Here is a 103,227-nt window from a genome sequence, read left to right on the forward strand (position 1 = left end):
CAAGCCAAGCCCCGCCTATGCCGCCTCTCCTCACTGCTCAGTCAGTTTAGCAGCAAATGAGTCAGCAGCCTGGCACTGTCACAGAGTGGGTTTTTTTTTTATTTTTTTAAAATCACCTTATTAGAGCCAGAGGCTCTAATAGGCTTCAAAAAAGGGTGGACCTGGGGCGCCCCGAGCCCACCCATTGTGTGACCATAGCGAATAAAAAATGTGCTATTGTCACACGGATCCTCCTCCTGGCCAATCAGGAAGTGGGTCCGAGACCCGCTTCCTGATTGGCCGAAAGGCAAACACATGCCATTGGCCAAGGAGGAGGCGAGAGGACTCGAGGAGCCGCGGGGAACTGAGGAGAAGCCACCGCTGCAGGTAAGTCTCTCTGCATTGAAGGGGGCACGCTGGTCTCTCTGCATTGAAAGGGGGAACGCTGATCTCTCTGCATTGAAAGGGGGAACGCTGATCTCTCTGCATTGAAAGGGGGAACGCTGATCTCTCTGCATTGAGAGGGGGAACGCTGATCTCTCTGCATTGAGAGGGGGAACGCTGATCTCTCTGCATTGAAAGGGGGCACGCTGGTCATTCTGCATTGAAAGGGGGCACGCTGGTCACTCTGCATTGAAAGGGGGCACACTATACCTTGATTACTGAATGCCCCTTTCACACTTTTGTAACCTCAAAGTCGGGTTAGGGGGTGCAAATTACTTGTCTTGCCCCGGGTGCTGACAACCCACGCTACGCCACTGAACACTAGGGCTATGATTACAGTGGTTCCACAATCTACACCATATTCACCCATCTTCCACAAAAGATTACTCATCACCTTACCCCTTTCCTTTGATTGAACATTGTATAAAATCCTTTACTATTTGCCCTATATATTCCACCATAACTATAGTGATTTACTTAATGATAGTCACTCTTTTTAAATCTAGTATATCTCACCATGGTCCCACTCATTACCATGCACATAATGTCATTGATATGCATTAAGTATGGTTCCATCTACTAAATATGCACCTACTATGAACCTATCACCATGTACATAACATTGATATACTATATTTTATGGGTTTAACTAAAGAGATGTGGACACACCATCCCACAATATCAATATGATGAGTATGATTTTAAAGAATACGTTTATTATCACAGTTTTATGTTTATTAATTTTATTTCTGTAATAGTATATGTAGTTCACACTTTGGGTAAGGTTTATGTAATTTATATTTTCTATTAATTCTGATATGTTACATGTAGTTCACATTTGGGGTAACGTTATGTATAGCTAGCAAGGAGGCTAATAAGAGTATGGCCAACACTTACGATTTACATTTTAAATGGTGTAACGTTATATGTAGCCCAGGTTAATTGCATTACAAGCGCGGCTAGCTGTGTGAACTCCTATGCCGGTTCCAGGATACAAATTAATAGGGTGGAGTTTGGGGTGGGAACAAATAATATAAGCAGCAACACACTACGTGCCCTCCCATCTCTGAAGACGTCAGCGTGCTGATGAAACGCGTAAGATGGAATGCAGGTTGCGGCGTCACGTGAGAGCTGAGTGGAATGCAAACCAGAAAGGTACTTGCGCATTGCTGCAGTACCGTGTCCCGCTGTAGCTCACCCATTCACAGAGACAGCCACGCACAATTTTATTATTATTTTACGAGATTTCATTAATTTTATTCCAAATTATTTATGCGTGTACCTGGAGTGGAAGTAAAGTTTTTTTGGAAAATACTACACTATCTGGAGTTTGCATCCTTGCATGACCCTAGAGGAAAAGACATCTAGCAAGTCTGCAGACACAGGCCAGATATGCTGGACCAGATCCACTACACCTTACCCAGTGGGGGACACCACACAAGCGCAAAATGTCGTACTGTCATATGACAGGTATGACCCACTAAGTCTGGTGAGTGATTTTATTCTTTCACGCGTGAATCAGGCATCACGGATGGAAGTCAGCTTAGTTGTAAGCTTAGGAGCACCTTCATTTTCAAGCACCTGCACTTTAAATATAAAGACTGTGTATATATAATATCTTTTGGACATTAGCAAAGTTGTTTACCAGCTTATTTTATGTGCACAGAGCCCTTTTTGCTTCATCATATTGCATATTGTGCAGAGACTGTTCATTTATTCACTTGATGTGCACAGAGCACTTTTGGGTATATTGCACAATCCGCACTTGGTATCATTTATTTATGCAATATTTTTACACTTTGTATATTCACTTGTGTATTTTTTAATTGTATTTATACGTTGTATTTATTCAATATTGCACATAGAAGTTGTACTTATTGCACATATTTATTGATTTGTACATATGAGCACAGATAAGCACCTTCAAACCCATTGGTTTAACTTATCAGGCAAGCGCTGAGGCTAGGTTTCTCTACTTGAGGCCTTTTTCTTTCCATTCACTATTTTAATCCCAAGCCACTGCCAATTCTGTTTAAAATATACAACAGATAGGCCATCACATCCAGTGGCACGAGGGCTATACCCCAAAATAGGTATAACACTCACACTGTATATGTTTGTTATCCATTATTTTCTATGATTGCTAGACCCTATGATTTTACCAGTCACATTTACAGTACATTATATTATGTTTTCTTGTAACCTGATGATGAAAGGGGAGTGTTTTCTGACACCCAAAACATGTTGGGTTTTTTTTTTTAACATAAATTAATAAGTGAATTTGGATTATTTTATACTTTGGTCTGGCACTTCTTCCATTAGTGCATATGCAGCGAAATAACATTCCCTTGCTGGTCCGAGTGACATTTTGCTGTCTTAGTTACAGACAGAGCAATTCTGTAGGGACAAACAGGCAGCTTCTTGATGATCCTGCCGCTGGCGATTTCACAAGTTGCCAGAGGCAGGATGACTTGCAGTAGAGTCATCCATCTGACATCAGCCTAAACCCACTTTGCTATTTAATAATTGCAATGCTTGCTAAAGAGTACATCTTTTTAGACAATTGGAATAAATATGTATGCGTGTATACTGTATATACACTACCGTTCAAAAGTTTGGGATCACTTAGAAATGTCCTTATTTTTGAAAGAAAAGCACTGTTTTTCATTCAGTGAATATAAATATGGGTGGTGGCACTGCCTGTATACAAGTGATGATGTATAAATAAATAGATAAAAATAAGTGCACTAAAAGTGTGATAAAAATGTAGTGTACAATAAATCAATATGGCCAATCAATAAACACAATAAAAATATAAAATACACATATCACATATAATATGATAAATAAACCAGTGATGAAGTGCACTTAGAGTGACCAAGTGAATATAGATGTATATACACGTACAAGTGATGAATAAATAGATAAATAAATATAGTAGTGTAAATAAATATAGTAGTGTAAATATCAGGGTAAAGTGACAGTGACAAAAAGTGCTGGAAATATTGAACTATAAATAAAAGGCGAATAGTGATATAAATATATAAATATATAAAAAGTGACCACCAATGGTGCAATAAGGTGCACAGGAATAAATTAACGAATATATTATGGTGTCTAGTTGGGATAAAGTCCATATAATAATTATCCAGTGATATATGGATAAAGGAAGATAAATAGTCCAAAACTTGATGAGTGCCCACGCTGATGATACCTTTTACAAAAACCCAGTGGTGGGTGACTGGCGAGGTGTAGGGTGACCCCAAAGGAAGAAAAACCTACTAACCAGATATACCCACCCACACACAGGGGTATAGAGCGGGTATAAAGATGTAATTGGCGCTCCTTTTCGGTTCCCTTCTCCTGGTTCCCTTCTATAGTGGGGAGGGGAGGTTTTGCGGGGCGTCCCTGGGGGTCTGGGGTATTCCAACCGGAAAGGCAGGCTCCTAAGATCCTCTCCTATCAGGGAATTGATATGTCCGATGGTCCGTGGGTGGGTCCCAACTCCTCGGGGATATTTTGGGGTAGGAGGGTCGTGTAGGGCAAAAAGAAATCAAAAGTGTGATACCGTTTTAACTGTTTTATTAAAGTAAGTAATGCAGTAAATAGGTACTCACAATTAGGGATGATCGAACGGTTCGGGTCGACCATCGGTTCGGCCCGAACATTGGGTGTTCGAGGTTCGGCCGAATTTAGAACTTTTTGCCCAAAAAGTTCGGAATTCGGCAACCAGAACCGCCCAAAATGCAATGCTTCAGGAAATTGGCTTTAAAAGCCCGTGATTGGACCAGAACCATTAGCAAAAGCCAATTGAGGGGGCAGGAGAATGCTAGGAATGTGATTGGAGTGACTAGGGGGTCCCTAGACCAATCATTAGTGAATACGCCCCCCAGTATATAAGATCGCCCCCGCCATATTCCTAGCATTGTTATACTGGACATGGAAGAGAGTGGAAGCTGTTCTGTTAATTTTACTTTAAAAGTGTCATTTAGCATTTATTAGTGTGAGGAAAGGGATATCTAGTGTAGTTAGAGTGCTCCTTTACACTTAAGTTAGCTTCAAAAATGTAGTTTCTGTAGGGAAAGTATGAAGTGTCAGGGGACCGTAGTGTAGTGTAGGGTTAACTGGCAGTGACTGCTATGGCAGGGTGACACCTATATATGGCTAGGTGTGTATAAACATATAAGTATGTGTGTATATATACCACTATAGACAAGTTCAGATGTTTTGCCTGCCTCAAAAGAACCCAAAAAAATGCCAAAAAAAAAACTCTAGCGTCAAAAAAAAAATGCCCAGGTGTGTTTTTGCTGCCATTTTTGGGGGGTTTTTGGAGGCAGGCAAAACATCAGAACTTGTGCACAGTACCACTATACACAAGTTCAGATGTTTTTCCTGACTGCAAAGAACCCAAAAAAATGCCTGCTTTTAAACCGGCAAGGTGTTACTTACAGCAGCGAAGCCAACATCCTGTGCTGAAAGTGTTCTAATACAAACAATCTTTTTTTATGGTTCTGGACATGCTACAGAGCTGAAACTTCACATGTACACTTTTTAAACCCCCCAGATACGAAATCCAAAGTAAAAATCCAAAAATCTCTTTTTTTTTTTTAATTTTTTCAATAATTGGCTTTTTTATAAAAAATGACAATTTTTAAGAACTTTTTTTGTGTGATTTTGTGTCTGGGGGGTCTAAAAGGTGTACCTGTGAAGTTTCAGCTCTGTAGCATGTCCAGAACCAGAAAAAAAAGATCATATAGGTGTAAAAGGAGGGTCCCACATCCCTGTTCTACTGAAAAATTATCTTTTTTTTTATAGTTCTGGACATGCTACAGAGCTGAAACTTTACATGCACACCTTTTAGACCCCCCAGATACTAAATCCAAAATCTCTCTCTTTTTTATTTTTTTTATTTTTTTCAATAATTGGCTTTTTTATCAAAAATGACAATTTTTAAGAACTTTTTTTTGTGTGATTAATAGTTAATGGGGCATGACCCAGAACCCTGGGCACTTTTTAGGGGCGTTTATTGGGTTTTAGGGCTTAAAAATTGTGTTTTTTGATTACCGAAGTTCGGGTCCCATTGATTTCAATGGGGTTCTGAAATCCGGGCCGAACTTTCGGGAAGTTCAGATGTTCTGGCCGAACCGAACTTTTCAAAAGTTCGATCATCCTTACTCACAATATAGCAGTAGATACAAGCGGTAAGCAAGCGGTGTAGCGAGCGTCCTGGAACGCAATGTGTTCCACCAGAATACCGGAACCGGAAGTGATGTGACGTTGTTAATGTGGTAAATGACTATTCTAGCTGGAAATGGCTGATTTTTTATAGAATATCTACATAGGTGTACAGAGGCCCGTTTCCAACAACCATCACTCCTGTGTTCTAATGGTACATTGTGTTAACTAATTGTGTTAAAAGGGTAATTGATGATTACAAACCCTTGTGCAAATATGTTAGCACAGCTGAAAACTGTTGATTAAAGAAGCTATAAAACTGGTCTTCCTTTGAGCTAGTTGAGTATCTGGAGCATCAGCATTTGTGGGTTCGATTATACTCTCAAAATTGCCAGAAAAAGAGAACCTTCTTCTGAAACTCGACAGTCTATTCTTGTTCTGAGAAATGAAGGCTATTCCATGCGAGAAATTGCCAAGATACTGAAGATTTCCTACAACAGTGTGTACTATTCCCTTCAGAGAACAGCACAAACGAACTCTAACCGAAATATAAAAAGAAGTGGGAGGATGACCGGATGCACAACTAAGAAAGAGGACAAGTACATTAGAGTCTCTAGTTTGAGAAATAGACGCCTCACTGGTCCCTAACTGGCAGCTTCATTAAATGGTACCGCAAAACGCCAGTCTCAAAGTCCACAGTGAAGAAGCTACTCCCGGATGCTGGCCTTCTAGGCAGAGTTTCAAAGAAAAAGCCATATCTGAGACTGGCCAATAAAAGGAAAATATTAAGACGGGCAAAAGAACACAGGCATTGGACAGAGGAAGATTAGAAAAAAGTGTTATGGACAGACAAATCTAAGTTTGAGGTGTTTGGATCACACAGAAGAACATTTGTTAGACGCAGAACAAGTGAAGAGATGCTGGAGGGGTGCCTGACGCCATCTGCCAAGCATGGAGGATGCAATGTGAGGGTCTGGGGCTGCTTTGGTGCTGGTAAAGTGGGAGATGTGTACAAGATAAAAGGGATTTTGAATAAGGAAGGCTATCACTCCATTTTTCAACGCCATGCCATACCCTTTGGACAGAGCTTGATTGGAGCCAATTTCCTCCTACAACAGGATAATGACCCAAAGCAAAACTCCAAACTATGCAAGAACTAATTAGGGAAGAAGCAGTCAGCTGGTATTCTGTCTGTAATGGAGTGGCCAGAGCAGTCACCAGATCTCAACCCTATTGAGTCTTTGTGGGAGCAGCTTGACCGTATGGTACGTAAGAAGTGCCCATCGAGCCAATCCAACTAGTAGGAGGTGCTTCAGGAAGCGTGGGGTGAAATTTCTTCAGATTACCTCAACAAATTGACAGCTAGAATGCCAATGGTCTGCAAGACTGTAATTGCTGCCAATGGAGAATTGTTTGATGAAAGCAAAGTTTGAAGGACAAAATTATTATTTCAAATAAAAATCATTATTTCTAACCTCATCAAAGTCTTGACTATATTTTCTATTTATTTTGCAACTCATTTGATGAATAAAAGTGTGAGGTTTAATGAAAAATATAAAGATGTAGCATCCTCCTAGGTAGGTGCTAGAGAGAGAAAGTATAGGTTTGAATCCTGTCAGCTTACCAAAGGGATTGCAGGTAAACTTATATTGTTCTCTGCCTACCAGAGAGCAGGATCTGCTAGTGAGGTCTGCTTAATGTGCTCAGGTGCAACTCATTCTGTCTGCAGAGTTTTTCACACTGGTTTAATTGGGAGGCATATTGGACAGTGGGAGGAAACCTGAAAAATGAGTGCACAGGCATTTGGTACAGCCCTGGTGATTCAGCAGAGGAAAGTGCATTGGTGCATGCTGGGATACTGTATAAATGCACACAGCGAGTTTCAGCTGGAAATTGGAGTCCTAGAGGGAGGGGGTGGCGGCTTCTTCCTCCGTAGAAGTTGCCATGCGGCATCAGGTAGTTGACCTGAGGGCTTGGTGAGAGAGGAACTGAAACCAGAGGTCCTGTGAAGCTGACTGGAAGGGGAGACACTGAAGGATCTGATTCTACATACAGTGAGTACAGATCTGTGTTAAGGGGTCTGACTTGAGGGGGGCCACAACCCCTGCAGCTAGAAAAGTGAGTGGACGGGTGTCAGTAAAGGGGATGATAGTGAGTGTCCTGAAGAGAATGTAGATCACCATGTTTATTGCTGGGGAGAAAGAGCAAGGAGACTTAAAGTGGAGTTCTGCCCCCCCTCCTCCAAAAATTGAAAGTCAGCAGCTACACATACTATTATTGTTACTGTTCCTTACTATTTAATTTGGATATTCGGATACATCCATATCTTAGAAAAACCAAAAATTTGGCCGAATTTTTATTTGGACCGAAACTAATTGCACATGTCTAAAATTTAACGCCAAAGGATGTTCATGCTCTTCCTCTCCATCAAAGGAATATTAATGTGCAACTCACTCACCACTTAACAACATAAAAATGAATAACCTTTTTTTTTTGTGTGTCTGTTTTTATTTTGGTAGTAATTTGGTATTCAACAGGCATTGCTGAGATTTTGTTTTGATTATCAATAATGGATTATAGGTATTGATGAGTGGTGTTTATGATATTAATGCCCCTATGGGGGTAATTGCAACTTCTTCTGGACTTATGGTCCTTTGTCGCCATTATTGATGTTGTTATGTATGAATTGTTCTTCATGTTATTGTTGTATTGTTATTTTGAAAATTATAATAAAGAAACATTGAACCAAGTAAAAAAAAAAAAGCGAATAACCTCCATAAAAAAACAAACAAATTTAGTTCCTAAAGAGATTGTAAAGGCAGAAGGTTTTTTTTAATCTTAATGCATTCTATGCATTAAGATTAAAAAATCCTTCTGTGTGCAGCAGACCCCTCAGCCCTCCTAATACTTACCTGAGCCCATCTTTATCCAGCGATGTTGCAGGAATTTCTCAGCTCCCCTCCTCATTGGCTGAGACATCAGTACTGAGTGATTTGCTCCCGCTGCTGTCAATCAAAGTCAGTCAGATAATCAGGAGAGAGAGGGGGTGGGGATGGGTCCTGGCTCTGTGTCTAAATACACACAGGGAGCTATGACTCGGCTCAGGTACCTCATAGCAAGCTGCTTGCTGTGGGCGATCTCAACAGGGGGGAGGGGCCAGGAACACAGAAGAGGGACCCGAGAAGAGGAGGATAACATGTTAAAAAAAAGCAGGACTTTACAATCACTTTAATACAAATAAGTACAAATATGTAAATTCAGAAGTGAAGATCCAACACCAGAACAGTGGTCCTGCTCTTCCTCTACTCCAAGGAAATAGATGTACAGCTCATTCACCAGAGATTCATGACCCCTAGGCAAATAGCACCTTTTGTATTCTTAAAGTGGAGCTCCACCCAAAAGGGGAAGCTCCCCTTGTTTGCTTCCTCCTATCCCCCCCCCCTCCGCTGCCACATTTAGCACCTTTCAGGGGGGAGCGGGTATCTGTTTTTGATAGGTACTTGTCCCCACTTCCAGGTGACCTCGTCGCGAGTTAAGGACTATTAGATTGTACGTTTCTTGAGTGCAGGGACTAATATGAATGTACAATATATATATGTAAAGCGCTGTGTACATTGACGCCACTATATGAGTACCTTTGATAAATAATAATAATAAATACATAAATACATAGGATTAGTTATAATACTGGATGTTCCCCATAGATGTTTTAGAAAGGGGACATCTAGTGGTCAAATGAAAGAATTAGGTGATCTTCAAATTACATTCATCAATAGCCCTATAGATGCAGAAAATCACATGCTCCGATCTCTTACACACAAAAGAGAAAGGAAGTGACATCTAGTGGTGAAAAAACATAACTATATAGAAAAATATTTTATTTAGCAAAAAAACATAATTTACAATTTAGACTAAAAATAAAAACGCTTAAATTTGATTAGATCAACCCAGTGCAATATAGGGGTAAAATTTTAAAATATAAAATTCTGGACCAAATACAATATTAAATGAATAGATAGAAATAAAACAATTCAGGTCAATATCCAAATTCAGGACAGCAGGACTCTAAGCATTCAGTTTGAAAATCCACTTAATTTCATTCATTAAAACAGATTCCCATCCAATGTTGTACAATGTTATCAATATCCACAACGTAACTCTCCTGCATTCCGGTGCTATGCTCAGGGCAAAGGAGTGTATCCTAGACTTTATTGACAGCACCTGGGGTCTTGCTGCCCTCTCAGGACCATGGGTGTCCACAAGTACTAGAAGCGACAAAAACAATAGAAGGGCGCGCCGACCTAGTGCAATACTATTAAAACATTTATTGAAGAATAAAAGGTAACATACATCATACTCACAAACAAATGTAGTAAAAAGTGTGCAGCACCTTAAGAGCTGCTGGTGTTTAACACTTTTGGATTCCCCTGGGTTACCCGTAGCAACTGCAAGCAGAAATCTTAGCACTTTATGTTCTTGGCTCAGTCAATGATCAGTCTAGGGGTTGATGTTTTGTTGTTTTTATTTTAAATTGGGATGGGAGAAGGGATGAGTGGGATACTCCAACAGTTCAACTATTCACAATTCTGAGGACTTCTAGCTTGATGATGTGGCAAGGCCGCTACTTCATCCTGCCACTAGATGAATCTGAGGTAAATGTTCCTTTTATCCAGCCCTTGGGGCATTTTTTTAAATCACTGACACCAACGATGAGGAATAATTCCTGTTGCTGATACCAGCGATGGGGCATAATTCCTGTTGCTGACGCCAACAGTGGGGAACTATTCCTCCCACTGACGCCAACGATTTGGCATAATTCCTTCCATTGACACCAACTATGGGGCATTAATTGTCCCACTAAAACCAACTATGAAGCACTAATCTTCCCACTGACACCAACCATGGAGCACAATGGAGCACAATTCCTCCCTATGACACCAATGATGGGGCACTATTCCACCCACTGATACCAACAGTGGGGCACTACTCTTCCAACTGACACCAATGATGGGGCACTATTCCTCTCAATGACCCCAATGATGGGGCACTATTCCTCTCACTGACCCCAATGATGGGGCACTATTCCTTCCACTGACACCAACGACAAGGCACTATTTATCCCACTGACACAGACGATGGGGTCCTAGTCCCCCCACTGACACCAATGATGGGGCACTAGTTCTTCCACAGACACCAAAGATGTGGAGCTGAAGATCTCTCTAGTCCCATTACAGTGCATTCCTACACAGTTAGGTTTTGTATACATTATTAGATATGCAAAGTTTCCATATGAGTGCTGCAGTCTATAATAGACTTTTTGTGAGGATCAGCTTCTTTTATATTTACATTAGCGGGGCTATTGAGACTATTAATATGGCCATGTGATATTGATTATACCTTATACATTTAATGTTCAATACTTATGAGGAATGTTTTTATATAGTTTTTATTTTACTGAATGTGGATTTTTCACACATCAGGGTCATCGGAATTTATTGATTAATGCACTTTTTTTTTAATATTTATTTTCATTTTTCACTTTGCTTTCATACATTTATTTTCTGTAGATATGGATTATCATACGTTAGCAAGGTGGTAGATTATTCCTACATCCATTTCTACTGTATTCCACAGTCATATCTCAATTAGTATGCTACTGATTTAGTAAGGAATTATGTGTATACGTAGGTAAGATTATTGCTTGCACACATTATGTATTTTGTTATTTTATTTTATTTTTATTTTTTTCATTTTATTTTATTTATTAACATCCAAGTAAGATTCTCTATGTTCTTCCCCCTGTACCTTAATGAGTTGTAAGTAGTTCCAACATATCCTGCCCCTGATAGGGATGAGGGGAATTTCCAATCAGCGTAATTGAGCTCATGGTGGTATAGAGCTTATAAGATTCATTATATTTTTGTGTATGAGGTTATGAGTAAGCTTTAATCACAGCACAAAATTCATCAACCTTTATTGCACCCCTCACTGTGTGTGATGTTTTTTGCATAAAGGATCAATAAAGGTGAAGTGTTGCAGCAAATTCTGGATTTCTTTTGATTGAATACTTTAGAATAGCATGGGAAATCTCAAAAGGACACAGATGACAAAACAAAAATTGACAGGGATAAAACTGTTCCCTTCTATATCCCAATTTTTTTTTTTTTTTTTATACTTTAAATTATGTTCATGGAATCAGGAGTCCTCCAATCAGTCCCCTCCAAAAGCCCCTGGTTGGGGGTTGTCACATTTCTCCCCCATTATAATGAGACTAACCAGGTCCCAGATCTTCACCTGGTCTGGACATGCATTAGTCAGGTAGAGTGAACCCACATAGTTGGCCACATGATTTATATTCTTGGCTGCAGGAAATAGCTGTCATTGGTAGGTGTAGGACAGAGGTTGTGGACCCTCTTTCTGACTGCCAGCGCAAACTACTCCTCAAGTTTCAGTTTACATTCATACTCCAGAGTAAAGTGCACTAAAGGGAATGTGTAAACAGTGTGTAGCTATAATGATTATTATCTGTTAAAGTCCTTGGTAGTTTACCCATATATCTTCCTTATAGTGCTAGAATTGTGTAGTACAGGGGTCTGCAAACTTTCAGTACAAGGGCTACATCATATATCTTACAAATGTTTGCAAGCTGAAAAAAATCCCTGTCAGAGTCTCCCCCTACACCAGAGTCCCCATCAGAGTCCCCCCTTATATCAGGGTCCCCATCAGAGTTCCCCCTTACATCAGGGTCCCCATCAGAGTCCCCCCTTACATCAGGGCCCCCATCAGAGCCCCTCTTACATCTGTGTTCCTATCAGAGTCCCCTCTTACAACAGTGTTCTAATCAGAGTCCCCCCTTACATTAGTGTCACCATCAGAGTTCCCCCTTACCATTGTAAGCTGTAAGAATGGCTGTAGCAGCAGGGTGGGAATTAGGAAGCAGAGCAGAGCTTGTGGGTGGAAGATCCATCCTTTTGTGTGTAGGATAGCTGAATTGAATGTGTAATATGTGTGTATATACAATATACATATACAGTGTATATATATATATATATATATATATATATATATATATATATATATATATATATATATACTGTGTATATGTATATATATATATATATATATATATATATATATATATACAGTTGTGCTCAAAAGTTTGCATACCCTCGGAGAATTGGTGCAGTATGTACCATTTTTAAAGAAAACATGGGTGAGCAGGCAAAACACATTTATTTTATTTCTTATGGGATTCATATTTAACTGTAGGTCATACCACAATGACACAATCATAAAACAAGACATGGCAACAAGTAAACAAATTAAATGGGCAGACTCGATGGACTCCTCTGTCCTTTTCTCCCGTCACTTTTCTGCTTCTATGACCCCTGTTCAAAAGTCTGCATTCCTTAGTTTTTAATACTGTGTATTGCCCCCTTTAGCATCAATGACAGCCTGCAGCTTTTTGTAATAGTTGTCTATGATAAAATGCTACAGTCATCTTACCATCAATTTTCACAAGATTCCCTGAGCCACGACCATGCTTCACAGTGGAGATGTTTCCTTTCTCTCCAAACAAAGCACTTCTGGTTGTGACCATGAAGCTCTATTTTGGTCTTGTCACTCCAGAATACAGTGTGCCAGAAGCTGTCAGCCATGTCAGGGTGTTGTTGGGCATGGGGGTGTGGGTGTTTTGGGGCAGGGGGGCTCTGGTTGTAGGGGTGTACGTGCAGGAGGCTTATCGGAATGCGGAAGCCCCCTTTAAGAAAGAGGGCCCCCAGAAAGAGGGCCCCCCCCCATGTGAATGAATATGGGCCTATCTGTTCACCAAAAAAGTATAGCAGTGTAGTGTTACAAAAAAAACAAGAGACGATTTTTGACAAGCCCCTTATTAAAAACAAAGACTGTCCCCCATCATAGCTCCAATGTCAGTTACAATGTCTTCTTTCTCCACTTCCTCCACTGATGTCTTCTCTCTCCAGTTCCTCCACGTATCGGAGGAGGAGCTTTTCTTTTTTTTTTTTTTCACAGTGTCGGCGGCAGAGAAAGAAGACACCGGTAGGGGAACTGGAAAAAGAAGACATCAGTGGAGGAACTGGAGAAAGAAGACATCAGTGGAGGAACTGGAGAAAGAAGACATCAGCGGAGGAAGCGGAGAAAGAATACTTTGTGATTGACTTTGGAGCTACAATAGGGGACATTCTTCATTTTTAATAAAGGGCTTGTCAAAAACCATCTCATGTTTTTTGTAACACTGCACTGCTTTTTATTGTAAATGGGTAGGGGTACAATGTATTCACATGGAGGGGGTGGGATCTGGGGCCCCCCTTTCTTAAAGGGGGCTTCTAGATTCCGATAATCCCCCTGCCCGCAGACCCCCATAAACACTGACCAGGGTTGGGGAGAAGAGGCCCTTGTCCCCATCAACATGGGGACAAAGTGCTTTGAGGTGGGGGTGACAGAGCCCCTCTGCCCCAAAGCACCCCCCCCCCCCATGTTGAGGGCATGTGGCTTTATATGGTTCAGGAGGGGGGAGGCCGCTCGCACTTCCCCCACTCTTTGCTGACCTGCCAGGCTGCATGCTCAGATAAGGGCCTGGTATGGACTTTGGAGGAGACCCCCACATCGTTTTTGTTTTTAATTTTGGCGTGAGGTTTCCCATTAAGATATAGACTAGACCCAAAGGGCCTGGTATGGATTTGGGGGGGACCCCACACAGTTTTTTTTAATAATTTTCGCATAAGGTTTCATCCTCACCAGAGCCAAAGGAATTGTTTTGATTGGTCAAAGTACAAGTTGCAATCATCTGAAAGTTGGTTCAAAATTGGATCCCATTCATTGAAGTCACATAAAAGTCGGACCTGAAGTCGCAGGGCAAAGTCGAATCGGAAGTCATGCAAGTTCTGTCTCAGATCAGTGTGAACATAGCCTTAAGCCCCGTACACAAGAGTCTAAATTCGGCTGGGAATTTTCGTCCGACGACCGATCTGCCGATTTTCGGCTTGTTAGTATGATGCTTCCGACAACCAACTCCGACTTTTCGGCCGAAAAAAATCTGGTGTGCAGGCTATAAAACTTTTGTCCTCTGTTAAAACACGGCCGATTTTCCTGCAGTCAGTACAGATTTCGACAGGGAAAAATCTTATGAGCAAGACTGGGCATGCTCAGAGGAGAAAGAACACAAAGAAAGCAAACCAACACATGACATCACTTCTGAAGTAGAATTTTGTCGTGCGGGAAAATTCGTGTGCAGTCTAGGCACATTCCAACCAACAAAACACCACTCTGGACAAAAGATGGACAACCGGTCGGCAGAAATTCGTTGCGTGTGTACTAGGCTTTACTGTCCCTCTAAAAAATATTTGACAGGCTGCTCAGAGGCAATATGTCACCTCATGAACACCTGTTTTAAAAAGTGAAATCCTGCAGCACTGCACTGCACTCGTGTTTGGCAGTCATTCTGCCTGACAAATGTTACATGCCCTATAATTGTTGCTGCCCCCTTAAGAAAAGCATTGCAGCCAAGGCAATATGTGCTGTTTTCTCCAGCTGCTATTGCACAGTTTAGAAGGGTGATAAAGCAATGCATCAGCTACCTGTTGTTATCACCCAACCCTCTCGCCAGCCACTCTTTATTAACAAGACCTTAACGTTTACTTTTATGTGGCTAAAGACAAGTCTGCAAAGGTCACAATAAAGACAGAGGAGACTGATGTGATGCCCTGAAATGAATTATATATATATATATATATATATATATATATATATATATATATATATATATATATATATATATATATACAGTATATATAAAGTATATAGGAAATGACTTATGCAACATAAAAAACATATAAATGTTCATGTGATGCTTAAAAAATGTTGTTATTATAGTGTAAATACTAATAAATATATATATACATATGAATCAATACATCACTAAACATTTTACATATCCGCCAACTTAAATTTGAACAGATTGTTAATTTTCACTAGGCACAGAAGTCAGAGGGTGTTTAACCTTAATGCATTTTACGCATTAAGGAAACAATCTCCGGTGTGCAGCTCCCCCCCCCCCCCCCCTTATACTTGCCTGAGCCCCATCTCAATCCAGGTCTCTCTTCATTGGCTCACACAGTAGTGGGGGACATTGGCTCCTTCTGCTGTCAATCGCAGCCAGCGAGCCAATGAGAAGAGAGTAGGTAAGTATAACATGTTTGTTTTATAAAAAAAAAAAAAAATACAGCATTTAGAATCACTTTAAACACAGCGCAAGTACACAGTACCACCTGAAGCCACTAGATGTCATACCAATCCTTCAATATAATAAAACAAAAACAACCTACAACGAAAAACAAAACACAAGAAGGAGAAAATACAGTAAAACTCTTGTTTAACCACTTTAGGACCGGAGGATTTTCCTGATTTACGTCCAGGCCACTTTTTGCAACTTGGCACTGTGCGACTTTAACTACCTCCCACCCGGCCATAGTACATATACGGCCGGGCGGGAGTCTCGTCCTTCTGAATGGACGTTCCGGAACGTCCTTCAGAAGGAGAGAGATTGCGCCGCCGCGGGCACGCGCAGCGGCGCGATCTCGATGTGCCTGTGTCCCTCGGACACAGAGCGACATCATTCGGCAGGAGGGCCCTGTGATTGGCCCTCCTGATCACATGACGGCTGTGTCCAATCACAGCCGTCGTGTAATGTAAATAGAGCCATTGTAACGGCTTCAATCTCTTCTCCTCCTGACAGATCCTGTCAGTGAGGAGAAGATCAGAGGATCTGTGCTGCTGCGGGGGTGATCAGTGAGTATTTCTAATTACTCACTGATCACAGGGGGGGTCTGTGCTGGTAATCAGAACATTGATTACCAGTGCAGCCCTGGGGAGGGGGAGGGGTGCCACTAAGCCACCAGGGATGCCCACCCATGACCACCAGGGATGCCCACTATGGCCACCAGGGATGGCAAGCAGGGCTCAGAGAGCCCCCCAGTGCCCTCCCTATCAGTGTTGCCCACCAATGGCATCTATCAGTGCTGCCCACCAGTGCCATTATTGCCATCTATCAGCGCCGCCCACCAGTGCTCATTATTGCCCACCAGTGCTGCCTATCAGTGCCCATCAGTGCCCCCCATCAGTGCCGATCAGTGCCACCCATCAGTGCCGATCAGTGCCGATCATTGCCGCCCAACAGTGCCACTATCAATGCCCATCAGTGCCCATCAGTGCCGCCAATCAGTGCCCATCAGTGCTGCCTATCACTGCCCATCAGCGCTGCCTATCAGTGCCCACCAATGCTGCATATCAGTGCTATCTATCAGTGCCACATATCAGTGCCCATCAGTGCTGCATATCAGTGCTACCTATCAGTGCCCATCAGTGCTGCATATCAGTGCCACCCCATCAGTGCCACCCCATCAGTGCCACCCCATCAGTGTCTCCTCATCAGTGCCTGTCAGTGCGGCATCATCAGTGCTCATCAGTGCAGGAAAAAACATATCTATTTACAAAATTGTATAACCTAAACAAAAAAACTTTTTTTTTTTTTTTCAAACTTTTCAGTCTTTTTTTATTTGTGCACCAAAAAAGAAAAAACCTGGCGGTGATCAAATACCACCAAAAGAAAGCTCTATTTGTGGGGAAAAAATGACACAAATTTGGTTTAGGTACAGCGTTGCATGACCGCGCAATTGTCATTCAAATTGCAACAGCGCTAAAAGCTGAAAATTGGTCTGGGAAGGAAGGGGGTTTAAGTGCCCTGTATTGAGGTGGTTAACTGACAATTGCGCGGTCATGCAACGCCGTACCCAAACGAAATTTACGTCCTTTTTTTCCCACAAACAGAGCTTTCTTTTGGTGGTATTTGATCACCTCTGCGTTTTTCATTTTTTGCGATATTAATTAAAAAAAGAGCGACAATTTTGAAAAAATAACAATATTTTTCTACTTTGACAGTTAAAAAATATCCAATATATTAAATTTTTGTCATATATTTAGGCCAAAATGTATTTAGCTACATGTCTGACAAAAAAATTCTCAATGAGCATATTTTTAACTGCTTTAAGACCGGAAGATTTTACCCCATTCCTGACCAGGCCATATTTTGTGATTTGTCACTGTGTTATTTTAACGGACAATTGCGCAGTCGTGCGACGCTGTACCCAAATTAAATTTATGTCCTTTTTTTCCCCACAAACAGAGCTTTCTTTTGGTGGTATTTGATCCCCTGTGCAAATTTTTTTTTTTGCGCTATAAACAAAAAAAGAGCGACAATTTTGAAAAAATAACAATATTTTTCACATTTTTTTATGAAATTCTCCCCCAAAAAAATGTAAAAATCTAATTTTTTAAACATTTTAGGCCAATTTGTTTTCTGCTACATATGTTTGGTAAAAAAAATCGCAATAAGCGTATTTTGATTGGTTTGTGCAAAAGTAATCGCAGCTACTAACTACGGGAAAGATTTATGTCATTTTTATTGTTTTATTTTTTAACGAGTAATGGCGGCGATCTGCGATTTTTTTTTTGCGGGACTGCGACATTGCGGCGGACAGATCGGACCCTTGACTAACATTTTTGACACTTTTGACACTTTTTGACACTATAAATATGCACTGTTACTGTAATAATGACACTGGCAGGGAAGGGGTTAACTTTATTGGTGATCAAGGGGTTAAATGTATGCCTGGTGCTTACTGATGTGTGTGGGGGAGGGGATTGTGTGACACAGGCACAGATCGCAGGTTCAGCTATGCTGAATCCTGTAATCTGTCCCTGCCTGTCACATAGGAGTAAACAAAGCAGGCGGATTTCCTCACTCGATCCCCGACGATCAGGGAAAAGCGGCGGTGATCACCGCCTCTCCTCCCCTGGCCCGACTCCCGCTGTGTCTGAATAAAGCGGGAGCGAGCCTCCGGTGGCGCGCGGCGCCCACAAGGGGAGGAGTCCAGCGACGTAGGTCTATGTCGCTGGACGGAATCGAGCCGCTTTGCCGCAGTACCATCTCAATGTGAGTAGTCGGCAAGTGGTTAAAGTATAACTAAAGGCCATACATTGTTTTGTAGTTTTGGACAGAGTGGAGAGGGATGAAAACACATATTAGGTTTTTTTTGCTGTCTGTCATCCTTTCTATTTGCCCTGTTTACCATTATCATTAGGGGGCAGTTTACACCATAGAAACGCAGTCCGGATGCGTTCCAGATGCTTTTCTGCACGCGTGTTTTTTACACTTATTTTGGTGCGTTCCAGTGCATTTTTGAAGCGTTTTGGTGCATTCTTGATGTGGTCCAGTGCATTTTCCTTCATTTTTTATGCTTTTAGGTGCGTTCCACTGCGTTTTTGATTTGTTTTACAGTATTCTAGTACAGTTCAGTGCAGGAAAAATGCAGCATGTTCTACTTTTTTCCTGGAACTGGAACGCACTGGAACTGCAAGCACTGGTGTGAACTATGCCATTGGAAACCATATGATCTACTTTCCATGCATTTTTGATGCAGAAAAAAAAACGCACTGGACTGCATGTGGTGTGAACTGGTCCTAAAAGTGAAAGAAAAATTCTGCAAATTTTGCAGGGATTTCCTTTCACTTCCTGTTTTGTCTATGGGGCAGTAAGTGCTAAATCTCTCCAATGGGACATAGTTGGCAAATTAAAATGACAGGGGTTATAACCCAGCCCTCAAATTTTCCACCCGCCTACTCACATTTTGCGAGTGGAAAATTATTTAGGGCGAGCGTGGGGCTGCTCCGGCCGGGTGCCGCTCAGGGGAAGAGGAAAGCCGATGGACGGGATTACCATAGAGCGGGGATCGTGCCCGTCAATGCACTTACCAGTGCAGGGGAAGAGAGAGGAGAGGAAGAGGAAATCTGGCCGGATAATCACAAAGCAGGATCGTTCCGCTGTAACAGCTTTCATTGTAATTGCCGGGCGCTCGCCGACACACACAGTCCCGCCTCCTAGCCCGGCTTCTTTGATAGACAGAACACCTGGCCAACCGGGACGTGTGACTGGTAAGTGCATTGACGGGCACAAGTGAAGCTGCATTACTGGGCCCAATTAAAGCTGCATTGATGGCACAGTTAAAGCTGCATTGATGGCACAGTTAAAGCTGCATTGATGGCACAGTTAAAGCTGCATTGAAGGAGGAAAAAGGAAAGAGGTCTACAAAGGGAACAACTTCTGTCAGAAATTAAGATACTGGAGACTAAACATAAATTGTACCTGCAGGCTCAATATCAGGAACCATTGGAAAGAAAGAGGGAGGAGCTCCGTTCGCTCCTTGACCTGGAGATCAGGAGACAGGCACAGAGAATAGCGTGTACAGTTTATGAGTGGGGGGATAAGCCTGGAAAGCAACTGGCACGCTCCTTGCAAGCTAAAAATTTGGCTTCCTTTATATCAAAGATTAAATCACCATCTGGTACCATGGTCCACTCTACACCGGAGATTGCTAAGGTTTTTCAGGAATATTACACAGATCTTTACCATGTAAAAGGGGGGCTTTCACATTTGACAAAGGAAGCGAAGAGTGGAAGGATTAATACATACCTTAAAATGGTTAACCTACCAACTATTCCAGTTGAATCTTTGATATCCCTGGAAGACGATTTGACAGAGATAGAATTTAAAGCAGCATTAGAGTCCATGGAAGGGGAAAAGCACCGGGCCCTGATGGCCCAACGGTAAACTATTATAAGATATTTAATGTACAAGTTCTACCATTTTTAACAGCATATGCAAATTCAACATCAATAGGAAATAAATAAAGAACGGAGACACTAGAGGCCCAAATTACGGTCTTGCCAAAGCCAGATAAAGACCCATCATGTAGTTCTAGCTACCGTCCTATCTCTCTACTGAATGTGGATGTAAAACTGATGGCGAAAGTTTTGGCTGCCCGTTTAGGGCCCCTGATACCACAATGGGTGGCCACAGATCAATCTGGCTTTGTGCAAGGGCGGGAAGCCCGAGATAATGTATTGAGAGCAATATCCCTGATCCACTTTGTTAGGTTAAAATCCCACACTACTTAAAGGCGACTCTCCAACATTTTGGACTTGGTCCTAAGATGATGGAGCGGATATTTGCACTCTACTCCTTCCCAACAGCTAGGGTCAAAATAAACGGTTCCCTGAGTGACCCCATTGTTTTGCATAATGGGACTAGGCAGGGTGCCCTCTTTCACCTATACTGTTTGTTGTTTCGCTAGAACCGTTTCTGGCTACAGTAAGAAATAGTGTAGATATTAAGGGGATACAGATAGGAAAATATATACATAAATATGCTGCATATGCGGACGATATCCTCTTTTTTTTACAAAAAACATTTCTTTCTCTACCTAATTTAGTCTCCGCATTGAAGGAGTATCAATTATTATCTAACTTTAAGATTAATATGAACAAATCGGAAATAATGAATATTAATCTTTCCCCTTCAGAAATTGCTACAATTGAGCCTTCATTTACGTTCAGGTGGCAACCACAGAGCTTAAAATATCTAGGGATCCAGCTTACGCCTAAAATCTCTAGGCTATTTAGATATAATTACATACCGCTAATGAATGGGATTAAGGACCTCCTACGAAGGTGGTCATCTATTCAACACTCTTGGCTGGGGAAGGTAAATGTAATAAAAATGGCCATTTTACCCCGAATATTATTTTTATTTAAGATGGTGCCATTGGGTGTCCCTACTAGTTTTTTTTCGGTTACTCAAAGGTTATTTTCTAAATTCATCTGGAAAGGTAAAACCCCTAGAGAATGGTAGATTTGGTACACATGAATAAGATTAAACTTTGGGTGCAGGTGGAGCAGGAATTAAGTGGGGTCGACATTTCTAGGTCTCCGTGGATACCACATAAATATAGAACATTTGCTGCCTCAGTTTCACCAATTACTCTATCATCGTTATCGGTTTGGGACTCTCTGTATAAGAAATTTAAATGGGTGTATAATTCACCCTTGATGCCACTAGTGGGACATGCTATGTTCCCACCAGGCCTTTTAGATCCCGGTTTTAAACATTGGTCTCGGGAAGAGGATCTCCGTATGGGCAGGGGAGGGCTGGCAGCCTTAGGCCTGGAGGGCAAGTCTACTCAAGTGGCCCGTTGAACCACTGAATCAGCTCTCCATCCATGCCCACCTGGTTTTATATTGGGTATTGATGTTATGAAGCAAGACATATATGACATGGCATGACCCCGATCTGTTGAAGAGCCAATGCAGCAACTCATTATGTGTCCAATCACAGCCGATCACGTGTAAATGTGGAGAGCCAGATTAGCAGCATCCTCGCAGGGGAGACCTGTACAGGTAATCAGAGCACAGCATTACAGTGCAGCCTCAGCATTGCCCAGCAGGTGACGCCAGTCTGTGTCTATCAGTGACACCAATCAGTGCTGCCTTTCAGTGCCCATCAGTGCCTGCTCATCAGTGCTGCCCATCATTGCATCAGTGCAAAACAGTACTGCTTATCATGTGGAAGAAATGGACTGGATGGCGGCACTCCAATCATGCTATGACTAAGCACCAGCTTGGGTGTGAAATGCGTTAGCTGCCAGTGTCATCATCTCCGCTATGGTATGATCATCCTTCATGTATTTTTGTATCTTTTTTTTCTTCAATAAATGGTTCATTTTTTTGGAGTGCCACTATCCAGTCCATTTCTTCCATATGCTTCTGTTGAAACCAGGGCGTGCACCTGAATTTCCTTTCTGAGGCTGAACTTTGAACGGAGGCTTTTTGTCCTGGAGCAACACAATGTCTTGCTAGTACTGCTTATCAGTGCCGCCCATCAGTGCGGCATATTAATGCCTCCACATCAGTGCTACCTATCAGTGCCTATCAGTGCCCATCAGTGCGGCATATTAGTGCCTCCACATCAGTCCCGATAAGTGAGGCATATTAGTGCCTCCACATCAGTGCTACCTAGAAAAACATTTTATCCACTTCTGGACAGGAAGGTTTTGCCCCCTTAAGGACCAGGCCATTTTTTGCAATTCGGTACTGTGTTACTTTAACTGACGATTGCGCGGTCGTGCAATGCTGTACCCAAATACATTTTTTTGTGCTATAAACAAAAAAAGAGTAACAATTCTGCAAAAAAAAATAAAAATGTATATTTTTCACTTTCTGCTATATAACATTCCCAATTAAAAAAAAAATTAAAATCAAAATTTTTCATAATTTTAGGCCAATTTCTATTCTGCTACATATTTTTGGTAAAAAAAAATCCCAATTAGTGTATTTTGATTGATTTATGCAAAAGTTATCATGTCTACAAACTAGGGGAAATATTTATGTCATTTTTATTTGTTTTAATTTTTTTACTATTCATGGCGGCAATCAGCAATTTTTAGCGGGACTGTGACATTGCGGCGGACAGATCGGACTCCTAACTGACATTTTTGACACTTTTGAGGGGACCAGTGACATTACTACAGTAATCAGTGCTAAAAATATGCACTGTTACTGTAATAATGACACTGGCAGGGAAGGAGTTAACCCTGGGGCGATCAAAGGGTTTAGTGTGAGCCTAAGGGGTGTTTTCTAACTGTTAGAGGGGATGGTATTGTGAAATGAACACAGAGACCTGTGTTCCTAAAAAGGGGGATAATAGGAGCTCTGTATTGATTTCTGAGAGAACAACGGTCTGCCGTGTTACAACAGCAGACCGCCGTTCTCTCTCCAAGGGGAGTGATTGCGGGCGCCTGGTGGCAATTGTGTCTGCTGGCCCCCATGGATTGGCTACCCTGCTGGCGAGTGGGCACACGTCCCCAGGATCGCTCCTGTGGACCGCCGTACATGGTAACCTGCTGACCTGCCACTGTATAAATGTGGCGGCTGGTTGGCAAGTGGTTAAAATTTTTTTTTTTTTTAAGCAAACATCACCAACAGAAAGCTTGAATTGTGTGTGGGGGAAAAAAAATGATAAAACTGTCATATAGGTACAGTGTAGCATGACCGCGCAATTTTCATTCCAAGAGGGACAGCGCTGAAAGCTGAAAATTGGCCTGAGCAAGAAGGGGGTGACAGTGTCCAGTAGGCAAGTGGTTAAACAAGGCTGGGGGAGAGGTATTCTGGAGAGACAGAGTAGGAAGAAAGAGTAAAGAGGGGAGAGTGTGGTCACAGCTCACTCACTTGTACAGTCCCAGCAGCAGCCTCACTGGCTCAGTCAGCAGATTCATGTTTAGGATGTGACTGTCGGATGCCTCATGTTTAGGATCTGAAGTTTCCAGCGGGCACAGGGAGAGAGGGGCGGGAGAAGACAGAGCAGATCTGTTCTCCCATTTGTGTAGAGGAGGGGGGAAGGGCTGTGCTCTGCAGGGATACAACACTCTCAGCCCTGTCACAGGACGATCGGCTCGTAGCTGCAGTGAGTGAGAGAGGCGTTCTGTCACTGCTCCTCCACTCTGTTAACCCCGCGCTGGAGCCGCCCGAGCAGTAGCACACCACCAGTACCGGACATGTGCAGCTCTGCGCTGCCAGCACAGCGGCCCATTTACAGTGAATCCAGGCGGCCCAGGGGGAAATTGCCACCTTTCCCCCCAGGCCAGTCCGCCCCTGCGTATGGGCCATGTTTATAAGGAGAACCAAATTAAACCCTTAAATGAAATCCTTTATCCAAGACACCCATCTCGGATGGATGAGTGGAGATATGGCCAGTTGGTGAATTTTTTGAACTCACTTCCTAAACCCATACGGAGCGATTCTGAGCTCAACCCTGTAGAAGAACTATTTAAGACTCAACAGCCACTAAAGCATGCCATTTCAGCCTTTTATAATGTGTTATTGAAAATGTTTTACCCTGAGGATCCGAGCTATCTTGCCAAATGGGAAAAAGATTTGGGGAGTGTTATATCGGATCGTCAGAAGGGGATAATTCTCCAGGTGGCCCTTTCTTCCTCTGTTTCTTCTAAAATAGCGGAAGTTAATTTTAAACTCCTGTCAAGATGGCACTAATACCCCAGAAAGGATACATGCAATGTTTCCTACTCGATCAGCTTTGCGGTGGAGGAATTGTGGTCAGGTAGCAACACATGCGCATATTTGGTGGACGTGCCCAGCTATTCAACCCTACTGGGATAAAATATTACTAACTATAAACAAGATATCGAATTTTGATTTAACACGGGGCCCCTGGAGAGTTCTCTTTCACTGTACTATGGAACCCCTGAAGATATATAAAAGCTCCATAATACCACATCTCTTGAATGCAGCAAAAGCAGTTATCCCAGTAAAATGGGGTGAAGTGGAACCACCTACTTTGAGAGAGTGGTGTATTAAAGTTGATTCCATAGCACTTATGGAGGACCTTACGTATATCTCTAAAGGGCAGATAAATAAGGGAAATAAAATATGGGAAGCCTTGAAAAAATTTAAGACAGACAATAACTGGTTCGGAGATGTTGGGTAATAATTATAGTTGGAAGGGCGTGCGATATGTTGAGGAGTCATAATGAAGTAAGATTAAATTGAAAGACGGTCAGTAAAACTTTCTAATACCACCCCGCCAGGAGGGTCCCCCCCCCCCTCGTCTCCCCCCCCCCTTTTTATTTTTTATTTTTTTTATTATTATTATTATTAGGGTGTGTTTGATGTGATAAATGTAGTCTATGTTTAGTTTGTATTGGTTGTGACAAGTGTGTATTATTTTAAAATCAATAAAAAGATGTTAAACAAAAAAATAAAGCTGCATTGAAGGGCACAGGTGAAGCTGCATTGAAGGGCACAGGTGAAGCTGCATTAAAGGGCACAGGTGAAGCTGCATTGATGGGCACAGGTAAAGCTGCATTGATGGGCATGGGTGAAGCTGCATTGATGGGCACGGGTGAAGCTGCATTGAGGGGCTCGGATGAAGCTGCATTGAGGGGCTCGGATGAAGCTGCATTGAGGGGCTCGGATGAAACTGCATTGGCGGGCATGGGTGATGTTGCATTGACGGGTATGGATGAGGTTGCATTGACAGGCAGGGGTGAGGTTGCATTGACGGGAACGGGTGAGGCTGCATTGATGGGCACAGGTGAGGTTGCATTGATGGGCACAGGTAAGGCTGCATTGATGGGCACAGGTGAGGCTGCATTGATGGGCACAGGGGAGGCTGCATTGATGGGCACAGGGGAGGCTGCATTGATGGGCACAGGGGAGGCTGCATTGATGGGCGCTTTTGAGGCTGCATTCATGGGCACTGGTGAGGCTGCATTGATGGGCACTGGTGAGGCTGCATTGATGGGCACTGGTGAGGCTGCACTGATGGGCACTGGTGAGGTTTCACTGATGGGCACTGATCAGGCCATACTGATAAGCTTCATTGATGCTGCTGCACTGATGGGCACTGGTAGGCTGCATTGATGGGCACTGATAATGTTGTTATTAATATTTATTTTTATAACTTCTGCAATAATGCAAAAACATTTAACAGTGTCATTCTATGAGATAATTTATCAAGGCATGTTTAGGGGTGGGATTAGGGGCGGGGCAGGTAGGAGTTGAGTGGGGCAACTGGTGGCGAGTAACACTTAAGGCCTGGCTAGTAGCTCAGGACTTAAAATTTTGAGCCCTGTTATAACCCTCACATTAATATAGCGATCTCCCCCGCTGAGCTGTTGTGTTCTGACAGGGGGGCGCCCCCCTCCACTAAAACACTCCGATCAGAGCTCTCTGCCATTGGCCGAGAACGCTGATAGGGAGACTGTCGGCTGCTGGTTTTCCCGCGTGCTAGTCCGACAGAAGCCAGCTGAAAGGCCAGCTTCTGTCAGACTGACATACACACAGGCCGAATGTCAGCTGTTTTATTTAACTAGCTGATATTTACCGACATTTGGCTTATGTGTACCCGGATTTATTCTGTTCAAAAAGAAAAAAGAAGTTTTGCCAATATTTATATTTTACACTTTTGGAAACTTAGAAATTCATAGTAAAATTTCTATGCGACTTTCTCACTTATTTTGTTCAATTCACAAAGCTAACACATCTAGATTTATAATCCAAACACAATCAAGCCTCAGCGCTCACTGTGATGGTTAAGGTATTCTTCCCCTAGGTGGGGAAACCTCAAAACACTACAAGGAACGAAAGTAGAACGCAAACACCCAGTGCATTACCTTCAACACCAATGAAATTTTTAGAGACCTATTTTGTAGGAGTGTGCTTAGCTTCTTGTAATCCTCCCGGTTCTAACAATTCCACCTAAACCTACAAAACTGGCTATAGGGAATGTTTTTTATCCACCTGGAATGATTACAGCTGCTGCCATGTAGGTCACTGCTGTGGATTTATTTATAATATTTTCATATTTCTAGCTAGTAGTAAATAAGTTTTAAGACAACCACTCACTGACCTGTGTAGCTGCAGCCAGTGTGAAGTGATTCACCTCTACTCTCCTCTCTCAGAAGGGATTAGGTATTTGGTATTCTGCAACTTTCTAATCTCTGATGTAAGCACAGAGCAGGTGCACAGGAAGAGAGAAGAATGATGAAACTATAACTGAAAAAACGTCAGTGTTGTAAACTTTAAGGGTGAATTGCTCCACAGTTTCTGCAGCTAAAGATGTCAGTGGAGGCTTATTTTAAAGTTTATTTACTGCTTGTTACAAGGCTATGTTTAAAAAAAAATCAAAAATGTTATACTTACCTGTTCTTTGCAGTGGTTTTGCACAGAGCAGCTGTGATCCTCCTCTTCTAAAGGTCCCTCACAAGCACTCATGGCCCCTCCCCCCTGCCCCTAGAGCAAGCAGCCTGCTATAGGGACTCCTGAGCCACTGCTCTGTCTGTATACGGAGCTGCCGCTCGGCCCTGCCCCCCTCTCTCTCCTCCTGACTTTGATGAGAGAGAGTGTACAAGAGCCAAGGCACTTGTACACATTGCTGGATCGACATGGGGCTCATGTAAGTTTTAGGGGGACTGGGTGGGGGGGGGGCTGCTGCAAAAGAATTTTTTTTATCCTAATGCATAGAATGGATTAAAGTAATTGTAAAGTCTCTCTTTTTTTTTTTTTGTAGCAAACATGTCATAATTACCTGCTCTGTGCAGTTGGTTTTGCCCATAGAATGCATTAACCTTCCTAGCAGTATTCCCGAGCGTGACTAGGGGTTAGATTGTAGAGCCAAAAGCGGTAACCCCGAGCCACACTCGGGGTAGCGCTAGGAAGATCGCTGGATCCTGGTAGAGGTTTTACTTACCTTTTCTCCGGGATCCAGCGAAGTATGCGAGCGGTATGCGGCGGCGGATCTTCCTCCCAATCGTCTTCGAGCCCCGGCTTCCGTCTCCGGCGACGTGACGTTCGCAGGGGGGTGGAACCGGCGGCAAATTCAAATGTAAAAACACACCAAACACACTGATACCATTCAAAATAAAGAAAAATCACATTGCATTGCCCCCCAGTGCCCTTTCCTGCAGTTTTCCTGTACTTTTTATGTATATATATATATATATATATATATATATATATATATATATATATAGTATATATATATATATATATATATATATATATATACGTAATTCTTGTGAATGAGCAGCCCAAACCAACTGTATACATTATATATATATATATATATATATATACGTATATATATATATATTATATGTATACATAATATATGTATACATACATATATATATATAAATGTATACAGTTGGTTTGGGCTGCTCATTCACAAGAATTACATGCAAAATAATGATACCGCTTTCAGCACCTAAAATCCAAAAGAATCATACCGCCAGGCCGGTTAAGATAAAAAAAAACCTTCTGCCTTTAGAACCACTTTAAATTTCCATAGTCTGACCTAAAATTGGTCTTCTTAAATTTTTTGTCCCCAAAACAAGTCATATGTAGATGTCCAGCAATGAGGAAGTTCTCTCCAGCAGGAGCACACACAACAATAAACCCCAAAAAAAAAAAAAAAAAACATTTTTGATCGAAAAAGGTTTTGGCCAAAGATACATTTTAAAAACAATTTTTTAAATACACACATTTGTGGATGAGCACCTGTCTAGGGAGATTCAGGGATGGTCCTGGTTATCTTCTGATATGTAATTATCCTTTACCACACCTTATCCTTCAGGTGAACAGCGTCCAGGGTTTTTATTTTAGGCTGGAACTGTTATATCACCCACACAAGGACCACTATAATGACAATAATGACCACAATAAGGAGGTAAAGGATAAGGATGAACCTGTCCAAGACAAAAGCCACCAGATTCCACTCAGATTTTGCCTCTTCCTCTTTTTTAGTAACGATAAGATGTCTTCGAACCATAAGCAGTTCCAATAGCAATCTTTTGAGTAGTTTAATTTCTGAGCTGTCTTTGACATTTTTTGAGAGATGCTTGTTGATTTCTGTCTCTGATTCAGTGAGTGCCAGATTTTCATTTGAAGCTAAAAAAAAAGTGTTATTATTAGTGGGGTATTGTAGGTTTTTTTGCAAATCTTCCAACACTTTGAAAATTGCATAGCATTCTCATCTCAAGACATGTTGGTGTAAATCAGCCACTCACAATAAAGTATTCACATTCATAAAAAAGATACCTGCCTGTCAGGACCTGGATCTGAACCAAAGCTGTTCTTGCTGAGCAAGCTGAGATGCTGGACAGCTCCCAGCCTGATCCCTTGGACAAAATCACTTTCTATCTTGTTTCTGGCAAACCTTGAGCTCCTTGCTCCTTCCATGAAATTCCTATCTAAGCCATGCCTTTCCACTTCCTGTTTGCCAGATTATTATGCTCTCTTCTAGCCAATATTTTGCTCCTTACGCTTCTGCTGCCATCCGCATTTTTATTACTATTTGACCTCTGGCTTGTTCCTCCACTTTGCTTCTGCTTGATCCCAACCTTCAAACTTTTTTTTTTTTAACCCATCTTTAGCTTCTGCTTAATCCCAACCTGTAATATGTGTGTTTTTGTTGCTTTTGACCCCCATAAACATGCCGCAGATCTGATTGTTGCTTGAGATTCTGGCCAGCATTGAATTCTGTGATCAAATGGCTAGTTCCGCCCGACCTCCTTTTTGATTAGTCCTCGAGTTTCCCATTGATAACATAAATTACCCCCTCCTTTCGGGGGCAGGTAGCCTGAAGAAGGAGACGGGGCCTTGGAAACGCATTGCGGCTCGTCCCCTCCCTTGTCTGTGTGTCGGCTATTGCTGTCTTTATCAGTGGCGTGTGAGAGCTCCAGACGCCGCCATGTGAGATGCCTGTGCGGTGGGTCCAAGCTTAATTTTCGGCGGTCCTCCACTTCAACGTGACAGCTGCTTGCCTGAATGGCATTCCACACTACCCCTCTTGAAATACACCTCGATGTAAGTTTTTTTTTAAATAAAGTGTAATTGTTTTTACACTCATACTTGCCTGGTGCCCTCCCTTTTACTGTTTTTGTTATATGGGAATCTCCACTCCCTGCTGAGGAGCTGCCAGTAAATGTGTGTGCCGTCCACATCTGCGAACGGAAAAATTTATGTTCGCGACATCTCTATTTTGCACACTGGTACTGACTAGTATTCTAATGTTTCTCTTCTCCCTCAATTTCTCTCCATCAGTCAGTTAATATCACCCCAGTGCTGAGGGTGAGAGGCACAGGAGGGTCAAACAAGGATGCTATGGAGGCGACAGACATCTTCCTTATTAACTGATGATGTCATTGGTTGTTAGGACACCATGGGCTAGAACAGGGGTGGGGAACCTTTTTCCTGCCAAGGACCATTTGGGTATTTATAAAACCATTCGGGGGCCGTACAAACTTATCAACTTAAAAATGTGCCTGTTATATTTGGTCAAAAATGTAATTAACTCACCCCTAATGTGATGGCTGCAACTGCTTCTCTTTGGTGAGGTGTGTGATGTTAGCTGGTATTGATGATGTTGCTACTCCCAACTGGTTTTCCAGCTTTGCATCGGTCAGTCTGGAGCGCAGTCGACTTTGTGGTGGGAAGATTTGAAAAAAACTGCTGGCGGGTACAGCTGGCTGGTACTGCTGATGGGTACAGCTGGCTGGTACTGCTGGTGGGTACTGCTGGCTCAGGCTGGTACTGCTTGCTGGTACTATGCTGTGGGTACTGCTGGCTGGTACTGCTGGCTCAGGCTTGTACTGCTGTGGGTATTGCTGATTCAGGCTGGTACTGTGCTGTAGGTACTGCCTTGGGTACTGCTGGCTCAGGCTGGTACTGCTGGCTGGTACTGCTGTGGGTACTGCGCTGTAGGTACTGCTGGCTGGTACTGTTGTGGGTACTGCTGACTCTGGCTGGTACTGCTGGCTCTGGCTGGTACTGCTGGCTCTGGCAGGTACTGCTGTGTGTGTGGCGGTAAATACTGGCTAGCAGCGGCGCCACGCTGGAGGAAGAGGCGATGTTTCCTGTATTGATCACAGGCAGAGTGCATTTGATAGAACTATACAGGAACTATACAGGAAGCATTGGCGCCGTTCTGACAGATCAGCTGAGAGACACAGACTCAGCTGCACGGGGGGGGCCGGACCAAATGACTTTGAGGGCCGCATACGGCCCCCGGGACGTAGGTTCCCCACCCCTGGGCTAGAAGGTAGTAATAGTGCACAATGGAAATCTGTTGCTTTGTGTAACTAAAAGGCAGGCTTTATCCACCTGCTCACTTGCATACAGTTTTTGATTAATTTTTAGGCATTTTGCCAAGGCACCCCTGAGGAAGCCTCAAGACACCCCAGAGAGCCTGATGAAGGAGCATGCATGCTCAGAACACGCGTTTCTCCTGCCTTCTCAGCTGCCGGATGTGACATCACCCATGCCTCTGCATAGACCCGGGCACCGTGAAAACAGCTATGCTGACTGATAGATGCTGACAGCTATCAGCTTTCTCATCTCAACAGCATCCATCCGCTACTAGAGACTCTGCAGATGACCCATTACATTCACCATGCTAGCATACCATTTACCTTTTGTGAGTGCATCATTTATTTTAACCCCTATTAAACGTTGTATGCTACACTCAGTAGGAGCTGCTTTTTTGTTTCTTCTTACCATGTAGAGCCTCTCCTTGCTCCAGCCGGCAGCCACTGAGTACTTGGACTACTATCATCGTTGAGATTTGGAAACTATTCTGGATTTCCCCACTACCCACTTTATCCTTAACAGTTGTCCAATTATACATTGCATATATATTGCAGTTCTGTCCACACTAGTAGAACGCCATAATATTGTTGTTGTTTTGATGCTGTGGGGGCGACAGACATCTTCCTTATTAACTGATGATGTCATTGGTTGTTAGGACACCATGGGCTAGAAGGTGTAATGATGCATCAATGGAAATCTGTTGCTTTGTGTAACTAAAAGGCAGGCTTTAGCCACCTGCTGACTTGCATACAATTTTTGATAAATTTTTAGGCATTTTGCCATGGCACCCCTGAAGAAGCCTCAAGGCACCCCTGAAGAAGCCTCAAGGCACCCCTGAAGAAGCCTCAAGGCACCCCAGGGTGCCTGGGCACCCTGTTTGAAAAAGGCTGGTCTAAACACTATCCCAGGATTGCTTGTGTGGTTACAAACAAATCACAATTCTTCCTAATTAACAAAGATCTAACACAAGGATATGGATCCTCATTTTAGCCATGTGACTGGCATTTTCAAAACTTTTAGTATTTGGCTGAAACTAATTGTCACTTTTTAAAAATAAGTATCCCTATCCTGTGTCAGCTTCTTGAACTGAGCCTACTGACAGTAAGTTTTACACAGTTTAGGGGAATTTGTTAAAAGTCCTGTCACTCTACATAAAGTTCATACAGCTTACTTTTTCAGGGCATCACCATATAAACTTAAGGAATAATAAAATTAAATGTCTTTACCTTTGTTACTGCTCCCAACAACAATGGAATCCAAATCCTCCTTTATATTAATTCTAAGCACAAACGCCAGTCGTTTCAGAACCCAGAGCTTTATAAATGCGGGTACATCTGGCCGCACAGAAGAAAGGTGCAACATGTATGATATGAAGATAGAGTCAATAATACTAATGATCATAATGAGCAGACATACCATACAGAAAACACCTGAAAAAATGACAAAGAAAATGTATTTACTTATTTAGTTCATTTCTTTTTAAAGTTAAAAGTAGTTCTAAAAGCAGAATGCTTCTTACCCTAATGCATTCTCTGCATTAAGGTAAAAATAAACCTTCTGTGTGCAGCTTATCTTACTACATATATATAGTATACATTTATTTCCACATGGCATTTATCATATTGCAAATTGGTGAGAAAAAAAGTGATATCTCTAATATCAAAGCTACAGTATATGCTGCATTACTAGCACCAGCTGGTATATTAATATGTATGCTTTGTTTTTGTTTGTTTTTTAGGTGAGGTAGGAATTCCCAATGCTAATATAAAATGACAGTAGCACAGGTGAGCACATGAGCACTTCTGTAATGAAATATTGGGAATTTACCAAATTCATGACAACAAAAAGGAAGACAACAGATAGCTCTAGAACACTAGAGCAAAACCGTCAGCCAGATTCACTAGCAAACAAATACCAAAACAACGAGTATACTAGCTCATCCACATGATTTAAAAAGGAAGATCACACACTGGGGGAGATTTACTAAAACTGGAGCAACTGTTCATGGTAGCCAATTAGCTTCTATCATCAGCTTGTACGATTACGCTTTGACAATGAGTCCTCAGTCACACCAGTACGACTTCAGACACGACATGGGATTTATAAATCATACCTAAAGTAGCATTGATTGTGTTTCTATGGCAGTGTCTCTTCCACTTGCTGACTGGCCTCCGTGTATTTACTGCAGCAATGTGGCGCTATTACGACGTTTCGTTCAACAGCCACTAGATGGCGCCATTGCACCGGTGGAGGCACCATTGCACCGCTGGAGGCGCCAACGCACCTGATTGGCTAGCGGAGATGTTAATCAGCCCGTCTGGTGGACTCGATGTCCGCCGGCCACCTAGGATTATCTCCAGGAGAGGAGGAAAGGCGATCTGCCTTTGTAAACAAGGCAGATCGATGTTCTGCAAGGGGACAAGATGGAGATCTTGTGTTCCTGCTAACCGGAAATCCGGATCTCTGACTTTCCCCAATCAGTGCAACCACCCACAGTTAGTAAGCACCCCCTAGGGACACACTTAACCCTTTGATGGCCCCTGATTTTAACCCCTTCCTTGCCAGTGTCATTAGTGCAGTGACAGTGCATTTGTTTTAACACTGATCACTGTATTTGTGTCACTGGTCCCCAAAAAGTGTCAGTTAGGGGTCCGATTTGTCCATTGCAATGTCGCAGTCCTACTATAAATTGCTGATCGCAACCATTACTAGTTAAAAAAATAAATAAAAATTCCCTAAAAATATTGCGTCGTTTGTAGATGCAATAACTTTTGCGCAAACCAATCAATATACACTTATTGGGATTTTTTTTACCAAAAATATGTAGCAGAAAACATTTTGGCCTAAACTGATGAAAAAATACGATTTTTAAAAAAATTTTTGGGCTGTAAATTTTATTTAGGTACATCGTCGCATGTCCGCCCAATTGTCAGTTAACCACTTAAGCCTCGGAGGATTTGGCTGCTCAAAGACCAGGCCCTATTTTGTGATTCGGAACTGCGTGACTTTAATGGACAATTGCGCAGTCATGCAAAGCTGCACCCAAGTGACATTGATATCCTTTTTTTACCCACAAACAGAGCTTTCTTTTGGTGGTATTTGATCACCTCTGCAGTTTTTATTTTTTGTGCTATAAACAAAAAAAGAAAAAAAAAGAGCGACAATTTTGAAAAAATAATAATATTTTTCACATTTTTTATATGAAATTCTCAAAAAAAATGTAAAAATCTAAATTTGTTTTCTGCTACATATTTTTGCTAAAAAAAATTGCAAAAGCGTATTTTAATTGGTTTGCGCAAAAGTTATTGCGTTTACTAACTACGGGAAAGATTTATGTAATTTTTAGGTTTTTTTTTTTAACTAGTAATGGCGGCAAACTGCGATTTCTTTTGCGGTACTGCGACATTGTGGCGAACAGATCGGACCACTGACTGATATTTTTGACACTTTTGGGGGTACCAGTGACATTACTACAACAATCAGTGCTATAAATATGCACTGTTACTGTAAAAATGACACTGGCAGGGAAGGGGTTAACTTTATTGGTGATCAAGGGGTGTCCCTAGGGGTGTGATTCTAACTGTTAGGGGGCGTGGCTAGTGGAGTAATCACAAAGACATACGATCCTACATAGATGGATTGCATAGCCTCTGTCATTACTTCAGGGAGAATGACAGACGGCTGTGTTTACATCAGCCGTCTGTCTTTCTCCCTCTCCAGCGGGAGATCACGAGTGGCCGGCGGACATCGGAGCTGCCGGTCACACGTGCTGGTTAGGCACGGAAGGAGTGTGCTGACAGTAAATAGTCACGCGGTGGTCAGCAAATGGTTAAAGTAACACAGTGCCGTATTGCAAAAAATGGTTTGGTCAATAAGGGGATAAAACTTTCTTGTCCAGAAGTTGTTAAATGATACGCTTTGTACAATTTGAGGAGTAGTTCATGCATTACATTTTTGGGACTTCAGCACGATTTCACTGCCATAGGCTATAATGCAAATCGTGCTGCAAATCGTATCTGTGTCTATATTAGCACTACTTGAGCTCTGAATAAGGTAAATACTAACCATTTGCTAGTTAAACTTTTGTTCATAACATCATTGTTCCTCCCTGTGACATGGACTGAAGTAGCACTGAAGTCATATCAAATTATTACAAATCTCACTGAAGTAGTGCTGAAGTAGTGGTTGAAGTTGGGCTTTAAATTGCTCTACTTTAAATCGTACCCGGTGTGACCGCAGGCCTAAACCTGGGAGCTGATTGGTTTCTTTGCAGACCTGCAACATATTTTGTACTCCCCAGTTTTAGTACACCCCCCCCCCCCCCTCCACTGTGTCTACTAAAAACATATACTATACTAACTTCTACTAAAAACGTATTTCCTTTATTCTAAGAAAGATATTTGTCTCTGTAGAGTTGTTGAGCTTATATTACTGTAAATTAAGAATTTTAACTTAAAGTATGCAATCCATACTAGACAGCTAAAATATGTATGTACATTACTATTAGTCATGTAGGTTTAACATCTTGTCAATAAGAATTATTTAATTGAAAAATTATACATTATCCCATAAAAGGGAGACTAATCATCTTGTATAGATGGCACTTTTTGCTTCTTTTTGTATCCAACATGGTATAAGATATCCAAATAGTTTATACGGTATTCATTTTAAAACCAATTGAGTGTAAAAAGTAGCCTATTATGTAATGAGAATTCATAAAGAAAATGAGAAGACATTTTATACAATTGCCCATTTACTTTGTCTTTATTGTCAGACATACCCAGTATAGGTGGATTGTCTGTGTTGGGCAGGAAATCATTTAGAATCAATAGAAGCACAGAGAAGCCAAGCACAATGGTTATCTTAAATCCTAGGCGCTCTCCACCCTCCATGGGAATAAACATACTTGATACGTCCACCACCACAAGCAAACAGGCCGGTATAATAAGATTAATGACATATAGAATGGGAGCTCTTCTTATAAGAACCTGCAAACAGAAAATCAAATGTTCACTAAATTTGAAGAAACAGTACTAGCTGATGGTAATATAAGGTTAACAATTGTAAAGCTACATGTATTGCATTGCAAGTTTGTCTACTATGCTGCCCGCTTAAGAACTACACCTTAAAAATGCAATGTTTCAAAATACAAACATCCAATTTTCTTCAATGCCAAGCTAGGTTGGAGTCAGTATTGTAGGAACAAGATGACACAGATTATCACTAAAGGGAACTAAGGGTGTCCTTAATACTTAACCTTTTAAAGGGAAGTTTTTTTTTTTTTTTGTCTTTTTCAAAATCATACATACCTAGGTGGATGCAGCATCATACCGATGCTGCATCTGTTCCCTGCCGGCTCTAACACTGAGAACTGAGTGATCAAACATCACTGATCACTCAGGTTTTCAGAGCTCTGTGAGCAGAGAGATAGTGACTGTCAGTTACTCCTGTCTGCACTGCCCCCCTCCCCCCCATGCTCAATGGAGAGACTGCCCTCCTACTGAAAGGCTGAGCCTGGTGTCGGTCCAGGGTTGTGGAAGAATCCAAATTGTTGGGATCTTTCCCCAGCCTGGACCAGCTCTCTGACGTCAGCCAACAGCAGGCTTCGGCCCATTGTCTGCCTAAAATGCGTCACGGGAGTGTAGAACGAACTTCACTCCTGTGATTCACAGGAGAAGAACAGGCAAACAAGCTTTGGTAATACTTTTCCTTTAAAGCTAAACTCTGGGGAAAATCCAAAGTGCCTCCTCACACTCTTAGGGTTAAATGTTTGTTTTTGTCTATAGGAACGATAAAAAGCAGTTTAACTAAAAAGGAATTAGACCCTCCCATCCTTTACTGTCAAGGAAGCTGCCATCTTACCCTATTTTTGATATGCAGTTACCATGGTACTGCACATGATCAGCTATGACATCAGCATTTGATGGCATAACAGTTCGGTTGAGAGCTCACATAAGCACACTTGTAGGCACTAGGCAGGTCCCAATTATGAATGGATCACCCACACGCTCTCCCCCAGGGACTGCCTATAGCAGGGCTTGTTCAGGCCTAAGTAGTAGGGGTGTCCATACTGGAGGTAGCAAAGAAAAAATGAAGTCCTTATACTGTCTCTCTGTTGAACTCTCTAAGCTCCACCGCAAGATTATACATGATCCTGCCAGGAAGTATATGAAATCATTCACTTTCCTGAAAAGATTTTAAAGAGGAAACCTTCCTAAAGAGTCAACAATGTAACCATCCTACACACTACTAACTGAATGCAACTGTTTTGGGAAACCATTAAGCCTGTGGGTTAATTTTCAGTTTAACTTATCCCTCACTTCCCTGGCACCCGGTGCTCTCTTCTGCTCTCCAGGCCCTTGAGATCTTCACCTAAAATGCAGGACTGCTGGTTCTGCATTGTGGGTGATAATGTTGGAGTGCCTGTGATCAATGGAGTGCTGAAGAGTGAAAAGTGGCTTCAGATGACTAGGGATGATCGAACAGTTCGGGTCGACCATCGGTTCGACCCGAGCATTGGGTGTTCGAAATTCGGCCGAATTCCGAACTTTTTGCTGAAAAAGTTCGGAATTCGGCAACCAGAACCGACCAAAATGCAATGGGACAGGAAATGGGCTTTAAAAGTCCATGATTGGACCAGAACCATCAGTAAAAGCCAATTTAGGGGGCAGGAGAATGCTAGGAATGTGATTGGAGTGACTAGGGGGTCCAGAGGCCAATCATTAGTGAATACGCACCCTAGTATATAAGATAGCCCCGCCAAATTCCTAGCATTGTAATACAGGGACGTGGAAGAGAGTGGAAGCAGTTCTGTTACTTCTGCTTCAAAAGTGTCATTTAGCAATTATTAGTGTGAGGAAAGGGATACCTAGTGCAGTTAGGGTGCTATTTTCCACTTTAGTTAGATTCAAAAATCTAGTTTCTGTAGGGAAAGTGTTAAGTGCCAGGGTGACCATAGTGTAGTGTAGGGTGAACTGACTCTGACTGCTATGGCAGGGTGACCAAACCCTTCCATTTCATGGTGACTGCTATAGAGAAAAGATTGTTTCTCTTAGGTGACTTATAGAACAGCGATATGGCTTCTCGCCTGTCAGCCTGCTTTTTGCTGCAGGCGTTTATAGGGCTTTTTTGAGGACATGTTTGGAGTCAGGCATGACATCTGAACTTCTGTATAGGGGTATATATACACACAAATGTATGTATATATACACATACACATATATAGGTGTGAAAGTAGCAGAACACTATGCTTGCACTAATGAAATAATTAACAGGCATATGGCTCCACTCCTATCACACCTATATATGTGTATAAATACATATAAGTGTGTGTGTGTATATATACCCCTATGCAGAAGTTCAGATGTTTTGCCTGCCTCCAAAGACCCCCAAAAAAATGCCCAAAAAAACGCCTGCGCCAAAAAAAACGCCCAGGTTTGTTATTGCAGGCATTTTTTTTGGGCATTTTTTGGGGTCTTTGGAGGCAGGCAAAACATCTGAACTTCTGTATAGGGGTATATATACACACACACTAATATGTATTTATACACATACACATATATAGGTGTTATAGGAGCGGAGACATATGCCTGTTAATTATTTCATTAGCGCAAGCATAGGGTTCTGATATTTTCACACCTATATGTGTGTATGTGTATAAATACATATAAGTGTGTGTGTATATATACCCCTATACAGAAGTTCAGATGTTTTGCCTGCCTCCAAAAACCCACAAAAAATGCCCCAAAAAAGTGAAAGTAGCAGAACACTATACTTGCACTAATTAAATAATTAACACCCATATGGCTTCTCTTCTATCACACCTATATGTGTGTATGTGTATAAATACATATAAGTGTGTGTGTATATATACCCCTATACAGAAGTTTAGATGTTTTGCCTGCCTCCAAAGACCCCAAAAAAATGCCCAAAGAAACGCCTGCGCCAAAAAACAAACAAACGCCCAGGTGTGTTATTGCAGGCGTTTTTTTTTGGGCATTTTTTTGGGGTCTTTGGAGGCAGGCAAAACATCTGAACTTCTGTATAGGGGTATATATACACACACACTTATATGTATTTATACACATACACACATATAGGTGTGATAGCAGAGAAGCCATATGGGTGTTAATTATTTCATTAGTGCAAGTATAGTGTTCTGCTACTTTCACACCTATATATGTGTATGTCTATATATACATATAAGTGTGTGTGTATATATACCCCTATACAGAAGTTCAGATGTTTTGCCTGCCTCCAAAGACCCCCAAAAAATGCCCAAAAAAAAACGCCTGCAATAACACACCTGGGCGTTTTTTTGGGCAGTTTTTTTGGGGTCTTTGGAGGCAGGCAAAACATCTGAACTTCTGTATAGGGGTATATATACACACACATGTATGTATATATACACATACACATATATAGGTGTGAAAGTAGCAGAACACTATGCTTGCGCTAATGAAATAATTAACAGGCATATGGCTCCGCTCCTATCATACCTATATATGTGTATGTGTATAAATACATATAAGTGTGTGTGTATATATACCCCTATACAGAAGTTCAGATGTTTTGCCTGCCTCAAAAGACCCACAAAAAATGCCCAAAAAAAACGCCTGCGCCAAAAAAAACGCCCAGGTGTGTTATTGCAGGCGTTTTTTTGGGCATTTTTTGTGGGTCTTTGGAGGCAGGCAAAACATCTGAACTTATGTATAGGGGTATATATACACACACACACTTATATGTATTTATACACATACACACATATAGGTGTGAAAGGAGAGAAGCCATATGGGTGTTAATTATTTCATTAGCGCAAGTATAGTGTTCTGCTACTTTTACACCTATATATGTGTATGTGTATATATACATATAAGTGTGTGTGTATATATATACCCCTACACAGAAGATCTGATGTTATGCGTGCCTCCAATAACCCCCCAAAAAATGCCCAAAAAAAGCTTGCTACAAAACCGGCAAGATGTGAAAATAGCGGAGCCATATCCCTGTTCTATAAGTGTTCTAATACAAACAATCTTTTTTTTTTCTGGTTCTGGACATGCTACAGAGCTGAAACTTCGCAGGTACACTTTTTATACCCCCCAGACACTAAATCCAATTTTTTTTTTTTCAATAATTTTTTCAATAACTGGCTCTCTATCAAAAAGGACAATTTTTAAGAACTTTTTGTGTGATTAATAGTCTCTGGGGCATGACCCAGAACCCTAGGCACTTTTTAGGGGTTTTAGGGCTTCAAAATTGGGTTTTTTGATTACCGAAGTTCGGGTCCCATGGATTTCAATGGGGTTCTGAAATCCAGGCCGAACTTCTGGAAGTTCTGGTGTTCTGGTCGAACCGAACTTTTGAAAAGTTCGATCATCCCTACAGATGACCAGTGGCATGGGGGAAGCTTGAAGGAAGCTTACGGGAGCATGGAATAAGCAGCCTTTCTTTAAATCACAATAAATACAAAAACATATACTCAGCATCCCCTGCTAAATCCTCCAAATATTCCTCTTCACAAGGTCAAGCAAAGTCTGTGATAACTAAGGGCTCATGCACACTGCAAAATTTAAAAAAATATATTTTACATTTTTATCATGCACACTGCAGCTCAAAGAAGCTGATTTTACAGGTATTTGAGCTTTTATTTCAGCTTGAAGAAGCTTGTGCTTTTTTGTGCGTTTATGCATGTTTTTATTGAGCTTCTTCAAGCTTCTTTAACTTCCTTTGAGCTCCTTTGAGCTTCTTTAAACATTTTGAGCATATGCGTTTTTTTTTTTTTTTTTTTCTTTTTTTTTTCACAAACCCTCCTAGATAGTATTTTCTTAACCACTGTATAAACAAAACAAAAATCTGGAACAAATGTTTTTGAACAATTGTTTCAAGCTTCTTTGAGCTTTTTTGAGCTCTTTGGGGCACTAGCTCTTCTCAAAACCCAGAGTTTGGTGAGTTATGCCTCAAAACGTCTGAAAAAGCCATAGTGTGATCACATTGGCTAACATGTAGGGGAGTTTTCAGGCAGAAAAAAATAAGAGCTCAAAACAGCTCAAAAGCCTGTAGGAGCCACTTCTTTGAGCTCCTTTGAGCTCAGTGTGCATGAGCCCTAAAGTGTGTAAAGGGGATCTAACAAAGATTCTAGCAGAATTATATCTCCTTGTCAGAGTCCCAGAAGCAAAACAAGTTGGAGGTAACCTTTTTGGAGGGGCCTTCTTCCTTAAGTACAACACTATGAGGGTGATTTACTAAAACTTGAGAGTGCAAAATATGGTGTACCTGTTCATGCTAGCCAATCAGCTTCTAACTTCAGATTGTTCAATTAAGCTTTTCCCCAAAAAATTGGAAGCTGATTTGGTTTCTATGCAGAGCTGCGCCAGATTTTGCACTCTCCAGTGTTAGTAAATCAATCCCTATGTGACTTACATCAAAATGTTATATCAACATTCAACATATACATATATACTGTATATATATATATATATATATATATATATATATATATACAGTGTATATATATATATATATATATATATATACATACATAGCCATTTACTATGGTGCTTTGTGAGAAAAAGTTATTATTTTAAGTTATAACAAGTATGAACGTGTAAGTGAGAACAATGGCTAGATTTACAGTGGATAAGTTAGGTTGATGTTACCTGATAAATTACTTTACTCCAATTCTCCCCGTTTTTAGACACATTTAAATGCATAACATCTACTTGCATGAGATCCCATTCTGACTTTGAAAATTCTTCTTTTGACAATTCGGTTACTTTTTGAGCATTAGAAATGGGAAACAACTGTACATCGATAACTGGGGAAGAGAAAACATATGATCAAATAAAATTATATGCTTTCAACCATATATAGGGGATCATACAAAGCACATTTCCACCATATAGCACCATAGGCAGATAAATGTATATGAAACATTTGGATTGAAACCATCTACTTGGCATATAAACGCAAGACTGCCAAAAAAGGCCCCCATTTTGCTCTGATCTTCCACTTAACATTTTTGTATGGGTGTGTATGTGGTAATTCCACTTTTGTGGGAACAAAATATAGCAAATAAAAAAATAATATAGCATATGCAATTGCTACACAATACATATTGTAATTTAATGTTTCTACAAATTAACTTTCTTTTTCAATGTGCAGTTCTCTAATGCTATGTACATTACAACAAATGCAATATTGCAACCTTTGGGCATTCTGTAAACCCTTGGTGTACAGAGCTTCCTCAGAAATGTAATTCCCTGCTTGTGTGATTCCATAAGAATAACACAACTAGTACCAGTACGCAATGTTCCCTTTAAGCTGCGCGCATGCGCGGCAGCGCAGTCTAATTGACCGTCCCGCGCAGCACAAAGTCAGACGGCACAGCCGCAGAGCCGCAGACGGTGACGGTGACGGTAGTGATATGCAGTGCGCCCCGAGGAGCCCGCCCATTGTGTGACAATAGCGAATGAAAATTTGCTATTGTCACACGGATCCTCCTCCTGGCCAATCAGGGAGCGGGTCCTCCCACTTCCTGATTGGCCGAAAGGCATACCACCCCATGCCATTGGCCGAGGTCCGAGGAGGAGGCGGGAGGACTGAGGAGACGCGGGGGACGCGGGAGCCGAGGACTAAAGAGAAGCTGCCGTGACTCGTGAGCTTGTGAGGTAAGTGCACGGGTCTCGGGAGGAAACGATGGCATCTCTGAATTTATTGGGGGCATTGCTGTGCACTCTGCAATTTATTGGGGGCATTGCTGTAGCACTGCAATTTATTGGAGACATTGCTGTGCACTCTGCAATTTATTGGGGGCATTGCTGTGCACTCAGCAATTTATTGGGGGCATTGCTGTGCACTCTGCAATTTATTGGGGGCATTGCTGTGCACTCTGCAATTTATTGGGGGCATTGATGTGCACTCTGCAATTTATTTGGGGCATTGCTGTGGGCACTCTCCAATTTATTGGGGGCATTGCTGTGGGCACTCTCCAATTTATTGGGGGCATAGCTGTGGGCACTCTGCAACTTATTGGGGGCATTGCTGTGCATTCTGCAATTTATTGGGGGCATTGCTGTGGGCACTCTGCAATTTATTGGAGGCATTGCTGTGCACTCTGTAATTTATTGGGGGCATTGCTGTGGGCACTCTGCAATTTATTGGAGGCATTGCTGTGCACTCTGCAATTTATTGGGGGCATTGCTGTGCACTCTGCAATTTATTGGGGACATTACTGTGCACTCTGCAATTTATTGGGGGCATTGCTGTGCACTCTGCAATTTATTGGGGGCATTGCTGTGGGCACTCTGCAATTTATTGGGGGCATTGCTGTGGGCACTCTGCAATTTACTGGGGGCATTGCTGTGCACTCTGAAATTGATTGGGGGCATTGCTGTGGCACTCTGCAATTGATTGGGGGCACGCTGGTCACTCTGCATTGACGTCCCCCCCCCCCCCCATTGCTCAGTCTAAAGGTTTGCGCTCAGAATTTTTTTTATTTGCTCAGCACAGTAAAAAATTAGAGGGAACATTGCCAGTACGTCGTTCCACGTTTCCCACTCAGGAGCATGCAGTGGCAGAATCTGTGACTGCTCTGTCCACGAACACAGTGGATCACAGATCAGGGTACAAGGCGGCTGGCGATTGGCCCTGTAGCATGTGATCACTGGCCAATCACAGTCAGCAATAGTAACAATGGCTGTCATTCATGACATCATTGTTTACTACTGTGATCTCTATGAATAGTTACAGCAATCACATGGTACAGGGTCATTCACAGCAGCCCTTTACCAGGTGATAGCTGTTCTCAAACCCAGCAATCACAGTGGAAAACAATGGCATCATGAATGATGCCAAACAGAGATAGAAATGATTGCCTTTACAGTGATCATCACTGTATATGCAATCATAGTGTATGCAATCATAGTAAAAAATTTTAAAAGAAAATTTGACTGCTTTTTTTTTTTTCCATACTTTCACTAGAGCAAGGGCAGTGTCACTATGGTAACATTGTACTGCTGTGGCAGTGATCATGTACAATCAGTGGTGGGATTCAGCCGGTTCGCACCGGCTCCAAAGAACCGGTTACTAAATTTTTGCAAGTTCGCAGAACCGCCTTGTGAGTTTGACCATCTGTATATCATCCTCCTGATCCGCTGACCGCTCTGCTGCTCCCTCTGTCGGCGCTGTCTCTCTGCAGGGAGGCGGCTGGAGCCCACACACTGCTCTGGTTGCTAGGCTAGAGCCGCTTAGCGTCTAGCAAACAGTGACGTCAGCCCTTTCTCCTCCAGGCCGCCGCCTCCCAGACAGTTCCCGACTCCCCGCCTATTACAATTTGGCTCTAGTAGGAAAGGGTGGACCCGGGGCGCAGAGCAGTGTGCCCCGAGCCCACCCATTGTGTGACAATAGCGAATGAAAATTTGCTATTGTCACATGGATCCTCCTCCTCCTAGGCCAATGCCGAGGAGGAGGCGGGACGTGGGAGGACTCGAGGAGATGCGGGGACTGAAGAGAAGAAGTCGCCGCTACAACAGGTAAGTCAAGTGCACTGGTCTGGGGGGCTTGGCAAGTTGGCACGCTGTTCACTCTGCATTGAAGGGGGTACAATGATCTCTGCATTGAAAGGGGGCATGAATGATGATCTCTGCATTTTAAGGGGGTAAGCAGCACGCTGGTCTATGCATTGAAAGGGGCACAAATGAGGATCTCTGCATTGAAGGGGGCACAAATGATGATCTCTGCATTGAAGGGGGCACGAATGATGATCTCTGCATTGAAGGGGGCACGAATGATGATCTCTGCATTGAAGGGGGCAAAAATGATGATCTCTGCATTGAAGGGTACACGAATGATGATCTCTGCATTGAAGGGGGCACGAATGATGATCTCTGCATTGAAGGGGGCACCCCCCTCTATGAGCATTTTACCGTACATTTTAAAGAGGAAAATACTGCTTCATGAATGGAGCTCAATGTCCCTGATCACCACCAGTCCCATTGTCCCTGATCACCACCAGTCCCATTGTCCCTGATCACCACCACACCAGTCATAGTATCACAATAAGGATTTTCACATGTGCGAAGCTTCCTGAAGAGACGTTATAATAGTGAAAGGGAAGGAGACTGCCAAAGACAGTCTCTATTGTTCAAATGGCTTTACAGGTACCACGCCCCTATATAGTTACATAGTTACATAGTTAATCTGGTTGAAAAAAGGCATAAATCCATCTAGTTCAATCAATAAAAGAGGAAATAACAAAATCATACAATCCCATCTACAGAATCCTTTACCCACAGTTGATCCAGAGGAAGGCACAAAAACCCCAGCAAAGCATGATCCAATTCGCTCCAGCAGGGGAAAAAAATCCTTCCCGATCCCCCGAGAGGCAATCGGATATTCTCTGGATCAACTTTACCTATAAATGTCAGTCTCCAGTTATATTATGTACATTTAGGAAAGAATCCAGGCCTTTTTTCAAACAATCTACTGAGCTGGCCAGAACCAGTTCTTGAGGGAGTCTATATACTATATATATGACACAAAAAAATAACGAATCCCTAACAAAAAAACAAATACTTTCAGGCTCCATGCACACAGGGCGTCATAAAAATGAGCTCCAAAGCAGTTTTTTGACGCCAGGAAAAAGCAGCTGTTAAACGTGCTTTTAGTAGCTTTTTCCATTTGCGTTATTGCACGTTTGGCCACGTCGCTTTTAGCAGTGGTTTTTCTGCCTCCATTCAAAATCAATGGTTCCCTATGTGAGCCTATTGATTTGAATGGAAGGCGCACCTGATCCGACTTGCGGTGCGACTTGCGCTGTGAGAATCTTGAGGGGGAACTCCACGCCAAAATGGGGAAAAAACGGCGTGGGGTTCCCCCCCAGGTTCCAAAGGTCACCGACGATGTGGCATAAGGGGGTGGGGCCTCTCTGTGATGTCACTGGGTGGCCACGCCCCTAATGGCTATAAAATAAGCTGCAGAGACCGGAGACCGGCATAATCACCGGGACAGCGTCGGAGGAGGACCGGAGGAAGAAGAAGACCAGAGGAGGCAAAAGAGCAGAAGAGCGGAGGGCAGAAGAGCGGAGAGGAGAAGATCAGAAGAGCGGAGAGGAGAAGACCAGAGCGGAGAAGACCGGATGAAGATTTTTAATAAACTTTTCAAAACGTCTCCTGTCATTATTTACATACACTGCCTTTTATGGGGTGAATGGGTAGGGGTACAATGTACCCCATACCCATTCACATAGGGAGAGGGTCCAGGATCTGGGGGGCACCCTTGTTAAAGGGGGTTTCCAGATTTCGATGAGCCCCCTGCCCACAGACCCCCACAACCAACGGCCAGGGTTGTGGGGATGAGGCACTTGTCCTCATCAACATGGGGGCAAGGTGCTTTGGGGTGGGGGGGTGCAGAGCCCCCCCTGCCCCAAAGCACCCACACCCCCCATGTTGAGGGCGTGTGGCCTGGTGTGGTCCAGAGGGGGTGGGGCCGCTCACTCGGCCCCTTTCCTGGGCTGCCGGGCTGCATGCTTGGATAAGGGTTTGGTATGGAATTTGGGGGGACCCCACGCCGTTTTTTCGGCGTGGGGCTACCCTCAAATTCCATACCAGACCCAAGGGCCTGGTTTGGAACCTGGGGGGAACCCCACGCCATTTTTCCCCATTTTGGCGTGGAATTCCCCCTCAAGATTCTCACAGCGCAAGTCGCACCGCAAGTCGGATCATCCTGATCCGACTTGCGATGCGCCTTCCATTCAAATCAATAGGCTCCCATAGGGAACCATTGATTTTGAATGGAAGAAAAAAAACGTATAACGTGGCTTAACGCACGTTAAGCAACGTTATTTATCCTTTAGCAGCGTCAGACGCTGCAGCTCCAGTACGCACTGGTCCTGAGTTTTTTCTGCAGCTATTAAACACCTATGCCACTTGGAGCTCCTAAAAGCTCTATGTGTGCATGAGGCCATAGAATAACATGGATGGGCATTCTGCAGCTGCAAAAAAAAATGTCTGATGCTGCTAACAGCAGCTCCAAAAACGTCCGGTGTGCATGGGACCTCAATGTACCACACCACAGATTAAAATTCACATTTTGTACAAACATGTTAAAATAATTTTAAAAAAGCAAGAAGCATCCTTGACACATGAATATTAGTTGATGTAATTCATAGTCAGGAAATGAGATCGATAATTTATGTCTTTAGAATGTCTGATTGTGCTCCTTGGATTTTAGGCCTCTCTATGTGGCTAGGCTGTGAAGAATGCTCACACATGTGGTATCGTTCTACCCAGCAGGAGTAGCAGAATGCGTTTTGGTGTACAATTCTAAGAATGTCTATGCTGTGTGTTAGATATACCTTACTAATTGACAACTTTTTATAAAAAATGCATTTTCATTTTCTTTCTGCATTTTCAAAAAACTCCAAAAAACTATATATTTTCTCAATTTTCCCCAAAAAATGATGACAAAAAATAACAACTTCAAAAACCTTACCATGCCTCTTACTGTATACCTTGGACTGTCTACTTTCCAAAAAGGGTAATTTGGGGGATAAATATATATATATACTAACCTGGTATTTTTAGGCTCTTAATAAATGAGATAGGCGTCAGTACATCAGGAGTGATACATTTTTCAATATATATACCATAGTTTGTAGCCGCTATAACTATCACACAGACTATATCATTTACACTGATTTACATATTTTTTTTACCAAAGAAATGTAGCAATGTAGCAGAAATCATTTTGGTCTCTACACTACTCCTGGCCCCTCCATCCCTGCCGGGAAATAACAGTGATTATCGCTAGTGGATTTAGCAGCCACTAGCGATAATCTATCAATCAAATTGGTACATTCAGCCTACCCATTAAAGGTTTGAATCAGCAGGAACCGACATAGATTTGAATAGTGTATGGCTGGCCTTAGAAGTTGATTGGCTACCATGCACAGCTGCACCAAATTATGAGTGTTATATTTTTAGGTAATCTCCCCCACAATTTACTGCATATAGTCACATGGTATTACAATTTTCTTTTCTTGCACTTACATTTTCTATTCTTATCATTATTACATACTAGATTGATATTCTGCGACACAGTAAAATTATATTTCTAGGGCTACCCACACACATCCCCTTAGTCAAATCAATTTCATACAAATTTTTTTTCCAGAAATAATACATTTATTAGTGTACTGCATGTTACTAAAAGATGTATTTGATGTATTTTATTGCTTGTCTAACAAAAAAGCCATAAAAATCCTGTTCTACAATCAGATGGTTTAAACAAACATCTTTTCTTAGGGCTGCTACCATAGGTCTGTAAAAAACTCAAAGGGGGAGATTTACTAAAACTGGTGCACACAGAATTTGGTGCAGCCGTGCAAAGTAACCAATCAGCTTTCTAGGTTTCCAGGTTTTAGGCTACATTCACACTTGTACGACTCCAAAGTTGCGCCAACTATGTAGTGCAACTTTGGTGCAACTTGGATGCCACTTTGACCCATTTTTGGATGTGTGCAACTTAGATAGGACTTTGGGTTTGACCAGTGATAATGGACAAATGTTGCACACAAGTTTCACTGTATACCATTCAGGTACGACTTTCATGTAACTTCTGAGGGTTAACATTAAAGTCTTCAGCCCTCAAATTTGTACATCAAAGTTGCATGAGAAGTCTTTCCCCATATTTTCCAATGATAACCATTCATATATGCGTGACTTAAAGTTGCGGCAACTTTAAAGTAGTTCAAGCACTACTTTGGTCCCACTTTGATGCAACTTGAGGGCCACAGACTTCAATCTTAACCCTCTGAAGTTGCATGAAAGTCGTACCTGAATGTTTAACAATGCAACTTGTGTGCAACAGTTGTCCATTATCACTGGTCAAAGTCACAGTCGTATCCAAGTTGAACCCAACCATCCAAAGTTGTAACAAAGTTTCACTAAAGTTGCACTCCAAAGTCGGCGCAACTTTGGAGTCCTACAAGTGTGAATGAAGCCTTGTCAAAGTTTAAATGAACAAGCTGAAGATAGAAGCTGATTAGTTACTATGCTCAGCTACACCAGATTCTGTGTGAAACAGTTTTAGTAAATCTCAGCCAAAATTAGGAAAAAATGGGTAAACCTGAACATACAAGTTTTTTCCCTCCATATACTCACTATTCCAGTATAATTATAATTGATTACCTGGATTTACGCTCATGCCAAAGGTCAAATTACATTTCTGTCTGTCAAATGGAAACTTATACAGGTCAAGAGGACATGTGGTCACGACCTTAAGAGTTTTTCTTCTCCGAATGGTGCCATTGTAATAGAGCTCCATATATAGGACATCAAGTGAGTCATCCTCTGTCCTGGCAAAAATACAGTGATAAAGTAATTTTTACAGGGTAGGGGGAACAAACATATACAGTATTTCGCAAAAGTGAGTACACCCCTCACATTTTTGTAAATATTTTATTATATATTTTTATGTGACAACACTGAAGAAATGACACTTTGCTACAATGTAAAGTCGTGAGTGTGCAGCTTGTATAACAGTGTAAATGTGCTGTCCCCTCAAAATAAATCAACACACAGCCATTAATGTCTAAACCGCTGGCAACAAAAGTAAGTACACTCCTAAGTGAAAATGGCAAAATTGGGCCCAATTAGCCATTTTCCCTCCCCGGTGTTACAAGGTCTCAGGTGGGAATGGGGAGCAGGTGTGTTAAACTTGGTGTTATCGCTCTCACTCTCTCATACTGGTCACTGGAAGTTCAACATGGCACCTCATGGCAAAGAACTCTCTGAGGATCTGAAAAAAAGAATTGTTGTTCTTTTTCTCCTAGGCTGAAAGAGGATTGCCAAGACCCTGAAAATGAGCTGCAGCATGGTGGCCAAGACCATAAAGCGGTTTAACAGGACAGATTCCACTCAGAACAGGCCTCGCCATGGTCGACCAAAGTAGTTGAGTGCACCTGCTCAGCGTCATAACCTGAGGTTGTCTTTGGGAAATAGACGTATGAGTGCTGCCAGCATTGCTGCAGAGGTTGAAGGGGAGGGGGGTCAGCCTGTCAGTGCTCAGACCATATGCCACACACTGCATCAAATTGGTCTGCATGGCTGTCATCCCAGAAGGAAGCCTCTTCTAAAGATGATGCACAAGAAAGCCTGTACAGTTTTCTGAAGACAAGCAGACTAAGGACACGGATTTCTGGAACCATGTCCTGTGGTCTGATGAAACCAAGATAAACTTATTGGGTTCAGATGGTGTCAAGCGACTGTGGTGGCAACCAGGTGAGGAGGAGTACAAAGACAAGTGTGTCTTGCCTACAGTCAAGCATGGTGGTGGGAGCGTCATGGTCTGGGGTTGCATGAGTGCTGAGCCATTGAGGAAACCATGAATGCCAACATGTGCTCTGACATACTAAAGCAGAGCATGATCCCCCTCCCTTCGGAGACCTGGCCGCAGGGCAGTATTCCAGCATAACGACCCAAAACATACCTCCAAGATGACCACTGCCTTGCTTAAGAATTTGAGGGTAAAAGTGATGGACTGGACCTAAACCCTATTGACCATGAGTGGGGCATCCTCAAAAGGAAGGTGGAGGAGCGCAAGATCTCTAACATCCACCAGCTCCGTGATGTTGTCATGGAGGAGTGGAAGAGGACTCCAGTGGCAACCTGTGAAGCTCTGGTGAGCTCCATGCCCAAGAGGGTTAAGGCAATGCTGGAAAACAATGGTGGCCACACAAAATATTGACACTTTGGGCCCAATTTGGACATTTTTACTTAGGGGTGTACTCACTTTTGTTGCCAGCAGTTTAGACATTAATGGCTGTGTGTGGAGTTATTTTGAGGGGACAGCAAATTTACACTGGTTTACAAGCTATACACTCAATACTTTACATTGTAGCAAAGTGTAATTTCTTCAGTGCTGTCAAATGAAAAGTTTGAATAAAATATTTACAAAAATGTGAGCAGTGTACTCACTTTTGTGAGATACTGTATATGAACTATTAAATTGTAAAAAAAAGTCAAATTGTGGACTTAGTGAACATTACACTGTGAGGATGCCCAACCTGAGCTCTTTTTCTCTCTTCTGAAAGCCAACACATGTATCTCAACTGATTTATTTATTTTTTATTGTCTTGTGGCAATTCAGTATAAAGACAATTTTAGTTAAACATGCGGCAGGCGACAAGATGTAATACTAAATCTATGTCTGGGCAAAGAAGAATATATTTCGTATTTTAGTATTTCAGTAATACATGCACATTTCATTATGTGTTTTCAATTCAATAAATCTACAAGTAAAGAAAAAAATGTCTGCTGATCCTGCCAGTGAGCCCCTTACTTTATGAATACTCTGCCTTTGCTGTGCTGAAATCAGATTTTCCTAAGTTCTCCTCTTCTCAATTACATAACACATCCCCTTATTTATTTGGAGATGAAGAGAGGGGAACATGTTTTGTATGCCTCAAAGAAGAATGGTGCAGGCAAAAGCTGTTGGTGCCACTTCTCCAAGAAGAACACAGCGACTGCGACACGTCAAGGGTTCTTCTTGGCAAGTTGACGCGTGTCTGCTAACCAAACACAAGATTGTCACCAGGTTAGTTGACCGTCATCTCATGGCCATTGGCTACTTTGGGGGTAAAATGTATGAAACACTATAAACACTTCATATACACATCTTTCCAAGCTAGCCAGCTCCTAGCAGATTCTTAGGGTGTTTTAGCATTTTTCCAGTCTACAATCCTCACATGCATGCTAATGTCAGCTCTGCATTCTTTACAAAACTCATCCTCTATTGTAAGCCAATGGCGCAGGGTCCCAACTATTGTACTTCATTTATTATTCAAAAGATCAACAATCTAATTACTTGGGCCAGAATGCATAAGTGTTCGGCCGCAGGCCGGTATTTGTGGGAGGAGCTAGCGGGCTATATAGCGCCGCCCCTCCGCTATGCCGGCCTGCTGCTGCGCTGTACGTCATTCGGCTGGTCAGGTGTGTTTTGGTGGTCACCTGACGTCGGCCGGATATCGCGGTATCGTGGACCGGACTTCCGGGCAGGACGCGAGAGTCACCGCTGCTGGCTCCGAGCCCCGCTGGTCCTGCGGCATCCCAGTTATTCCTTGCCTGTACTGGGGCAGCCTTCTCGGGCATCCGCCCCATCTTCTCTGCTTCCGGCCGCCGCCTGCTCGTCCAGCTGCCAGCCCTGCGTGACTGCTTCTCCCCGCTGTTCAGCAGGGGATCAGGTACCTGTAGGGCTTGGGGGGGAAAAGGGGGGGGGAAGTCTTCTGCACACACTGCCTGCCTCCTGTAGGCCACGGCTAATTCACAGGCTCTCTTGCACACACTGCCTGCCTCCTGTAGGCCACGGCTAATTCACAGGCTCTCTTGCACACACTGCCTGCCTCCCTGTAGGCCACGGCTGAACCACGCAGACTCTCTTGCACACACTGCCTGCCTCCCTGTAGGCCACGGCTAAACCACACAGGCTCTTTGCACACACTGCCTGCCTCCATGTAGGCCACGGCTATTCCACCTTCTGGCTCACGCACACGCTGCCTGCCTCCCTGTCAAGCCACGGCTACCCCCTTTTTAAGTTTTTATGTTCTGTGCACTCACTGCCTCCTGCCAGCTTCGGTACCTCTGCCCACGTCCTCCTGCATTTTCGGTGCCCTCCTTGTCACTTAGGTACCCTGCGTGGGGGGGGGGTTGGTGCTCGGGGGTTGGGGGGGGCCTCTTTGGCATGGCAGGGTTGTGTTGTTCCTGGTTCCATGTCATGTTCCGGTGGGGGGTATGGGTGACCCCCCCTTGACCGTTGCCTTTTCTCCTGCAGGTTCTCATCATGTCCTTCAATGCCGGCATCAGGTACTATGTCAGGTCCAGGTTCCTTTGTGTACCACACGGTTCCGGTTATCTAGTCTTCACAGACGCCGCTGGCGTCACCCATAGACACCGTTAGGCTACTTCTTCCCTTTCCGCCACTCACTTAGTCTTCGGTCTGGCTTGCGCCCGGTGGTTAGGCCCCCGCCGGTTGCTCTTCAGGCTCATTCCACTCTTCTGTGATCCACCTGGTGATGCATCGGTGCCTGGGCACCGTCACGGCTTCATCACCACTGTGCATACCGCACTTCATGTCGTTGTCCTCTTTGTTAGCACTGTCGTTGTTGCACTCCAACTGTGTTGTTCTTGTCTCGTGTTGTCCCCCCCCCTCCCCCGCAGGGCGAGTTCATACTGGCTGTCAGGGTTCAGGTGCTGGCCCCTAGCCCCCCCCTTCATAGCCGGTCCCGCGAGGCCAACTCCCCATCTCGTCGGAGATTCCCCGCCCCTCGGGCCAAATCAAAGCTAGCGCCTCGCTCCACCCTTCTCATGGGTTTATAGCTAGGGCCTCACCTGTCACGGCCACTCGTTTTGATTCTGTACTGTCACTGAGAGGCCAACGTTCCCGCCACCACGTCAGTGGCTCATGCCCCTCGGCCAGAATCATAGGTAGAGCCTCTCATCAGCCGCTTGGCATCTAGCAGGGCCTCACCTGTCACGGGGTAGTTAAGTTCTTCGCCTTTGGGCTTTAGCTAGCCAGCCAGTGATTCTTCCAGCACGTCACGGTATTAATCGGACTTGGGCTTTTTGTTCTTTGTTTTCTTCAACAGCGGGCCTCAAGGAGCCATCCTGGAAGAAGGATCTTCATCCCCCTCCACGCCAGCCAGGCCCTGCACCCCCGCCAGATCTGGTACCCCCAGGGGTCGTCGGGTTCCATCCTCGCTGGGTTCATATGGGTCTTGGACTATTCCGAAAATTTCGGCGGTGCTACGCCAGAAGGGGATCCCGTTCCCAGCCACGGCAAGGAAAGCGGAACTTTTTAGGCTGATGACGGAACATCCAGAAGATCCGGGATTGGGCACAAGCTCTCAGGGTTGTACGTTAGCTATGCAAGGGACCTTGGACTCTATCCTGTCTTCCCTGCAGTCCATCGGAGACAGGCTGACTAAGCTGGAAGACGCCAGTCCAGCTCAGAGGGGTCCTCCTCCTCCCTTGCCGGTGTTGTCCCCAGTTCCCGCCAGTGATCAGGGTAGGCCCCCAGTTTCCCTTTTCCCCTCTTCTACGGTTTCTCCTATAATCACCCCGGCCCACATGGTCCCCCCAGCTCTCCGCAAGGATATCTTGGAAGGGAAGGATGTAAACTTGGTGGCTCTCCTTATCGCCTCCCAGGATATGGTGGAGAATAAAATCTATAATTACGGGGATTTGTCCGTTGTTATGAAGGCCAGGGACCCCAGGCTCAATAAGAAACTCACGATCCCAGAGTTTGTCCTGGCCTTCGGTATCTACAGGGACGTATTGTGTTCCGTATACCCACAGCGGCGGGAGGAGTTAGATCTTTACCTGCATAAAATCGTGGATCTAGGGCACAAGTACGGAGGTTTCACCTTCTTTGACTTTCACAAGTCAGTCTCGGCCAAGGCGGCAGCGGCTTTGGCTCAATTTAACATACGGGTCGATTGGAGTCTTTTGGACACCGAGCTGTTCTGCAGGCACTTTGCACACTTGGCACCTCCCTCCTGTGCCACATGCTCCTCCACTTCACACTCTGCCAGCCTGTGTCCCGTGGAGGCGGAATCCTCCCCGGCCGGGGTTCCGGGGGGAGCTGGCAGGTCAGAACAGCGTGGCCTTAGGGATAAGCTGGGTCGTCCTATCGTTTTCCTAGGTAAGGCCCAGGTTTGTAACAATTTTAACGGGGGTGCATGCAGCTTCAGTGCCTGCAGGCTGCTCCACGTTTGTTCCATTTGTTTTAGGGCCCACACCAAATCCATGTGTCCGTCCAGGATCAACCCTAAACAATGACTAGCCGGGGTCAAGGTTGAGGTGTTGGAATTTTACCTGCAGGCTCATCCTTCTCCTCACCTGGTGGAGTATCTGGTTCAGGGGTTCTCGGGAGGGTTCCACACGGGGCTGGTGTCTCTTCCTTCTGGGACATTGGAATGTCCCAACTTGCTGTCGGCCAGGGAGGACCCGCAGTCGGTGGACCTTTTGCTCGAGAAGGAAGTGCAGGAGGGGTTCATGTTAGGTCCCTTCCCGGCCCCCCCCTTCTCCTCCTGGCGTACCAACCCCATCGGGATCTCTACGAGCAAATATACTAATAAAAAACGTTTGATAATCGATATGTCGGCTCCTCATTCTTCCACCAACCCTAGCCTTAATTCCCTTATTCCATCAGCCGAGTTCTCTCTCCACTATACCACCGTGGACAACGCCATCCAGGCCATTCTAGGGGCAGGTAGGGCCGCTTGGCTTAGCAAGACGGATATCGCCAACGCCTTCAAGCTCCTGCCCATTCACCCCTCCTTATGGCATGTCCACGGTGTTAAGTGGAGGGAGAAATATTATTTTGCCATCAGGTTGACTTTTGGGTCCAAAAGCAGACGGAGGATTTTCGATACATTCGCAGAGACTCTCTGCTGGCTCCTTCTGAACATATCCAGGTGCCCCACGGTGTTGCATTACTTGGACGATTTCCTATTGGTCGAGCGAAGTCAATGCACGCCGGTCAGTTTGAGGAGCACCATGGCCTTGTTTTCCACCTTGGGGGTCCCTCTGTCACCAGGCAAGACGGTCGGTCCTGTCACCAGGTTGGATTTCTTGGGGATTACCCTGGATTCCGTGTCCATGCAGTCTAGCCTCCCTCAGGACAAACTTAATCGCATTCGCGAGGTAGTTGGCAGGTTTTTGGAACTAGGGTCGTTTTCGAGGAAAGAGTTGCAGTCCTTGATCGGGTCATTGAACTTTGCCATGCGCATCATCCCCCAGGGCAGGTCCTTCATCTCCCGGTTGCTGCGGCTGTTGCCAGGTCTTCCGGAGGGCGTCATTTCCCACCTGGATCCTCCTGCCAGGGCGGACCTGGGTATGTGGGTTGAGTTCCTGGAAAGCTGGAACGGCATCTCCATGTTCATCCCGCCCATCTCCTCCCAGTCCCCCGTGTTTTGGACGGATGCGGCTGCCAATTCCGGGTTCGCGGCCATCTTTGGGGACTCATGGTTCAGGGCTAGTTGGCCGGCTGAATCACTTGCCTTACCAGCTTTCCAGGAAACCTCAGCTTTGTTCGAGTTATACCCTATTGTGGCGGCTGCTGTCACCTGGGGTAGGTGCTGGTCAGGGATGGCAGTCAAATGTTTTAGTGACAACATGGCGGCCTGTGACATTGTCAATAGGGGCCGGTCATCATCCCTGACCATCATGAGGCTGGTTCGCAGGCTGACCTTGATTGCTGCCACTCACCAGTTTTTTCTGTACTGTGAACATATCCCGGGCCACTCTAACTCAGCCGCTGATGCGCTTTCCCGGTCCAAATTGCAGGTGTTTTTCGCCCTTCACCCGACGGCCGACAGATGCCCCACGCGGACCCCAGAGTTCGAGGAACTGGTCCTGGACTAGCCCGGATCGTGGCGCATGGACGGGAGCTGGCCCGCATGGCTCTGTCAGCCAACACCAGGAAGGCCTACGACCGGGCCTGGTCAATCTTCCAAAGGTTCTTAGGGGAATTCGGGTTGGACGACCATTCGGTACAGACGATGGTCGCCTTTGCTGCCTTTTGCCACCTCCAGCTCAAATTGTCCGCCAGTACTGTCAAACTGTATCTGGCGGGTGTCCAACACTTTGTCCTAACGCACCAGCCAAACTCCTTACCTTTTCTCAGGGCATATCCCCTTAAGAGCCTCCTGAAGGGTATTGGCAAGGTGGATCGCCATACCTCGGTCAGGCGGTTGCCGATTGATGGGGAGAAATTCCGGGCTCTCTCCAACTTGCTGGACTCGGCCCCTTTTGAGCCACTTACTAATACGGTTGTGAAAGCTGCCATGTACCTAGCCTTCTACGGCTTTCTCAGGCCCGGGGAGTTTACGGTTACTTCCTCAGCAGAGGGGCGCTCTTGTCTCCACAAACGAGATCTGGTCAAGCGGGGGGATCATTATGTTTTGACGCTCCAGTGTACTAAGACCAGGCAGGTGGGCTGCCCCGTTACCATCCCGCTCTACCCATCAGGGAATCTTTGGTGTCCGGTCAAAGTGTTGGATGAGTTCATGGCCCAGTCCCGGCGCTCTCCCAGCCATGCTCCACTTTTTACGTTACTGGGCGTTCCCCTCACCACGTCCAAGTTCATTTTCTACATCCGGACCCTTTGTATCAGACTGGGTTGGGACCCTGCAGCGCACTCTGGTCACTCCTTCCGGATAGGTGCGGCTTCGGCTGCCTCCGGGAATAACACGCCAGGCCATATCATTAAAAGGCTTGGTCGGTGGGAGTCAGACGCCTTCCAGGTCTATATTCCTCACCCAGAGAAGGAGTTGAGACTGGCATTTCATAGGCTTGTGACTTAAGTTGTATTGAATAAAGTGTGTTGTTTTGCTTCCTCTTTTGCCCTCTTTATTTACAGGCTACCCCCCTTACGTCGGTTCAGGCACACCACACCGACTTTCCACACTAGGGACTCGACTTTAAGTGTTGACCACAAGTGTTCGGCCGCAGGCCGGTATTTGTGGGAGGAGCTAGCGGGCTATATAGCGCCGCCCCTCCGCTATGCCGGCCTGCTGCTGCGCTGTACGTCATCCCACCCTCCTTCACCCCTTTTTTCTCAACCTCTTACCTTTGGGGTGCCCTCTTTATTTACAGGCTACCCCCCTTACGTCGGTTCAGGCACACCACACCGACTTTCCACACTAGGGACTCGACTTTAAGTGTTGACCACAACTATATTAATCCTAGTTTAGATATATTTGGCTAGAGTTGGTCTTTGATTGTACCTATGGTGCTTGATCAATATCATAGTTTTACTCACTTTGGTTCTTTGGATAATTTACATTTTTTATTTTTTTATTCACTTGTCTAAATTTGCAATCTTAACCACATTTTAATTTCCACTTTCACAAGATACTGAAATAATTGATATTAAATTCTAGTGACTTACATTTCAGCTATAGTGATGTCAGGAATCCAGACTGAACCCTCTGGAATGAAGATACGGATTATGTCACAGAAATCCCTTGGGTCCCATGATAGGAACTGATTTTGCCATACCTTTTATTAAAATAGACAAAAAGTAAATACGTTGAATGAATTCATGGTTGTTTCCTTAAAGGAAAAGTTATATAATTTAGTTTTAACAAATAGATATTAGGTATTTAAAGAAGAACTAAAGGCAAAACATTTAATTTTGGATAGAGTAAGGAAGGATTATAACTCATCTGTGCCCTATTGGGGAGATTTCCCTTCACTTCCTAAAAAGGGGTAGGAATTCCGCGCTTATGGATGGAAATAAGGCTGCAGCCCACCTCAAAATATAGTCCCAAGGGGCTATATCAAATGGTAAAAGAGTAAAAATGAGGTAAAATGGCGCTGCCTATAAAAAGATAAAATTACACGTATGGAAGGGATAAAAGTAATAAATTCCTAATGTGCAATTAGATATAAAACACTGTGATCTCTATAAGAAAATAAATAATTAGATAAATTGTGATCCAAAATACACATAAATATTAAAAATAAAAGTAAAAATTAAGCACATAGGTAGTGAACATAAAGTGATATGTGCAAATAAAGTGACAATGGCACAGTGCTGGTGTGGTGATATCCAATACAGTCACCAAAAGATATTAAATAAATATGTATAAATATATATAAGTCCAAACTCAGTCCATCAAGTGCTTGAAAAAAACTGTGATTCAAAAAAACATGGTGATTCAATATTATTCAGGGGGTGATCCGGTGATAGGTGTGGGGTGGGAACAATCATGCACCCCTCCAGTGTATCCCGCGCTCACCAGAGATATATACCCCTACAGAGGTAGTAAGCCTTAGGGTAATAGCACCGTGCGTGGTTACGTCATTTCCACCCCACTGGAACGCAGATCCGGTCGCTGGTTATCGTAGCGTCCCGGAAGTAGCCGCCAACGAGGGACTCGCGCCCCTTACTGCTGCTTATGCTGTATCTGCTCGTTTTTAAATGTGAGTACCTGTCTTATTTTATGATTTAATAAATGGATTAAACGGTACTTCACCATATGAGGTCTTTCTTTTTCTATATGCTATCCTGGGATATCTCTCTACATTGGAGAATGGATTAATATGGTGATCTTGCTTATTGGGGATTCCTGACCGTGCTGAGAGAGGACACCCAGGGATATTTCCACCTGAGAGCCTACTATTGGGATTCCCAGGAAAAGGCTATTACCCTAAGGCTTACTACCCCTGTAGGGGTATATATCTCTGGTGAGTGCGGGATACACTGGAGGGGTGCATGATTGTTCCCACCCCACACCTATCACCGGATCACCCCCTGAATAATATTGAATCACCATGTTTTTTTGAATCACAGTTTTTTTCAAGCACTTGATGGACTGAGTTTGGACTTATATATATTTATACATATTTATTTAATATCTTTTGGTGACTGTATTGGATATCACCACACCAGCACTGTGCCATTGTCACTTTATTTGCACATATCACTTTATGTTCACTACCTATGTGCTTACTTTTTACTTTTATTTTTAATATTTATGTGTATTTTGGATCACAATTTATCTAATTATTTATTTTCTTATAGAGATCACAGTGTTTTATATCTAATTGCATATTAGGAATTTATTACTTTTATCCCTTCCATACGTGTAATTTTATCTTTTTATAGGCAGCGCCATTTTACCTCATTTTTACCCCTTTCCCTTCACTTCCTGTTCCATAGCCAGAAACAGGAAGTGAGGGAAAAGCCTTCCAAAGTGAAGGGATCCATAAGTGTCACCAGGCTCACCAGAACTAGTGTCCCCATCGGAAGTTCCCACCTCTATTATTCTGGTGTCAACACAACATTTGGGATTTTCTTTTACTTTCAATGATAACGATAAACAGGTCAACCAGAGAGAGTGAATCTTCCTATCGGGGGCACAGACAGCAATGAAAACCTGACAGGTGTTCTAGCCCTTCTCCACTCTATCCAAAACTAAGAAAAAAAGAGTTGCATGCATAGTGCAGCAACTTACAGCAGCCAACAAGAAATCACCTTTGCTTGGTACAACAGCTATAAATGCATTAAAAGGTAAAATATGACTGGTTGCTGTAGATTAGAACACCTAATTGGTTGTTTTACTATTAGACCCATTTTGGTTATAAATGTGTTCAGCCAAAGTGCTAACCACTATAATTTTCCTTATTCTGCAATGATAATTTAAAGTGTATGTAGAGCCACTAGGGGGAGCCCAGCATCCTTAGAGCTATGCTATTACAAGTGGTTTATTGGAAAATTGTGTTACTTAAAGTGGTAGTGATTTTTCTATGCAGGTACGCATATAATATATTCACACTGGATGCGGCCAGTGAAGTCACTGGCGCATACGCTCTAAAGGTCTGAACCTTTAGTGCACTGTGCCAGACCCGAGGGCTCCCGTGTGCACCGGAGCCCTTGGTTCTGGCACAGTGCACTAAAGTCCATGAACCCAGGAGGACTGGGGGAAGATGGAAGCCCTTTCATAATGTGCTAGTATGTGATGCATACTACCACATTATGCCATGTTTTACAGGAGAACGTTTTTTATTTATTTTTTTATTTTACTGCAGCAACTTACAACCCCTTTAAGAGGTTTTAAAAAATATATTTGTAGGCACTGGAAGAAAGATACAGCTCCTAACTTATCCGAGGTAGTGGCCTCTATTATTATTACCTATGAATATGAAAAACAGTTATCTCTACAATCGGGCCTGAAAAAATTTGATTATATGTGGAAACCGTGGGTTTCATGGGTTACTTCCTAATGTTGTTATTATTGACTGTGTATTGTAGCTCAGACACTACATGTATTAGCTGTGCCTTATGCTGATGTACTCTGCTTTACAAGTTGTTTCTATAAAAAGGTATTAAAGCAAAAAAAAAAAAATACATTTGCAACCATTTTCACACTTAACTTTGTTTTGATACAATATGTATCTTTTATATAGGCTATCAGCATAGATGAGGAGATATCTCTCACACGTCAGAGTCTCTGATTTTTAAACCCTTGCTATAACTTGACAACGTCTGTTGATAACTTGGCAACTTGACAACGTCTCTTGTGACGAAACATATATCAGGGCGAGGCGGAGCCTGCGCTGACGTCACCCTTGCCTGTCTGGAGCTGACACCAGCAGCGTTTTCCATTTTTCATGCATTTACTCTTTTGAAGTTTTGAAAGTAGTTTTCAGTTGTTTTTCTTTAAATAAACATTTGAGGGTATTACACTATTGGAGTTTCATTTTTCCCTGACGAGTTTTACCACGGAGCATGAAGGATTACTGAATTGGAGTCTCACATTGGAATAACGCCTGTATTTCCTATGCCATAAGATCCTTAAAGCAAGATTCATGCAGCTGCATGTCTTGTTAGACCACCTATAACTTGGAGTCTAACTAGCTGGTAAGAGACTGTTGACTGTTGTTTTAGCAGTGGTGGGAGCACTGACTATACACTCAAATATGTGGCCTCGGCTTCAGGGGGTTGTACCGGGGTGATGCCAGCAGCTAGAGGCATCACTCCAGTACTATTGTTTAGAGCTGACGGTCGGCTTTTTTGTGATGACAACTGATGCAGCTGGGAGACCCGATCGACCAGCCGGCACATCCGCCGGCTGGCCAAAGACTCGAACAAAGCCGGATTCAGCTCTGATTGGGTCTCTGATGTAAAAACCCGAAAGCGATGTCATGAAATCACTTCCGAGTACTGGAAGGCACCAGATTCCAAAAAAAAAAAAATGACAACATTCAAAACAGCCAAACTTGGCGTTTTGAAAGCTTTTAAGTGCAAGAGAGGGATTTGGGGTCTTTTAGACCCCAGATCCCTACATAAATAGTACCTGTCACTGCCTATTACTGCCACAAGGTATGTGTACATTCCTTGAGACAGCAATAAATGTGATCAAAATAAACGTTTTAAACGGATAGTGTAAAAAAAAAATATATATATATAAGTTATTTAAGAAAAAAAATTAAAACGCCCCGCCCGTCGTGCTTACGCGCAGAAGCGAATGCATACGCAAGTCATGCCTGCAGATGTAAACGGTGTTCAAACCACACATGTGAGGTATCACCACGATCGTTAGAGCAGGAGCAATACTTCGAGCACAAGACCTCCTCTGTAACTTTAAACAGGTAACCGTTAAAGCTGATATTATAGTTTTTAGTACTGTAGATGCTAGAAGCAGGGGCGTAACTACAGGGGTTGCAGGGGTTGCAATCGCAACCGGGCCCCATGCTCAAGGGGGCCCATGTGGCTCCCCTGTACACCTGAATAGGAGGGGCGGCAGGGGCAGCATGTAGAGAAATCACTGTCCTCCTTTTTCCTTCTGTAGCTGCAGGAAGAAAATGGAGGAGATTGGTTCCTCTGTACGCTGCCCCCCGCCACTTCTCCTATCCAGTATACTTGTGTTCTGCTGTCTCTGGGCCCCTGTGTGCTCCCCTGGTCCCCCCCCCCTTATGTGCTGCCCCCCCCCCTTCAGAATTCTCCCTTCCCTCACCGTAATAAAGGGCCCCGCAACTAGAGTAAAGGGCCCCAGGGCGCCAGGGGGCCCTTCATGGTTTCTTGCACCAGGGCCCTGAAGGTTCTAGTTACGCCTCTGGCTAGAAGGATAAATCACCCACCTGCCTGAATCTTATAACTACAGTAAAACCTTAGATTGAGAGTAACTTGGTCTGAGAGTGTTTTGCAAGACAAGCTAATTTTTTTATAAATTTTGATTTGATAAACGAGCGATGTCTTGATATACGAGTAGCGTCATGTCACAACTATAAAAGAGAAGAGATGCGCCTCTAAGTGTAGCAATATGGTTACATTTAATGAAGGTACAACATTTAGCAACTCACATGGTTGATGATGAAAACAGGCACATCTAAGTATGCAGGCATTCGGGGTAAAGCTGTCCACATAGACCATCCTCCGCACCGACATCAACGTCATTCCTTCCACACTGCGTTCCATGAGATCGCACTACTGCAGCGTAGTCTTCCCGCTCACAAATACAGACTGACAGCGATGAGAGCCAGTGGTACAGAAGATGGTCTATGTGGACAGCTTTACCCCAGATGCCTGCATACTTAGATGTGCCTGTTTTAAGTTAATTAAATGGAACCATATTATTACACTTAGAGGCACTTCTCTTCTCTTTGATACTCTGTAGCTCCTGCTGGATTTTGCTTCTAATCCCCTTGTGGAGGTTGCCATTTGTGGATGGACATTTTATGGTTACACTACCTATCACATTGCTATAATCTTTTTATATGGGCTATAAACTGAGGGATTTATAAATAAATGGTTGTGGAATGAATCATCTGAGTGTCCATTATTTCTTATGGAGAAATTTGCTTTGATATACAAGTGTTTTGGATTACAATCAGGTTTCCAGAACGAATTATGCTCACAATCCAAGGTTTTACTATATTGAGAATTTGGATTGGTGAGTCACCTGTGCTTGAATGTTGTACCAGTGCTAAGTGCTCACAACATCGATTTTGAGTCTTATGCCCTGTACACACTATCAGATTATCTGAAGACTTTTGTCTGCAGACTTACCAAAACCATATAATATGAGGTCAAACCTAAACACTTTCAATTTGTATGCAATCTGGCAGGCCCTTGCACTACATAGAAAAGGTAAATCTGAAGACAAAAGTCTTCAGATAATCTGATAGTGTGTACAGGGCATTACGTTACTCTGGCTTATGACAGATGTCTTGCTAACTGCATCAAAGGCTAGCAATCATCAGGCACGTCATCGAAAAGCTGTGCCAGAACCAGGAAGAGCTGGTGCAGCTTTCTGATGACATCACATAGAAACATGGGGGTATGGGACCCAATGGCCTCCTGAGATCCTCTGAGAAGAGGATCTTAACAGGACAATGCAGGATCCACTATGTGGGTGACTATCTGAAATGTGCACAGCCCAGCATGCTTGCTCTACTCAGCTAGTAAATATGCAACCAGTAATGCATCTAATTTAAGTAGATGTTCAATATATTTTCCTGGTGAATCATCACAGTTCATGCCCTCTAACTCTGATTAGCACAAAGGGGAATTCTCATAATTTTCTGCATGTGGAACAGGGCAGAACAACCTGTTCATCTCAGTTTTGGAAAGACAGGTTTTGTACTATGAAGTGGAATGTCATCATTATATCCTTTTTATCTCTTCTATCACAATTGTCACATCATTCCTTCAGGCTGTTTTCCTATTCATTGAAGGTACTTCAAAAGTTACAAATTTCTTACCATTTCAAAGTCCATCAGCGTTGTCATTATCTGTAACTTTTCATCCTGTACAAAAAAATTGTAGACTGATTTTTTAACATTATGGAAGAAAGAAATGGCACAGATATGAGAAAATACTTTGAATTGTATTTTAACTGTTCGGTCTACCTTCATGTTGTAAAGTGCTGCGCAAACTCTTGGTGCTATATAAATCCTGTATAATAATAATAATAATAATAATAATATTTAAATTATATAATTTGGACTTGCATCCCTCAACACACTTTTGAACAAGACCAGGGCTTTTTTTCCCAAAGAATAGGTGCAGGTACTCCCACTTTCTGAGTCTCCCCATGTCTCCGCCCCCCTACCCACCTCTGAACACCGCCCTTTGATTCCACCCTTTACCCAGGAAATACAGAAAAGTATAATTTTTTGGTGCAAAGTAGCTTGTATTGAATTTGCTAAAGAAAGGCTGTAAAATAGGTCCCTTGTAGCCAACAACAATAGAACCCTCACAGCAACAATAAATCTCCAGAGCAACATTAGATCCCCCTGCAACAATAGATCTCCCAGTATCCAGCATAAATAGACTCTCCAGCAGCCAGTAACAATAGAACCCTCCCTCAACAGTAGATCTCTCCCATCAATTGACCCCCCAGAAACAATGAATCCCCCCACCAGCAGCAATAGCGCTCCTTAGCAACAATTGATTCCCCTAGCGACAATAGAGTCCCAAGCAGTCAACATCAATAGATCCCTCAGCACATTCCAGCAAACTTGGCATATGCATTCAGCGCTGGAGGTGCCGGAACTCCTACCCCCCCCCCCCACCGCGTTCTCGCTGAAAAAAAGCCCTGCAAAGGACTAATGTAAGAGAAGACTGCCATGCTACTAGAGTGCTAGGAGTGATTGAAGGGGCCGCTGTATATTATAGGAGACTACTATGTGAGTTTTATGTTACAGAGAGGTGCACATTAGAAGAGGTTGTTGGAGATATGGGTGCTATGATACAGGAGAACTTTGCACAGTTCTGCCATGGTGCAAGATATATTTAAAGGGAAAATCCAGTCAAAAATGAAATTTTTCCTATTAATAGCATGTTAAACATCTTTATCTTTTGATAGTATTCATTTTCTGGCTAGCTGCTTGTGTAGCTTAGAAAGTCTCATCTAAACTAGAGAAACAGCTGTCTTCCTGTTCTTCACTGACAATGCTATCTCCCTTTATCTGAATTTGATAAGCTGTCTGCAGGTACCTTTTCAAAGTCGCTGATTTTCAATTCAAAGTGGCATAGATGAGAACGGGTGCCAATGAAATCAATAGGTTGTGACTTGTCATGTAACTTTGTGTGTCCAAAGTCGCATGACATGTCACATTAGTGCTTTAATCTACATTTCCACTATTGCGATTTAGAGTGCGCGACTTTGTTGCAACTTTGATCCAACGTTACACTCTCTGGATCAATAGTTGCATCAAAGTAGTGCAGATACCTTTTCAAAGTCGCTGATTTTCAAAGTGGCATAGATGGGAACGGGTGCCATTGAAATCAATGGGTTGTGACTTGTCATGCGACTTTGTGTGGAAACGTAGACATAGTGTGGTTGCCTGTACTTTGATGATAGTAGACTGTGAGCTGAGACCCCAAAGCACTTCCAGCTACACTGACAGTTTGTGGTCTATTGAATATACCATGAGTAGTTTTTTTTTTTTTCTGTTATATTCGCCCGGTGTCCCTTTTTTATTTTTCAGCCGCCTGGTGTCCCTTTAGCTTGGGTCTTTACACCAGAGAGGCAGGAAGAACTGCCTGATCCTGTGACCATTATGGCTGTCACAGTTGTCTATCAGGAGCCCAGCACGGAAGTCTTAGGCTACGTTCACATGTGGGTGCAGCGGATCATGGGCAGAATCACCGCGATTCTGCCCGCGATCCAGAAATCATTGCAAATAACGGGACGCCTGTGCGATGCCCGTGATTTGCAATGGCACCCCAAATGCTGTGCGATGTTGCCGCGATTTACGCCTGCCGAATCGCGGTGACAAACAGAATCGCGGGACGCATGACGCCCAAAAAAGGTACAAGAGCTTCTTTTGTGCGTCATGCGTCCTGCGATTCTGTTTGCGTGATGTTACCACGATTTGGCAGGTTAATCCGCTGTGCCCACATGTGAACGTAGCCATAGTGGTCCATCTGTTACATGGGTGGCAGAGTTAACATGTGCAAAAAATAAAAATACATGTTGATCCTGCCTGAAAGCAAGAGCTATGCTATGTAATGTGCACTTTCTAGTACTATCTCAAGCAGTGTTTTTTAGCCCTGAACAGACTACCACTTTGAACTACAGAATTTTTTCAAGTATTTTATGACAATAATTAGAGGGGTAGGTGTTCTGTAATCCTAACATATTCCATAAATATTGTACATTGAGTAAGCATTGTGACCCTAAAATAGAAAATGTGTTCCCGGCCGGTCTACCAGGTGTATATAAAGAAAAAAAATTGTAAAACTGAGGCAGCTGCCACATCTGGACTGGTAAGCTGCAATATATTACATTCTTGTATTGGGTTTTATTATGCTTCAAATACTACTGAGTTAGGCCCCTTTCACACTTATGTGACGCGATTTTACCGAGATTTTGCGGCACGATTTTGACACGACTTTGCCGCGATTTTGCCGCGATTTTGAAAGCTATGGCTATGGCTATGGCTCAAAACGCAATCAAATCGTGGCAAAGTAGTGCAGGAACTACTTTGAAGTCGGTGCGACTTCAAAACGCACTGATATGAATGGGGCTAATTGAAAATAATGGAAAACGACTTGACATGCGATTTTGCGGTCCAAAATCGCGGGACAAGTCGCACTAGTGTGAAAGGGGCCTTACAGAAGACTTGTTAAACTGCCAAGTTACAGAAGACATAGAAAGCAAGAGAAGGGCACACCTACCTTGTGTAATATCATAAGACATTTATTGGAAAATTAAAAGAAATGCCATACATTATAGCAGCCTTTTTCAATCAGGGTACCCAGGCACCCCAGGGTGCCTTAATGTTTCTTCAGGGGTGCCTTGGCAAAATGCCTTAAAATTGCCCCAAAATTGTATACAATTGGTGGATGAAACCTGCCTTTTAGTTACACAAAGCCACATGTTTTCATTGTACACCATTACACCTTGCCTTTCTCCATCAGCTTTGGGGTCTCATTAGCTAAGTGATGGAGAAGAACTGAGGGAAAAGAGAAACATTGGAATACTAGTCAGTACCAGATTCCAAAAGTGTATTTGCTTCAAATGAATAAATCACCTTTAATGTTGGGTGTCCTAAGTGTATTGATGTTGCTGCATTATGTAAAACTATAAGAATGGTTTTTACATTTTAGAATGGGGGGCCTCAAGACTGTTCATATATTTGGAGGGTGCCTCGAGATTGTCCATAATTTTAAAGGGTGCCTTGACTGAAAAAAGGTTGAGAAACACTGCATTATACTCACAAACGTATACTGAAAGTATGCATATAAAAAGATAGCTCTGATGAAGAGGGCTCTCCCTTGAAATGCGTCAGCCCCATCAACATGGATGGCTTCCAGTCCTCCTGCTTTACTGAAAAGCATCCTTGTCCTGGAGGTCTCCTGAATGCAAAAGGAGTTTTTATATGCATACTTTCAGCATATGTTTGTGAGTATGGCATTTCTTTTAATTTTCCAATAAATGTCTTATGATATTGCACTAGGTCGGTGCACTCTTCTCTTGTTTTCTATTTTTTCAGTTCATATGGATACTCTTCGTCCTGAGAGGGCAGCAAGAGCCTAGATTCCAGAAATACAGCCGTCCCTTTAACACATCACTTGAGCGTTAGAGATTTTACTTATTTTTAAGTTACAGAAAACTGCAAGTGTGTATGCAATCAGGCAGGCCCTTGAAGGTTGAAGGTAAATCTAAAGGGAATTGAACAAGAAATATGAATAATATATGGTCAGCTTTAGGGAAGAATGACATTATCATCCTTATGGTATGATCCTGGGTAATGTTGAGTATCCCAGAGCTCACTGGGAAGACGCAAAGTACACAAAGTCACAGGTTTTCATTGTACACCATTACAACCTTCTAGCTGCCAACCTCCTAATGACCAATTACATCATGAGTTGATACAGAGGATGTCAGTTGCCTAAAATCATCCTTGTTTGACCCTCCCCTGCCCCTCTCCATCAGCTTTAAGGTTCTCATTAGCTAAGTGATGGAGAAAAACTGAGGGAGAAGAGAAACATTGGAATACTAGTCAGTACCAGTTTGCAAAAGTGTATTTGCTTTGGAAGAATAAATCCCCAACGTTGGGTGTCCTATGTGTGGATGTTGCTCCATTATGTAAAACTATCACAATAGTTTTGACATTTTAGAATTTGGCGCCTCAAGACTGTCTATGATTTTGGAGGATGCCTTGACTGAAAAGAGGTTGAGAAACACTGTTCTATAGTATATACAGTATCTCACAAAAGTGAGTACACCCCTCACATTTTTCTAAATATTTTATTATATATTTTCATGTGAAAACCCTGAAGAAATGACACTTTGCTACAATGTAGTGAGTGTACAGCTTGTATAACAGTGTACATTTGCTGTCCCCTCAAAATAACTCAACACACAGCCATTAATGTCTAAACCTCTGGCAACAAAATTGAGTACACCCCTAAGTGAAAATGTCCAAATTGGGCCCAATTAGCCATTTTCCCTCCCCGTGTCATGTGACTCGTTAGTGTTACAAGGTCTCAGGTGTGAATGGGGAGTAGATGTGTTAAATTTGGTGTTATCACTCTCACTCTCTCAGACTGGTCACTGGAAGTTCAACATGGCACTTAATGGCAAAGAATTCTCTGAGGATCTGAAAAAAAGAATTGTTGTTCTTATTCTCCTAGGCTATAAGAGGATTGCCAAGACCCTGAAAATGAGCTGCAGCATTTGGTGTTATCGCTCTCACTCTCTCATACTGGTCACTAGAAGTTCAACATGGCACCTCATGGTAAAGAACTCTCTGAGGATCTAAAAAAAAGAATTGTTGCTCTACATAAAGATGGCCTAGGCTATAAGAAGATTGCCAGGACCCTGAACTGAGCTGTAGCACAATGGCCAAGACCATACAGCGGTTTAACAGGACAGGTTCCACTCAGAACAGGCCTCGCCATGGTCGACCAAAGAAGTTGAGTGCACCTGCTCAGCGTCATAACCTGAGGTTGTCTTTGGGAAATAGACGTATGAGTGCTGCCAGCATTGCTGCAGAGGTAGAAGGGGTGGGGGATCAGCCTGTCAGTGCTCAGACCATACGCCGCACACTGCATCAAATTGGTCTGCATGGCTGTCATCCCAGAAGGAAGACTCTTCTAAAGATGATGCACAAGAAAGCCCGCAAACAGTTTGCTGAAGACAAGCAGACTAAGGACATGGATTACTGGAACTATCTCTTGTGGTCTGATAAGACCAAGATAAACTTATTTGGTTCAGATGGTGTCAGGTGTGTGTGGCGGCAAACAGGTGAGGACTACAAAGACAAGTGTGTCTTGTCAACAGCCAAGCATGGTGGTGGGAGTGTCTGGGGCTGCATCAGTGCTGCCGGTACCAGGGAGCTACAGTTCATTGAGGGAACCATGAATGCCAACGTGTACTGTGACATACTGAAACAGAGCATGATCCCCTACCTGGGCCGCAGGGCAGTATTCCAACATGATAACGACCCCAAACACTCCTCCAAGATGACCACTGCCTTGCTAAAGAAGCTGAGGGTAAAGGGGATGGACTGGCCAAGCATGTCTCCAGACCTAAACCCTATTCAGCATCTGTGGGGCATCCTCAAATTGGAGGTAAAGGAGCACAAGGTTTCTAACATCCACCAGCTTCGTGATTCGGTCATGGAGGCGTGGAAGAGGATTCCAGTTGCACCCTGTGAAGCTCTGGTGAACTCCATGCCCAAGAGGGTTAAGGCAGTGCTGAAAAATAATGGTGGCCCCACGCTTTATTACTATTGTATACATGTGAGTACCCATTTTTTGCTGCTGGAATAAACGCCTATTATTACGGTATTACACTATCGAGCTTTCTTATTCCATGATCCTTCCATCTATACACCCTTGAGTGGCCATACCTGACCAACCCACGAAGTCTGGATACCACACCATTTACATAGGACCCCACTACTGGACCCTATTTTAGGACACTTCGGACCCCACACCACATCTCCCCCAGGAAGGGAATTATCATACAGAGCCAGGACCCAACAGGACACCTCTACAGTACCCCCTCTATACCCCTGTGTGGGGTGGGTACATCTGGTGAGTAGGTCTTTTTACTAGGGGCCACTCCACCACTCGCCAGTCACCCACCTGGGGGTCACCGTGAGATATCTGTTCACTTTAATATTTTTTGGACACAATCTCTAATTATGGACTTATTTTCATCTTATGGACTGATTTAATATCACCTCATTGCATTTTGCACAAAGAAGTTTCCCGCACTTTTTCATTTGCCCGCAAATTTTCTTGCTCACTTATCCTTTTTGGATTCACCTTATTATATTTATTGATTTCACATCACTTTCTGCTGCACTTTATATCCATAGTTTTTTGCACACCCACCCTGTGCATATCAGTTTCCCGCACTTTCAATATATATAAAATATATTTTTCTTTGCACATTTTCACTATTTATCTATTTATTTATACCACTTATTATATTACCACTTGTAGAATCAGCACGTATTGGAAGTTTTTATCAATTTATTCTGTATTGTTACATATTTATTTATTTATTTATTTAATTCTTGGTATACACTTAAGCACATTTATTGTTACAGCTTGTAGTTTGCATTACGCCCTCTGGTGGTTGTTTCTTATACATCATACATTTTACAGATTATTTTATATTCCTTATAACATCGTATGTCTGACCTTTTACTTGGTTATTGATTTTTAATCTTTTACCACTTCATCTATTCCTCAATTATATTTTTTTAATACTACATTTTTTTTATTACTATTTGCACTTTATATAAGAAGCAGCGCCATCACCTTCCATTTTACTTATACATGTCTCCAGACCTAAACCCTATTCAGCATCTGTGGGGCATCCTCAAATTGGAGGTAAAGGAGCACAAGGTTTCTAACATCCACCAGCTTCGTGATTCGGTCATGGAGGCGTGGAAGAGGATTCCAGTTGCACCCTGTGAAGCTCTGGTGAACTCCATGCCCAAGAGGGTTAAGACAGTGCTGAAAAATAATGGTGGCCCCACAAAATATTGACACTTTGGACCCAATTTGGGCCTTATCACTTAGGGGTGTGCTCACTTTTATTGCCAGCAGTTTAGACATTAATGGCTGTGTGTTGATTTATTTTGAGGGGACAGCAAATTTACACTGTTATACAAGCTGTACACTCACTACTTTACATTGTAGCAAAGTGTAATTTCTTCAGTGTTGTCACATGAAAAGATAGAATAAAATATTTACAAAAATGTGAGGGGTGTACTCACTTTTGTGAGATACTGTACTTGCCTCAATTACTGCTTAAAGCGGAGTTCCAGCCATTCACTCACCTGTCCAACGGTCCAGCGATGCGGCCGCCCGAAGCCTCGATCCTCTCCCTCGGCGGCGCCGGCATCACTGCTGTGGGCACCCGGCTGTGACAGTTTGCGGCTTCACAGCCGGGTACCCACTGCGCATGCGTGAGTCGCGCTGCGCGTCTTGATTGGCCGGCAATCTTCTGGGACCTCTGACATGTCCCAGAAGATTGCAGGGAGGGAGGGGGAGAGGAGAACTTCCGTTCAGGGCGCCGCGGCGCTCCGAGCGGAAGTGGGAGTGGGTACCTGTCAAAACTAGGTACCCGCTCCCCCCCAAAAAAAATGACATGCCAAATGTGGCATGTCAGGGGGTTAGAATACCTAAAGCGGAAGTTCCACTTTTGGGTGGAACTCCGCTTTAAGGACCGCCCCATGTACATATACTGTGGCAGGGCTGCCCTTAAGTGCAAATTCATGTACCTGTACGTCATCTTCTTCTTCGGCTCTGGGGCATGCGTGATGAACCAGGGAACCCGGCGATCGTTTGTAGAGAGGCAGAACAGAGGTCTGCCTATGTAAACAAGGCAGACGGCCGTTCTGCCAGGGAGGAAAATGGAGATCTAGTGTTTCTGCTAAGCAGAAACATGGATCTCTGTTTTCCTTCATGCACTTATAGGGAACACATTTAACCCTTTGATTGCCCTGGTATTAATCCCTTCCCTGCCAGTGTCATTTATACAATGACAGTGCATTTGTTTTAAGCACTGATCACTGTATTGGTGTCACTGGTCCCCAAAAAGTGTCTGCCGCAATGTCGCACCCCTGCTAAAAATTGCTGATCGCCCCCATTACTAGTAAAAAATATACACAGTGTATTCAGGGCGCGTGAGTGTGTCGCTTTGGGTTACCAACCACATCTGGAGCAACAAGACGTGGATCTCTGTTTGAATCACTGATTGGTTTACCCTTCCTGAATGTCACCCGTTGACAGCACCCATGTGACCTTACTTACTCAGGAACCAACAGCTAGATGGAGCTTCTGCCAAGAGAGCATCCGTCAGATCTATACATCTGGGAAGCATTTGCCTGATTGTTGATGAGGAGTAGAAGACAGTGTTCCCTGAGAGTGAATACCAAGCGCTGTGTGATTGTAGTCCGGTAAGAGGCTTGGGTGTTTTCACAAGGAGATTTTGAAGCACTGTGGGATCGTTTGTTTCATCTCCAGTTTAATTTGCAGTATTTTGGCACCTTACTTTTTCCATTGGGTAAGGAGGAATTTTACCAGGTGGTGGGCTTTCACATCAAATTTGGAAAGCACTTTGTTTTCACTTTTCATAAGTTGGAGTCATCACCCGTTTTTTATGGACTTTTATGAACATTTTGATGATAATTTGTAAATAAGAAATTATTCACCACTGTCACTTATTTTGTGAAATGTTATATCAGTTTCATTTACATGTCACCTATTGATTTATTTTTGTCATTCATCATTTGTTTTAGCGCACTATTTCATATACACATATGTAAGGGTTTACAATTGCTTTAACACCTTTGCAAAATATATACATAATATGACTGAGATATATATATATATATATATATACAGAGGCGTAACTAGAACCTTCAGGGCCCCGATGCAAGAAACCATGAAGGACCCCCCAGACCCCTTCCCTTCAAGCCTGGGGCTCTTCCCACTGATCCTGGGGCCCTTTACTCTCGTTGTGGGGCCCTTTATTACAGTCCCACAGCGGGACCCTTTCACAAGTTCTGCAGTGGGCCCCCTTCCTGCCATCTTGGGGTCTCCCTAAGGTGGTGGAATGCCAGGGCCCGGTCGCAAGTGTGACCTTTGCGATCCTGGAAGTTCACCCACTGGTGTCAGTAGTTTTTAATTTTTGTTATTTTAATTGTATTTTTTTCTTTATTATTTTATTTTATTTTATTTTTTTACAATGTCACTGACTATTCAGAAAAGGAAGGAGTTGTTAAATTACATACAGTATTTACCGACCCCTTCCTGGTTCTCTATTGTGACATATCCCCTGCAGCAGCCGTCAGGAAAGGGAGCACAGGTGGGGGGGGGATAGGCCAGTAGGGGGGGTGGCAGGGGAGCACACAGGGGCTGACTATTTTGATCATGTGTTGGGGTAAATTTCATATTGTTCATTTTGAGGTTACCCAACCTGCTATAGTACTTTACTTTGACCTAGAATCAAATAGCTGGAATTTAGGGAAGTTGATAGCCTTAAATTCTTCATTTACACAATAGAGATTTGTTAAATGAATAGGTACATCCTCTGCTCAGAGTAATTTTTACAAAACGACAAAAAAATTACTGTTTTTAACCTAAAGTGTTGCAACTATATATTCAGGTATTTTTTGGGCTGACTAGCTTGCTTATCTATTGGGGAATTTTCGTATTGTTCATCTTTTAACCACTTGCCGACTGCTGACAGCAATCCTACTGCGGCAGTGCGGCTCCCCTGGGTCCAGCGACATAGACCTACGCTGGACTCCTAGTGGTCTCGGCGGCGGTGTCTAAACACAGCGGGGGTCGGGCCAGAGGAGGAGAGGCGGCGATCGCCGCCTCTCTTCCCCGATTGTCAGGAAAAGTGTGAGAAGACCCGTCTGCTTATGTAAACAAAGCAGGCGGATCTTCTCAGTGACAGACAGGGAGAGATCACAGGATTCAGCATAGCTGAACCTGCAATCTCTGTCACAGAACCCCCCTCCCCCCACACACACGTCAGTAAATGTGAGGCATACATTTAACCCTTTGATCACCCATAGGGTTAACCCCTTCCCTGCCAGTGTCATTATTACAGTAACAGTGCATATTTATAGCACTGATTACTGTAGTAATGTCACTGGTCCCCCCAAAAGTGTCAAAAATGTCAGTTAGGGGTCCGATCTGTCTGCCGCAATGTCACAGTCCCGCAAAAAAATCGCAGATCGCCGCCATTACTAGTAAAAAAAAAAAACAATAAAAATTACATAAATCTTTCCCGTAGTTCGTAAATGCGATAACTTTTGCGCAAACTAATCAAAATACGCTTATTGTGATTTTTTTTTACCAAAAATATGTAGCAGAAAACAAATTGGCCTAAAATATTAAAACATTTGGATTTTTTAATTTTTTCTTTGGGAATGTTATATAGCAGAATGTGAAAAATACTGTTTTTTTTTTTTTTTTCAAAATTGTCTATTTTTTTGTTTATAGCGCAAAAAATAAAAATCGCACAGGTGATCAAATACCACCAAAAGAAAGCTCTATTTGTGGGAAAAAATTTTATTTGGGTACAGCATTGCAGGACCACGTAATTGTCTGTTAAATGAATACAGTGCCAAATTTCAAAATAGAGCCTGGTCAGGAAGGGGGTCAAATCTTCTGGTCTTAAAGTGGTTAAACCCAAACTGCTATAGTACTTTACATTGACCTAGAATCAAAAAGCTGGAATTTGAGGATGTTGATAGTCTTAAATTCTTCATTTACACAATGTACCTTTGTTAAATGAACAGTTACACCCTCTGCTCAGAATGCTTATTACAAAAGGAAAAAATTCTCTAAATAGCAGACAAATCTGGTTTCTCTAGATTTGTCTCAGAACGTCTCCAACCCTACCAATTTCAAAAGTATTGTTAAAGATCTACTCAATGACCTCCACTTAGTAATCATCATTGTTTTTTTACCAAGCCTGCTTAAATTCACTTACTGTTAAGCATAAGCAGGGCTTTTTTTCAGCGGGAACGCGGAGTAATGCAGTTTCGGCACCTCAAGCCCTGAATGTATGTAAAGGCAAGGTGTGCTGGAGGGTCCATTGATGCTGGCTGCTGGGGGATCTATTTGTTCTAGAGGAGACCTATTTTTACATGGCGGTCTATTGTTGCTGGGGAGGTCTGTTATTGTTGGTGATGGGGAATCTATAGTTGCTGGGGGGGACTTATGTTGCTGGGGAGGGTTATTTGTTGCTGGAAGAGATCTACTGATGAGGGAGAAGTCTACTGTTGCTGACTACTGGGGGATCTATTGTTGCTGGAGGACATCTATTTTTGCGTGACAGTCTATTGTTGTGTATATAAAAAGAAAGAAGAAAAGCTGCTGCCCCCCCCCCACTGAAACAACTAACGGAGTAGGTGTCTAAAGTCCAAAAAAGTAGTAATGGGGAGTGGGTGTGGCACTGCTATTTATCCCACAAATGTGTATAAAATACAATCAATGTGCTAGGAATCATCAAAAAAGATCAAAAAATATATAAAAAACATAAGTATCATAATGGATCAAATACCAGACAATATAATCAAACATGCATCATTTAAAGCCCCTAATTAATAGTAGGGATGATCGAACGGTTCGGGTCGACCATCGGTTCGACCCGAACATTGACTGTTCGAAATTCGGCTGAATTCCGAACTTTTTGCTGATAAAGTTCGGAATTCGGCAACCAGAACCGACCAAAATGCAATGGGACAGGAACTGGGCTTTAAAAGCCGTGATTGGACCAGAACCATCAGTAAAAGCCAATTGAGGGGGCAGGAGGATGCTAGGAATGTGATTAGAGTAACTAGGGGGTCCAGAGGCCAATCAGTAGTGAATACGCCCCCCAGTATATAAGATAGCCCCGCCAAATCTCTAGCATTGTAATACAGGGATGTGGAAGAGAGTGGAAGCAGTTCTGTTACTCCTGCTTCAAAAGTGTCATTTAGCAATTATTAGTGTGAGGAAAGGGATATCTAGTGTAGTTAGGGTACTATTTTCCACTATAGTTAGATTTAATAATTTAGTTTCTGTAGGGAAAGTGCTAAGTGTCAGGGTGACTGTAGTGTAGTGTAGGGTTAACTGACTCTCACTGCTATGGCAGGGTGACCAAACTCTTCCATGTCAGGATGACCGCCATAGAAAAAAGATTGTTTGTATTAGAATTGCAGTAGAGCAGGATAGTGGCTTCGCTACTTTCACACCTGGCCGTTTTTGTTGCAGGCGTTTATTGGGCTTTTTTGTGGATGTCTTTGGAGGCAGGCATGACATCTGAACTTCTGTGTAGGGGTATATATACACACACACATGTATGTATATATACACATACACACATATAGGTGTGAAAGTAGCAGAACCCTATGCCTGCGCTAATGAAATTATTTGCAGGCATAGGACTCCGCTCCTATCACACCTATATGTGTGTATGTGTATAAATACATATATGTGTGTGTGTGTATATATACCCCTATACAGAAGTTCAGATGTTATGCCTGCCTCCAAAGACGCCCAAAAAATGCCCAAAAAAAAACGCCTGCAACAACACACCTGGGCGTTTTTGTTGCAGGTGGTTTTTTTGGGCATTTTTTGGGCGTCTTTGGAGGCAGGCATAACATCTGAACTTCTGTGTAGGGGTATATATACACACACACATATATGTATATATACACATACACATATATAGGTGTGAAAGTAGCAGAACCCTATGCCTGCGCTAATGAAATTATTTGCAGGCATAGGGCTTCGCTCCTATCACACCTATATGTGTGTATGTGTATAAATACATATATGTGTGTGTGTATATATACCCCTATACAGAAGTTCAGATGTCATGCCTGCCTCCAAAGACGCCCAAAAAAAAAAAAAGCTTGCAACAACACACCTGGGCGTTTTTGTTGCAGGCGTTTTTTTGGGCATTTTTTGGGCGTCTTTGGAGGCAGGCATAACATCTGAACTTCTGTATAGGGGTATATATACACACACACTTATATGTATTTATACACATGCACACATATAGGTGTGATAGGAGCGGAGCCCTATGCCTGCAAATTATTCCATTAGCGCAGGCATAGGGTTCTGCTACTTTCACACCTATATATGTGTATAAATACATATATGTGTGTGTGTGTGTGTGTATATACCCCTACACAGAAGTTCAGATGTTATGCCTGCCTCCAAAGATGCCCAAAAAATGCCCAAAAAAACGCCTGCAACAAAAACGCCCAGGTGTGTTGTTGCAGGCGGGTTTTTTTGGGCATTTTTTTGGCGTCTTTGGAGGCAGGCATAACATCTGAACTTCTGTATAGGGATATATATACACACACACACATATATGTATTTATACACATACACACACATATAGGTGTGATAGGAGCGAAGCCCTATGCCTGCAAATAATTTCATTAGCGCAGGCATAGGGTTCTGCTACTTTCACACCTATATATGTGTATGTGTATAAATACATATATGTGTGTGTGTGTGTGTATATATACCCCTACACAGAAGTTCAGATGTTATGCCTGCCTCCAAAGACGCCCAAAAAATGCCCAAAAAAATGCCTGCAACAAAAACGCCCAGGTGTGTTGTTGCAGGCGGGTTTTTTTGGGCATTTTTTGGGCGTCTTTGGAGACAGGCATAACATCTGAACTTCTGTATAGGGGTATATATACACACACACATATATGTATTTATACACATACGCACATATAGGTGTGATAGGAGCGAAGCCCTATGCCTGCAAATAATTTCATTGGCGCAGGCATAGGGTTCTGCTACTTTCACACCTATATATGTGTATGTGTATATATACATACATGTGTGTGTATATATACCCCTACACAGAAGTTCAGATGTCATGCCTGCCTCCAAAGACGTCCACAAAAAAGCCCAATAAACGCCTGCAACAAAAACGGCCGGGTGTGAAAATAGCGGAGCCACTATCCTGCTCTACTGCAATTCTAATACAAACAATCTTTTTTTTTCTGGTTCTGAACATGCTACAGAGCTGAAACTTCACAGCTACACTTTTTAGACCCCCAGACACTAAATCCAAAGAAATCTCATTTTTTTTTTCAATAATTTGTTCAATAATTGGCTCTCTAGCAAAAACGACAGTTTTTAAGAACTTTTTTTTGTGTGATTAATAGTCCCTGGGGCATGACCCAGAACCCTAGGCACTTTTTAGGGGCATTTGTTGGGTTTTAGGGCTTCAAAATGGTGTTTTTTGATTACCAAAGTTCGGGTCCCATTGATTTCAATGGGGTTCTGAAATCCGGGCCGAACTTTCGGGAATTTAGGGTGTTCTGGTCGAACCGAACTTTTCAAAAGTTTGATCATCCCTAATTAATAGGACCGCAATAAGTGAAGTGAGATAACATCAGTGAATATTGTGCATATAAAACATAACAGTAGGTCCTTTTGGTGAAAATAAAATCAACAAGTCCTCAGGTAAAAGTGAAAATAATATATTAAAAGTCCTTAAAAACATGTGGTGAAAAAGCTGCAAACTCCACACAGGCGATCAATGTCCAAATAACACACGTGCTCCCCCCCCCCACCCCCATTCCCGTGTGTAGTAGCACTCACCAAATCTATCTCCCCTAGAGGGGTAACTCGCGTTCTCAGTACCAATAGTTGTTTGTAAATGTCCCCACAGATGCCTTTATAACTTTATCCTGCTTTGCCTCAGAGGTAACATGTAAAAACAATAGGAGCCGCCATAGTGTGACATTACCCAAACTTTTATTAAAAGGTATATATTGTCCTTACATTAGGTAACATAAAAAAGCAGTGTTCGTGTAACATAAACCAGGAAATCTGGAGCTCCCTGCGGTCCACAGACCGGATGTGACGCAATGACGCTCCAGCTCTGCCTTACGTGTTTTGTCATCAAGACATCATCAGAAGCAGCACCATCTTGCTACACCATCCGGTATTTATTGCATACGGAACCTAGGGCATGCCCTGACCCTGCCAGTGACCCAGACAAAGGAGGGGCAGAAGGGACATGAGCCCTGGGTGCAGAAGTTCAATGGGTAGGATGGGACACAGATGGAGTAGAGAGTTTGCCATTGGCAGAGAGCCCAGCGGCAACAGAGATCCTTGCAGAGTGGCAGTGGGGTACAGGGTGCTAGAGAGCTCTCTGTGCTTCTGAACTTGACTAAAAAAATCAATTTTCAGGCGGAGTGATCTCTTCCCAACAGACGACTGCTAGTCCTGGCCTCTGACTTCATTTAGAGGCCAGGAGAGGGAGCAACTTCACAGGATTGGACCTATTACTACTTTTTTTGCAAACACCCCACATGTCATGCTTTTAAATTGCACATGCTCATGGAATGGTGACAAACTATGGTACAATAAATAGACAGTGCTTTAAAAGCTTTTACAGGTGACCAGTTTGGAGTTACACAGAAGCTGTGGTGATAAAACTATTGCTCTCACTCTGATGTTCTGGACAATACGGTGTGATCACCGTTTACATTTACGTGCGTGTTCACATTTGTGCTTATTATTTATCAAATTTTTACACTGTACTTTTTTTTTTTTTTTTTAATTGAACCTTATTGCTTTCATGGAATAGGCCATGACAGATCCTCATTTTGGAGAGATCTGGGGTCTTCTAAAACCAAAGCATCTGATTAAACCAAGAATCGGTAAGCAAGCAAACCGAAACTAGTGACAAAATCATCACTGGTTTCTGATGTCACAGAAGGGGAGGAACAACAATGGAAGTTCTTCTAAATCTATCTAGGCCTAGGGCATCGGATGTGATAGGTTGCAACAGTACCAGGCCCCCTGGTGGGACGGGAGAGCCCAGTAAAGGCAAGGGATATCACCAATCCCATCTGAGGATGTACAGGTATGTCGTAATGATGGAAAGCAGTTAAAGGTTTAAAGGTGTCAATCATGTCCCTGTTCCTCTTCTTTCCTTAGGGTGTACATATTTGTTCTGATGTACTAAAGGAGTTGAGACTCTTCACACAATAAATTGTGAAAAAAAACTCACCTAAATTATCTGGTCATGTGAATACCAAATTCCTGTTCACTTTTAATATTCAATCTTATGCAACAACAAGCAAAAACAGGAATTTGTTTTTATGTGATTGACTGATTAAGGCCCCTTTCATACTTGTACGACCTGAAAGTCGTGCGACTTTGCTGTGACTTTGCCTTTCGACTTTGACGTGACTGAAAGCAATGCCTGTGTAATCTTGAGATCTATGGACCTCAAGTCACACATATATGACTTACAAGTCGCAGGATAAGTCGCACAAGTGTGAAAGGGGTCTTAAGTGAACAGTTTACAAATGTGTAAATATTCTCAACTACTTTAGTAAACCTTACCATGTTTCTCCAACTTTTCTCAATGCTTTATCCCTCAGGTTTCGCAGAGTTATGTTACCCATCTCTGTACTCTCGTTGTCCTATCAAGTTCTTTGTGTAAGTAAAGTCTCCAGAACTGGACACAGTGGGCTCCATTCACAGAACCAGATCACATGCGGTATGTAGGTGCCCGGACACGTTTTCCCTAAATATTGCATGCAATCCTGAAATTGTCAATTCCCTATATTGTTTTGCGATATTTACCATAAAACGCTCAAAACTGTCCTGCATGAAAAGGGGTAAAGTCAATTCACAGAAGGAAATCAATAATTAAATTTATGCGGTAATTAAGTAGTGGTCCAGATATGCGGGATTTAACCACTTAAGCCCCGGAGGATTTGGCTGCTGAAAGACCAGGGGGTATTTTGCGATTCGGCACTGCATGATTTTAACGGACAATTGTGCGGTCGTGCGATGCTGTACCTAAACGAATTTGACCTCATTTTTTCCCACAAACAGAGCTTTCTTTTGGTGGTATTTGATCACCTGTGCGATTTTTTGATCATGCGCTATAAACAAAAAAAGAGCGTCAATTTTGCAAAAATAACAATATTTTTCAAATTTTTTTACATGAAATTCCCCAAAAAAAAATGTAAAAATCAAAATTTTTTAACATTTTCGGCCAATTTGTTTTATGCTACATATGTTTGGTAAAAAAAATCGCAAAAAGCGTATTTTGATTGGTTTGCGCAAAAGTTATCGCGTTTACTAACAAAGGGAAAGATTTTTGTCATTTTTGTTGTTTTTTATTTTAACGCATAATGGCGGCGATCTGCAATTTTTTTTGCGGTACTGCGACATTGCGGCGGACAGATCGGACCCTTGACTGACATTTTTGACACTTTTGGGGTTACCAGTGACATTTCTACAGTAATCAGTGCTATACATATGCACTGTTACTGTAAAATTACACTGGCAGTGAAGGGGTTAACGTTATTTGAGAGGGAGGAGCTGTGTGTGTCCCTAGGGGCGTGATTCTAACTGTGATTGGCTGTGGCTTGAGCTGTAGGAACAATGTAGTACCTATGTAGAACATACATAGTAGAACCGTATGATCATTGTTTCTACACAGGGGAGAATGACAGGCAGCTTGTTTACACAGCCTGCCTGCCTTTCTCCCTCTCCCCGACGATCGCTGAGTGACCGGCGGACATCGGGTCCGCCGGTCATATGCGTGGGGGGGTCCGTGACCACGCGGGAGCCGGAGCGGGAGCTCGCCGGCGGCAGCGCACGCTCGCTCCCCAGAGCCTCACAGGCTAGTGACGTACCGATACGTCACTCTGCCTGTGAGGGGCTGACCGCCGCAGTATATGTACTTGCGGTGGTCGGCAAGCGGTTAAGGAATGTAAAAATATAATGGCTAATTTTGAGTAGTCTCTGTATTTTTGAATCAGTTCTCTCAACAGAAGGGCTTTTTTTCAGCTGGAACTTGGTGGAACTCAGTTCCACCACCTCTGGCTCAGGCCCTCTGCTCCCAGCTCACCCTCTGTTCCCAGCTCACGTCCAGCTTCAGTGTTTACAAGTAACAGCTTGTCTTGCAATGGCTCCCCCAGATCTGATATCCTGAGTGGCACCCACTGACTGCAGGATGGGGACCTGGAGATGCAGGTGCCCAAGGTGCAAAGTAGATGCCTACACCCTCACTGGATGATCTCGCGAGTGTGAGCGAGGCAGAGCCAAATACAGTGTGTGGGAGTACTAGAGCCGGCTGGGTGCTTCAGCTTAATACAGCAACAAAAGTAAGACATGTGGAAGATAGTGGGGCTTTTAAAGAGATGGGGAGAAAATGGGGCAGTGGAGAAGGGGTTGCATGCAGAGGTCAGAGCTAAAGAGGGGAGAAAACGAGATGTGGATGGAAATGCAGAGGTGAGCAGCTGTGCAAGAAGGCTGAATTCTGTATTGTGTGTGTAGCTCACCCCTAAACTCTGTACTATATACACAGCGCACTCCCGAACTCTGCACTCTGTGTGCAACCCCCCCAAACCCTGTACTCTGTACGTAACACACTCCTTTTATTCAATGCCCCTTTAAGACCCTCCCACTGTTAGTGAAATTTGACCATACCCACTATTTGATGCGGTTTGAAGGGAGTGTGTGTGTGTGTGGGGGGGGGGGGGGTTGTGGGTTCATGGTCGAGTTCCTGTACCTATTCTCTGAGAAAAAAAGCCCTGCTCAACAGTAATGCGTAGAAACCGAAATATGGAAATCAACGGGGCTGATTTATTTAAAGTATAACTAAAGGAAAAATGTTTTTTTTCGTTTTGAATAGAATACACCTGTCAGATTTTTATTGCTGTCTGTGCCCCCATTAGGAAGATTCACCCTCTCTCTATTTGTCCTGTTTACCATTATTATTGAAAGTAAAAAAAAAATCCCAAATTTTGCATTGTTCCCAGAAAAGTAATAGAGGGAAAATCTTCCAATGTGGACACAGATGGAAAAGACAGAGGTTATAACCCTTACTTACTCTATACAAAATTAAAAAAAAATAAACTTGTGTCTATAGTTCTACTTTAAGGCAAATAGACTGTGCAATTTGCAAGTTGCTCCAAGGCTTAGCAAATGGGGTACAGCTTCACTTTACAAACAATATCCAATCACATGCAAGTAAAATAAAAAAATGCATTTTTGCTTGCACATGATTGGATGATGAAAGTCAGCAGAGCTTCTCCTCATTTACTAAGCTCTGGAGTAAGTCCTCAGTCTATGTGCCTTTAGTAAATCAACCCCATTACATTTAGTAAATCAACCCCATTACATTTAGTAAATCAACCCCATTACATGTAGTGAAAAATTTCTATTTTCTCTGAGCATTTCGTCAGATTTTTGGAGACTGTTTTTGTGTAAATAGAAGCATATAGTGTACATCATTTGCTGCAAACCTCCGAATCACTCCAAACGTAATACCATGTCCATGCATATCACAATAGTCGTATCCCTTGTTAGAAAATAGGCCGTATGTAGTCATGGGGAGACTTTACTTATTCACAATTATTTTTTCTTTGGCTCAAATATTCGTAAAACAGAATGGGATTACAGTATGATTAGACAAGTATTCTTACAAAGATGTGGAACTTCCAGTGGCGGCTGGTGGATGGGGACGCAAGGGCGCCGCCCCCCTATGCGTGCGTACAGCCCCCTAATCTACATGTGGGGCGCTGGACGCATGGACTTCAATGGGGCTTTTTTTTTTTTCAGCCATGTGATTAGAGCCAGAGGCTCTAACAAGCTAAAAAAAGGGTGGGCTCAGGGCGCAGGGCACCCAGTTGTGTGACAATAGCGAATGAAAATTCACTATTGTCACACGGATCCTCCTTCTTGCCAATCAGGAAGCGGGGCTTGAGACCCGTTGCCCGATTGGCCGAAAGGAGAAGCCATGTCATTGGGAATGGAGGAGGAGGGAGGAGACGCAGAAGACAGGAGGAAGAAGCCGAAGCCGCCGCTGCTGCAGATATCCAGGCAGGGTGAGTGAGCAGGGGGGGGGGTCCTGTCCTCTGTCCTGTCCTGTCGAAAAAAGACAAAAGAAAAAGGGGTGCACCGACCTAGTGCATCACCACTAAAACCATTTATTAAAATATTAAAAAGTATACAATATACTCACAAGGCAGGTGTGATAATACACACATCAACATTGTACATAAAATCTCCAAGGTAGCCAAGGTCCCACACGCAGCTGAATGGCATGCAGTGTGCCGTATGGGGCTGCTATGGCTGGGCTGACGCGTTTCAGGGGCAAACCCCCTTCCTCAGAGCCAGAAAAGTTGCTTTACTACTGTCCTGTCCTGTCCCCTGTGTCCTGTCCCCTGTCCTGCTGTGGTCCTGGGGGGGGAATATGGTGCATGGCCTGGTGTGGTCGGGGGGAGGTATGGTGCGGTCCGTCTAACACCCCCCCCCCCCCGGCCCATGGAGCACCAGCCGCCACTGGGAACTTGATCTGTTGGGGGAGGGGTGTCATAAATTTGAAGGTTTGGTGGATGGATACCAGAGTGACACTTTCAAGAACCTTGGAGAAGGACAATGGCTATTCTCTAACAAGAAAAAACAGACCTGTCCAAAGATATAGGCCAAAATGTATTTCACTACATTCCTTTGATAAAAAAAAATTCCAATAATGGCGCTTTTCCACTGCATGGAACCGTACCGGTTCGGCCCGCTTTTGTGCTTTTCCACTGCGGTACCGCATGGTATAGGGTCGGAACGGTTCGGTACGGTACGGTATAGGCTTTTCCACTGCATGGAACCGAACGGTACGGCTCTGAAAAAACAGTACCTACTCGATTGTGGTTCCAACAGGTACCAAACTGGTACCATATCCCACAATGCTTTGCATGCAGTCACTGCTAGCCACTGATTGGTCAGAGAATCACACCCACCCCGTTGTTATCCCACCCACTTAACTTTAGTACTACTTTAGTGGAAAAGCAAACCTATACCGTACCGTACCGAACCGTTCCGACACTATACCATGCGGTACCGCAGTGGAAAAGCAAACCGGGCCAAGCAGGGCCGAGTAGAGCCGAGCCGGTACTAGCCGGTACTTGCAGTGGAAAAGTGCCATAAGTGTATATTAATTGATTAGTGTGAAAGTTATAGTGTCTACAAACTATGGTATATATACTGGAGTTTATGCAGCTATAGATACCTTGGGGTTGATTTACTAAAACTGGAGAGTGCAAAATCAGGTGCAGCTCCGCATAGCAATCAATCAACTTTCAGTTTTCTTGTCAAAAGAAATTACGTACCTGTACATTTTTTTGTTCAATAGCCAGTAGGGGGGGCGCGTGCGCTGATTGGCCAGAGGGGGAGCCAATCAGTGGGCCTGGTGGACGCAATGCCCGTCGGCCATCTGTGATGTCCGCCGGCTACCTGCAATCACTCCCCATAGAGACAGAACATTAGTCTGCCTATGTAAACAAGGCAGACCGCCGTTCTGTCACAGATGAACACAGGGATCTTGTGTTCCTGCTATATAGGAACACAGATCTCTATGTTCATCTAGTAAGTACATCCCCCACACTGTTAGAAAGCACCCCCTAGGGACACACTTAACCCTTTGATCCCCTTGGTGTTATTAACCCTTTCCCTGCCAGTGTCATTAGTACAGTAACAGTGCTTACTGTAATAATGTCCCTGCTACCACCAAAGTGTCAAAAGTGTCAGTTAGGTGTCTGATCTGTCTGCCGCAATGTCGCAGTCTCGCTAAAAATCGCTGATTGCCGCTATTACTAGTAAAAAAAATGTAAAAAATAAAAATACCTTAAATCTATCCCCTAGTTTTTAGACGTGATAACCTTTGCGCAAACCAATCCATATACACTTATTGGGATTTTTTCACCAAAAATATGTAGCAATGTAGCAGAATACATGTTGGCCTAAAATTATGAAAAAATTATATTTTGAAATGTTTTTTATTTGCTGTGTTTTATAGAAGAAAATAAAAAAATATATATTTTTTTTTTTTCTGAATTGTTGCTCTTTTTTTTGCTTATAGCGCAATAAATAAAAAATGCAGAGGTTATCAAATACCACCAAAAGAAAGCTCTGTTTGTGGTTGTGACTTGAGTTGACGGTTTATGGATGATGTTACGCTGGATTTGTGATGAGCATTTATTTAATAGAGAATCTGTGAGTATAATACTTACCACTTTTTATTTTAATAAATATTTGGGCATGAGAAAATGCACTGGGTCGGTGCACCCTGTGTCTCTTTTGTGTGGTTTCAGTGATCCAGACTCCCCAGTCTTTGAGGGCAGTAAGACCGAACTTATCCACTTAGAACCAAGATGGAGATTTAGCTCACTCATCTGGAGAGAGTTAATATTTCTAAGCGCAAGGGACATTGTATATGTGATCTTTTGCCTGGCCAATCTGGCACTAACTGACACCGTCTGGGAGGTGCATTTTGTGAATGTATGATTTCTGGCTAAAACTGATTTTATATAAATGAAAAAAGTATTCCATATTGATAACATGAAAGAAAATGAATGCAGCTCATTTACTGTACCATATCCAGAACCCCTCGGAAGGTCATGTCCATGGATACCAGGGTGGGTTCTCTCCAGTCTGTGACAGGTCGGATATTCATAAGAAGAGTAGACTGATTCAGAACTCCAATAAAATCTGCTACATCGTGGTATCCACATGTGCTCTGGCCACAACATGCAGCTGCTGGAAAGAACAGAGAACAGAATGGATGAAGATAGGTCAAATATTCTTTCACACTAAAGATCAATCCTCAGCATCCATTCATATTCCGCATGGGCAAAGAACAAAGGAAATGTACTGTACATTCTTTTCAATGTTTGTTTTTCTAGCTATACAGTTCATATTAACCACTTAAGCCCCGGAAGATTTTACCCCCATTCCGACCAGGGGGTATTTTGCGATTCGGCACTGCGTGAATTTAACGCACAATTGCGCGGTCGTGCAACGCTGTACCTAAACGAATTTGACGTCCTTTTTTTCCCACAAACAGAGCTTTCTTTTGGTGGTATTTGATCACCTGTGCGATTTTTTGATCACGCGCTATAAACAAAAAAAGAGCGTCAATTTTGCAAAAATAGCAATATTTTTCACATTTTTTTATATGAAATTCCCCCAAAAAAAAATGTAAAAATCAAAATTTTTAAAAATTTTCGGCCAATTTGTTTTATGCTACCTATGTTTGGTAAAAAAAATCGCAAAAAGCGTATTTTGATTGGTTTGTGCAAAAGTTATCGCGTTTACTAACAAAGGGAAAGATTTTTGTCATTTTTGTTGTTTTTTTTTTTAACGCGTAATGGCGGCGATCTGCGATTTTTTTTTGCGGTACTGCGACATTGCGGCGGACAGATCGGACCCTTGACTGACATTTTTGACACTTTTGGGGTTACCAGTGACATTTCTACAGTAATCAGTGCTATACATATGCACTGTTACTGTAAAAATACACTGGTAGTGAAGGGGTTAACTTTATTTGGAAGGGAGGGGCTGTGTGTGTCCCTAGGGGCGTGGTTTCTACTGTGATTGGCTGTGGCTCTAGCTGTAAGGACACTGATCAACGGATCTACATACCAGATCCGTTTTATCAGTGTCTTTGCAGCGAGGAGAATGACAGGCAGTTTGTTTACACAAGCTGCCTGACATTCTCCCTCTCCCCCGCCGATCGCCGAGTGACCGGCGGACATCGGGTCCGCTGGTCACACGCGCGGGGGGGTCCGTGACCATGCGGGAGCGGGAGCGCGCCCCGGGGGGCGCGCGCTCGCTCCCTAGACCCTCACAAGCAAGCAACGTAGCCCTACGTTAGTTTGCCTGTGAGGGGCTGACCGCCGACGTAGATAGTCGTGCGGCGGTCGGCAAGTGGTTAATGAGATCAGCTTTTTATCATATTATCTATTTGTGTTATTTCTTTTATTTTGAGTTTTTATAGCAGTCTTTAGACCCCATTCACACTGCCGCGACCAGAAAGTCGCCTCATAAGGGGTGACTTGTTAGCGCGACTTTCAGCGCGACTTTGCGCGTTTCAGCGCGACTTTGCGCGTATTCAGTGTGACTTGTATGATAGACGACTTTGTACGACTTTGTATATGGCCAATCGGAATATGATGGTTCTGGGTCATGCTCAATCACACAAAAAAAAGTTCTTAAAAATTGTCATTTTTAATAGAGAGCCAATTATTGAAAAAATTATTGAAAAAAAAAAAAATTAGATTTCTTTGGATTTGGTGTCTGGGGGTCTAAAAAGTGTAGCTCTGTAGCATGTCCAGAACCATAAAAAAAGATAATTTTTCTTATAATTATTAATAGAGCAGGGTAGTGGCTCCGCTCCACCTGGGCATGTTTGTTGCAGGCATTTATCGGGCATTTTTTGGGCGTCTTTGGAGGCAGGCATGACTTTTTTGGATTTAGTGTTTGGGGGGTCTAAAAAGTGTACCTGTGAAGTTTCAGCTCTGTAGCATGTCCAGAACCAGAAAAAAATTATAATTTTTCTTATAATTTTTAGTAGCACAGGCAGAGCTGAAACTTCACAGGTACACTTTTTAGACCCCCCAGACACTAAATCCAAAAAAAGTCAAACAAAAACACCCAGGTGGAGAGAAGCCATATGCCTGTACTGATAAAAAGTATAAGAAAATTATCTTTTTTTTCTGGTTCTGGACATGCTACAGAGCTGAAACTTCACAGGTACACTTTTTAGGCCCCCCAGACACTAAATCCAAAAAAAAAAGTCATGCCTGCCTCCAAAAATGCCCGATAAATGCCTGCAACAAAAACGCCCAGGTGGAGAGGAGCCACTACCCTGCTCTATTAATAATTATAAGAAAAATTATCTTTTTTTTCTGGTTCTGGACATGCTACAGAGCTGAAACTTCACAGGTACACTTTTTAGACCCCCCCAGACACTAAATCCAAAAAAAGTCAAACAAAAACACCCAGGTGGAGAGAAGCCATATGCCTGTACTGCTAAAAAGTATAAGAAAATTATCTTTTTTTTCTGGTTCTGGACATGCTACAGAGCTGAAACTTCACAGGTACACTTTTTAGACCCCCCAGACACTAAATCCAAAAAAAGTCATGCCTGCCTCCAAAAATGCCCGATAAATGCCTGCAACAAAAACGCCCAGGTGGAGAGAAGCTCTATGCCTGTGCTACTAAAAATTCTAAGAAAAATTATCTTTTTTTCTGGTTCAGGACCATTTTAATGGAAAGTCGTATCACAAGTCGTATCACAAGTCGCTTCAAATAAGATAAGGCGACTCCCATTGAAGTCTATGGGACAAGTCGGATACAAGTCGCCTCAAAGTAGTACAGGACCCTTTTCAGAAGTCGGAGCGACTTCAGTAGTGCCAATTAAGACGGCACTCATTGATTAACATTTCTTTTGTTATGTCAAGCGACTTGGGGCGACTTGAGGGCACACAAGTCGCCTCACAAGTCGCGGCAGTGTGAATGGACTCTTATTGTGATGTAACTTTAACATTTGTACATGCTTGTTTTTTATATTTTTGTAATTATATATTATTATACTAAACATTTATTGTTTATAAGATAATCAGTATTTTTTGCTAGAAAACTACTTGGAACCCCCAAACATTATATATACTTTGACGCAGTAGTGGGCTTGAGCACGATATGGCCATATGGTGGGACCAAACCCCCATTTTTATTTATGGACTCTCTTCAGATTTGGTAGTAATTTCCTTTGCATTTGCGCGCTAATCTTTTTTAATATACATGTCTTTTGGTTCATAGCTGCAGCAGCTTTGGAAATACATGGGTATGCTCCCCCAAATTTTTTGCCTTTTTTATTATGTATTCGGTCTGACCAGACTATCGAGGTTGAGCAGCCCTCCCCACCCCCCACACACACCTGTACTCAATCAGTGTCCACCATCAAGTGGATATAGGAGGAGTCCCCTGTAGTGCATTTGCACATTTTTCCCAGCAAGGAGTATTATCTCCATGGGTTAGAAAGGCTGGATTAATCTCTTTTTCATGGATAGTGTAGGACCCACTGATAATGGGGTACTTTGACGCAGTAGTGGGCTTGAGCACGATATGGCCATATGGTGGGACCAAACCCCCATTTTTATTTATGGACTCTCTTCAGATTTGGTAGTAATTTCCTTTGCATTTGCGCGCTAATCTTTTTTAATATATATATATATATATATATATATATATATATATATATATATATATATATATATATATATATATATATATACTGTATATATATATATATATATATATTCTTTTTTAGCAGAGACTGTAGAGCACATGTGTCAAGCACAAGGCCGTGGGCCAAATCCAACCCTCCAGGCCATTTCATGTGGCCCTCGCACCTCTCTTGCAGCTGCATAAGAGCTCCAGCCCTCCTCTGGTCCTCCTCCAGACCCTGTACTTTCTGCTTTCCAGCAACGCCTCCAGTAAGGGGGTTCAATGTGATGTAAGGGAGAGTAGGAGACTCAACTTCTGATGGTGGGGAGGCTCTTGACATCTTATGTAAGGGTAGGGAATGCTCTGGACATCTAGTCTTCAGCTGGATACACACTATACATTTTTTGTTGTTAGATTTCCTTTAGATTTACCTTCAAGTATGTAGTATAGGGGCCTGCCTGATTGCATACAAACTAAAAGTGTTTAGATTTGACCTCATATTATATGGTTGTGATAAATCTAAAGGAAAAAAATCTAAAGACAATTGTATAGTGTGTTTGGCCCATAACAGATACAACATGTCCTTTTCAGGGCAATCATACTGCTGATGCGGCCCACAATTAAATTGAGTTTGACACCCCTGCCCTAGAGAATAAAATGGAGATTGTTGCAATACTTTATGCCACACTATTTGCGCAGCGGTCTTACAAACGCAACTTTTTTTGGAAAAAATATACTTTTTTAAATTTAAAAATTAGAAAAGAGTAAAGTTAGACCAATGTTTTTGTATAATGTAAAATATGATGTTATGCCGAGTAAATTGATACCTAACCTGTCATGCTTTAAAATTGCGCATGCTCATGGAATAGCGGCAAAGGTACTTAAAAATCTCCATAGGCGATGCTTTAAAACATTTTACAGGTTACCTGTTTATAGGAACAGAGGAGATCTTGTGCTAAAATTATTGCTTTCACTCTAATGATTCTGGCGATACCTCACATGTGTGGTTTGAACAGCGTTTACATATGTGAACACGACTTGCGTACGCATTCGCTTCTGTGCGCAAGCTCAAAAAAATTTTCTTTTTAATTTTTTTTTATTTTACACTGTCCCTTTCATTTTTTTTTAATAACTTTTATTCCTTTTAAAGGTAATGTAAACATCCCTTGTAATAGAAATAAGCATGACACGTCCCCTTTATTGTGAGATCTGGGGTCAAAAAGACCTCAGATGTCACATTTACACTTAAAAGCAGAAAAAAAAAATCTCATTTTATATTTGCCTATAAAAAAAAAAGAGCCCTTTAAGGCCGTTAGGTGGAAGTGACGTCTGACGTCGCTCTAGTCTTCCAAGAGCAAGGAGTCGAGTGGGTGCCATCTTGCCCTAACTTGACTTCTTGCCCATCACTACCCCAGATTGGATTGTTTCCACCACTACCGACGACTCTGGTAAGCAAACAACCGAGAAGCGGCAGGAGGGGGCACCCACTGCCACTGCCGGGACCACTTTTATCAGATTCTGAATTACCAGCTGTATAAAAAAATACTGGGGTTATGGCAGCTAGCTGGTACTATATCCCCCCAATTTAACGTCAAAGTACCGACGTATATACCCCCACACCCCACTACCATGTATATACATGGTGGGCAGTCCAGAGGTGGTTAATACTGGTACTATACCTGGCAGAAAGACAATATTTTAGGTGATGCCTGGAGAAGGGGCTATAAAGCCCCCTACACACGGGCCAAATACAGGCTGACATCGGCTGGTAAAAAAAAAAAAAAAAAAGGCCGACATGCTGCCTATGTGTATGCCACCCCTTTGGCCGGCTTCTGTCGGACTAGCATGCTGGAAAACTCCCGCCAATGGCGAAGAGCGCTAATCGGAGTGTTCTGGCCGGGGAGGCCGCCCCCTCTCAGAACACAACAGCTCAGCAGGGGAGGCCACTGTACTAACATTGAATTGTTAGTACAGCAACTCCGGCCTTAGCTGACAGGTTTTTTTTTCATTCAACCACCTGGGTTGAACAGAAAAGACTGAATAGTGTGTACCTGGCTTAAAACAATCTTTGTATAGCTTTGCAAAGCAGGAAGCAGAGCCTGAGCATGTAATGAGCAATTATGGCTGCCCCAATGTTGATTTGTAATTATAAATCATACAAAAATGAACATTAATTAAAGTGGAACTTCACTCTCTCAATCAACATTGACTATTTTTAATCTTTATGCTGATAGCATTAGTAAATAGATAGGAAGGTAACGGTATATCATATTTATTTGTCTTGAAATTTTTTTTATTTTACATTTCTACTGTTACTTCCTTGTTTCTTGCCTAGGCAAATATGTCATACATCCCAGGAGACTTCAGGAGGGGAGGAGGGGTTTTCTCATCTAAGCATGCCTTCCTGGCCTGCATGCCTGAGCTAAAGGCAGATGGATTCCAGGAAGTAAACGCTACATGAGTTATCTGCCCTTACTCAAGAACAAGAAGGCCAGAAATGCAAGGGGGGGGGGGTGTTTTTAGGGTGATTTCTCAGCAAAATAAATCATTAAGACATGGATGGGTGGAGGAGTTTGCTTTAAATATTCAAATTTATTTAAATAGCGTTTTTGGTTTGTGGTGCTCAGATGCAGTGTAGTTCTGCTTTAATATCATCTTTACATTTATGCAATCTGGTTTTAAATTGTGCTGCATAGCTAGAAAACTACTGAAAAGACTATACATTCCCTGTAATAAACAGAGATGCGCTTTGCTCTTTGAATGCTTGGGTAAAGACAGCTTCCAAAGTGTGGATGAGTGAACCGGAGAGTTTTCATTTCCCCTACATTACAACAAAATTTAAAGATATTGCTTAAATGTTGCCAACTTTTGATAAAATGCATTGTTACCAATAGAGAAGGAAACCTTATGGTAATATTTTTATTTTTTAAAGTGATTGTAAAGAATTTTTTTTTTTTTTAAATAACCAATATATTATACTTACCTGCTGTAAAAAATGGAAGTTCACAGAGCGGCCTTGATCTTCCTCTTCTCGGGTCCCCCCGCCGGAGGTCCTTGCTCCTCCTCTTCTGCGAGTGCTCCCATTGTTTCTGGGGGGAGTGTATTGTTGTGTGAGGGATCTATTATTGCTGGGGTGAGGTCTATCATTGTTGGGGGTTCTACTGCTTTTGGGGTGGGGTCCAGTGGCGGCTGGTGCTCCATGGGCTGGGGGGGCAGCAGACGGACCACACCATACCCCCCTCCGGACCACACCGGCTCGCACACCATACCCCCCCCCCCCGTCGCTGGCTCACTCACCTCGACTGACGTGGAGGGTAGGTGAGTGAGTCTCCTCCCTCCTCCTCCTCCTCCTCCTTGGCCAATAGTATGACCTCTCCTTTCAGCCAATTGGGAAACGGGTCTCAGTACCCGCTTCCTGATTGGCTGGGAGGAAAATCAAGTGTGATAATAGCAAATATTCATTCGCTATTGTCACACAACTGGGTGGACTCAGGGCGCAGTGCTCTGCGCCCCAAGCCCACCCTTTTTTGAAGCCTATTAGAACCTCTGGCTCTAATCACCTGCTTAAAAAAAAAAACCCATTGGAATCCATGCGTCCGGTGCCCCGCATGTAGATTAGGGGTCTGGACGCATAGACAGGGGGGGGGCGGCGCCCCTGCACCCCCAATGCACCAGCCGCCACTGGTGGGGTCTATTGTTGCTCACTGCAGAGGATCTACAGTATTTTACTGTCTTTCTTGTTAGCATTAACAAAGTCTGTGCAAATCACTTAGCAGCACAAAATGATACTTGGTTCTGTATTCTCTACGTAAAGTACTGGGAGGTGGGTAGGAGGTAAAATCAATGGATGGTGCTCAGAAGTGGGTAGGGAGCAGAAGCCAAGCATGACCCAGAAAGGGGGAGTTCCTGCGCCTATTCTCTGGGAAAAAAAAGCCCTGAGTAGATTGTTTTGTTGAAAGCATTGTAGATTGTTTTATTGCTAAAAGCAAATTTCAGCATAGCAGCTCAGTGAATAAAACTGAGACTTTCTAGTTTCATTGGCAAAATATTACAGTGAGATTGTTTAACTGAAATCTCCTGTTCCTAACAAACCTTATATTTATATCTCCAAAATATTCACAGATCTCTGGTGACGAGTTGCTGAAAGTAGTCATTGTTGTTCTGTGGCTGCAAACTGCAGAGAATGCAAGAAATGCTGTTCAGGAAACCTGCGTTCTGTGCTGGTTTCCTGCATCTCATTCAAATTGCACTGCCCTTGCGATCTGCAAGTTAACAACACCCCAAACGCAGGTCACAAATGCAGTGTGCTTGCCTGCACTGGATCACCTGATACAAACGTACCACGCAATCCAGTTGCAGCGCTTTTCCAAACGTAGTGCATGCACTACTCCACAGTGCGGCGCGATATCAGCCCATTCAAAATAAATGGGCTGAAGAACTGCATGTGAATTGCAAAGGAACACGCAGTGCAATCCTGTGTGATTCACAAGCAGTTCCTAGCATGAATATGCCCTTACAGTATTTGGCATTGTTGTTTGCATAGGGAACTTTGAATTACAATGCAAAAGGAATGTAGAATCTCAGAGGTGTTACTTTATTTTTGGGGAATAGGATGGAGAAGGGTGGCCTGACACCTGTTTTTATTGCTCCTGAAAGTGAGGCTAAAACTTTTTCAAAGTTCTCTTTAAAATTGATGTCCAGGTAGTCGATTCCACTTTTCCTGTACCCCCATCCAGCGGTGTATTTAGGTTTTGTGCTGCCCTAGGCTTGACTAAACTTGTGCACCCCCTAATTTACATATGACCCACCCCTTCCAGTAAAGGCCACGCCCTTTACTGTTTACGACTCGCCCTGTCATCTGTGAACCACAGACCACAAGTCTATCAGTGCCCATCAGCGTAGCCTCATCAGTTTCACTACGTTCAGCCTCATCACTGCCCATCTGTGCAGCCTTATCAGTGCCATCTCATTACTGCCCATCAGTGCAGCCTCATTACTAACCACTTTATGGGGGTGCCAGACCGATTTGCCTCCTGGACTCTGCCCTCTGGCCCAATTCACCACATAAGACTGGCACTATATTAAAAATGTAGTGCAAGCCGGCGGAGACCCTTTTCGTGCGGGAACCGGGAGAAGGCTGTTTTTTTTTTTTGTGCAGGGTTCAGCTTTTTTGCTGCCCCCCTGCAAAGTGCCGCCCTAGGCCTGGGCCTTGTTGGCCTAGGCCAAGATACAGCACTGCCCCCATCTCAGTCCAACTAATTGCTAAGTGAAACAAAATCAAGCCCAATTTCATCACCTAAATTTGTTCTCATGTGCCAGTTACCAAGACTTCTATAATCTGGACTTCAGCGGAGAAGGGTTCTTTTTCAGCTGCACACATTCCTTCCTGGGTGTAGTGAAGTGAAGGTACTCTCCAGGGTTTGGGGTCCTCTCCAATAATGAAGACTGCAGAGGTGTGATGAAGTCACAAAGAAAGGTGGCAATAATAATGGTCAGTAGCAAGCCAGAATTCAGCACTAGATCACCAGTTGTCACCATGGAGGTCATGTGATGGAATTCTGGTATATTAGCAATATTGCTAGAGGGTTTTTATAAGGAAATAGGTGAGATGGAAGCAGGGTAGAGGAGTACATATGGGTGGCAATGGGATTTAGTATTATTATATTATTATATATTATTATAATATTATTTACAGCAGATATGCATTTAGATGTAAGTTTTATTGTTCTTTGTTATCAGTTATGTGTTTTTTATTTGTAATTAATGACCAACTTATTTTTTATATTGGTTTGTTAGCAGGAAGTTATGTGGGCTAAAGTACTGGTCACTGATAGACGGAGAGTTAAAGGAGTTAAAAAGGCAGAATGTTTTTTTATCTTAATGCATTCTATGCATTAAGTTAAAAAAAAAAAAAAAACCTTCTGGGTGCAGCTCCCCCCTCAGCCCCCCTATAGCTTACCTGAGCCCATCTCTATCCAGGGATGTTGCAGGAATGTTTCGGCTGTCTGGGACTCCCAGGAGGGAGTCCCAGACAGCCGGCCGAAAAGTGTCCACATAAATCTATATCATACCTTGGGAAGAGGAGGGGAAGGATTGGGAGTAAACCGGGGGGGGGGGGGGGGTAGTAGGAAAGGATATAGTGGGTAGTGTCAGATTTTCAAATATTATATGAGGGTGGACGTGTTGAGGTTGGGCTCTGAAATGTAATGGAAATGTAAATACCTTTTACTGACTATAACGTTTTTAATCACATAATGTTTCCAACACGCTGCATGAGTTTAACACGGGGCTAGAAGTGTTTGGCTGCTGATTTTAATTTGTACTCAGTGTCCAGTACATCTCACTGCAGTAGACAATCATAGTCAGCCAGCATTGATGGACTCCAGTTGACCTAATACTATTTTTTCATTGGGACAATATCCCGGTGAAGCCTTTCACCATGTTCATCGCTGACTGTACCTAGATTTTTGGGAAGGAGGTCCAAGTTTGATACAGAAAATGAATCTTTAGTGACATGTTGCTCTTCATGGTCTTGTATGCTGTAAGATGTTTATCAACCAGCTGAATGTAGGTTGGTGCTTTAAAGTTTCCAAGAAAATTCTCAACAACATCTTTAAATGCTTCCAGGCATTTTCTCTGGCCCCACTAACAGACCTTTGGAGCGCTTGTCTTTAAAAGAGAAGATCAGGATTTGAAAAAAAACAGACATTTTTATACTCACCTAGGTGGATGCAGCATCAATCCGATGCTGCATCTGTCCCCCACCAAGCTCTTTAGAGAGAACTGAGCAATCAAAAACAGCTCATCGCTCAGTTCTTCCCATCTGCTCTGGGTAAAAAATCATGACACTCTGTCACCTGCTCTCTTCTCTACTTCTCTCCTCTCCAGCACTCACTGGAGCATTGGACTGTGAAGGATGGGGCTGGATCAAACTCTCAGCAGCTCATTGAGAGGCTGAGCCAAGTGTCGGTTCAGGCATCTGAGTGGATCTTTTCAGAGCCTGGGCCAACTCTGTGGCCTCAGCCGGCAGAGGGCTTCAGCCCACTGTCAGTTGTAAACAGACCATAGGAGTGCAGAACGAACTAGATTTTGCTGTACATCTCCTTCAATGGAGTATCTGATCTGTGGACCAACAAAAATGCCTTCTTTGACCTTGGCATCAGTTATTCTTGAAAATATGTGTCTTAACTGCTTCAGTGGTTATACCAGGATGATGCCTGCAGCTACAGGTATCATCCCAGTATTGTTTTTTAGAGACAGCGGAGCTCTTTCATGTAAAAGCAATTCTAGTAGCTAAATAGCCGCTGGATTGCTTTTACATGTGGCAAGATGGGATCCCACCCTCCCACTGCCTTCCTGGCCTCTCCCTTTCCAGCAGGAAACCCAGGACTGCAGCTGGTGGTTCTGCCAGCTGACCATAGAGCTGATCAGGGAGGGGAATATCTAATCACTTCCGGTATCGCCTGTTGTAAACAAACCATCACTGATTTGAAAAAAGCATCGGCTCATACTGATCTTGGTATGATCTGAAGCTTTTAAAGGTAGAGTAGAGCTATGGGGTCTCAGTAAAGAGGACCCGCCACTGCCCATTGCTATCACAAGGGATGTTAAAATAAAATAAATAAAAGTGGTAAAAAAAAATTAAAGGTATAGTGTAAAAATAAAAAGGTATAGTGTAAAAATAAAAAAACAACTAAATAAATACTAATAAATAAAAAAAAACTAAGTCTGCTTTAAATAAACTACTGTTTGGGGGTTCTAAATAATTTTCTAGCAAAAAATACAGATTTTTACATTAAGAAAATAAATATCCCTGATGAGGTCATATGTGATGAAACGCGTAGGACAGAGCTAGGATGTACGTCACACTATCCATGCACGATATACTCGTGGCCGTCTTGGAATTGGGCGTTTGGAGATCCCTGCTGTACGCTGTATATGCCCGCTTTTATATGGAACATTGTAAGCTTAATACTTTTTAATAAATTTAACATTAAATCAAACGGGACTTCACTATGGGATTCACTCTCTTTGTTTCCATGTTGGTGATTCTATGAGTCCCATCCATTTGGCACGATCCGCTGCACCTGTAGGACAAACAATGTTCTGTGATATAAACATTGATGCCCAGGGCTTGGAGGATCTTGCATATAACAGGGCTTTTTTTCAGCGGGAACGCGGGGGAAAGCAGTTCCAGCACCTCCAGAACTGAATGTATGTAATGTCAAGGAATGCTCGGGTGTGCTGGTGGGTCTGTTGATGCTGGCTAATAGGCAATCTATTGTTGCTGGAGGGGATCTATTTTTGCGGAGGATGGGGGTCTATAGTTTCTGAGGAGGTCTTCTGTTGCTCATGGGGGATGTATTGTTACTGGGGTGGGTCTTATGTTGCTGGTGGGTCATTTGTTGCTGGGAGGGATTTATTGTTTAGGGAGAGGTCTTTGCCGCTTGCTGCTGGAGGGTCTATTGATGCTGGCTACTGGGTAATCTAGTATTGCTGGAGGGGATCTATTTGCGCAGAGGATCTATTGTTTCTGGGGAAGTGTGTTGTTGTTGGTGTGGTAGGGTATCTATTGTTGCTGGGGTGGGTCTTATGTTGCAGGGCATCTATCATTGCTGGGAGGGATCTACTGTTGAGGGAGGAGTCTAATGTTGCTGGCTGCTGGAGGGTCTATTGATATTGGCTGTTGGAAGTCCATTGTTGCAGGGGTGGATCTATTGTCGCTGGGGTGTCCATTGTTTCTAGATCTATTATATTGCCTTTCTTGTTATTGTTACTTCTCTAAAAGGGGTGGTACTGGGAGGTGGGTAAGAGGTGAAACCAAGGAACGGTGTTCGGAGGTGGGTAGGGGACGGAGTCAAGGGGTGACTCAGAAGGGAGGAGTTCCTGCACCTATTCTCTGAGAAAAAAAGCCCTGCGATATACTCATTCAATGCGTATTGACCATTTAGTGGTCTTATTTTCCGGTAAGCCCCCCAAATGTCCACAGGGTGGTGTGGGATTTCTGGAAAGTTTTGAACTATCCCTGCTGACACATCCACATTGAAAGACTTTCTTTTCTTACGAACTGCATTTAATCATATTGGTTTTGGGACTTTTATTTATTTGTGCACAGATATATTTAGTTATTTTTGCTTTTCTCAATCATTTATGCACCTACTTACAGTTATTAGTGTTTTATGCACATTGAATTTTGTCACTTCATGAGTATATTAATAGTTATTAGCGCTGCAGATTTGTGTCCCCCCTGATTTTTACATGTACTGTATGTGAGAAGTGTCAGAAAAAGGCCTGGTTTTCAAGCGGTTAAAAAATGAAAACCTGTTCATCACTTTCACAAGATTTTTCATCAGTCTGAGTTTTATGTGAAACAGAGGAAAAAATATTTTTGTCAGGTCAACAAGTGGTTCATGTGCCACGCTTTTCTGCCCTGGAACCAAATTCTTTTAGAGTGGCTATTTTTTTTAATGTATTGCTACTCTCTTGTGAGGCTGTCCTGTGTGCATGTGTAACAACAGTACTTAGTATATCTGAGTTGTATTCCAAGCAAGAGAGCCACTACATTTAGATCTCCACAGATATTCCAGTTGTTCTTGGTGTACTGGATATGCTTCAACAACAGTTCCAAGTTTTTGTATATATTCCTTGCTTATACATATATATACACTTGCTGTATATATACATAAGTATATATATATATATATATGTGTATATATAAGTATATATATACACTTATATATATATATATATATATATATATATATATATATATATATATACACTTGCTGTATATATACACTTGCTTACTGGGCACATATACCCCCTTCCTGCCCAGGCCAACTTTCAGCTTTCAGCGCTGTCACGCTTTGAATGACAATTGCGCGGTCATGCTACACTGTACCCATATGAAATATTCACACAAATAGAGCTTTCTTTTGGTGTTTTTTAATCACCTCTGGGTTTTTTATTTTTTGCTAAGCAAGAAAAAAAGACGGAAAATGTTGAAAAAAAGACAAAAAACTTTTTTTTATAGTTTGTTATAAAATTTTCCAAACAGGTCATTTTTCTAATTTTTTCTTCATTGATGTGCGCTGATAAGGTTGCACCGATGGGCCCTGATAGGCTGCACTTATGGGCACTGATAAGGCAGAACTGATGGGCACTGATAAGGCAGAACTGGTGGGCACTGATAAGGCAGAACTGGTGGGAACTAACCAGGAGGCACTAATGAAGCTGAACTGATAGGTGGCACTGATGGGCACTGATAGGTGGCACTGAAAGGCACTGAGAGGTGGCACTGATAGGCTGCACTGATGGGCACTGATAGGTACCACTGATGGGCACTGATAAACACTGGTAGGTGGCACTTATAGGTAACATTGATAGGTGGCACTGATGATGAGGCACTGATGGGCAGTGATTGGCAGCGCTGATAGGTGGCACTGTTGGGCACTAATTAGTAGTTCTGATAAGCACTGGTAGATGGCACTGATGGACACTGGTAGGTTGAACTGGTGGGCACTTGTTAGCCGCACTGGTTAGGGACAGTATAGGACCAATGTCAGCCCTTACAGAAGCCAGTGATTGGCTTTTTTTCTCCTTTACTCCGATCTGTGGTCAGCCGAGTACCAAGCACTCGTGATCACAGAGCGCGCCACCTGCGCACCTCAGGGGGACAGGGACGAGATTGGGAGGAAGTCCAGGTACATACCCCCGGCATTTTAGGCTTAAGCCTTCTTTCGGGCATAGTGCAGGCATTAAGTGGTTATTGTGTGCGGCATAGCCAACAGGCTCTGCATATTGCAAAAACTGAAGATTTAAAGCAGTATGTGATTAAATGACAGGTCTTTCTGTGATTAGCGGCCAAAAATCTACAAGATACACCAAAAAGTGTTCATGAATCATAATGCAAAATGTTGTCCAGTGATCTAAATATCTTAACACATAGATGTAAACCACCTGTACATTGTGGTGACTGTGCAGTGTTGAAAAAAAGGTGCCAGTCCATTAAAATCTACACTCTGGTGGGTTGTCGACCCATTCAAAATGAATGCTCCTGAATTTTGGGATTCAGCCGAGTTTGTCAAATGGGTCACTGATCTATCACCATAGCGGAGTGCGTACTTTCTGTGCATATTTTTTGTGTTTCTTTTTTTTTTGTTCTTATTTATTTATTTATAGATATATGTATATATGTATGTGTATATATGTGTATATGTGTGTGTATATATATATATATATAAATATATATGTATATGTGTATATATATATGTTTTTTTTTTTTTTTTTTTTCCCCTGTTCGGATGAGAGTGTTTTACATCATGTCATTAAGCCAACTAAGACATTTTGACATATTTGTAAATCAGGATTAAGTGATATACTCAGAGGAGTATTTAGTTATGGGATTATAATTATGATATGAGTTGGTTTTACTACAATATATTAAGGTTTTGTAAGATAAAGTACTCTATGTAGCTAGAATGTTTGATAGATATTAAATGTTTGATATCTATGTTTCTAACATTAATATGAAATACTTGGTATTATGTTATGTAGTATTAAGTAAGATGGTTCTGGAGAGAATTTTTGTCTTCCCTTTTTTCTTGTGTTTACTTGTATTTTCTAATAAAATAAGATTGAAAACAAAATGAATGCTCCTTAAAATGTTTGCCTTAAAGTGCCCTAAAGATATACACAGAATATATGAATCAAGGCTTGGACTGACAGTAGTTTTCTGTGATAGCAGCACATCCAGTTTATGTTTTGTTAGATTTACCCTGTATTTCATCATCAACCTACTTTGTTTTCTATTAATAAAAGAAGAAAGCCAGAAGAAGGATAATTTAGATGAAACTTACCACATAACAGAACCATAAGACTCCGCAGCATTTCAGAAGATTGACAAGCAGTCAAAGCTGGAGGTACGTTCTTTGTTCTGAACTCATAATTATTCCAGGTAAGGTAAGATCAAGCTGTTAAACTTGATGGGCAACTCCCCTGGATCTGGATGCACATGCAGTATATTTCAACAGCTGGTGCTAAACAGGATTTTCAGTGGGAATTATTGATCATTTGCTTCCCAAAGCCTACATAGAAATCTAAAGGTTTAACCTGCCCTAGACTGGGAGTGGCGTTTCACAAGGAGGAAGGGCTGGACAAAAAAAAAAAAAAGTGAAATGTATGGTTAAGGAGAATGTTAAAAAATTGTGTTTGTCTAACTTTGAACATAGAACTTGTGTTTGCCTAGCCTGGAAACTTGGGCTGGAAGGCCATAATAGACAATGTAGGATGGGTTGGGTTACGTGAGCTAGTGGATCTATTTCTGATACTATTTAAAGTCCTATAAACCAGCAAGTAAAAGTGTGCATATAAAAACTACATTGCCTATATTATTACATAGAAAATTGTTTAGAACCTGTACAGGCAGCTAAAAACCGTAGTTTCATCTACATACACTATATTACCAAAAGTATTAGGACACCTGCCTTTACACGCACATAA

At 42.8% G+C, this 103,227-nt stretch overlaps 1 protein-coding gene across 1 annotated transcript; it reads right to left on the reverse strand.

Annotated features, from left to right (window-relative positions):
- Positions 1-28,694: 28,694 nt before the first annotated feature.
- LOC309564983 (5-hydroxytryptamine receptor 3A-like) lies at positions 28,695-102,711 on the reverse strand. The gene is made up of 9 exons (XM_082269712.1): positions 102,585-102,711; positions 87,092-87,255; positions 64,440-64,484; positions 58,120-58,229; positions 49,359-49,525; positions 41,829-41,986; positions 35,951-36,158; positions 32,397-32,600; positions 28,695-28,971 (listed from the first exon to the last, which is right to left on the reverse strand). The coding sequence occupies exons 1-9, from the start codon at positions 102,613-102,615 to the stop codon at positions 28,697-28,699; spliced, it is 1,362 nt and encodes a 453-aa protein (XP_082125838.1). The 5' UTR covers positions 102,616-102,711; the 3' UTR covers positions 28,695-28,696.
- Between the last annotated feature and the right edge of the window lie 516 nt (positions 102,712-103,227).

Source organism: Pelophylax lessonae (genome assembly GCF_965119305.1).
Source record: "Pelophylax lessonae genome assembly, chromosome: 10".
Lineage (NCBI taxonomy): Eukaryota > Metazoa > Chordata > Amphibia > Anura > Ranidae > Pelophylax > Pelophylax lessonae.

What these genes read in the sequence shown, in the direction of transcription:
- LOC309564983 (XM_082269712.1), bottom strand. Translation starts at nt 102,615, where the DNA reads ATGCTGCGGAGTCTTATGGTTCTGTTATGTG. An exon ending in CGCTGATGGACTTTGAAATG is followed by an intron (nt 58,230 to 64,439) that starts GTAAGAAATTTG and finishes TTTTAATAAAAG; the next exon opens with GTATGGCAAAATCAGTTCCT. An exon ending in GGAGTAAAGTAATTTATCAG is followed by an intron (nt 36,159 to 41,828) that starts GTAACATCAACC and finishes TTCTGTTTGCAG; the next exon opens with GTTCTTATAAGAAGAGCTCC.